This window comes from Macaca mulatta, chromosome X, assembly GCF_049350105.2.
Source record: "Macaca mulatta isolate MMU2019108-1 chromosome X, T2T-MMU8v2.0, whole genome shotgun sequence".
Lineage (NCBI taxonomy): Eukaryota > Metazoa > Chordata > Mammalia > Primates > Cercopithecidae > Macaca > Macaca mulatta.
This window is the reverse complement of record NC_133426.1, coordinates 37,572,662-37,716,840: the sequence shown is the minus strand read 5'-3', so window position 1 is coordinate 37,716,840 and position 144,179 is coordinate 37,572,662. Positions and strand designations below refer to the sequence as shown.

The 144,179-nt window shown below is 39.1% G+C and overlaps 3 protein-coding genes and 1 long non-coding RNA gene across 4 annotated transcripts; 3 read left to right on the top strand and 1 right to left on the bottom strand.

Moving 5' to 3' along the window:
- Positions 1 to 49,865: 49,865 nt before the first annotated feature.
- DYNLT3 (dynein light chain Tctex-type 3) lies at positions 49,866 to 58,598 on the top strand. Its single transcript, NM_001266527.1, is given in 5 exon segments — positions 49,866 to 49,966; positions 51,117 to 51,158; positions 55,522 to 55,645; positions 56,607 to 56,684; positions 56,973 to 58,598. Coding segments are annotated over 5 exon segments (351 nt in total). The 5' UTR covers positions 49,866 to 49,936; the 3' UTR covers positions 57,050 to 58,598.
- Positions 58,599 to 74,648: 16,050 nt separating this feature from the next.
- Positions 74,649 to 75,993, top strand: LOC701347 (peptidylprolyl isomerase D). Its single transcript, NM_001265834.1, is given in 1 exon segment — positions 74,649 to 75,993. A coding segment is annotated over 1 exon segment (1,113 nt). The 5' UTR covers position 74,649; the 3' UTR covers positions 75,763 to 75,993.
- Positions 75,994 to 83,373: 7,380 nt separating this feature from the next.
- Positions 83,374 to 86,602, top strand: LOC144338841 (uncharacterized). The gene is made up of 2 exons (XR_013413225.1): positions 83,374 to 83,774; positions 84,201 to 86,602. It is a non-coding gene; the product is annotated as an uncharacterized LOC144338841 (long non-coding RNA).
- Positions 86,603 to 87,853: 1,251 nt separating this feature from the next.
- Positions 87,854 to 121,840, bottom strand: CYBB (cytochrome b-245 beta chain). The gene is made up of 13 exons (XM_001083654.5): positions 121,777 to 121,840; positions 119,403 to 119,498; positions 117,987 to 118,097; positions 109,492 to 109,576; positions 107,727 to 107,872; positions 105,439 to 105,629; positions 102,509 to 102,638; positions 100,241 to 100,333; positions 97,494 to 97,747; positions 96,436 to 96,598; positions 95,078 to 95,224; positions 91,606 to 91,730; positions 87,854 to 90,531 (listed from the first exon to the last, which is right to left on the bottom strand). The coding sequence occupies exons 1-13, from the start codon at positions 121,819 to 121,821 to the stop codon at positions 90,405 to 90,407; spliced, it is 1,713 nt and encodes a 570-aa protein (XP_001083654.1). The 5' UTR covers positions 121,822 to 121,840; the 3' UTR covers positions 87,854 to 90,404.
- Positions 121,841 to 144,179: the final 22,339 nt, after the last annotated feature.

The following is a 144,179-nucleotide window of genomic DNA, read 5'->3' as shown; positions in this document are numbered from 1 at the left end:
TCTGGGATTATGGACATGAGCCACCACACCCGGCCCTCTGCCCTCATCTTTTATAGTGCTCCAGCACTCTGACTTCTTTGCTTTTCTTCAAAAAGAGCCAGACATGCTATGCCTCAGGAAAATTTCCACTTGCCATTCTTTTTGCCTACCATGTTCTTCTCTTAAATAACCACGTGAATTACTTGCTTATCTCCTTCAAATGTTTGTTCAAATGTTATCTTCTCAACAAGGCCTTCCCTGGCAAAATTCTTTAAAATTTCAACAGCCCCTCCTCTACACACATGCATACACATATACACTTCTACTTCCTCCTTCTGTGCTCTATTTTTCTCTGCAGTAATTATAACGTTCAGTACCAGTTAGCTATTATGAGTAATAAAACATCACAAACTTAATGGCTTGAAACAACATTTTATTCAGCCCATGATACTGTGGGTTGACTGGGCAATTCTTCTAGACTGGACTGACTCAGCTCATCTTTTCTGGGTTTGCTCATGCATTGATGGTCAGCTGGGAGGTCAGCTGGTGACAAGATGATCCAGAATGGCCTCATTCACATTTCTAGTGTTTGGCAGGCTGTCAGCTGGAGACCTCTGCTTTCTTGCATGCAGCTTTCTCATCTTCCAGCAGGCTTCCTTGGATTCATTCACATGATCATCTCAGCATTTCAAGAGCAGCAAAACAGTAAGCCCCAGTGAACCAGCGTTTTTCAAACCTCTACTTGTGCTTATGTCTTATTTGCTAAAGTCTTATTGGCCAAAGCAAGTCACATAGCCAGCTCAGATTTAATGAGTTGAGAAAATAGACTCCAATTCTTGGTGAGAAGAGCTGCAAAGATATGCTGCAAGGAAACATGGTAAAGAGATGTGCAAAGAGGGATAAGAATAATTTGTGGCCATATTGCAATCTACCACACCTTCTAGCATATCATGTAATTTACTTATTTATTTTGCATATTGAAAAAAAGACTCTCCATTCATTTGTGAATCCAGGGCACAAGAATAACACTGGTTGAGAGGGATTTGTGTAGAAGGATCAGTTTCAGTTATTTTGCTCACGCTGAAAAAAAAGGTGACTGTTTATGTGAGAAGGTTTCCTTCCAATCAATCCATCAATTGCCACATTTGTATGTAACAGCATCTGTGCAGTCTTTTAGCTGTTTTAACAGAACAATGTATTAACTACCCTAGTAATTGCACAGACAAAATCAACATCCCACATGAACATTTAAATGAATGCAAATCAACCTAATGGCTTCTCCTAGAGGGAGCATAATCATGCAAAGAACATTTGTGCTAACTGATGTTATATATGCAAATGAGATTTTAATTTTGATACACTTTCACATGGACCTAGCTTCAATGCAAATTCACTTGTAATATATCATTAAAGCTGAATCAGTCTATTTTCTAATGTGCTTAATATTGATACAGACAATGAGGTTTAATTTTTAGAATATCAGGTGTTCTATTCTGCACATTACTTAACCACCTCCGAGAGAGAACATTATTTTAAGGATGGGGACATAATGTCTTGCCTACCTACGTTTTTTCTCTTCTTTTCCCCAACCATCCTCCACCATCCCACTTTTCTCAATGTTGGCCTATAATTTTGTTTGTTAAGATAATTTTAAGAGTTCAAAATGACATTACTCTTTAGCAATTTACATTTGACCTCAGAAGAAGGAAGGAAGGAAGGAGAGACAGAGAGAGAAAGAGAGGAGAGAGAGAGAAAGAGAAAGAAAGAAGAAAGGAAAAGAAAGAAAGGAAAAAAAGAAAGAAAGAAGGAAAGAAAGAAAGAAAGAAAGAAAGAAAGAAAGAAAGAAAGAAAGAAAGAAAGAGAAAGAAAGAAAGAAAGAGAAAGAAAGAAAGAAGGAAAGAAAGAGAAAGAAAGAAAGAAGGAAAAGAAAGAAAACTAATTGAACACTTGCTCTGTGCCAGACATTAAAACCCTAAACTCATCCTATAAGGTAGATATTATTGTCCCCAGCTTACAGCTAAGGAAACAAAGGCACAAAGAAGTTAAATAATTTACCAAAGATCATACAATTATTAAATGACATATCTAGCTTTGAACTTAAGTCTTTGAGCAGAGCTTTTTGAGGATGTAATTAACAACCACTCCTGGAAAGTATTTTGCATTTCTGATAAAAATGTTTGAGCATTTTTCTAATAGATGTTGAGATTTACAGCTCTGTCAGGATTCTCCAGAGAAACAGAGTCAAAGGTGATAGATATAGTTGTAGACATAGACATAGGTAAAGAGAGATTGATTTATTACAGGAATTGGCTCACACAATTATAGAGGCTGAGAAGTCTCATGATCTGCCCTTTGCAAGCTGGAGCACCAGGAAAGCTGGTGGTATAACTCAGTCAGAATCCGAAGGACTGAAAACAAGTGGGGATGGGACCAGTAAAGAGGGAGTAGTGATGCAGACACGAGCAGGAGTGTCACTAATGTTCACGGGCAAGAGAAGATGGATGCATGTCTCAGCTCAAACAGGGAGTAAATTCACCCTTCCTCCACCTTTTTGTTCTATTCAGGCCTTCAGTGGATTTGCTGATGCCCACCCACATTGGTGAGAGCAAGCTTCCTTACTCAGTCTACCAATTCAAATTGCTAATCTCTTCCAGGAAACTCACATACACTTGCAGAAATAAAGTTTTACCAATTATATGGTCATCTCTTGGCCCAGTGAAATGGACACATTGTTATGCCCAGACCGTTTATTCCCCGAAGAAGACCACCAGAGTCCAGAGTCAAAGCTAAGCAGCAAGGATCTTTATTACAGGTTCGAACCTGGAACTCTCCCTCGCTCGTGAAACGAGACGGGCAGGAGAGCTCCCCCACTGAGCTCCGAGCAGTGTTATATAGTCTAAGAAAAGTGGGCATAGAGTTATTATACAAATCAGATATATGATTGGCTAGTGTTTGAACAAGGCGATTTGGCTAACTATGATTGGTTCCCGCCATTTCTGATATTTTGGTTCAAACTTTGAGGCGGGAGAGCAGGTTTATGGCAGCAAGAGTTTATCTTACTTAAACACGTCTTGTGACCTTGCCTCAGAACTTACAAAATCTCTGGTATGTGCAAAACAAAATCTCTGGTACGTGCAGAAAACCGGGTACTCACAGAACTTACGAAATCTCTGGTATGTGCAAAGATTAGAGAGCAGAACAAGGGTGTAGCAGGTGGGGGGCGGGTACACATCTATCTTTGTGTCCTTTCAACATGAAATTAGCCATCACAAGACCGGTCTGGGAAGTTAAATCTATGCTCACAATGCATTAACTACTCAGTCAGTCATTTTTTGGTTTGGATTCCAGAACCAGACCTTCTTTCTATTATCCAGTTTAACATTAGTATCTGTCAGAGCCCAAACTAAGCCATCGCATCCCCTGTGACTTGCACGTATACGCCCAGATGGCCTGAAGTAACTGAAGAATTACAAAAGAAGTGCAAATACCCTGCCTCACCTTAACTGATGACATTCCACCACAAAAGAAGTGAAAATGGCCGGTCCTTGCCTTAAGCGATGATATTATCTTGTGAAATTCCTTTTCCTGGCTCATCCTGGCTCAAAAATCTCCACCACTGAGCACCTTGTGACCCCCACTCCTGCCCGCCAGAGAACAACCCCCCTTTGACTGTAATTTTCCTTTACCTACCCAAATCCTATAAAACGGCCCCACCCTTATCTCCCTTCGCTGACTCTCTTTTCGGACTCAGCCCACCTGCACCCAGGTGAGATAAACAGCCGTGTTGCTCACACAAAGCCTGTTTGGTGGTCTCTTCACACGGACGTGCATGACAGTATCTAGCCATACTTTCATCTTATTTAAAAAATATATTCTACTGGCACTCCAATGCATTGCTTGGTGGAGTGTAAATATGTACACTTCCACTCCTTTGGAAAATTGTTTGGCAGTATTTCCAAATGCTAACTTATGCAAACCCAATGACCCAACAATTCTACTCCTGAATATGTACGCAAAAGAAATTAGTGCACGTTCTGCCAAAAGCTTTAAGCAATAAGGATCACAGATGTTTTAATTATAATAGCCAAACACTGGAAGCAACTCTAATGTCCAACAACAGGTAAACAGACAAGTAAACTGTGATATAGTCATAAAAATATACATACATGGCAATTGAATGAACTACTGCTACATGCAAAAGCATGGATGATGCTCACAGACATTTTTTTGTAGGGCAAGAGAAGACTAGGCACAAAAGAGGACATATAGTGTAATATCATTTATATGAAGTTCAAGAAAAGGCAAAACTTGTAAATGGTTACCTGGGTGAGATAAAGTAGTATTGATTGGGAAATGGCACAAGGGAGCAACCTAGGGGGGTGGAAATGTTCTCTACCATAATCTGAATTGTGAATTGTGGTTACACAGGTTTAAAAATTTATCAAGCAACTAAGATGAACATAACATACTTAATTATAGATTATATAAACTAATCTATATATAATATGCAGATTATATATACTATATAGTATATGTCAAAGGTTTTATTCAAACTTATATATACATATATAGTATATAGTATAGTATATTATATACACATATATGGTATATAGTATAGTATATGCATATACACATACACCAGCATATATGCATGTACACACATTAGCATATATGCATATACACATACATTAACATGTATGTGTGCATATATTAGCATATATACATATAATTGTATATATGCATATATTCGTGTGTATGTATATAATTGTATATATGCATAGATTAGTATATATGTATATACATATATATGAACTAGGAGAGAAGAGAGTTTTTATTTCTGTAATCGGTTACAGGGAGAAGGCCTGGAAATTACTGCCAAACGAACTCAAAATTACAAAGTTTTTCAGAGCTTACATACCTTCTATACGTATATACACATATACACATAGATATAGTATATGTCAAAAGTGTTATTCAAACTTACAGCAAATGAAGGTAAAGAATCGTGAATAGGATTATTCTTAACTTTCTTGAAGTATTATATATATTATATATGAATAAATAAATAAAACCTTTGTCATATACTAGAAATCAATTTGTCTGAGAAGTTGCTTTAATATATGTTTGGCTCCAATGTCGTGTGCTTTACATTCACTGGATAAAATCATGCCCCTTTACTGTTATCTGTCTAGTCAGAAGGCAACCTATTATTTACTGCTCTACTCAAAAGCCTCCCTTATCCCAGGTATACCTATGGCTTGTATTACATTTATCTCTCAGATTAGTAGTTGACCTATTTATTCATGCACTGTCAGCCCGTTACACAGTAATCTCTCTGTTTCGTATGTGTTTGTTTTCCCACAGTTCCTGCCTCAGTGCAAAGCCAACAAAGGAACTTCAATATAGTTGTTGAATTAAACCACAGAATAAGTTGCTTTACATATTTCATCCACATCTAATTTTCCTAGGAGATGAACAATTTGAGGCAGAGGTAGCATGCAAGCTTTTTGCCCTAAGCATTCTTTGCTCCCAGATTTGCTTTTCCATACATCTATCAGAGATGTCCGGAGAATGTAAGGTTATTGGAAAAAGAGAGTTGCAAAGCATTGCCTACAGAACATAAAGAGAATCATGTTTGTTTCTTTATAAGTATACCTATGATATTTGCCTGAAAACACAAACACTCATATGAAATCCTTTGGATAATTCATACACACACACACACATACACACACATATATGTATATGTGTGTATATCAGCTTTATTGAGATATAATTTACATAACACGTAATTCACCCATTTAAAGTGTACAATTCAATAGTAGTATATTCACAGAGTTGTACAGCCATCACCACGATCAATTTTACAATATTTTCATCATCCCAGAAAGAAACCCTTAACCATCAGCAGTTGCCTCTCATTTTTCCAATCCTCCAGGCTTAGGCAAGCACTAATCTACTTTCTACCTCTACTGAATTGCCTATTCTGGACATTTTACATATATGGAATCACACAATGTGTGATCTTTTGTCATTGGCTTCCTTCACTTAGCATGCTGTCAAGGTTCATGTATGTTGTAGCATGTATCCATACTTAGTTCATTTATTTTGTTGAGTAATATTTCATTGTATGGACATTGCACATTTTGTTTATACATTGATGAATTGATGGACATTCTAGTTGTTTCCACTTTTTGACTATTTTGAATAATGCTCCTATGAACATTCATGTATCAGCTTTTGTGTGGACTTTGTTTTCATTTTTCTTGGATATATACTGAGGAGTGAAACTGATGGATCATATGGTACTCTATGTTTAAACTATAAGGGTCCCATTTCTCCACCTCCTCATCAACATTCATTATTATCTGCTTTTTACATTTTTATTTTATTTTTTTGTAGAGACAGGGTCTTGCTTTGTTGCCCAGGCTGGTCTTGAATTCCTGGTTTCAAGTGATCCTCCTGTCTTGGCCTCCCAAAGTGCTGGGATTGCAGATATAGGCCACCATGCCTCGCCTGTTTTTTAAAATTATTATTATAGCCATCCTAGTGGGTTGGTATCTCAACTGTTACATTGATTTGCATTTTCCTAATAATTGGTTATGTTGAGCATCTTTTCATGTGCTTATTGGCCATTTGTATGTCTTTTTCAGAGAAATGTCTATTTAGATTCTGTGTCCACTTTTAACTGGAGTGTGTTTGCATGATTCTTACGCAGAGCAAAACACAAATGCAAAACATAAGAGGACATGTGACTCCCATTTAATTTTCCTTCACAGTGGCAAGACCAACATACATTTGGGAATATCAGGTATTAGTGTTCCCGGACCAAACCGAGGGTCGGGCTGCTGATAATGCGGCCCAATAATGAGATGCAGATGAACTAGGAGAGAAGGGAGTTTTTATTTCCGTAACCAGTTACAGGGAGAAGGCCTGGAAATTATTGCCAGACCAACCCAAAATGAACAAAGTTTTTCGGAGCTTATATGCCTTCTAAGTTATATGTCTAGATATAAATGTGCATTCATCTAAAGATAGAAGTGATTAACTTCTTTTAATCTATAACTAAGATGTGAGTCCTGAAGACCTTCCTCTGAAGCCTCAGTAAATGTATTTAATCTAAATGCGACCCGGTGCTGGAGTGTTTACCCTTATCTTGTCTCCTGGTAAGTCATGGAGGTCTGGGGAGTTCCTTTAGTCCCCAATAAAGCTTGTCTGTGGAGGCCTGGGGAGTTTCTTCAGACCCCCAGTAAAACTTGTTTAATCCTAAAAGGGTCCTTTTAAGAATTCCTTCACTATCTTGCCATGCTTCAAGGCCCAGAAAAGGCCTGGGCAAAACTCTTGGTGGGCTTTTGTTACCTTCCACCCTTTGTGTAAGGGCACTGGCTCTATCAGCTTTTAATATTTAACTTCACCACTCAGTCAGTGCTGAAACAGTTGTTATGGGGGCCTGCGTTAGTGAGTCCTGGTCTGCCACGTTAGTATGACACAATGAAGATAAAATAATGCAGAGAATAAAACCTAAATGAAGCATAATTGTGATATGTTTTTATCTCTTTGGAAAACAACTTAACTCCAGTCCTGCAAGACTTAGTATTTATCTCAAGCATTAGCAGCACTTCCTTTTTTTTTTTTTATTTTCTTTCAGCTAAAAGCCAAAGAACTGTTCAATTGAGGACTTCATTTTGTCAGAATTGAGATTAAAATATCCAAGAGAAGTTAAAGCAATTATTTTCCACTGGGTGGGCTATTATTAGGTAAATTTTACTTTGCTTTTCAATGTATCTAATAAAGACTCTTTGTATGATTATTCCCCCACTCAAGCCCATCCCACATCCAGGAGTTATTTGGTTTCATATGACCTTATTATGAAAACATTAAAACCTGTGTACCATCTAAAACTATCTTTAGGATCAATGATATTTGTAGTAAAATAGTCAACTTTTATTTTTTAGTATGAGACTTCAACAGGAAACAAAAAGAGCTGTCTCCACCGGACTGTTTAGTAGACTGACACCAACTCCCATGTATGAAAGAGCCCTGGCCACACCACAACGCAAGAGATTTTTATGATAAAGAAGTATAATTCCACTACATAATTTGCAACAAGTAAAATGCTACGACCTGAAGTCCTATAGAGCCTGATGATATCTCACCGTTCCACAGTGAGTGTTCTCTGGGTCACTTACAGCTCCTATTATGAACTCTGCAGAAATAGTCTTGCTACTCGCATGGTCTGCTTACCACTCTTCATTGGTATGGTTAATTCAGTATCTTCTGCCATCCTGTCTTTCTTTTAATATCCAGAGCATCTCAAATTTCTCTCCATACGGCATTGACGAAGGAAGCAGCAAAGTTTCTCTTCTAACCTGCTCACAACTCCAGTTCTCCTAGATGCCCACAATTTTTGCAATAAAGTTTCAGATTAGAGAATTTCACTTCCCAAGGCATACCTATTTATGGTAAAATGGCTTCTGAAAACTAAAGAAATTCACTCTGGAATTAAGTCACGGTGGACCTTTCCCTTTTCTTTCAAAGATCTGAGAGTCAAAGAAGCTAGAGTGTCAACTTAGAGGGTCAGACCTGACTTCAAGCCTTAGAACTGCCCTTCGTTGACAGGGGTGCTTTATTAGGGCGGTTTATTTGACAAGTTCTAGGTTTCAGACTTCAAAATCTACTCCAGTGTGGCCGGGTGCGGTGGCTCAATGCCACTTTCAGGAGACCTCGCTTAATTGGTTCTGGGAATTTTAACTTTCCCTTGTTATGCCCAGACCGTTTGTTCCCCAAAGAAGACCACCAGAGTCCAGAGTCAAAGCCAAGTGGCAAGGATCTTTACTACAAGTTCGAACTTGGTCCCTCCATTCCACAGCATACAGGAGGGCCTCGAACAATGCGAGTGCTTGCTTTTTATAGCCCGATGTAAACAGGATATGTAAAGTTACAGGGAACAAGGTAATTCTCTCGGTTACAGCATTACAATTGGTTAACATTATACATTTAGCATTCCTTATCGGAGATCTCCCAGGTGATGTTTTTCTGAAGTTTGAAAGAAATATGGAGGAATGTGTTTGTGCTGGACTCAGGAAGTTGGGAGATATATGGGGGATGTGCCTCATTCCTTTCACCCTTACCCCATGCACCACCTGATTTCCATCTGTTTGCTTGTTGGCTCTGTCACAAAGCTGAGAAACACTGGGGACAATAAGGCACTGAAGAATTTAGTTTCATTTTAAGTCTCAATCCCTAAGATTGTCTATTGAAATTTGGTATTTCATGGTTGTGGTTGACACGATTAGGCACGTGCAAAATGATGGGACATGGGGAGCTTTTCTTTCTCCCCCAAACTGGGAAACTTGAGAGCTGATGGGATTGCTGGAAAAGATCCCTTCGTGACTGACAAGCAACTGCCTGAACTTTTGATTCAGGGTCGCTGCAATGGGTGGATCTTTTTCTGGCCTCCCTGAGCTCCTCACTTTCCCCCACTCTGCTGTAAGCAATGTTTTTCTTGTTATCTTTCTCTCTTTTCCCTTTTCTATCTTTTCTATCACTCAGGGTGACTGTTCTTCCATCTTGCCTAGAGACCCTGTGTGGAAACTCCTGGTCAGAGATCATTCCACCCCACTTTGAGTGGACCAAAGACAACAAGGGCCAATGAGGGCAAGTTTGAGCCAGGCCAGGTTGATATTAGGTGCTAAGTGGGATGGCTAAAGTCTATGTTTTGTCACATGTACTTTGTCCCAGCCAGAGTGCAAAATGTTAATTTGGCTCCCCCATGCAGCATCTTGCAAAAATGAAAAAACATGATTTTCTTTTGTAATGTGTCTTGGTGCACAAAGCTATGGCACAGTAAGCAGGGCCATCAAACGCCCAGAGAAAGGAAGCCCAGAAACCTGGCATGCCAGCAAAAGTGTAAGAATTTCTCAGCAGTCAGGATTCTGGTCTCTCTCTTTCTGTGTAAACCAGTTGAATAAATTGTAAAAATCACTATTTGTCTCCTCTGCAAGGTTTTGATTAATTGGAAAAAGGATTTGTGAGGCTAGTCTTAGGCTATAGTGAATCGAGTGTATTTTGTGCTATGAATTAGTCTTTCTGTGTCACTCTGTCATAAAAAGGGGTAACAGAATAAAATGTGGGCCTAGGACCCCTTTAAGCCCACTATTCAAGCTGGCTTAACAAACTGGTCAGGTACAAACTTTGCTACAGATCCCTGAAGCAAGAACTAGGTGAGGTTTACCCCTTGTCTTGTTTTATGTCCTTGGGAGTTTAACCTTGTGACCATGCAGGGTACCTTCTCTTGGTATTCACCATCTGGGGTGTGGGAATTTTAAAGTTCATGTCATACTTAGCCATAAATTTATCTTGAGCAGTTAAAAGCATTTGCAAACTCAAAATTAGCTGCTCTAGGCTCCTTCTGGGAAGAGCACTAGAGACTGCTCCATGCTATAGCTCAGTAGCTAAGGCTTTATCGCTTTTTTTTTTTTTTTTTTTTTTTTTGAGACGGAGTCCCGCTCTGTCGCCCAGGCTGGAGTGCAGTGGCCGGATCTCAGCTCACTGCAAGCTCCGCCTCCTGGGTTTACGCCATTCTCCTGCCTCAGCCTCCCGAGTAGCTGGGACTACAGGTGCCCGCCACCACAACCGGCTAGTTTTTTGTATTTTTTAGTAGAGATGGGGTTTCACCATGTTAGCCAGGATGGTCTTGATCTCCTGACCTCGTGATCCGCCCGTCTCGACCTCCCAAAGTGCTGGGATTACAGGCTTGAGCCACGGCACCCGGTCGGTTTTTTATCTCTTTACAATGGTGGCTCGTGTTCAATTCCCAGCTTAGGTAATGAGTCCCTTCTGGTTTTATGTTTGTGTGACCTTTGCCATTGACTTATTATTTACCCCTCCATGAACAACTTCTGACTTCCTCTCTTGAATTTTCTTTTCTCTAAGCTACCTTTGGATACTCTAAATCTTGTAAAGCTGCTTGCCATTTCTTTGAAGACACCTTCTGTGTCCATGGTTAAGTCATACCCTTAGTTAAGGCTTATTGGTTTCACCTGGTTGGTTACCTTTGGTAAAATTCAAAACCCAGAAATACTGGCTGTTTGTCCTGGCTAGAATCTGGTAAAAGAGATTTGGCTAAAAATCAGCTTAATTAAAAGCATATGTCCAATCTATAAACTTATTTAAAAGACCTTTATGCTTTTTCTCTTCTTGGGTCTTGTTTGTTTGATAAAAAGTTTTTGTTTTGTTCTTATCAATTGACTGAATTATCTCCCCAGTCTATTTTCTTGCCAATTCCCAAATGAGGGAGCCTAAAATGATTTTTGACAGCCTGGCACTCCTTGGAAAAATACAGATAAGGCACCACAGACCCTTTTTGGAGAGAAACTTCTGTTTTCCTCATAAAGCCCCGGGAATTGTAAGTGAATAGATACCTGTAAAAATCTAAGGCTCTCCTCCATTTTGCATTGCATTACCTGACTTTTTGACTTTTGGGGGTATTAAAAATTACTTTGCATTATTAAAGAGCTTTTAGCCTTGGCATGTAATAACTAGGTAAGAAATATACTTTTGGGGATGGCTAATGGCAGTTATAGGGGAGAAATAGTCCACTACTTGCATGTTTGAATCAGAGAAGCATGGTTTCAGCCACCTGCAAAATATGAAAATGTCCACCACCATCCCCTCCCTCAAAAGTTAAAACTCTCATGGGAGATGGGCTGATTGGCTTTGGATTGCCTGTCAGCTTCAGGGGAATGTCCTTGCAGTAAAATTCATGGTAAAGGCATTGCACTGTCTGGTCCTATAGCATTTCCCTCTTTTTAGTGACCCAGAATTTGGCATGAAAATGTGAAAGAAAAACTTAAAAGCTAGCCAATGAAAAATCTTTAACAATCAACTCTGCCTTGTCTGTCCATCTGTGTATTTATGTGCTGTGTGTGTCTGATATCTTGCTACCAAAATAAATGAGAGCTCTGATTAATGGGCTTAAAAGTAATAAGCACTTAAGTCAAATATCTTTCCAGAAAAAAAGAAACTTTAATGCCTTTTAGTTCACATGGCTTTAGTAATCTTTGGGAAATAAAGATAATTTTAAAGGTTATTGGTAAAATAAAAATGTTTTGAAAATGTAGACATTTGATCTAAATTAGGCCGCTCAGATACTGTGTTTACTAAACTACACAATCTGGTTCTTTCACTTTTGATAATTGTTCAACTTACCTACTTTAGAGCTGTTAGATTCTAGGTAAGGCCTTGGGACATGTAGAGTTAGCCACGCCCCCTTGTTGTGCTGGAAAGAATCAAACCTTATCTGCGTTTCTGTCTGGTGTCCTAAGCTCCACACTCAGTACATAATTAAAATCGACTACTTACCAGGTTTTTTACCAAAAGTAAAAGTTGCTAAAAGTTAACATTGTAACATATGTAATTGAGACTACTGGTGAAACAGTCTCATGTGCAATGTTTGTAAGGAAAGTAGAATGTGTTTTTGATAAAAGATTATAAGAAGGCACAGGAGCATGATTTTTGCCTAGCTTAGAGAGTTAAAGGATTGTTTTAATTTCAATAGGATAAAGCAAAAGGTTTGAGTATGTTGTGGAACATTTTTGAAAGGTTAACCTTGTAATAGAAATTCTGTGTGTGAACATATTGGCTAAAGCTGAAGGGGTATTATTTAGTTTCCCCGTAACTTGAACATTGGAATAAAAGCACAGCAGAGTTTTCTTAGCACACTGATGTGCTCTTTTGCAGAACGTTGTAAAGGGTTATAAAAGTTTTCCGAAAATATTACCTTTTTGCCAAAAAGATTAAGATTGGATAGATTTGTCTATAAGGTTTTATTAAGAATTAGGTTTGACATTAATAGTACACTAATACAAAGTTGAAATTTGGCTTTCTCTCTTGAACAAGACTTTCACGTAATATTAAAGAGATAATGAAAAATTTTTGCTAAGAGAAAAAAAAAAAAAAAAAAAAGAAAGATTGTTTGGAAAGCTAAGTCTTCCCTGCATCAATAAGTAAAGGTTTTTGCATTTTTAAAATCTTTATCATTTTGGCTAATAATGACTTACGGTGACCTGAGATTCTATTTTATAATATCAAGTGTTTTAAACCTTTGATATTTGACAAACTTTCAGAATCAAGGAGACTTTTCTTTTGAGCTATTTACAGCTTTTAACAATTGAGTAAAGTACACTTCTATAAACAAAATTTGGAGCATATTTCTTTCTCTCTACCAAATTTCTCCAGAATTTAGAAACTATCTGTGAGCATTGTTAATTTACGGGAATACAGTTATTAGCATAATAATTGCAATAAGAATCTGCTTTATTTTATAGCAGGACACAATTGGAGACACTTGTTATTTTACCAAGGCTTTGACTGGAATGGTGTGCTTTCAGATATAAGTAGACTGTTTTAAGGAATCAAATTTTACTCATAGGCTGATAAAAGCCCCATGGAAAAACTGGCGTCATACCTTGTCTACACAGTCCCTGTACAGGTCCCTGAACTGCAATAAGTAAAGAATGCCACTTTCTGACAGGCTCAGGAGGTCCCAGTTATCTTGGGACCTTGAAAGAAGAGGAATTTACCCAACTTGTACAAGTATGTTCAGGAACAGATAAATCCATGGCTGGGCTCAAGGCTTTAAAAAGTTTAACCTGAGATTCCAATAAAGCCAATTTTAAAAACGAGCCTACATGGCAAATAATCATTCTTGTTGTATTTTATGCAAATAATCAGGCTGAATATAATAATACTAAAGCTTATTTTGCAAACAAATCAATCCTACCGTGATTTGTTTTTAATAAAAATTGGGACTGGAGAGAAAAAGATTATATTTTTAAATAACTATGGAACACTTGTTTTTAGATCCTAGTATTATCCATTGTATTTAAGTTTTTTCTGGAATTTAGACTGACCCTGCTTATTCCTGTGAACCAACCAATGATCTCTGGCTGCTACTCCAAAGAAACAAGATGAATAAATATCACCTTTTGTTGGGACCCAGAGTTATATAACTGACTCTCACTCTACTGACACTTTCTAACTGAATTCCTCTCTACCATGAATACAAGAGATCCTAATAGTTAATGCAGCAATATCATTGCCCCTATTTAGCCTGAAAAAAAGCTCCTTAGAATTAAGGGTCCCCTTGTAAAAGGAAGGGGGAAATACGTCAGAGGTGTTTGAACCAGAGCGAGCCCATCTTGAATAGAGGTTGGGTAAAATGAGATTGAGACCAGCTGGGCTGCATTCCCAGGAGGTTAGGCATTCTTAGTCAGAGGATGTTTACAGTTAAGGAAACAAGTTAATATTGTTTACTGAACAGAGCCAGGATTTAATAGACCCAGGAAATAACAGACCCTGGAAATGTTCTGATGTTCTGATACCTTAAAAACAAAAGCATTCTTAGTTTAAGTTTAACTTTTATATATTCTTGCAGAAGACAGTATTTACATAAACATTAACAAACTTTTGTTACAGGCCCTTGTAGTAGAGCACATCTCCACCATGATTTTTTGCTTTATTTTATATATAATCAAGCATTGTACCTAACGTGGGCATTTTCCTCCTCTTGCTTTTGGTAATGCCCTGCTCCATCTATGGAGTAGCCATTCTTTTATTCCATTATTTTCTTTCTTTTCTTTTTCTTTTTTTCTTTTCTTTTTTTTTTTTGAGATGGAGTCTTGTTGTGTTGCCCAGGGTGCAGTCCAGTGCCGCGATCTCGGCTCACTGCAGCCTCCGCCTCCTGGGTTCAAGCGATTCTTGTGCCTCAGCCTCCCAAGTAGCTGGGATTACAGGCGTGCATGCCACCATGCCCGGCTAATTTTTTATTTTTAGTAGAGACGGGGTTTCACCATATTGGCCAGGCTGGTCTGGAATTCCTGACCTCAAGTGATCTGCCTGCCTTGGCTTGCCAAAGTGCTGAGATTACAGGTGTGAGCCATTGCACTCAGCCTTCCTTTACTTTCTTAATAAACTTTCTTTCACTTTACTCTGTGGACTCACCCTGAATTCTTTCTTGCATAAGATCCAAAACTCTCTCTTGAAGTCTGGATTGGGACCTCTTTCCTTGGTATCTGACCTCCCTCTCAGATACCAAGGAATGACAGAATATCCTAAAGTCTTTCACAGAGCAGTAAAGAAGATCTATACTTAACAGGGAGCAAAGCTTCTAGAAATTACTCTTTTAGGCATCACTCCGCACATTCATTTATGGTAGCATCTCTCAATCTTTCTCCTTTCTCTCATTAATCTCCCAGATGACTCTCTCACATAGATCTCCAGCCTTTCTAGATTCTTCTATTCTGGGAGTAGCTCTATACTCTTTCATGTGTAAATCAACTTAGTGTTTTCACTTTCTCTAATTCTTCTCTTCACTTAATACCCTAGCATCAATAATCCAACAACCAAGGATTCTCAAAAGGTGAAAGAGGGCAAAAGGCTGGGCATGTATACACATTACTAAAATCGATTATTGTTATAGCTAAAAACAGACTTTCAAGGCACTTGCGGTGAAAATTTATCAGCTCAGTCCTGTCCTCTCTTCCTCTTCTCCTAATTCATCCCCTTTAGGGTAAAAGTGGACTTGTTATAAAGGATTTATATTCCTCTCTAAACTAAGATACACAGGCTATACTCTACTGAAGAAATGGAGGAATTACAGATATCCTGCCTAATATTACAAATCTCACAGCATGGGCATTCCCAACTTGTTGAGAAAGACAGAACCTGCTTTAAAGATGAAACAGTCAATGTGTACTTGGCCTCAACATTTTTTTAAAAAGTTGAGCTAAGATACCTTTTTCTTATTTCTCTCTAAATTGTAAGCCCCCTGAGGGCATCATTGTGTTTACTTTAGGGCTTAGTGGCACTTTACTTATAGTAACTGCTCAATTACTATTATTTCAAGATATGTGTCTAATGATCCAAAAATGAGAAACAGATAAATCATTTAAAAATAAAATTGTAATTTTATTTTCCTTCCTTCCAAAATGCAAATTTCCAACATTCTAAAATATATTATTTATCTGAAAAGCGTTTTCCAGCTCTGTTAAATCCATAGAAACATTAGTCATTCTTATTATTGAACCGAGAATTCATCCATAACCCTGTAAAGGCTCTTCTGATCTCCTGAGGGAAAATACGGCTAAAAATAAATATTCACCATTTTTTGTGTGTGTGAGGAAGAAGTATGTACTTCAACATCCATCATCCTAGGAATATTAATAGTTTTACTTTTGGATTTTTGTTCTCAGTTCCAACATGATTTTGAAAGATAAAATATTTGGGTACAATGCTCATTTAATATAAGTCGTATATGCATAAGACAAGTCTCTGACCATATTATATGGTCTAAATATCCTTATTATACTTTAATGTAGAAAAAGCAAACAGCTTTTGAGGATGTTTGCTTTGTAAACAAACATGCAAACATTGCATTCAGTCACTGATCATGTCTCTTCTAACCTAGGAGCCTCTATTGAGCACTAAATTGTAGAGCTTGGTATATCACTTGAAAAAAAATACTCACAGGCTTAAAAGTTTAAAACAAGATGAACCTGTATAGGAACTTCACTAAGGAAGGAAGGAGGAGCCAGGGGCTAGGTATCCCCACATTCCAGTTCCTCAGCAAATCAAAAGTACAGACTTTCTTTTATACCTGTATATATCCAATGTCTTCATTTGAATCTTCCTGAAAGCAGAGCCAGGTATGGAGCTCTCTGTGAGTGGCTTCCACTTTTCAAAGCCCCCATTCACCTAGGCACATTTTGGGGTTTAGATACATAATTGAATCCTATCTCACCTTTCTTCCCTTCAGTGATTCTTCATAGTTTCTGGGTTATAATGGGCTCATTTTCCTGTTTTTCAGCATGTTTATAGATTTATTTATATATTTATAATTATCTTTTACATTTTCTGGAAACTGGGCATAAGACAAAAAAGCTTGCTTTATGGGATTAATCTACTATCATAAATTGAAATCTTGAATTTTCACTAACCCTGTGATGAGGGACCAGACAGGTACTAAAATCTCTATTTTGAGTTTATTATAATCTCTGCTAATGAACCTGTGACAAAATTTTGGTTCAAGATGGCTGACTAGATACCTGCCCTCCCCAAAAAGATGAACTAGTGACAGAGTGGATCCCAGGTATAGAAACTTGTCTGGAACTTGCTCTTCTACATTAAAATATGAGTGCTAATCATCCCCCAACATATATTCTCTCTCTCTTCCTGCTAACAGAATTCCCAAATTTTAGATGGCCACTCAGCTTGAGTCTACGTATCTTAGCCTCCCTTGCAGATAGGTGTGGCCGTGTGGGTAAATTCTAGTCAAAGAGATATAATGGAAACAGTACTGTGCTGTTAAATGTTTAGCAACTAGCTTTCAGCTGGGGAAGTGGGAGCTAATTTCTAGCAAGTGTTGATCTCTGTGGTGTAAATACTCCCATCATGTGTAATTTCTAGATACAGTGTCCCTCAATGCAAAGTTGGGAAGAGATTTCCACACCATTAGATGGTATTTCCATCATACAGATGACATAGATGCAAATAACCTCAATAGCCTAGATACAAGCTTACCTCAAAAATATTGCATGTTCAATTCCAGACAACTGCAATAAAATGGTTATCACAATAAAGTGAGTCATACAAATAAGTTTGTTTCCCAGTTCACATAAAAGTTATGTTTACACTGTATTGTAGTCTAGTGAGTGTTCAATGGTGTCATGTCTTTAAAAATCAATGCACGTACTGTAATTTAAAATACTTTATTGCTAAAAATGCTTACAATCATCTGAACCTTTAGCAGGTCATAATCTTTTTACTGATAGAGGCTTTTGCCATAACCAGTAGCTACTGACTGATCAGGGTGGTGGTTGCTGAAGGCTGGAGTGGCTGTGTCAGTTTCTTTAAATAAGACAACAATAGAGCTTGTTGCTTTGACTGACTCTTCATTTCATGAAAGATTTCTCTGTAGTATGTGATGCTGTTTGATAACATTTTACTCGCAGCAGAACTTCTTTCAAAATTGGATTCAATCCTCCAAAACTCTGCTGCTGCTCTATCAACTAAGTTTGTGTAATGTTTTAAATACTTTGTTGTTATTTCAACAATGCTCACAGCATCTTCACCAGGATTAGAATCCATCTCAAGAAACCACACTTTTTGCTAATCCATAAGAAACAACTGTGATCTGTTAAATTTTTTATCATGAGATTGCAACAATTCAGTAACATTCTCAGGTTTCACGTATAAATCTAGTTCTCTTGCTATTTCCACCACATCTGTAGTTTACTTCCTCAGTTGAAGCCACAAGCCCATCAAAGTCATCCATGAGGGTTGGAATCAACTTCTTTCAAACTTCTGTCAGTGTTGATGTTTTGACCTCCTCCAATAAATCATGAATGTCCTTAATAGCATTTAAATGGTAAATCTTTTCCAGAAAGTTTTTGATTTACTTTGCCCAGATCAATCAGCGGACTCACTGTGTATGGCGGCTATAGCCTTATTGAAATATATTTTTTTAAATAATAAGACCTGAAAGTCAATTCATGGGCTGCAGAATGGATGTTGTGTTAGCAGGCATGAAAACAACGTTAATCTTCTTGTACATCTCCATCAGAGCTCTTGGGTGACCAGATGGATTGTCTATGAGGAGTGAGCAGTAATATTTTGAAAGGTATGTTTTTTTTCCTAAGCAGGAGGCCTCAATAGTGTGCTTAAAATAATTAGTAAAGAAATATTAGTAAATATTAGTAAAATAACTGTAAACAGATGTCCTGTCATCCAGACTTTGTTGTTCCATTTATAGAGCACAGGCAGAGTCAATTTTGCATAATTCTTATGGGTCCTGGGATTGTTGGAATGGTAAAAGAACTTTGGCTTCTACTTAAAGTCAGCAGCTGCATTAAGTCCCTAACAAGACAGTCTGTACTTTGAAGTTTTGAAGTCAGGATTCATTTCTCCTCTCTAGCTATGAAAGTCCTAGATGACATGTTTCTCCAATAGAAGGCTGTTTTACCTACATTGAAAATCTACTGTTTAGTGTAGTGACTTTTATCAATGATCTTAGCTGGGTCTTCTGGATAACTTGCTGTAGCTTCTATATCGTCACTTGCTGCTTCACCTTGCACTTTTATGTTATGGAGACAGCTTCTTTCCTTAAACCTCATGAGCCAGCCAACTTCAAACTTTTCTTCTGCAGCTTCCTTTCCTCTCTCAGTCTTCATAGAATTTGAGTTAGAACTTTGTTCTGAATCAGGCTTTGACTTACGGAAATGTTATGGCTGGTTTGATTGTCCACTAAAACTTTCTCCGTATCTTCCTATCATTTGCATGCTCACAGGAGTAGCATTTTTAATTTCTTTCAATAATTTTTCTTTTGCATTCACAACTTGACTGACTGACACAAGAGGCCTCGCTTTTAGCCTGTCTCAGTTTTTGACATGACTTCCTTACTAAGCTTAATCATTTTTAGCTTTTGATTTTAAGTGAGGGACAGGTGACTCTTTCTTTCATTTGAAAATTTAGAGGCCATTGTAGGGTTGTTAATTGGCCTTATTTCAATATTGTTGGGTCTCAGGGAGTAGGGAGGCCCCAAGGACAGGGAGAGAGACAGGGGAATGGCCAGTTGGTAGACCAGTCAGAACACATGCACATTTATTAATTATGTTCACTATTTTATATGAGCATGGTTCATGTCACCCCTAAAAAATTACAATAGTAACATCAAAGATCACTGATTACAGATCACCATAATGAATATAATAGTAATGAAAAGTTTGAAATATTGTGAGAATTGCCAAAATGTGACACAAAGACATAAAGTGAGCACAAGCTGTTGGAGAAATGGTGCTAGTAGACTTGGTCAACACAGGATTGTCATAAACCTTCAATTTGTGAGAAACGTATCTGCGAAGTTCAACAAAGTGAAGCACAGATCTGCCTGGTAATAGTAAAATGTAGTAAAATAATTTTCGAAAGATGAGTTTTGAATATTTACCTTATTTTTAATATAATTTGTTTAATGATATGTTGTATACAATTTAATTTTTAGTAATGACTGTGTTTAACAACTGGCTCACAAAATTGAAACTTTTTAACAAATGCTTCTTGTGAACTGGTACAAGCTGGTGCAAGTCAACTCTGGTACACCTGTGAATGCAATCTGTGTAAAACCCTCCAGTGGCATATTAGATGCCATGTTTTGAGCTGGAAAAAGTAACAGCTTTGCTGTTTCAATTGTATTCTGGAGGGAAGTGGTATTCATGGATACTTGGGTGTTCAGAAGGTACACTGTGGCACAGACTGCTAATTGTCCCTAATATTCACTTTTTCTTTCTTTTCTTTTTTTCTTTTCTTTCTCCTTCCTTCCTTCCTTCCTTCCTTCCTTCCTTCCTTCCTTCCTTCCTTCCTTCCTTTGTACAAGAAATCTCCATTTTAAAACTGGGTAGCTAGGCACCCAGCTAAAGGCCACTTTTTCCAGACCCCTTGCAGTTAAGCGTGGCAACCACATTCTGGTCAAAGCAATGTGAACAGAAGTGGTCTGTGCAACTCTTGGGTCACATTCTTAAAAGGAAGATGAGTGACCTCTACTTATTTTTCTCCTTTTTTCTACATGGGTTAAAACAGATATGATGATGCTGAGTCACCTGTGACTTTGAGGATAAGAAAAACATCATAGAGGATGGCAGAGCAACAAGAAGAACGAAATGAAAATCTCTTAATGACTTTATGGACCAGAGCTTCTTTATTCTTTTGTCCTACTTAGCAGCTTGGACATTCATATAAAAGAGAAACAAATTGGGCCGGGTGCCACTCATGCCTGTAATCCCAGCAATTTGGGAGGCCAAGGCGGGTGGATCATGAGATTAGGAGATCGAGACCATCCTGGCTAACATGGTGACACCCCATCTCTACTAAAAAAAGAAAAAATTAGCTGGGCGTGGTGGCAAGTGTCTGTAGTCCCAGCTACTCTGGCGGCTGAGGCAGGAGAATCACTTGAAGTCAGGAGGTGGAGGTTGCAGTGAGCCAAGATCATGCCACTACACTCCAGCCTGGACAACAAAGTGAGACTCCCATCTCCAAAAACAAAAAAAGAAACAAATCTTCCTTCTCGTTAAAGCCATTGTAATTTATTCTCTGCTAAAACAGCTAAAGCAATATACAGAAGCTGATAACAACAATTCCAGTTCTCTTAAATAAGACACTATCCAATGCTTTTGCTAAGAACCCTCCTCCTATTTCAGAAATAACTGATTATAAGTAATCAACTTATTGAAACATTTTATGGACCAATATAGTTTTTCTATTGAAAGACATGGCCCCTATGCAATCTCATATTTCTTCCTAAAACATGTTTTAATTGTTTGATGGGTATAATTATGATAAAATTACTATTTGATATGTTATTGAAGGTTTTCAGATAGTATTATATCTCTGCATTTCATTTTGGGAAGTTTCAATATCTTCCAGCTCACTGATTCTTTTCTCAGCCATGTCCAGTATACTAATGAGATCATCAAAGGCATTTTTAAATTTCTATTACAGTGGTTTTGATCTCTAGCATTTTTTAAATTCTTTCTAAGAGTCCCCGCTTCTCTACTTAAATTATCCAACTGTTCTTGAGTGTTATCTGTTTTTATCTATTTTTTTAATCTGTTAGAACCCATAACATATTAATTATAATTATTTTAAATCCACTGTCTGATAATTCTAAGATCTTTGTCAGAGCCAGATCTGGATCTGATGTTTGTTTTGTTTCTACATTCTGTGATTTTTATTGCCTTTTAGAATGGCTTGAATTTTTTTTGTTAAAAGCCAGACATAATGTATCAGAAAATAGAAATTATGGCCTTTAATGTAAATGTTCATGTTAACCTGGCTAGAAGTTGGGCTGTGTTTAATGTTTGCTGTAGCTGTAGGTATCTGAGGCTTCAAATTCCTCTAGTGTTTTTGTTTTTGCCTCACCTGTTGACTTTGGGCTTCCCTAATACTCCTCAAAGAGTCTGCATCTTGCTGCTATTTCAGCTAAAATCCACTGCCATTTTACTAGACCCCTATTGGTGTGGTGGTAAGGTACTGGGGAGGGAAAGCATTCTACAAACTTATGATGAAATCTTAATCTTTTAATAGGCCTGTATCTTTGGGCTGTGACCATCACCAGTGTTTCCTGGCTTTATGCTAGAAGGGAATGGAGTAGGAAAAATGCCCTTCCTTAACTTGGAATAAGATCCTGGTTAAAATCTTTTCCACTGGAGATTAGGCCTTTGTCATATAGAATACCCTGGGCATATTTCAAGATGGTTGCTCTTCCTTTTACCCTGTCAGAGCCACCAGGAGATCATGCTCAATTTTTTTCCCATAAGTATGTGGTGGGGATCCTGGAGGTAAATCCCAAGAAAATAGGGATTCCCCCCACCATAAGACTGCATTCCAGAAGTTTCTTCATCTCGTTTTAGTCCACACTCTACCTCTAGCAACTTCTTCTTATTGCCATTTAAGTATTCCTACCGGTTTATGGCTCTAGCTGCTTCTGCTCCTGGTTAACAGACCTCATCTGTGACTCCTTTAATTCACCCATCTCTCTAGATTTCAGGGTGATGGTTTGCCCTGTACTTCAGTTCTCTGATGGGTCCAAGAAAAAAATAATTGCCTTTTCGTTCACCTTTTCCTGTCATAAGGATGGGAGTGACAACTTTCCGAGCTCTTTACATGTTAGAGCTGAAATAAGGAGTCCAACGACATGCTATCTTAACTTGTAATATGTTTGTATACCATACTGAATTTAAATGGAAATTATAAATGAATTTTTTAATTTGCTACTTAGGGCTGGGTACGGTGGCTCATGCCTGTAATCCCAGCACGTTGGGAGGCTGAGGTGGGTGGATAACCTGAAGTCAGGAGTTTGGAGACCAGCCTGTTCAACATGGCGAAACCCCGTCTCTACTAAAAATACAAAAATTAGCCGAGCGTGGTGGTGGAAGTCTGTAATCCCAGCTACTCGGGAGGCTGAGACAGGAGAATCACTGGAACCTGGGAGGCGGAGGTTGCAGTGAGCTGAGATAGCGCCATTGCCCAACAGCCTGGGTGACAAGAGTGAAACTCCATCTCAAAAAAAAAAAAAGAAAAAAAAAAAAAAAGAAACTTAGATCTGGTGAAAAGGATCATTTACTCCAGTAGTAGGATCTTTGGATTCCCTGGCAAGCTGTTCATATAAATTAAAAATATCAGGATGTTATAGGCTAAGTCTACCATCTCAGATCATAATACATAGATGGGAACCTTCTGGGCTGGCTCTACTAAAACCACCAAACAGTTTCCTGGCTTATGTCAAAGGACATTCAGTGAATTTGAATTTTACCTTAAGCTAAGTGAATGAATTTCTAGTGACATGAGGGTGGACTCATGGTTTCCTAAAAATTTGAGCCCATTAGGATGGGGAAAGGGACAGGAAACTGAATGGGTGTTCAGAGTTTAGTGCCATAAAAATCAGTAGAGCCAAGGAAGAAGATATCCTACAGAAACCACCTAGACACCAAGAGGCTCTGACTTGCCAAGACTTCCATGGATAGGTGGCCACAGGGTAATATTATGGTTCCCAGAATAGTCTCAGACAACAGAAATGTAGACTAAGGTTATGTACTCAGCAGTGTGATCCTGATTTGGGGAAAATCTCACTCCAAACTCTTGCATCTCTCTTGGAATAAGTAGCCTGTGTTATTACCTCAATCCACTGTTGACTTGTATGACTTCACTTGTCCAGAACCCATTCGTTCAATATTCTCTTCTCAGCCATATGCTATGAACACTGTTGGTTTCCCTTTTCCTGTCTCACAAATGATTCAAATCTACTTACACCCACCTGCTCCCTCTTGTACTCTGAGAGTGGGATATTTCCTCTAAAGAGAACCTGTCAGTGCTAATTATGGAGGAAAACCTATGTGGCAATGTGTAGGTTTAAAAGACAAGAAAGTCCCCCACAGAGGTTCTGTGAAACACTGGCTACACTGACAGCTTAATAAAAAGCTTGATTCAGTGACATTTTTAACACACTGGCATGGAAAGTATCATTAGAAATAAAGTGACTTTCAAGGGAAAAAATGTTTTATGGAACTGTGTGAAGAGCTATGATTGATCTTAAATTTCCTCTGTTTCATGGCTCCTGAAGTGGTGCATCAAAGAACAACTGGTAAGGGAGTTGTATTTCTCCTCAGGTCCCACACCTGGTAACAGCTTCTTTCTGGCATTGGGGAGTGTCATTGTTTGAGAAACTCATTCATCCAGAGAAACAGGCTGAGTGTTCTACTTTCTTTCTCTTCCAAACCCACGTTCATATAGAGCTAACTTGGAGGGCGGGTAAGAGGAAAGGCAAAAAGAAGCAGGGAGAGGATGAGCCATGTGGACATAGTTGGATGTGTGTGTGCTCTGGATTGGGGCAAACACAGTCAGGGGAACATTTGGTAGTCACAGCTTTGAGAAAAACAGGCTTGATGTTGTTTGTTTCAGACCTGTGAAGGATCATTGGATTTACAAAACGTTTTTTCTCTCTCTTTTATCATTCTCATGGAAATAGTAGGAAGCGATTACTCTGTCCTCGAGCTTCACCAGTGTTCTAAAAAGTTGCCTCATAAATCAGGCACATAGTAGCCAAGCAATGCAATGATGAGTTTGTACTTTATTACATGGCTTGGGAGATGATGAAAAAAATTATTATTAAACAAGTGTCAAGAGCTCAATATGCGTAGTAGCTACTTGGGTTAGCAATTCAACCTGAAAAAGAAAAAAAAAACTATACAAAATTCTAAATGAGGTATGTCTATCCATGTTTATGACTGCTATCCACTGACATTTCAAATAATCAAATCTGACTAATCTAAAAGAGGCCACTTAGTCAAGCTCTAAACATTTATGCTTATTTTCATGAAGTAGATATAATAGTCAGACTTTCTATGGCCATGAATTACAATAATGACTTGAGAAAACAATGCGGTAGATTCCTCCCACCAAGAGGAATCTAACCACCTTGTGAATCTAACCACCTTATGAATTGCTTTGCCCAATATACAAAAGAAGTAATATTGTTCCAATTCTAAGCCTAGGTGGCAAGAAATCTTGCTTACTTCTGCTTTCCCTCTTGGATTCTTTCCTTTGTATAAGTCTAGGCTAGCCTGATGAAAGGTGACAGAGCAGGAGGAGCAGAGCTTAGTCATCCCAGCTGAGGCTAACCTAGACCAGCCAGCCACCAGCTGACTCACCAGCTGAACATAGATCTGTGAATGAGCCAAGCTGAAATCAGCTGAGTGCAGCCCAAATTAGCAAGACTCTGATCACCCAGTTAACCAACAGACTTCTGAAAAATTATAGATGGTTGTTGCCTTAAGTCGTTACATTTTGAAATTGTTTATTACAAAGAAATCGGTAAGTGATATGTCAGTGAATATTAACTTTCTCTGGGAACTGCTGCCCGATTTAAGTCATTCTAATTTCTTTTTGGGTTTAAGAATGTGCAACAGGACATGTTTTCATTCTGATGTAATCTTCAGAAGAGGATATTGTTTATTATAGACTTTTTACTTTACTAAAACCCCAAGTCCCTCCATCATCTTAAGAAACGTCAATATCCATATGGAAGATCCTTTCTAGTTTGATGTTTTCTTGACCTTCTGAATTCCAAGAAACTTAAACCCTATGACTCTTCAACAACCATTTCTTCTTGCCTAAATTGCTTCACACCAGAAATTATAATCTCTAACATCTGTTAGTCTCCTCTCATGTCTCATCATATCTGATTTTCAAATTTATTTAGTTTCTATCCTTGGTTCCTTTATTTTCTGCAATTGTCAGCTCCTGTTACTCTCACTTAAATGATAGACACTATTCATTGGCTCACTTAACTCCAACATCAAACCCTTCTTCCTGGTCCTCCCTCTATTATAGTGGCTAGAATGTTAAAGCTTTGAAGTTCTGGTCTTCTTTGCAACAAGAGATGCAATGTGACACACTTTTGTCCAAAGAGGTTAAGGGGAGACTCAATTGAAAACTGCCCTCCCAAAGTAACACTTCATTAAGAGAAAGTTTTTGATCCTTTCCTCCTCCTTTCTGCCTGGAACTCATATGGGATGATGCCCTTGTTCAGTAGCTATATTGCAACAACAAAAATAAAAGCCATGCAAAAAGGATGAGGAAGAAGAATGATATATTGATGTTACTGTGGAGTTAAAACATGACCCAAAACTCCTTCTTCAGGACTTTTGTTGTATGAGAAAAATAATTTCTTACTTATTTAATCTATTACATATGGTAAGGTTTTCTGTTGCTCATGACTGTACTGTAAAGTTATACTGATACAATGTCCTTCCCTATTTGTTCCTTCTGGATTTTTGTTTTGTTTTGTTTTTGAGATGGAGTCTCACTGTCTCGCATAGGCTGGAGTCCAGTGGCTTGATCTTGGCTCACTGCAACCTCTGCCTCCTGGGTTCAAGCGATTCTCCTGCCTCAGCCTCCTGAGTAGCTGGGATTACAGGCGTGTGCCACCACACCTGGCTAATTTTTGTATTTTTAATAGAGACGAAGTTTCACCATGTTGATCAGGCTGGTCTCGAACTCCTGACCTCATGATCCACCCACCTCGGCCTCCCAAAGTGCTGGGATTACAGGTGTGAGCCACCGTGCCCAGCTATTCCTTCTGTATTTATTAACTCTTGCCTTCTATCACACTATCCTGAAATATTTCAAATTAGAATCTCTGAAACCACCCATCTTCTGTTAGACTTGAATTATAAAGTCCTTCTAGAGAAATCATACAAGCATGTATTTTTACCACTACAAATTTATCATTTGCAGCTTTAGTATGTCCTCAGTACTAGAGTAAATCTTCCCTGTCTTCACTTAGTAACAGCTATTAATGTTTATCATTCTTTTTACTCTTTGCAATGTGACTTTGCAGACTGCCCTACCCAATATCATTTTGTACTTTATATAGAGACCATAATATGGGAACTCCATTTCACTTTTCTTCTCCCTCTCCCTTCTTTCCCGAAAACTTATCTTTATCTATTCCCATCCTTATTTTTATATTCCCAGTTCAGTGGAGAAATACCCCTTCTTCTAACCAAAGCTAATTCCCTTTACTGTGCCCTAGTGGTCATTGCCTTCTACCTGCTCAGAGATCACTCTGCCTAGGTCATTCCCTCTTCTGTTTGTTCAACTACTCTCTCTTTGCTGGTTTTGTCTCCTAAGCATATAAATGTACTTGTATCTCCACTATCTTCAAACAGCACACTTTCTCTTTATTCATACCCATCTACCTATTGCCCTCTACCTCACCACATTGCGTTTAGTCTTCAGTCTGCATTTAGTCTGTCTCCACAAAACAGTAGATTATTCTATTTTTACACTCTGCAAATCTTCTGCAGTTGTGGTTTAGAACCCACTACTCCGTTAAATTTGCTCTAATTAAGGTAAGCAGAATCCTTCTAATTGCCCAAATGTGGTCTTTTCAATCTTTATCTCATTTTCTTTATTTGTCATTCACTCTCTTTTTGAAAACTCTGTGTATTAGTCAACTATTGCTGCATAACAAACCACCCCAAAACTCAGTGACTAAAGGAAAGCAATCATTTATTATTACAAAACAAGTCTGTGAGTTAGGTAGGGGTTGGTTGGTCTAGGCTGGGCTCAGCTGAGAATAACTTATTCTGCTGTGGGCAGTAAGCTACCTAGGTTTGTCCTTCTCATAGCAGAGACATAACAGTACGGGACCAATTGTGCAAGCTGCTTTTCAAACCTCTGTTTTTGTCATATTTTCTGGCATTTCATTGGCTAAAGTATGTCATATGATTGAGCCTAGAGTTAGAGTAGAAGAGCACTGAAAATGTACAGGATAATGGGAATGAATATAGGGAGGGGTAAAAATTAGTCATTAATGCAATTTACCTACTCTATTACCTTTTTTGTTTCTCTGTGTGTGTGTGTGTGTATGATCACTTCTTCTATAATTGTTATTATCTATCTTTTATGGACTCTTCTACTGCCCATCCCATCCCTTGGATGTGAGTGTTTCCTAGTATGTCAGCCTCTGTGCTTATTTTTCTCTCTGCATACTCCTCCTGGGTGATCTAACTATCCCCTATATATTAAGGATTCTCAAATTTATATCTCCACATGTACCCTTCTTTGGACAAATTGAAGCATTTGTAATTTTCCACACGTGCTTTTTCATGCCTCTATGCCTTCGTACATTCTGTTACTTTTTCCCGGCAGTTCCACCTTCCTTAGCTTCATTCACATCTATAGCTTCTCCAAGAATCAGACCAGCTGAAGCATCAGTTTCTCTTTTTTTCCTCTTACTTCAAAGACCAGACGAGTATTAGAACATAACAGGCTATTGACAAACTGTTATTGAAATAATTATTTAAAATAAAAGTAGCATGCATTTCATTTTGTTCCAAAATTTTAAACAAGTCATAGTCTGTTTGGCAAAGACATAACACCAGAATTTGTTTTAGACTACTAAGATGAAAGGTGACATATAACCAGATTTTATACTGCTCTTTTCCTCCTACTCCTCTTCAAGAAAGATTCACAACATGATACCTACTGGCTGGGAGTGAATGATTCATTTTATTTGAACCTGAAATATAACCTCTAAATGATAGACCTTAAATGGTTCTTTTCCCACTTAGTGGATGGCATTGCTTCCTGGAGTTGACCTTTTGTACTTTCACTTTCATCTTACGTGTAAATGGCTGAATGTATTTTTGGTGGGTGATATGGCTGGGCTGTGTCCCCACCCAAATATCATCTTGAATGGTAGTTCCCATAATCCCCATGTGTCATGGGAGGGACTCAGTGGGAAGTGATTTGATCATAGGGGTGGTTTCCCCCATGCTGTTCTCATGATAGTGAGTGAGTTCTCACAAGATCTGATGGTTTTATAAGCATCATATGGTATATAAGCATTATATATGGTAGATCCACCAGCAGCTTGCACCATGCTGTCTGGCATTTCCCCTGCTTGCACTCATTCTCTCTCCTTCCACCCAGGGAAGTGGTGCCCTCTGCCAGAATTGTAAGTTTCCTGAGGCCTACCCAGCTATATGGAACTGCGAGTCAATTAAACTTCTTTTCTTTATTAATTACCCAGTCTTGGGCATTTCTTTATAGTGGCATGAGAATGGACTAATAAAGTAAATTAGTACTGCAGGGAGTATAGTGCTGCATCAAGTATACCCAAAAATGTGGAAGTGACTTTGGAGGGCTCAGAAGACAGGAAGATGTGAGAAAGTTTGGAACTTCTCGGAGACTTTTTGAATGGTTTTGACCAAAATACTGATAGTGATATGGACAATGAAGTCCAGGCTGAGGTGGTCTGAGATGGAGAAGAGGAACTTCTTGAGAACTGGAGCAAAGGTAACTCTTGCTATGCTCTAGTAAAGAGACTGGCAGCATTTTGCCTCTGCCCTAGAGATCTGTGGAACTTTGAACTAGAGAGAGATAATATAGGGTATCTGGTGGAAGAAATTTGTAAGCAGCAAAGCATTCAAGAGGAAACAAAGCATAAAAGTTTTAAAAATTTGCAGCCTGCTGATGCATTAGAAAAGAAAACCCCATTTTCTGAGGAGAAATTCAAGCTGCCTGCAGGAATTTGCATAAGTAATAAGGAGCCCAATGTTGATCACCAAGGCAATGAGGAAAATGTCTCCAGGGCATGTCAGAGACCTTTATGGCAGCCTCTCCCATCACAGGCCTGGAGGCGTAGGTGGGAAAAGTCATTTTCTGGGCCAGGTCCAGGACCCCCCTGCTCTGTGCACCCTTGGTACTAGGTGCCCTGTGTCTCAGCTGCTCCAGCCATGGCTAAAAGGGGCTAAGGTATAGCTCATGCCATTGCTTCAGAGGGTGCAAGCCCCAAGCCTTTGCAGCTTCCATGTGGTGTTGGTCTTGTGGGTGCACAGAAGAAAAGAATTGAGATTTGGGAACCTCCATCTAGATTTCAGAGGTTGTATGAAACACCTGCATGTCCAGGCAGAAGTCTGCTGCATGGGCAGAGAGCTCATGGAGAGTTTCTGCTAGAGCAGTGCAGAAGGGAAATGTGGGGTCAGAGCCCCCACACAGAGTCCCCACTGGGGCACTGCCTAGTGGAGCTTGTGCCATGTACCTGGAGCTTGTGCCATGCACCTGGAAAAGTCACAGACTTTCAATGCCAGCCTGTGAAAGCAGCCGGGGGTTGGGGGTTTGAGGCTTAGTACCCTGCCAAGCCACAGGGGCGGAGTTGCCCAAGGCCATGGGAGTCCGCCTCTTGCATCAGCAGGATCTAGATATGAGTCTATTGCGGGATCTGGCCAGCAGCCCACAATGCAACAGGGCTCTCTCTTTGTTCCCAGGTGGATCAGCGGGTCGAGAAATAATAGACACACACAAGATAGTGAAAGCTGGGTCCAGGGGGGTCACCGTCCTCTGGTCCTGTGATGCCACCAATGCACTGGATATACTAGCATCTATTATTAAGTTTAGTGAGGGCAGGAGTAGGTTAGTGAGGGATTTAGGGTCATTTGATATGAGGTGAGATGGTCACATGGGGATGAAGTAATTCTTTAACATAACATCTGTATGCAGAAGTACAGTATACAGAGATAAGAATTTACAATATAGTGTGTGCATCAGTAATTTCTAACAGAGCCTTAAAACAGAAACACAGTCTTTCCATAACCTATGATTAGCAAGATATTAATCACAGTAACAGTTGCAACAAAAGCTGGTTACAATCAATCAATAGAAACAGGACGTGAAGCTAGACAACCAGTTAGACCAGAAATTCTCAGAAGGGAGTATGCCTTAACCCTAAAGAGGCCTAGAAGAGCCGTGGCAAGATGAGGGTGTTTATAGCCCTATCTTACCCATATGAACAGGCGCCCCTCATGCATCCATTTATAGGCTCTCCACGAGGGTTGCATTCCATTCCCAGAGCTATGAACATCTGTTTTTCTGGGATAGGAATCTTGGTGATGTGAAACCTCCCTGACTGCACGTCTGTTCATAGGCTCTCTGCAGGGAGAAGCACATCACGTGCTGTTGGCTCATTCTGGCAGTCCAACCTGGCATTGTCTTTACACAATCCTGCATGCAATTCTGTATTTACAGTAATCAGGAGCATTTCATCTTTTATTCCATAGCAATAGTTTCAGGGGGTCTCCCTACACGAGTCGAAGGAGATCATTTTGGAACTTTAAGGTTTAATGACTGCCCTATTGGATTTCGGACTTGCATGGGCCCTGTAACCCCTTTGTTTTGGCCCACTTCTCCCATTTGGAACAGGTGTATTTATTTGCCCAATGCCTGTACCTCCATTGTATCTAGGAAGTGACTAACTTGCTTTTGATTTTGCAGACTCATAGGTGGAAGGAACTTGTCTTGTCTCAGATGAGACTTTGGACTTGCACTTTTGAGTTAATGCTGGAGTGAGTTAAGACTTTGGGGGAGTGTTGGCAAGGCATGACTGTGTTTTGATATGTGAGGACATGAGATTTGGGAGGGGCTAGGGTGGAATGATATTGTTTGGTTGTGTCCCCACCCAAATCTCATCTTGAATTTTAGTTCCCATAATCCCCACTTGTTATGGGAGGGACCAGGTAGGAAGTGATTGGATCATGGGAGTAGTTTCCCCCATGCTGTTCTCATGACAGTGAGTGGGTTCTCAGGAGATCTGATGGTTTTATAAGTGTCTGGCATTTCCCCCGCTTGTACTCATTCTCTCTCCTGCCACCCTGTGAGGAGGTGCCTTCCACCATCATTATAAGTTTCCTGAGGCCTCCCCAGCTATGTTGAACTGTGAATCAATTAAGCCTCTTTTCTTTATAAGTTACCCAGTCTCAGGCAGTTCTTTGTAGCAGCGTGAGAACGGACTAATACAGTGGGGAAAGCACACTATGTTCAACCATGTCATTGGTATTTAACATATATTATGCAATGCTCCATTAAATTTGATAGAATAAGCATAATTCTATCAAAACATTTTCTTATGCAGCTTACCCTCATCAAGCTGAGTGTTAATGCCTACCTTTCTGATAAGTAATTTACTGTGAAATTTACACATTAGCAGTCACTGCATAACAGGGCATGGTATGAATGCCATAAACTGGACAACTGGATGAGGACATAGACTCTGTGTTGAGTTAGAAATAAACAAGCAACTACAGAAAAATCTTCTAATAGTGCCACTGATTTGTTGATCAAAGACTACCTATCAGTATAGACCATCATAAGGGACCTCAATAAAACCAAAATTATAGCAATTGAACTTTATTTTTTAAATTTTTTAACATGGTTTTTTTTTAAGAGTCTTGCTGTGTTGCCCAGGTTGGAGTGCAGTGGCATGATCTTGGCTCACTGCGATCTCCACCTCCCGGGTTCAAGCAATTCTCATGCCTCAGCCTCCTGAGTATCTGGGATTACAGGTGTGTGCCACCACACCCATGTAATTTTTGTATTTTTAGTAGAGACTGAGTTTTGCCATGTTGGCCAGGCTGGTCTCTAACTCCTGGCCTCAAGTGATCCACCTGCCTCAGCCTCCCAAAGTGCTGAGATTACACACGGGACAAATCACACCCCACTGCAGTTGAACTTTAAAACACTCTGTGTTCTACAACACCACATTGCCTCACCACACACCCCTCTTAGCTCTCATTCATTAACTTAAAAACAAAAACATTTATTGAATCATGCATAGATCTTTGCACTAGAAATACAATGGGGAGCAGGATAGACCAGTTCCCTGCTTCTTATGGGGTTTACATTTGAGTAAGAGATACAAGATAAGCAGTTTGGCAGTTACAGTAAACACTGGAAGGAGTGGGATTAAAAACAAAGGAGAAAGAAGAAAAATGTTGTTCCATGGTCTATGAATAAGATAGAAGGAACGAACTGTCAAAGAACCTGTGGAAGAATTACCACTCTGTTATAAGGGAAGCAAATAATAGCTAGGCATGCAAGTGTGTTCTTTCATTCAATGGCAAGAAGTTAAAGGAGCCCTCAAATGATGGATCCAGTTTCTTGCTAAAGTGGGAAACAATATGTTGATAGTGACAGGAATGTTCTGGAGTCAGAGAGTTGGAGAGTGGGAAAATGTTTGAAATGGCTGTGGTGGGGAACCAAAGCTGAATAGATCAGAGAATCATCAGAGGTTTCCCCTCCTGCTCTGAGAACCCCATTGTGGATGCAGACCACAGAGTTACAGAGCCCTAGTCTGTTCATTGAGAGACATTTTCAACCAGCCTAGATTTAGGTGGAGAAGAGTCAATGAATTGGATCAATTCAAGAGTTTAGCTGGGTTAATTTTTTAACCAACAAAGAATCAGAGAAAAATTACAGTTTTCTTCGCTATGTGACACTTCCTAAAAGAAATAGCCAAAAACCAAATACCAAAATGACTCCAGGAGAGATTATCCTAGTTAAAAGCCCTCAGTGAGGGCCTCATACAAATTTAAACACGATTCCAGCACACTGACCTGATGTCCTCACTATAATGACTGGCAATCTCTTGACTCCAAATACACCCATTCTATCAAACATTAACTCAGAGTAAAATGGAGATAAGACCATGTGGACAGAAAACCCTTTGTAAACAGTTTTTGTTGTTCTCCAAGTCTTTGTCTCTGTTTAGAAGGAGAAAACTGAGACTTGAATATTTCAATCAGTGCCTATTTCTAATTTTTATACCATGAAACAGCCCCACTAGGAATGAGAAATGTGTATAATCATGTTACTTCAGCACCTTGTTCAACATCGACATCATCCATGTCTTTAACTAAGGAGAATGGAATATAATTATGATTGTTATAAGGAGAAAATTATCCACAGTTCCTTAATGTCAACTGAGGCCAATCTATATATGTTTACATTTGATTATGCATTTGAAAACCAGGGCTGCATCATGGGTTTAATAAGTATACGTGATTGGTGCTGATGCTTGGCAAATGCTTTGTTATGTGTAAAACCATGATACAAATGCTCATTTTGTTCATATTCAGTGTTTTTTTCCTCCCTGTACAAAGGTCACTTTGTTTTAAAATTAACTACTTTAAAAGTCCTCATCTGGCTTATGAATAAATATTTAAAATGTGCTTTGACTATGAAGAAGGTCATTAGCGTATGCACTTTGACAATGAATGATTCTCTGTGATAAAGCTGCAGATTTTTGATGAGCAAAATGACTATACCTAATGAAGCCATTTTATGCTTGTAAATACATTACTCCAGCTCTTCAAAAACACCAAGAAACATCTTTTGTGAGACATGGTTTAGAAGAATTACAAAGATTAAGAGCTGAGTATAACTAAATGAATCTCCTTGCATGTGTTCTTTCCCTGAAACAGTACCGAACCAATTCATGCAGCACAAGCGTTTTTCTTATCCAGTTTATATTCCCCTTCAGTGCAATAAAGCATTATAATAAACAACAGGGTCAGTTTATGTACCCTGTATCAAAAAGCCATCATTCTTTCCACTAAAAGACAGACACTAAATAAAAAACAGATTTTTTTCTCTGTGAGGGAAGGAAATATTCTCAGTTTGATATTTGTTTAAAGTTTGTAATATGAGGATGAGGTGGGGCATAAATTAGCCACAACACTAGTAGAAGTTTTAGTTAAATAAATGGTTAAAAAATCACAACCTTCACTAGAAATGGTAGGCACAAGAGGGACCAAAACACAAAAAAACTAAGTTTTCCAAACCTTAGCCAAAAACATTTTTATTGTGATTATGCAGGCAGAGCATGCCTGAAACATAAATGTAGTTTCATCTTTACATGAACAAATACTAAAGCATAATAAAATTGTACGGCAGAGACAAGGGCAGGAGGAAAAAAAAAAGGAAGGGATATAAGATGTCTCGTATAGAATCTGTGAACGTCTGGAGAAAAGGGATCAACCTATATGGAAAAGTCTTATTTTCTGTTTTTCCTTGGTGCCTGCTTATTTCCCCCGCCCAGTATGTTTGTCATGGCACTGTACTCTAGGATTTGTACTCAGTTGTCCCTATTCATTCCTACTCACATGTATGAAAAAGCCAGGGAAAAATATCAAGTCAAAATCACAGAACCTGATATAAATGTTGTCCCCTAGCTGATAATACAAAGCTTCTTGTACCACTCTCCTGGCTACAATGCCCACAGTAGGATGTAAAAGAGGCACCAAGAAAAAGAGGAATCCTCACTCCTGCTTAGATGTTGGCTTCAAAAATATTTTATGTTCATCCAGATGCAGTGGCTCATACCTGAAATCTCAGCACTTTGGGAGGGCGAAGTGGGCAGATCACTTGAGGTCATGAGTTCAAGACCAGCCTGGCCAGCATGGCAAAATCCCATCTCTACTAAAAATACAAAAATTAGCCAGGCGTGGTGGTGCACACCTGTAGTCCCAGCTACTTGGGAGGATGAGGCAGGAGAATCACTTGAACCTGGGAGGCAGAGGTTGCAGTGAGCCAAGATCACACCACTGCACTCCAGCCTGGATGATAGAGAGAGATCTTGTCTCAAAAAAAAAAAAAAAATATATATATATATATATACACACACACTTCATATTTAATCATCCAACTTTCTGACCCCAACTCTCTTTCCTTCCATCTCACTTTTTCTAGAACTTTCACCACAGTAATTATCTGACACCATTTGGACCTAGCGTTCAATGATCCTATCACTTTTTTGCTGTCCATCATTACTTACCAAGCTTAGAATCCACAATCTATCAGACCAATCACTCCCCTGAAAATGCCTTCAAAGGCCATGATTCTCTCTTCCTCTATCAAAATCACTTGGAAAAGCCCCAATCCGGGTTAACCCTACTCTTCTGCATATGCTTCCAAGAGCTGAACATGGCCAGAGGCTGCAACATCTATGATTGGTTTCATTTTAAAATTATGACCACAAAACCCAATTGAGTTGCCTGAGATTTTGCCATATTTTTCTAATTTATTTCTTTCCTCGCACTCTGAGAAAATCCAGTGTCCTCTCTCATCTAACGTCAAACTTCAAATATAACTTCTAATGTAACTTTCATATTCTTATCTAACTTCTTTACATTATTTGAGTGATTGTCTAAATGTCATTTTCTCAGAGAACTCTTCCCTCTTCATCTTATCTATAGTAGCCTCACCCTAGTCACTCTCTATTTCCTTACTTTTCTTATGTCTTCTTTATAACACTTACAGCTACCTCATGTCATGTGTGTGTATATATATATACACACACACACACACATATAATGTAAGAGTTAAAGAGGAAAGAAACATGAAACACAGCTTGACAGTTAAAGACACGTTTACTTTAGATAAAACCTGAAAGGGGCTTCTGACCAATTTTTTTTGGTCAGGAGCACTTTCTCTTACAGACTGAGAATATATTTGTTTTAGGGTGAGGGGGCTTATCACTAGCTTGGAATGTTTCAGTGTGAGGGAGAGGTTTTATGGCAGAGTTGGAATGTCTTTAGGAGGAAGGGAGTTTACCTTTGGACAGACATCTTTCTGGCTGAAGGGGGATTATCTTGAGGCTGGCATCTTCCCAGCCAAAGGGAGATGATCTCAGGGCTAGCATGTGTCTATGGTCGGGGAGGAGTTTGGAATGTTTCTGGTTGGAGATGTTATTTGTGGTTTATGGTCATGCTGACCTTAGCCATTAGGCTGATGCCCTTTGGATTTAGGCAGTTTTTTATTAAGTGAACTTTAGAATGAGGGGCTTACCCAAGATGGCGATGTTCCTGCTCTGTCATATAATACAGATTATATACATATCATATATATATATCTACATATGATAAATATATGTGAGAGATATATATATCATATATATATATAGTGCTTGTGTATTGTCTGCCTTTCCAAATAGATCATAAACTCCATAGAGATGGGCAATCTTTCTTGTTCATTCCCATCTTCTAATACAGAATTTCTTAACCTCAGCATTATTGACATTTTATGGCAAATAACTTACTGTGGGGGACGGTCATGTGCGTTGTAAGAAGTTTGGCAGCATCCGTGGCCTCTAATACTATAAGCCAGTAGGTCTCACCCTACTTATGACAATCAAAAATGTCTCCAGGCATTGCCAAATCTCCCTGGGGTGGAAGTGGGGGTGAGAGTAAAAATCTGCTCTGGTTAAGGACTGCTTCTCTAATACAACGTTTGGCAATAGAGGGTGCTAAGTAAACCTTTGTTGAATGAATGAATGAATAAATGACAAACCCATAGCACACAAAAACATTCCCAAGAAGTAGCAAATGTATTGTTCTAATGTCCAGCAGAACTATGTTTCAGCCTGTCCAGCAAAAGTGAATTTACCTTGTTGTAATATCTGAAGGGGAAAAAAAGATTTTGCACCAAGGTTTCTCAACCCTGACTGACTTCATGTTATAATCACCCAACTGGGGAAGCTTCTGAAAAACTACTGATGCCAGTTTTGATTCCAGAACAATTAAATCAGAATCTCAGGGGGGTGGGGTCTAGCAAATAAATTTTTTAACACCTCATCCTGTGCTTCTGATTTGCAGCCAGTGTTAAAATCCTATTCCTTTCAATTCTCCAAAGACTAGTATTACAGCATAGCAATCCTCATTGTCAGTACATTTCTCCTCACACGTCTACATTAGTGATCAATTCCTTGGAAATGAAAGAAAGGATATCTCAGCACAGTAACTTCCTGCTCCATTTATATCTTCTATTCCCTGCCCCATTGTACATCTATGTTCATCCTAAGTAAGGTAATTTAAAAATTAGTGTTCTATTTTTGGTAATTAGTTCTGGTAATTAAAAAAAGTATTACTTTGCAATTTTCTTTTGTAATAATGGCTTGTGCTATGGAAGAAAAGTCATTTTGTCATACTGGGACCAGATGTTACAAAGGCCTTGAAATAGTACTACGTGAGAGTCTTGACTACAGTGGCTTACATCCTAGAAACAAAAGAATGATAGAAGAAGATACCTACAAAAGAGCCTGTAGGGAAGTAGAGTTCGCATTTTAAATTAGAGAGTTCTATGAATACTTATATCATGGCCTACTAGTGACAACATTAATAACTGACTTTAAGTATCTTATTCAAATCCACAAAGTTTTTCACTCCCAAAGTGGTACATTGTGACTCAATCAATAAACTCTGGTTCTCAAAGATGAATCGTTTTGAAGTAAAATACTTTCCAATTCCCGGAACGTTTTCTTATGAGAGTATGTGTTTTTCTATGGTTTGAAATTGAAGGACTGCCAGCTACAAAACAAATAGACAAATTATCTATCACCATATTACAATCATTGTTCATAAAAGTAATGATTAAATTCCTCAAGCAAGATAATCTACTTCACATAAAGTACTTCTTGTACTTCAAAAGAATATGTGTTCTGCAGTTGTTGCATTCAGAGTTCTACACACATCAATTATAAAATGTGTTAATCATATTGAACAAATTTCCTTTATCTTTTCTAATGTACCTTTTTCTAGCTTATTCTGTCATCTATTGAGAGGAGCATTAAAATCTTCCATACAACTGTGAATTTATCTTTTTCATCTTTTAACGGTATTCATTTTTATTTCGCATATTTAAGTGCATAACATTTTGGACTCTTATGTCCACCCATTGAATTGATTCTTACCATTATAAAACACGTCTCTTTTCCTCTAGTAACGTCTTTTGCTTAAAACTTACTTTATTTGAGATTAAAACATATATGTCAGCATTAAATAATGTTGCATTTTGCATCCTTTTACTTCAAATTTTTCTGTATCCTTGATATTTTTATGTGACTTTTATAGTCAGCATATAAGTGGAGTGTGTTTTGTTCTGTCCTTGGTTATTTAAGTGGAATGTGTGATCTACTTATATTTATTATAAATAAGATATATTTAGAGTTAAATCTATCATTTTATTATTTTTACATATTTATCTCGCTTTTACTATGTTCTTTTTTTCTCTCCTTTGCCTTCTTTTGGGTTAACTGAGTATTGTTAAAATTCTATTTCTCTACTCTGTTAGCATGGTAATTATACATTAAAAAAAACTTTTCATTTAGTGCATTTTACTCTATACAAAAATTCATCCTTGATTTATCAAAGTATAATATTACTTGATACCTTACCCATTTCTTGAACAATAAAAGGACATTTGAACACTTTAACTCAATTTATCCTCCTCTCAATTTATATGCTACTGTTATTCTGTATTTGAATTTGGCATATAATTTAAATTCCACAGATATTATTATCATTGTTTTATAGAGTTCATAATCATTAAATGTAGCCCTGTAATTACTCTTCATTTCTTCCTACATCATCCAAATTTCTACTAAAATTAGTTTGTATTTTGCCAAAAGTATAAATTTTTGCATTTCTTGAAATGTACTGCTGGCAACTAATTTCATTTTTATTGGCCTAAATTTTTGTTATTTCATCTTTATTTTTGAAGGATTTTTTGCTGTATAGACATTCGAAATTCATAGTATTTTCTTTCAGTGTTTTGAAGGTGTCAAAATACATTGTCTAGGATGCCCACTTTCACCACTCTATTACTGAAAGTCCTAGCCAGAGCAATTAGGCAAGATAAAGGAACAAAAGGCATCCAAATTGGAAAAGAAGAAGTCAAATTGTTCCTATTTGAAGATGACATGATCTTCTATCTAGAAAGCCCTAAAGATTCAGGAGAAGAATCCAAGCCAGCAATGGAGCAATCACTTTCTAGAGATATTTGCATGACAAAAAAACCAGGTGCTAATAGTCAAGACAATGGGGAAAAAAAAGGCATTTCAGAGATCTTTGAGGCAGCCTCTCCCATAACAGGTTCAGAGACCCAGGAGGAAAAAATGGTTCCTGGGCCAGGCCCGCAGCCTCATTACCCTACACAGCTTCAGGACACTGCTCCCCACATCCCAGCTGCCCAAACTCCTGCTTTGGCTCAAAGAGTTTTAAGTACAACTTGGACCACAAGCTCCAGAGGGTGCAAGCCATAACCTAGGCAGTTGCCATATGGTGCTAAGCCTGCAGGCATGCAGAGTGCAAGAGTTAAGGAGGTTTGGCAGCCTGCACCCAGCTTTCAGAGGATGTATGGAAAAGCCTAGGAATCCAGGCAGAAGCCTGCTGCATGGGCAGAGACCCTACAGAGAACCTGTACTAGGAAAGTGAGGAGGGGAAATGTGGGGTTGGAGACCCCACATAGAGTCCCCACTGGGGAACTGGCTTGTGGAGCTGTGGAAAGGGGACCACCATCCTCCAGACCCTAGAATGGAAGACCCGCTAACAGTTTGCAACTTCAGCATGGAAAATCCACGGGGGCAGAGCTGCCCAAGTTCTTGGGAACCCACCCCTTGCATCAGCGTGCTCTGGATTGTGGGACATGGAGTCAAAGGAGATTATTCTGGAGTTTTAAGATTTAATGAGTGTTCTGCTTTGTTTCAGACTTGAATGGGGCTCATCTTTCTTTTGGCTGATTTCTGCCTTTTGGAACAGGAGTGTTTACCCTATGCCTGTATTTCCATTGTATCTTGGAAGTAAACAACTAGTTTTTGATTTTACAGCTCATAGATGGAAGATACTTGCCTTATCTCAGATGAGACTTTGAACTTGGGACTTTTTTGAGTGAGGCTGAAAGGAGTTGAGACTTTTGGGGGACTACTGGCAGGGGATAACTGTATTTTGCAATGTGAGAAAAACATGAGATTTGAGGGGCCAAGGGTAAAATGATATAGTTTGGATGTTGTCCACTCTAAATCTCATGTTGCAATGTAATCCCCAATGTTGTATATGGGGCCTGGTGGAAAATGTTTGCATCATGGAGGCAGATCTCTCATGGCTTGGTGCTGTCCTCAGGATAGTGTGTGAATTCACATGAGATCTGTTTGTTTAAAAGTGTGTGCCACCTCTCTCCCATTTTTCTCTACTCTGGCCATGTGATGTGCCTGCTCCTGCTTTACCTTCCACCATGAGTAAAAGCTTCCTGAGGCTTCCCCAGAAACCAAGCAGATGCCAGTATCATGCTTGTACAGCCTCTGAAACTACGAGCCAATTAAAACCTCTTTTGTTTATAAATTACCCAGCCTCAGCCTCAGGTATTTCTTTTCTTTTTTCTTTCTTTCTTTCTTTTTTTTTTTTTTTCGAGACAGAGTTTCGCTGTTGTTGCCCAGGCTGGAGTGCAATGGCACAATCTTGGCTCACTGCAACCTCCACCTCCCAGGTTCAAGCGATTCTCCTGCCTCAGCCTCCCAAGTAGCTGGGATTACAGGCATGCACCATCATGCCCAGCTAATTTTGTATTTTTTAGTAGAGACAGAGTTTCTCCATGTTTGTCAGGCTGGTCTCAAACTCCCAACCTCAGGTGATCAGCCCACCTTGGCCTCCCAAAGTGCTGGGATTATATGCATGAGCCACTGCGCCTGGTCAGGTATTTTTTATAGCAATGCAAGAACAACCCAAAACACCAATACAATGAGAAGATAAATGTGCAAGGTGATGGACATCCTAAATATCCTGATTTGATCATGACATACTTTATGCATTTATCAAAATGTCACTGTGCACCCCATAAATATGTAAAATTACAGGGTATCAATTTAAAAATACATTGTCTTTGAGTTTCCACTGTTTCTATGAGAAGTCAGATTTGAATATTCTTGTTTCACTTTTGAAGGTAATTTGTCTTTTTGGGGTGAGGCAGTGATACTTTACAATTTTTCTCTTTCCTTTGGTTTTCAGCCATTTTATTGTGAGGTGCCAAAATACAGTTTTTTATTCATTTTGCTTGGGGATCATAGGGATTCTTGGACCTGTGGCTTAAGATCTGTGCTAAATATTCTCTATCTCTCCACATACACAGTTCACACTCCTTCATGCTTTGGGAAACTGACCTATATGGATTACAGTCGTTCCCATGTCCTCTAGTTTACAGTTGGGTTCAGCTAATGAGAAACAGCAATAAGGGATCAGAGGGAAGGAGAAAGGGTCAGGATAATTATTCCCTGGGTTCCCTTTGTGGAGACCACCTTGGGATTGTTATATCCCTTGACAAAAGATCATTTTTCCTCTGAAAGTGGACTTGTCAACATGACTGTTTAATCCTCTTTCCCCTCAAACTTCACAGCTTAGCAGTAGTGACAGCTTCACTGTTGTTAGCCCCATGCACTTGCCGTTAGTTCACCTGCCCACATCTTTGTAAATGAGCACTCTTCAATTTATGCCAACTTTAGTGTGCCATCTGCTTCTTCTTGACAACTTGATTGATACAGTAACTGGTACCAGAAGTAGCCTGTGATGGCTAATTTTATGTGTCAACTTGGCTGAGCCACAATGCCCAGATATCTGGTCAAACATTATTGTGGATGTTTCTGTGAGGATGTTTTGGTTGACTTTACATTTAAATCACTAGACTTTCAGTAAAGCAGATTGCCTTCTATAATGTGGGTGAGCCTTATCTAATCAGTTGAAGGCCTGACTAGAACGGAAGGCTGACCTCCCCAGAGCAAAAGGGAATTCTCCAGCAGATAGTCTTCAGGCTTTATCTGTAACATTGGTACTTCCTGGTTCTGTATCAGGCTGCTTCTGGAGTCTAACTGTAACCCTTTCCTGAGCCTCCAGCCTGTTTGGTCTACCTCATGAGATTTTGGACTTGCCAAGCTTCTACAATTGTGTCAGCCAATTACTTAGAAGAAGTATTTTTTGATAAAATTAATGATATTAATATTTTAAAAGTGTGTATGGCAAAAATTATCTTAAGCAAAATAAAAAGAGGAAAAACTGGGAGAAAGAATGTGCAACTTATCACAGACACAAGGATAATTTGTTATTTATAAAAAGTTCTCAAAAATCAACAAGATAAAAGATTAAGAGCACAGTTCGAAAATGGGAAAGGGATAGGAAGAAACAGTTCAAAAAAAGGAAAATATAAGGGACTCTTAAATATCTTAAAATAAATCTCTTTATATACACACATACTCAAAATGAAATTCTGAGAATTGGTTGTTCATATACTTAATGGAGCACATGGATAATCTTCTTACTGGGAAGAAATAGGGCATATGTAATTCATGACCATGATGTGGCATAATGATTACTCACTTGATCACCAGAGGATGTAATGCTGGTAGAGGGCAAGGCACTGGAGGTCAAGTGGCTGTAGCACTTAATCTCTATAGCAACAAAGTTTCTTATAAAGATTGTGGAGTCACCTGGTGTTTTATTATAGCTTTAGAAAGCACAGATAGGGAAAATATAAGAGTTGTAAATATGAAATGAAGAACATGAATTTAACACTAGAAAGTCTGGATTCAGGACTAGATCTAAAATATATACACACACACATATATATATGTGTATATATATATTTTTTTAAACTAGAAGACCTCCACGTCAGACTTAAGGCAGTCCCTCATATCTTAGAGCTATACCACATCACATTGATCCATGACATAGTTGACATTAATTGGAACTGTAATCACAGAGTCCCTGGAAATATAGTAGATATAGAGCATAAAATGTGCTGCTTGACATATAGAAGAGGTCCATCATCTATTATAGCATTTAAGTTGGTCACACAACCACCTGCAATCAAAAACACTAGCAATGATCAGTGGAAGTAAAAGGGAGAGGGGATGAGGTAACAGAATAGTTTCTATAGTCCCTGCCTCTGTAGCTGGGCAAGTGGATGGATATTGATGGAGAAAAGTGATAGGCTATACTGGGTTCCTGAAACTATTCCTTATAGATCTGCTATATCCACCATCCCAGCACACAGCGTTGTAAATAAATCCTCCCTGAATTATTATTTTGGGAGTTTAATCTGCTTCCTACAGAGACTCTGACTAATATGTTCTTTCATCGGTTTTGGAAGACCTTCAGCTAATATTTCATCAAATATTGTTTCTGTCCATTCTGTCTCATCTCCTTCTGGAAATCTCATTATGTATGTGAAACTTTCTCTGTATGCTTTCTTCTGTATTTTAGATTAATTTATGTCTCTGTGCTTCACTTTGGCTATTTTATTCAGTCCAATTTTTTTTTTTTTTTTTTTTTTTTCTGAGACAGAGTCTCGCTGTGTCACCCAGGTTGGAGTGCAGTGGCCTGATCTCAGCTCACTGCAAGCTCCGCCTCCTGGGTTCATGCCATTCTCCTGCCTCAGCCTCCTGAGTAGCTGGGACTACAGTCGCCTGCCACTATGCCTGGCTGATTTTTTTTTTTTTTTTTTTTTTTTTGTATTTTTAGTAGAGACGGGGTTTCACCGTGTTAGCCAGGATGGTCTCGATCTCTTAACTTCGTGATCTGCCCACCTCAGCCTCCCAAAGTGCTGGGATTACAGGCATGAGCCACTGCACCCGGTCTATTCTGTCCAATTTTTTAAGCTTCACTAAATCTTCAGCTTTGTCGGAACCACTATAGAACCGATTCTTTGTTCTTTTTTAAAAATTAGTTATTGTACTTTCCACTTCTAGAAATTCCATTTGTATACTTTTTATAATTTCAAGTTCTTGGATGAAATTCTCAACCTTGTCTTTTATTTCTTTTAATATAGTAAGCATAGTTATTTTAAAGTGTGTTTCTGATAACTCCATCATCTTCATCCCTGGTTGGGCTGTTTCCATTATCTATTGATTTAAGATAATGTTGTCTTGTCTCGTTATGTGTCTAGTTATGTTTTATTGTCCACTTGATGTATGCAAAAAATCATATGTCTGATTTGAGACCTAAGATAATGTTTTCTTCCTTCAGAGAGAATTTACATTTGCTTCTAGAAGTTGGCTAGAGGCATTAGCAATTCCAGATCACCTTAATTCAATTTCAGGGGTTTGGGTAATTTAAAACTGAGATTCAGTCTGCAAGATCAAGTTTGAGTGTTTTACTCCCAGGGTTTAATCCATGGGGTTTCAACCCAAAGCGAGACTGTTTACCAGAATCATCTTCCTTGGCAGGCCATGCAGTCTGATTATTTTACCCCTTGGCCCATAAACAAAAGGCTTAGCATCTTCTCACCTTGAGATAAATGCCATGCTCATCCCAAATGCCATGCTTATCTTTCTGGGTTTCATTATTCTATGTCTTACATCCATAATTCTTCCCCATCTTGTTAAAAATCCAATTCCCTTGAGCAAATGTCTATTACATTTTGTCCAACCTTTGTAATTATCAGTGAAAGAGATGGTCCTAATTACATAGTCTACCATTACAGAAGCCTTTAAATATAATTAAATGGTTTGTAAAGTGGGTCCAAATGTTTTTTATCAGATACTTCCATGGGGAATCTTTCCCAACAATATAATTTATTCAGATTTATGGAAAAATCATTATTAAAAATTCATTCACAGGAATTGTTTATGGCTATTCAATGCATAGAGCCAGATATAAAATATTATATGGGTGAAAGCAAGATTGAGGGTCTCACTAAAGCATTGAAAGAGACTTTATTTGGAAGCTTTTACAAATTCATTTTTAACACCCTTTCTATTTTATTTTTTTATATAATTACATAATGTAAAGAAAATGTTTTTTCACCAAGCCCCATACAGATGCCCACAAAGCCCCTCCAGTTTACCTCAATGTGCCATATAAATATTATCCTCTATGTGGGCCATAGCATGGAAAAGTTTGGAAAGGACTGACCTACCAACATTTATTTTACATCCATTTTTTTTTTCTTGCTGGCAGAACTCACTTTTCACCATACAGAATGAAAAAACCAACATTTGTTGTCCCATATGTTTTGCCTAGTGGGGAGTCACGTGGCCCAATCTTGGCCAGTGGAACCTGTGGAGAAAATTCCTGAGGACTTGAAATAAAGATTTGCTTTCCTTAGAAAATCCGATCAACCCCAGAAAACACTCATCTTATTCACTGAACGTGGTATCTTTGTTCCTAGCGATACCAGAACTAATGCAGCCATGTATGACCATAAGGCTAAATGTTGCTGATATGCTGAGGATATCGGCATGGAAAGATGAAAAGCACAGAAGCCCCCAAAATTTGTTGAGCAACTAAATGAACCTGGAATATCTCTGCCTCTGTGTATGTATTAGTCTGTTCTCTCATTGCTTTACAGCAATGAGAAATACTTGAGACTGGATAATATATAAAGAAAAGAAGTTTAATTGGCTTGTGGTTCTGCAAGCTGCACAGGAAGCAGAGTGACTCCTGCTTCTGGGGAGGCCTCAGGAAACTTACAATCACGGTGGAAGGTGAAGGGGAAGCAGGCACATATAACATGGCTGGAGCAGGAAGAAGAGAGAGAGGGGGGAGGTGCTACACACTTTTAAGCAGCCAGATCTCATAATAACTCACTCACGGACACAGATCCAAACCATATCAGTCTGGTTATATAAGAAAATAAATGTCATTATTTCAGCTCATCCTATTTGGGTTTTCTGTTACTTGCAACCACAGGATGTTAGTTAATAAACCCACTTGTAGTTTTAAAGCATGACCCCCAAATTATTTGACACTTCTCCCATTGAGAAGTGGATTCTGTGTCCCCTCCCCTTGAATCTGAGTGAATGTTTCAATGATTAGAGTATGGTAGAAGGGCCACTGTGTAACTTGTGACACTAGGTGATAAAAGGTGACATATCTTCTGCCATGCTCGATGGAACACTCATGCTTGGAGCTTTGAGTTGCCATGTAAGATATCTGGCCACCCTAAGACTGCCATGATGGTAAGAAGCCAATCCACTCATTGGGGCCATGTGTTGTTGCTCCAGTTGGCAGTGCTAATATTTGATTCATCCAAGCCCAGATATCAGACATGTGAATGAACAAGTCTTCAGATGATTCTGGTCCCCACTATTGAATTTCCTCCAGTCTTTGAGTCTCCCCACCTGAGGCCCCAGACATCGCAGAGCAGAGGCAAATTATTTCTGCTGTGCCTTGTTCAAATTTCTGATCAAAAGAATCCATGAGCATAATACAGTAAATAAACTGCTAAATTCTGGGGTAATTTATTACACAGGAATGATAACTGGAACAACACTTCTTCATCTCACTTTATATGCATCATGAATGATCACATAACACAAACTTGAGATGTGCTGGTGCAGCCCTTGCAGTATTAAGATTAGATAACTTAAGGATTTAACCCACCCAGGCATAGAAACAGTTCTTTAGGGAAATAAAACTGATGATGTTCACAAAGACACTACGAATCCTTCTCATGAATAGACTGCTGGAGTTGCTCATAGGATGAAAACTTTGGTAAAAAGAAATTCTTTTTCTTTTCTTTTTTTTTTTTTTTTTGAGACGGAGTCTCGCTCTGTCGCCCAGGCTGGAGTGCAGTGGCCGGATCTCAGCTCACTGCAAGCTCCGCCTCCCGGGTTTATGCCATTCTCCTGCCTCAGCCTCCCGAGTAAAGAGGATGCGCTTCCTCTATGATTACAGTCACTTTTCTGCAGTAACCCTGCATGATCCACAACTTAGGAGAACCAATAACAAACACCATATTGTCAAGTAAACAGCCCTGTTTGGTTCTAAGTTCATAAAATAAGAGCCTGAGATTCAGAAGCCCGGGAGTCCAGGTAACACCCATGTGTCCTATAGAAGTTACTTTACCTTTTCACCTTCAGTTTTATTTGTAAAATAAGGGAGTTGGACTAGAAGACTAATGGTTTCCAACTTTCATTCTGGGGAGCAAAATAGAAGTGTTGTGGTTGGCTGAATAATGCTCCCCCTCAAAGTTGTCCACATCTGAATTCTGAGCATCTGTGAATATGATACAGAGTGCAAAAGACACATGGCATATGTGATTAAATTAAGGGTCTTGAGAGGGAAACAGGAGGGCAAGAGTTATACATCTCTCCTTTGTAGAGATGCCTCACATCTCCTTTGAAGCAGAGGCAAGACAGGAGAAAAGATACTGCTGGCTTTGAATTTGGAGGAAGGGGTCATGAGCCAAGGAATGCAGGCAGTCTCTAGAAGCTGGAAAAGGCAAAGAAACAGAGTCTGTCCTGGAGCCTCCAGAAGGCATGCAGCTCTATGGGCCCATTTTAGACTTCTGACCTCCAGAACTGAGGCAGCAGAATAGGGTCAGGAGGCAGGGAACTTAAAACTGTTTCAGGCTGACTTCCTAGAACTAAATTGAAAGGAAAACCCTGGCCGGGCGCAGTGACTCATGCCTGTAATCTCAGAACTTTAGGAGGCTGAGGCAGGCAGATCACCTGAGGTTGATGAAGTCGGGAGTTCGAGACCAACCTGACCAACATGGAGAAACCCCGTCTCTACTAAAAATACAAAATTAGCTGGGCGTGGTGGTGCATGCCTGTAATCTCAGCTACTCAGAAGGCTGAGGCAGGAGAATTGCTTGAAACCGGGAGGCGGAGGTTGCGGTGGGTGAGCCGAGATTACGTCATTGCACTCCAACCTGGGCAACAAGAGAGAAACTCTGTCCCCCAAAAAATAAAAATAAAAATAAAAGGAAAACCCTAAACTTCCATGCCTAAGTAACAAAAGGACCAGAGGCTATTCCCTTTGCAAACCCCCACCTTTTCTGCGGGGCCGATGGGAAATTTAAACTACCTCTGATTGGTTGCTTTTTGCAACCAATTAGACATTTGCAAATTGTTTTTTGCAACCAATCAGACACTTGCATAGGAGTGTAACTTTGTAACTTCAGCCTCTGATTGGTTGCTGTCTGCAACCAATCAAACTGATTATGGGCCAAGTCTTTGAATAGAAGTGCAACTTTGTAATTTCATTTTAGCCTCTGATGGTTGCTTTCTTGCAACCAATCAGATGTTTGCATAAGAGTGTGGCCTTTGTAACTTCACTTCAGCCTCTGATTGTGGGCTACTACTTCATTTACATGGGGTGCACACCAAGTGGCCAATGGGAAACCTCTAGGGGGTATTTGAACCACAGAAGATTCTGGATCCCGGCCCTTGAGCAGCTTCTCTGCCCACTCCCACCCTGTAGAGTGTACTTTCGTTTTCAATACATCTCTGCTTTTGTTGCTTCATTCTTTCCTTGCTTTGTTTGTGCGTTTTGTCCGATTCTTTGTCCAAAGCGCCAAGAACCTGGACACCCTCCACTGGTAACAGAACTGTAAGAGAACAGGTCTGTGCTGCCTTAAGGCACCACATTTCTGGTAATTTGTTACAGTAGCAATAGGAAAGTAATACCGTGGTTAAGAGCTTGGGCTCTGCTATCAGACTACTTGAGCTCAAGTCCCTTTTCTACACCCTACTGGATGTATGACCTTGGGCAAATTAAATTCTCTATACCTCAGGTTCATCTTGATAAAAGCAGTGATGGAAGAATTAACTCTTCTGACTTATTGTGAGGTTTTGAGGAAGTGTCTAGGATCCTCTGGAAATTAGTAACTTATTTTAAAATTACTAATTTAAAATTACTACATTTATTTTAAAATGTAGCCATTGTGCTCTTGCTGAGAAGCATCTACTTTAGGAGCCGTGTATACAGCATCTCATCTGATCCTTACAACCAGTAGTGAAATAGGTATGATGGTAAGTTTCCATATGAGAAAACTGAGGTTGTGGGAGGTGAATTTTTCCAAGTAACATAGCTAGTAAGTGGACAAATCAAAGTGACTGATTTACCACGAAATTAACTACATTTATGTGCCAGATGATGGTGAATGAACAAATACATGCAAGTAACCACAGCAGTGGGCACTCAACCAATAGTGTGGAGTCTAGACTAACTGCCACAGGTCACCCCATCTGATCCACACTGGCGCCATTCCCAGTTCTTTAACATTCATCCCTTGTTTCCAGAAAGGGCAGAGGAAGCAAGGAAGAAGTGCGTGGCCTGAAGTGACGCCTGGCGTTGCCCGGAGCCCGCCCAGCGCTGCCAGGTGACGCCACTGCGACACAAAGGCGGGGAATGCGTAGGGAAAGGCCCTAGGCCATAAACGGGGGTGGGGCCTCCCCGGAGGCCAGTGCGCGGCCGCGGTGCTCCACCGGCGCGTCGCTCCGCCCCCAGGGAGAGCCGGCGCTACCATGGAGGAGTACCATCGCCACTGCGACGAGGTACCGCCCCTTGGCTACCTGGAAGCGCCCCCCACTCCTGCCTTCCTCTGCGCGGGGCTCTTGCCGAGTGGTCTCCCAGCGAGGGCGGCCCCAAGAGTTGGGGTGCGGCGTCCTCCGAGCCCGGGTCCTCTCCGCAGGGCCAGGGATCCGCCCCGCCCTACCCGTTCTCCCCACCCCGAAGTCCTGAGATTCGGGGTGGCAGGGGTGGCCAGGAGCGCGCGGATCAGACGGTGGGGTCGGGGCAGGGTTGGGAGGACGAGGCCTGACTTGGGTGCGAGGAGTGGGCATGGGATGACGGGCGCCGCCCTCCTACCGGGCGGGCCTCGAAAACGGGTCTTCCCGCTGCTTCCTCCGTCCCTTGGCTTCCTCAGTGCAGGTGCTGCAGCCCCCATGGCTCGGGGTCTCGGGGTCCTGGTGGCACTGCCACTCCTGCTCCCGGTGATGCTTGCCTGGGTGGGCTGGAAGGAGGTGCTTTATGGATTACGAGCCCTTGCTTACTGACTCAGGCTTTCCCCACCCTCACCAGAACCCCATAATGTCAGTTGTCATCTTCCTGTTATTGATGGGGACTCCAAAGAAAAGACTTAAGTTGTCAGACCACTGTATAGTACTAAAGTGATATTAATCTTGAGTTATCAAGTATTTTCATAGTCTTTAATTTGGGAAAGGAATTTTTGCCTATAAATTTTTGCCTAGCATAAGTTAAAAACAAAATTGAAAATAGTCTATTAAGCATTCTCTTCTTATGAACCACTTTATTCTCTCACTTAGCTGAAACCATATCTATATTCTTATAACACATAACATCTTCATAGCCACCTCTTGCTTATTTCCTACGTGTTACAATACAATGATTCTTAATCTAGGATGTTCATTAGAATCACCAGTATAAAGCACTTTGAAAATATATATATAGACTTGCAGGCTCTCCCCAGACCTCATGAGTCAATCTCCAGGGAGGTAGGTAGGGAAAGCATTCAGTATTTTTAAGTGTTTAGGGGCAAGATTGGCCCCTTCTGTAGACCCGATGCCCTTTATCACTGTGGTCTCCTGTCACTAACACCTGTCTAGGCCAGCCTAGGATATTCTGTGTAGCGTCATATCTGCAAGCCTGTGTTGAAAGCAGCTTTACCTTTTGTTTCCCCTTTAGGTTGGCTTCAATGCTGAGGAAGCCCACAATATTGTCAAAGAGGTGAGTCATACATTTTTCTTCTCTTGAAGCTTGCTGCATTGGTGGAGACTTTTAAAAGCTATATTTTGAGTTTCAGTACAAACTTAGAAACCTTACTGTTAAAAGAACAAGATTTTGCTTTATTTTATTTTATTTTATTTTATTGTTTTTTGAGACAGAGTCTTGCTCTATCGCCCATGCTGGAGAACAGTGGCACGATCTCGGCTCACTGCAACCTCCACCTCCCGGGTTCAAGCAATTCTCCTGTCTCAGCCTCCCAAGTAGCTGGGACTACAGGCGTCCACCACCACACCCGGCCAGTTTTTGTATTTTTAGCAGAGATGGGGTTTCACCATATTGGTCAGGCTGGGTTCGAATTCCTGACCTCAGGTGATTCACCTGCCTTGGCCTCCCAAAGTGCTGAGATTACAGGCGTGAACCACCACACCAGGCCAAGAACAAGATTTTAAATATTTATCCACTAATTCTTTATAGGGGTCCTTCTGTGTTTTGTTGTGTGCTATCAGCATCTTGGGGCTTATTCTGAAAGAGATGCTTAAGGATTTTCTTAGTCTAGAAAACTGGTTTAAAATTGATGCCCTGTCTTTTGGATAAAATAACTTTTATTCCAGAAGGCAAACATTATTTTAAATGTTAATGCTATAAAAGTGTATGTATGTGTATATATATGTGCACACATGTCAACTTTTATAATGTAAAGTATATGTATAATATATATGTATATTATGTAAAATAGATAACAAAAGCCCTAGAAATATCTGCCTTTGGGCATGTACACTTTTTTGCCCAATATAATTGGAGAAATGATCACTTAACATCTTTTAAATATTGATATGGTAGTAAATCAAAATTTTAAGAAAAATATTTGAAACTCCTTTTAGGCAAATAGAAAAGAAATTGTCTTTGGGAGTTAATTCTGCAGGGGAACTTTCATTATTTTAGAGGTATCACATACAGACTACAGTATGGGAAAGGTATTTTTTTAACACCCAGGTCTGGCCTTACACAGCGAGAATTAACTCAAGGTCTGAGAGCACTAGACAGGCACCTGAAAATCCTGCCATATTTTAATACTTCAGAATTATGCATTCTATCTATGTAGCCTGGGAGTATTTAATTATTAAAAGTAGAAAGCAAAGGTTTTTAATACCTTTACAATGTAAAAGCACAAATGAGGGAAACTGGGAGGTGGAAGAGGGAGTGGAGGTAATGAGAAGGGAGTGATCTTAGTTTTCAAAGTGGAAAGTCAGGAAAGACTGTCCTTGGTTGATGGAACATAGAAGAAAGAATGCTGCGTTATTTGGGATTCCATTTAAATAGTGCCTTCTTCCTTAAGTTCTGAACCAAATGAAAAGAAAAAGGAGCCAATAGGAAGAGAACAAAATACTACCTTTATTACTGATAAAAACTAGTTTGGTGATTGTAGCTTGTTTTGCTAACTCCCATTCAGTTCAGCCCTGGGAAGAGTCATCCAAGAGAAAGTTTGAGTCAGCAGAGAGAAACACTTGTTCAGGCTGGTGCCTTTCATTTGTTTGGGTAGAGAGGGAAGGAGAAACGAAAGCCCAAGTTCAACACATTTGGGAGACTGGCTCTCCCAAATGAGATGTTAGAACAATGGTTATCACCCACCAACCAGGTAACTCGTTCCACCTCCATGGGGAGGAATAACTGACAGGACAGGAGGCCAGGAATGTTAAAGAACAATCCTCTGTGTGGAAGAAAACATCTAGAGTGGAAAAGAAACATGTTTCTAACCATGTAAATAGACCTAAGTTAAAAAATTGTGATTTCACTATATTGAGAGAAGGGGGCAGGTGGTCTGAGGGAACCAGATTCTCATCTATCATAGTAGGAGTTATATGGATGTGGCCTATAATTCATGAATCAGGAAATAGTGACATAAACATTATTTGGAGATACGTAAGTAACCCTTAGAAGAAATAAAAACAGTTGTACACTGATGAGTTTCCTCTGGGGAATGGGACTGGGGATGGGAAAGGAAAGGGTGGGAAGGAGACTCCTCTTTTCGTTCTAAGCTTTTCTGTTCCACTGGATTTTTCAAACCATATGTCTGTTACTTTAATATTATGTCAAATTAAAAGAGTCATGCTTTTTCAACTGGGAAATGCGTACTCGGCAGTGGCTAGGTGGTGCTAGAAGTCACTGGATGCATTTTGGAACATCAGTTTTTCTTGAATATTTGTGAGAGGGAATTAAGTAATATAAGTAATTTAACTGAAAACATTTTTAAATAAAAACAAACTCTGATGTAGTCAAAAGCAAGCTTCTCTTGAATTTTTATATGAAATATGAGACTACAAAGAAACTCAGCCTTGCTACAGGTTACTTGCAGCTAAATGTCTATCTTTCCTCTTCCCATGAACCAACCCTCTTTTGCCATTGAAACATTTCCATTGAGGCATTGGAAATGCCTGAGAATGAGCAACATTTTAAAACAGTTCAGCACTTCCTAGATGATTACATAATTTCAGCAGTTATTTCTGATTTCCTTACTGATCTTATTGTCTTATTAATCTTACTTTCTTTCCTTTAATTTCTTGCTCTGAGCCCCTATGCTGATATGTTTTTCCTTCTGAACTCAGAGACACCCATTTATCAGTAATATGCATACATTTTCTTTATTGTTAGTAATAGAAATTGCTTCCCAATAAAATCGTCAAAGAAAAAATGAGCTACAAATGAAATTAACTTAGAACTTAGTGTAAAGTGTATTTAAGATACCCAGCGAGTATATCAAAATCAATATTGCTTCAACAACATTTGTTGAATACCTGCTAAGTGCTAAGTCTAGCGCTGAGAATACAGAGCTGTTTAAGGACCTCATTGTCTCATGGGCCTCCGTGTTAATGTAATTAATTAGGCTAAATGTTAATTAATAGTAATTAGCAGGGCTATTTACAGTGGCACCCACACCCCATGGTGTTTTCTGCTGTTTAGAGCAAAATTTGGAGTGGTCCTACTAAATAACCTGAAAGAAAAATGACTGCTCTTACTTTATCCTTAAGGAAAGGTGATCTCAAGAGAGGAATAGGTTTATCCAAAGGTCACCAGCTTAGGAATGGTAAAGCCAGAATTAAAATTCTATTCCCCTGATCCTTAAGCCACTACCCTTCCTACTTTCTCATGTTATTGAGCTTTCTAGGAGAAAAATTTAAGCCACATTACTTTTGTCAACCCTGCTAAAATATTTAATTTCTCTTTTTATATTTTATCATTAGTGAAGATTTTATACTATCCAACTTAAGATTTTGTATTAGTGCCTTTATAAATATTTACTGTGGTCTAATCATAGTAAATGAAGCTGCATGTGTGTGTATGTGTGTATTATTAAGCTAGATTCTAAAAATGAATTAAATGAGTCTAATTATAGTAAATGAAGGTGCATGTGTGTGTTAGATTCTAAAAATGAATTAAATGAGTGCTTTATTATCCAATTTTCATCACTCAAATGTAAAATATAACAGCAGCAATATGATAATAGTAGTTAACATTATTTATATGCTAACTCTGTGCTAGTCACTGAGCACTTGGTATTCATTGTCTCATTTCATCCTAACAGCAACCTGGTAAGATGATGCTGTTATCCTTTCTATAAGGATTAGGAAAATAGGGATTTGAAGGGGTTAAGTCACTTGCTAAAGGTCACACAGCAGATAGGTGTCAAAGCAGGCCTTAAAACCTAGGATTGTGATACTAGAGCCAGTGCTTTTAATCAGGCATCAGAAGTGGATGAAATTAAGCACTATGGGAAATTATGATATTTGACTTTATCTTTCTAGAACATCTTTATTTACTTTCAGTGGCGGGTGTGCTAGTTGTTTCATAGCTAAACAATTACATAGTATGAATAAGAATATAATTATTATGCATAAGAATTATGTTTTTAAATTAGTCCAATCCTGTTTCTAGCACGTGAACCCTAGTTCAAATCCCAGCTATTTCAAAGCTACTTGTTAACCAATTGATATCACCTTTTAATTTCTCCACCACAATTTTATTACATAATTTATCATTAGTCTTCCTTGTATTATAGATATTAGAATTTTTTATTAGCTTCTCTGCTAGATTAAGTTATTCACACAGAAACCATGACATATTTATCTTTATATGGCCCATAGTGTCTCATAGAGTGAGATAATGTATGTGGAAACTCTTTCAAAACTCTTAAGCAATTAGAGACAGTGCGTAATCAATATTTACCAAGTGTATATTTTCTAAGATGCCTTATTGAGCTATAAGTATATTTTATGTTTTCAATAAATTTTTTACTGCAATTTGTGTAAAACTTGTTCTTTTTGAACAGTTTTACTGACTAAATTAACTGTCCTCTGTGCCCTTTTAGTGTGTAGATGGGGTTTTAGGTGGTGAAGATTATAATCACAACAACATCAACCAGTGGACCGCAAGCATAGTGGAACAATCCTTAACACATTTGGTTAAGTTGGGAAAAGCTTATAAATATATTGGTAAGTATCAGTATCCTTCCTCACTGGTTCACTTGCCTTTGTCATTGTGATTTTCTCTGAATTTTGAGAAGGTATATGAACAACAGACCTTTAAGTTGGATACTAACAGGGTATAAAGGACTTCTGATTTACTCATTCAAAGATAATCTATAATAATACTTAAAAGATGAAGATCTTTCACTACTCAAAGGCAGTTCGAGCTACTTGTCTTTGGTAGCATCACCCTTTGCATTTCCATCAGTTCTTTCTTTCCACTGAGACCCCCCTCTTAGCTCAACTGTGTTTCTTTCAGTAGTCCCATGCCTCTTTATCTGTGATTCCACACAGCAGCTGTTTATAAAGTGGAACATTTCCTGCATTTTTTTTTTTTTTTTTTTTTTTTGAGACAGAGTCTCACTCTGTCGCCCAGGCTGGAGTGCAGTGGCCGGATCTCAGCTCACTGCAAGCTCCGCCTCCCGGGTTTACGCAATTCTCCTGCCTCAGCCTCCCGAGTAGCTGGGACTACAGGCGCCCACCACCTCGCCCGGCTAGTTTTTTGTATTTTTTTAGTAGAGACGGGGTTTCACCGTGTTAGCCAGGATGGTCTCGATCTCCTGACCTCATGATCTGCCCGTCTCGGCCTCCCAAAGTATTTCCTGCATTTCTGTGTCTGAATTCTGCCCATGGTACAAAGCACAGAATTTGACTGATATTTTTCCAGCAGTACAATCACCAGTGGTAATGGCAATGGTCAGAAAACCAACTGAATCCAGTGGGGTCAAAATCATGATGCTAGATAACGATGAGAGGCTTTTATTTTTTATTTTTTTTTCAATCTGTTTGCTGAATGCTTTGTTTTCTGTGATTTTTTATTTTTATTTTTATTTTTTTAAGGCTTGTAGAGCTCTGAACTCACACACTTTGACCTTGGTTCTCTTTCCCTTTGTCTGTAAGTGTCCTCATTCTGTGACTTTATTTGCAGTGACCTGTGCAGTGGTCCAGAAGAGCGCATATGGCTTTCACACAGCCAGCTCCTGCTTTTGGGATACCACATCTGATGGTAAGAGATCTTAAGCTGATTTACACAAAATCCAACTTTTAGCAAAGTCCAACTGCACTTTTTAATCAAATACTTATTTAATTCTAATTAAATTCTGAAAAGACTATCAACAGTATTGCTTTGTACCTAGTAACAAGTATACCTTCAGACCGATGTGAAATGTGAAAACTTAACAGGTTGAAGGAAATAAGATATTAAAACATGAGAAAAATGTATATGTATATATATATACTCTGATAATTTTTATGTTTTGCTGGTATTTCAAAATCCTTTTTTTGTGTGTTTCAGGAACCTGTACCGTAAGATGGGAGAACCGGACCATGAACTGTATTGTCAATGTTTTTGCCATTGCTATTGTTCTTTAACTGACTAAAAATGTTGGGCTAAAACCGTTAACTTAGGAATTTGTCAGTGTATCCTTTCCAAAAAGAAGTAATAGTTGTTTACTAGTGTGCTAGATGACAAGCGTGCAATATGCTTTAAAGCTATCAACAAAAACTGATATTTATCAGCGAGCAATATCATAGTCATTGGCAGATTAGCTCATATTCTATACAGCATCATTTAAATAGGAAAAATGGAATGCTAGCAAAAAATAAATTTAGAAATATGGCATGACATGAAAATACAATCTTACATTTACACCAGCTTTTCACTAATATTTTGTACCTAAGGTGATGGGGAACTACATTCAGATGATAAAGTTCTCTTTCAGCTAGAGAAGTTAACAGGAATAAATATATGAACAAAAAAGCTGCAAGGATAAATGTGGAGAAAATGATAAGAATTAGCTAACATCTTTTAGTTTTGTAAAACTTTCTTCCCCTCACTTAGTTGTACTTAATATTTAGTGGAAAGTAATAATTTTTTTTAATTTTCTATCAACGAATAGGATAGTAACAACTATGATTAACTTGTTTACTTTTTATGAGGTTTAGTAAATCAATTTTTTTAAAATTTCAAATTTTTGGATTTACACTTGAGGGTAAATTAAATCTGGTAAACTGAATTTCCTAGTTAAATAAAATTAGTTGCAGTATATGATGAACAGTATATGACTCAAACAGCTGCCTTACAATTCACTCATTCCATGTGGAACAAACATTTATCAGATGCCTATTATGGGCATACGTCTCTGCTAAGCACTATAGTTGTCAATGTGCTGCGCAAATGCTCAGTTCCTTTTAGCAGTTGTTCAGTTGGAAGACAAGTATTAATATTTGGGGAAGGAAAAGAAACTAGTTGTTTTACAAGGGAGGAAAAAGGTGAATCTGGTTACACATATAGAAGTAAGCAAAATGAAAAGCACTTACTGTTTTCTGACAGAATTATAGATGTAATTTTAAGAGTTGCTCCTAGCAAGTTAAAAGTGCATATAAAATATGCAACTCTTAGTTAAAGGCCTTATTATCAGTCTTATCTATACAAGTAGTAAATTTTGTCATTGCTTTAGTTACAACCATCTGTAAATAATTTAAAAGACTTATTATATGGGGTTCAAATTGAGTGGAATAAAGTATAGATTAAAAGTATACAATCATTAGCACGTTATCTCAGGGCTTATGAAATGTAATTAAATTTATTAAGAAAATAGATGAAAATTAGGGTACACAGCTGGCCACCAAATGTGAAGTCAATCTGCTACTTAACCCTGAAAACAAAATCAGTTTTGCATATTACCACTAACACTAATACATGTAGAGAGTGGAACCATAACTCATTGAATTTTGGAGAGGAATAAGCTTTGTGTTAATATTGACAATATTAAGGCAATATTCTTGTAGGAATACTATGTGCATGTTTGATATTTTGCCGAATAACCATAATTAATAATTGTTCAATGTTTAAGAATAGTAATAACAAAATAAAGGAGTTTAATGCAGTGATCTTTGTTTTTGGCACATCAAAAATTCTCAGTCATTATTCATGTTTCTTTATGCTGCTGGCTTTTGTGCCCTGGAAGATTATAATAGTGACCAAAATATATATGCAGACTTGTTTTTTATTATTGTTGTTTAAGCCTAATTTAAGAAAAAAAATTCATACCTCGTAAACTTGCTATCTGCTCTGTTTCTAGTTAAAATATAATAAATATTATCTTCCTGTGCTGTACTTTTGCTTCTGGATAATCATTTAATAGTTAGAGAAATGGCATTCTGCTTGCTATGAGAAATTCTAAATAGAAGAAATGCCGGGGATGGTGGCTCACACCTGTGTAATCACAGCACTTTGGGAGGCAGGTGGATCATTTGAGGTCAGGAATTTGAGACAAGCTTGGCCAACAGGGTGAGACCCCGTCTGTCTTAAAAATACAAAAATTAGCCAGGCATGGTGGCACACATCTCTAATCCCAGCTACTCAGGAGGCTGAGGCAGGAGAATTGCTTGAACCTGGGTGGCGGAGATCGCAGTGAGCCGAGATCACACCACTGTACTCCAACCTGGGCGACAAAACAAGATGAAAGAAAGAAAGAGAGAGAGAGAGAGAGAAAGGAAGGAAGGAAGGAAGGGAGGGAGGAGGAGAGGGAGGAAGGGAGGGAGGAAGGAAGGAAGGAAGGAAGGGGGCAGGGAGGGAGGGAGGGAGGGAAGGAGGGAGGGAGGGAGGGAAGGGAGGGAGGGAGGGATGAAAGAGAAAGAAAGAAAGAAAAAGAATATTATGCAGAATAAATATTAAAATAGCAGCCCAAATCCAGTACATTACAACATAATTAATAGCTTCTATTTTATGCCTTTTACTTCATGATTTTAACACAAAATTTCATTTTCATAAGTCAGTGTAAAAATATATTCTGTAACTACTAATTTTTAATGATTATTTTTTGCAAGGGATTCTGTCTTATTTGTCAACTTGCAATTGTGTTGTTGTTTTAAATTAACGACTTTAAGTTTGTAAAATTAGGGTGTTCAAAGGATTTTTGTAACATTCTAATTTTATGTTTGTAAAGTACCCATATGCTGCCTAAATGATGGCAACCTCGCATTACGATTTCTCTAGTGAAAGTACTTTCTGCTCTTCTTTCCAAGTTGAGTGTTACCTAATTATGAGTCATTGAATATATTATTACTACCTGCTTTCATCATCACATTCTTTAATCTTAGGATGTCCAGGATTATATTTTCAAAGTTTAAGTAAAAATAGTTCTCTATTTTTGATAACAGTTTTTTTTTTTAAGTGGGAGAAAAGTGTGTGACTTTTTGTGGCAGGAGTCATTCTTATAGCAGATACCAAAGCAAAGATTAAGGCTGGGCATGGTGGCTCATGCCTGTAATCCCAGCACTTTGGGAGACTGAGGCAGGTGGATCACCTGAGGGCAGGAGTTTGAGACCAGCCTGGCCTACATGGCAAAACCCTGTCTCTACTAAAAATACAAAAATTACCTTGGCGTGCTGGCGCATGCCTGTAGTCCAAGCCTCGGCCTCGAAATGCCGGGGTTACAAGCGTGAGCCACCCTGCCCATCCAAAAAGATCTTAAACATTCATCTCTTACAAGATTTAGATGACTATCATCAGTATGCCTTAACATCAGTAGTTTAGGAGACTCTAGCCCACTTTGTCTAGTTGCAAACTGTAATTCTCCCTGTGGTCCCACTGAATATCATTCCACATCATTCTTGGATATATATGATGTATTGACAATTCAGGTCTAGATAGAAATAGCCCCAATTGCTTCATGAAGAATGTCCTCTCCCCAAATGGCTTCTGAGGATCTCACGGTTAAAGCTAGCATCCTCTACAGACACTTGCAGGACTGCTAGTATGATATATCTTGTCCCTGTGGAAGACAAAATGTGGGCAACCACCCCCATTCTGGGATCCTTAAAAGATGAGAACCATATCAGAAAGTTCCTTCACAGCTACCCCCAACTGGGTCAGGGAATTTGTTGCCTGGGCTTATCTAGTAATAAATATTCAACTTTATGGCAAATGCATACCTTTTAATTTTATTGAATGCTTTATCTTTTTAGATACATTTTTCATGAATGCCATTGTCTTAGTCGGTTTGGGCTTCTATAACAAAATACCATAAACTGGGTGACTTATAAACAGTAAGAATTTATTTCTCACAGTTCTGGAGGTTGAGAAGTCCAAGATCAAGGCACTGACAGATTCAGTCTAGTGAGAGCCTGCTTCCTGGCTCATAGACGACGGCCTCTAGCTGTGTCTCCACAAGGTGGAAGGAGCAAGGCAGCTCTCTGGGGTCTCTTTTGTAAGGGCAGTAATCCCAATCATGAGGGCTCCATACTCATAACGTAATCACCTACCAAAGGCCCCACCTCCCAACACCACCACATTAGTATTTAGGCTTTGACATGAATTTGGATAAGACACAAACATTCAGACCATAGCAACCAGCTTTAACTTGAGATATTTCAATCTAGATTTCTCAGGGCGGAGTTTTATATGAGGAAGTATTATTTAATGAAAATTCTGTCAATTTATTTTTATTTCTTATAAGGCCTTATGGAGAAAATCTCTTTGAAAATGATTAGATTGTGGTATGTACTGACCTTTCTATAACCTCTACTTTTGTAGGCTAGGAATTTGATATGGGTTAAGTTGCATGAATTAACATGGGCTTTTGCAGCTAATGCTCATACAGTATACCACCAAAAATAGTCAGGATTGGTGTAATGGGTTCTTGGTAATTAAACAAAGCAAACTTTTTTTGTAAAAGGCCAGCTAGTAAATATTTGAGGCTTTGAAGGTTTTTGCAACTACTCAAGTATGCCACTGTAGTGTAAAAGCAGCTGTTGACAAGTAAATGGATGGGTATGACTGTGTTCCAATAAAACTTTACATATAAAAATAAGTAGCAGGCTGGTTAGAGTTTACCAACCCCTACATTAGAGTAAGTAATGTTTTGTGGTCACTTTAAAAATTGTACCTTAATGATTTGAGCCTTTTTTTTTTTTTTTTTTTACTGTTATAAACAATCGAACACAAAACACATTTACCTATTATGATTTTATCATCTTGGACTCAGAGGATCCTTATCAGTAAACCAAACTTGTGATCTCTTTATTGTAAGAAAGCAGGGCTATACATCAATTTTTCCAAAACTAGATTATTCCTTTTTGATACACATCACCTAACTTTTCACTAGATTACAGATTATTTTGTATCTTCTTATCTTGAAGTTTATTTTACAACCATATTTTTTGAAGAACATTATTATAAAAATTCAACACTTTGTGAGTGTTTTATTATTTTTTGCTTACTTTAGGATTAAGATGGGTATCTAGTTTGCCTAGAGAATTTTCCATGCATACTGGACATTGCAATCATGGCCCACTCAATACCTCCTGTTAGCAGAAATTGCGTAGCCCACAGATCAAATAATCCTGCCCTTCAGCTTGGGGAAACAGATGCTCTACTTAGAAGTGATTACATATTGCATTAGGCATGAGCACCTGACCCAGTGATGGATCATCCATAGATGGATTTTAAACCCCTAAGGCGGCAGGTACATTAGCTAAGCCAAGCAAACTAGTTCCCTCTGAATTTTGGATTAGAAAATAAGGAGAGTATTAGTCAACAGGTGGAGAAGAGTGCAGATGAAGAGAGAAGCAGAAACACTTGAGTCTGGTTAAGGATTAGCCCACGTTTTCTTAATGGCAGAGCTGTGGCTACAGATGCCCTCTCGTCTCTCTACCACTCTCCAATCCAGGGAAGACTGTCCAAGCTTCAATACTACTAACACCAGCAGCAGTATTGATAATGGTATCAGCAGCAATTGTGGCGGAGAGCATGATGTACTAGACAGGAAACAGGTTGATGGGAATAGTCTACTCCAGCAGATGACAGAATTTCCAGCACATGGTGATAAAAAAATAGACCAGTAACCTAGACATGAGTGTTCATAACAGCTTTATAAGTAATAGCAATAATCTAGAAGCCACTCAGATATCCATCAATGGGTGAATGGCTTAACAAACTGTGGTACATACATATAATACTACCAAAACCAAAAACAAAAACAAAAAAACACTTGATATGTGCAACAAATAGCATGAATCTCCAGGGAGTTGTATTAAGTATAAAAGTCAATCTCAGCCGGGTGCAGCGACTCAGGCCTGTAATTCCAGCACTTTGGGAGGCCAAGGCAGGAGGATCACTTGAACCCAGGAGTTTGAGACCAGCCTGCGCAACATAAGGAGACCCCCATCGCTACCAAAAGATAAATTTAAAAAGTGGCCAGTGTGGTGGTGTGAACTTGTGGTTCCAGATGCTTCGAAGGCTGAGGCAGGAGGATCGCCTGAGACCAGGAGGGCCAGACTGCAGTGAGCTGTGATCATGACATTGCACCCTAGCCTGGGAGATAGAGTGAGAACTTGTTTCAAAAAAAAAAAAAAAAAAAAAAGCCAATCTCAGAATAACACATACTGTATGATTTAATCTATATAAAAATTTTTAACCAATAGTTAAAAATGGAGAAAAGATTAGTGGATGTCAGAGGACAGAGATGGTGAAGGGAGAGGAGCCTCCTCCATCAGGAGGCAGGAGGGAATTTGGTATGGTTATAAAAGGGCAACACAAGGAATCCTTGTTTTGGAGCTGTTCGGTATCTTGGCTGTGGTGGTGGATACACAAACCTAGACGTCATAAAATTGTGCAGAACTAAATATACACACAAATGAGTACAAGTAAAACGGAGAAGTCTGAAGAAAATCAAATTTTATCAATGCCAATATCCTGGCTGTGACATTGTGCTCCAGTTTTGCAAAATGTTAGCACTGGGGGAACTGGGAAACAAATACATAGGATCTCTCCCTATTATTTCTTACAATTGCATAAAGTCTATTTATCAATACAAATTTCAATTAAAAATGAAGGTGAAATAAGATAATTTCATACCAAAAACATTTTAAAAGCAGAGCAACTCTTGATCAGTTTTATTATTGTCTTTAAATTCCCTCCAGACAATGCACCCTCTTATTGTTTATACCCAGAGAGGACCATTCTGACTACTCTCCTTGATACAGCACTGGGTAGAGACATAATGAAAGATAAAGTGAGATGCCAGAACAGCCAAGTCATATTGCAGGGGGAAGGGTGTGACAATAGGGAGCAGGTAGGTAATATATACGGTATTAGAAAAATTAGCTGTCATGAATAGAATTAAGCTTTATTTTTTAAGCTTTGATGTCAGTATTAATAATTCATACATTAGAAATTATGTTTTAAATTTGAAATTTAAAAACAAATAGAAACAGGAAAATTTTCGTTTTGCTTTTGTAATATTCTAATCCTTTCATGTGAGTCTAACATTTTTCTTCAGGCCCAAGATGTCAATGTCAAGGTCTTTTATTTCTCTTTTTGATGTGCAGTAAAGAATTTAGTCTAGATTTCTTTAACTGGGAACATTATATAGTTCTATTCAGTTCTCAGTTTTGCACTGAAGAAACAGCTGTTCACAAATGTAGTTACTTCCAAACATGAATAAAAATTTTGCAAAATGGCCCAGGATAACTTCTTCTGAGGCACTTCTAGCATTCCGATTGCTTGATGTCATCGTCTTTAATTTTCAACACTGCATTTCATGAATTTTATCTGTTGCTCTTTATTCACTCTATCATTGATGATAGAGTAGGGGATGTATCTAAAATAATTAGAAAGCATGTTTTCAAATTCAGTTTTCAACTATCCACCATTTGAGGAACGTAGATCAACGTACCACTGTCAATCCTAGAAGGAGTTTCTAGGCCAGATTATTCCTTGAGGTTTTGTTTTGTTCTTCCTAAAACAAAATCCTCCAGCCAGTTTCACCAAACGTTAATATTTTGCCCTATTTATTTTTATTAGTTTATCTTTCTAAAATATAAGATAAACATTACAGGTCGAGATGAAGATTTCTTCATGCCTCAATTTTCATTTCTAGCTGCTCTTTTCCAGAGGTGTTCACTGCCACGAATGTGATGATGCTTAGCATTCCTTTGCATGTTATTTTACTATTACAATTTTGTATGTACGAAGAAAAAAGTGCATGTTATTGTGTTGTATGTTGCCGTACTTCACAAAAAGAGTATTATTTTTATGTATTACTATGCACTGTATATTATTCTGCAGCTTGTTTTTCTTACTGCACATTATAATTTAAAGATTTAGTCATGTTGATACATATACTCTATGTCGTTCATTTTAACTGAGGTATAATATTCCAGTGCATCCGTTCATCCATTCTCCTGCAGAGGGACGTTTATGTTGCTTATTATTATTGACCATGCTGCACTAGTCATTTCTGGATAAGTCTTTTTGTGCACATATACGGATTTCTCTAGAGTACGTAGCTAGATATTGCTAAATCAACATGTATAGCTATCTCATTCTTTATTAAATGCAGTGTAATGCCAAAGTGCCCTCTAAAGTCGTTGCATCATTTTACATTCCCTCTAGAATGTACTATTTCTCCATATATTTACCAAAATTGTATTGCTAGACTTTTTCATTGTTGCCAATTTGATAGGTATCTTGTTATAGTTGCATTTCTCTGATTGCTACTGTTGCTAGTGAAGTTAAATATTTTTCATGTATCTTGCCATGTGTTTTCTTTTTTTTTTCTTTGAAGCACATTTAGTAAGTGTCAGATTGTGTTGAACAGGTTGGCAGGAGAGAGTGTTGACTGAACAAGCTTTGATTAATAATGCAGTAGTGGCACAGCCATGAGTAGGAAGGAACTGCCTGAGCAACACTCCCCAGGTTTGTATGACCACTGTGGTTCTTACTTCAGAGTCTTTAATGTTAGAAGAGAAGCATGTATCCAGAGATTTTTTTAAAATTTATTTTATTTTTTATTATACTTTAAGTTCTGGGATACATGTGCAGAACGTGCAGATTTGTTACGTAGGTATACATGTGCCATGTTGGTTTGCTGCACCCATCAACCCGTCATCTACATTAGGCATTTCTCCTAATGCTATCCCTCCCCTAGCCCCCTACCTCCTGACAGGCCCCGGTGTGTGATGTTCCCCTCCCTGTGCCCATATGTTCTCATTGTTCAACTCCCACTTATGAGTGAGAACATGTGGTGTTTGGCCTCAGCCTCCCGAGTAGCTGTGATTACAGGCGCCTGCCACCATGTGCAGCTAATTTTTGTATTTTTAGTAGAGACGGGGTTTCACCATGTTGGCCAGACTGGTCTTGAACTTCTGACCTCACATTATTACTGAAATTTATAGCCATCTTGATCTAATTTGTTTTCCCTCTTGTGATAGATATACCAGTGTAAGAAGTGTTTGACTTTCTCCTTAGTTTTTGTATTAGTTTCCAATTGCCACTTAAACTTGGTGGTCTAAAACAACACAAATTTATTCACTTACATTTCTGGAAGCCAGAAGTTCAAAATAGTCTCACTGATCTAAAATCAAGGTATAAGCAGAGATGTGTCCTTTCTGGAACTTCTAGGAGAGAATCCTTTTTCTTGCCTTTTCTACTTTCTAGAGGCTACTTAAATTCCTTGGCTAGTGATTCCTTCCAGCACCCTCAAAGCTAGCAGTATAGTATCTTCAAATCCCCTTCCTTTCTGACCTCTGCTTCCATCATTTCTGACTCTGAGCCTCTTGTTTTCATATTTCCCTTATTAGGAACCTCGTGATTATGTTGGGCCCACCCCAGATATTGTCCCTATGCTTAATCACACCTGCAAAATCCCTTTTGCCATGAACATATTGACAGGTTCTGAGGATTAGAATGTGAACATCTTTGTGATGGTGGGGGGTGTATTATTCTGTCTACTACAATTTTATTATCACATGAGGCTCAATGTCAATGGTCTCTCATTCTAGGTATCAGATAATAGGGAATAGTAAGGAGTAAGGACTGTGATGAGTTGTATAGCACACAATTTAGAAATAAGGGCTCAGGGTTAATCTTCCAGTTTTTTCAAAAAATCTGTAAATATCAATTATGATGCACAATCTCTCAATTTCAAAATTTCCATATTTTAGAACATGGTGTTTGGGTTTAAGGAGGTCCAATAAATAGTACACCTCTTTCCTAGTTTAGTTCTGAATCAATTGGGAGATGAAGATAAAGATAGCTTCAAATAAAAACATTACCTTTCTGTTCCAGAATGTAACTTATCTCAGGACAGCTAGTCTTTCCAATGTTAAACTCCAGAATTCGAATTATTGCCCAGTTGAAGGCAGAAACATGCTCTTCTGGTGAAATAGCTACAAAGAAAAAGGGAAAAAGGAGCCATTTTACCTCTCAGGGAAGGAGCGAGGAAATAAAGAAATATCAGGGGTTTTATATGAATTGATAAATCTGTACACAGAGAACGACATGAAAGAAAACATCACAAGTTGGGGATTAAGCACTGTTCCTTTAATGCTTACCACCGAGTCATATTTTTTTTTACACACTGTGCAGCCCAACATTATACAGGCCAAAGAAAACATGTCTGTGGGTCACATGTAGCCCATGGGTCATTAATTTGTCGGAGTTTCATAGCTCCTGCAGATTTAGTCTTCTAGTAGCCCCTATCACTCTACCCCAGCTTCCTCTATTGATTGGGTCATCTGGTCAGATATTGCACTTGTTCCACCAATGGTCAACAGACAAAGGGAAGGAAATGAAGCCAGCTATCATGTGGACTTGAGGCCCCATCAGAACGTCTGGGTGCAACTGCTATTGTAGCAAGCTTGGTAATGTAAACTAGGGAGTTTACATGGACAAAACTAATGTTCTATGAATCATTAGCATACTCTTTCTAGAGGGCAATTTGGCAGCATCTGTCAAATTTTTAAGTGCTTATGTTCCATGACCAGAATATTAGAGATCTATACTACAGAAATAATAACATGAGTGAAAAAAAGAAAAAAGCAAACAAGAATTTTCTTTGTAATAACAAATTTAAAAAATGAAAACAACTTTAAAGCGTCCACCAAAAGAGCAAGGGATAAATAAATTATGGAAAAGTAAAGATGAAATATCATTTTTTACTTTATGTATTATATGATTTGAAATAAACAATTATATAATACTTTTTAATACTTAATTTAAATTGCACAATACATGATATTGTTTTTCACCCAAAGCATTATGGTATAACAAAAGCCTAAAATGCCCCTTGCCCTTCATCTTGTCTTCTCTCTGTCCCCCACCTTCCCATGTACTCCCATGAGGTAAAATCTACTGTCATTTTCATGTATAAGATTCCAGGCTTTTCTGCACATTTACATGTATACATCAATGTATAATTTTTAATTGTAAATAATATATATGATTCTGCAGATTGCTCCTTTTATGGAACAGTATGCTTTGGGGATTTTTTTTTCATGTCAGTATATACAGACTCATCTCGTTGAGTTTAGCTGCCATATTGTATCTACAGTATGGATAGGACACAGTTTATTCATTTTCCTATTGATGAACATTTAGGTAGTTTCTACCGTTCTACTCTTATAAGACAACGCTGCTATGAATATCTTTGTACAAACTTCCTTGGGTCCCTGTATCCACTTTAGAAGTAGGATTACTGGGTTATAGGATGTATACCTTTTAAATCTTAATGAATAGTATTTCTTCTGTAATTTAAAAATAATACTTTGTTTCAAGAAGAGAGAAAACAATATTCTTAAAAATAGCAAGTGGCTCTCTCATGTACAGATGTACAATGTATACACATATAGCTAAAGAGATCCTGCGCCAGCCCTTAAAATTATCGTTGTAAAATAGAATTCATTGTGAATCACAGCTTACCCCCCAAAAAAGCACAACAGTCATACACACTGGGCCTACTGTTTTTGGCATGCTTGGGATATAATACCCGCCGTGCTCTTTACATATACTTATGGGTATTGTGTGTGTGTGTTTCTGTGCATGTGAGCATGTGTGTGTGTGTGTGTGTGTGTGCGCGCGCGCGCTGGCACATGTGTGCTGCATAGACTTGCAACAGGGTTTCTTCTAGATGACTCTTCTGAACCACAGCAATTTCTGTGGAAGTAGGAAGAAAATTGGTGAATGTAAGAGATATCATGGAGTTGGAATCCCCTGGAAATCATGACTGGTAGGTCTAGGCAGCCAGGCAGAGAGCAAAACTGAGGATGTCATAAAGTTTAGCTTCTTGTTTGCTGAGCTGAATGAGGTTTGCTGAACTATCCAAAACCACCAAGAGCACTGTTCACTGGGGTCAGCTTCGTCGACGCTCACAGCTTTGTCTCTCTGCTGCTAACAGCAGCATTTGGTAAGGTGTAAGAAGGCCTGCATTCTAGTCCTGGCTCTACCTCCAATTCGCTATGTGATCTTGAAGTAATCATTTCACTGCACGTAATTCATCTATAAAATGAATAGGACCTTTTTCACCTTTAATATCATGGACTAAAAAATCCAAACCAAGGGTTGAACAGACATTTGGATATCTGCTACACATACCTAAATCTGTACAAGCTTGCATCTAACAGATATACAATGCTAAATTAATTCTTTTCATCTGTCCAGGATCTATTCTGGTATTTTTTCTTCAACAATACTTGTTATAGGGCTTTGCAGAACTAAAATGGGGCAAATAGAAGTGAATCCAAAGAGGATGTAGGTGTTTCCAACAAGTGAAAGCCTGAAGTGGGAAAGTTTGGGATGCCCAGACTCATAGACTTAAAGGAGGTAGAATGAGAAAGAATCATAAAGTTGTAGAATCCCAGACTTTAAGCTTGCCTATACAAACCTTCCAGCTTCAACAGATATCAGTTCTACAAACACACCTTGCAGATAGCTATGAAAGGAGCTTGTTTGTGGTCTGGACTGGGGGGTGTGTTTTATAGCAAAACATAGCTGTCAGGGTAATAATGTCTTTCTTCCATTTAACTGGTCCCCTTTGATGCTGAACTCACAGTAAGGCAGCACGGGCATGTTTCATGAAAAAGAAACCTTGGGAGATATTTATGCGAAAACGCACACACACATACATTGCACACACATGTATGGTTGGTATAGGCTTTGAAAGATATTACCTTGAAATTATTGTTTTGTTTTCTCATCTTCAAAGACTTTATCTCTTCATGCAGTTTAGCTGTGCGGCCACCAGGGGGTAGAAGGATGCCATTGATTGTATTGTGAAGTGTAAGCCTCGAAGTCTGTGCTGTCCCTGAGATTCAAAATGATGGTTCTCCGCTCATTTTGACCCCCTACCCAAGATATACAGTCACATATATCCAGCTTTTTCTAGAAAACGAATGCCTTTGCTAAACTATTTAAAATATGTCAAACTTTAAACTCATCACACTGGAACCACATTTCCCAGGCCCCTGAAAAACAGCAGCAGTCTCCGGTTTGTAGGAACTCTTTTTCAGAGAAATCACCAGAATTCCAATTCCTTCTGTGTTTTTTAAGTTCTCTCAGCTGTGTCCCATTTGGATTCCTCAGTGGCCCTTCCAAGGCCTCTTTTGCCTAACTTCCCAAGACTCATTCTCCTTCGCTAGTCTCTTTCCACACGCAACATGGGGTTAGGTCAGTAATTCATGCAGTAAATATTTACTTTGTATTCATTGTGTGCCAAAACAATCCCAGACTCTCAGGAAACTAAAACTTTTCTGTCCTAGAGCTTACATTCTAGTGAAAAGGCAGACAATAAACAAATATGTTCAGATGATAATAAGTGCTATAGAGAAGTAATAGTAAGAAATAATGCGGAAGAGGGAGATTGGGAGTTATTCAAGGAGGGGATGGTGGCAGGCCTGATATTTTAGATGGTACTGTCAGAGCATATTTCTCTAATAAAGATGGCATTTCAGCTGTGACCTGAAGGAGGTGAGAGAGCAAGCCACGTATTTCAGGAAGTTGGAGAGGGGGCACAAATGTAAAGATCTTAAGGTGGCACTAGTCTCAGTATGTCTGAGGGGCAGCAAGGTGGCCAGTGTAGCTGAAGCTCAGTGAGAAATGGAGAGAATGATGGGAAATAAGATCAAATAGGTGACAAGGAATCTGATCTTGTAGGACCGTCTCTGTGAGATGATGCAGCTCTGACAATTTTGAACAGAGGATTGACATGGTCACTGTGGCTGTAGTAAGAAGTGTGGGAGAAGGGATCATATTCTGGAAAGGGCTTGAAGGGAAAGTTGACAGCATTTACTAATGAATTGTGTGTGGTAAGTGTAAGAAAGAAGAGTCAGGGGTAGGCTAAATATTTGGCCTAAGCAAATGGAGTTTCTATTTACCGCGACAGGAAAGACTGGGGGACAGGCAGTGAAGTAAAAAAGAAAACTAGAAGAGTGTGTGTGCCGTCCTGAAAGCCAGGTGAAGAAAGTTTTGCAAGGAGGAGAGAGTTATCATCTGTGTCCTACACTAATGTGGTGGATGGCATCCCTTCTGGCTGTGGCTGTCGCTACAGGTGTTACCTGCCTCACAGTCTCACTGACATTGGTGTGCTTTTCTGCCACGTCAGATACTTGCTGGATTGGGAAATGGTCCTCAAGTGTTAGAGACAATTCCACATGACCTCAAAACACAATGGTCCTCTGTATGCTGTTCTCGGTTCCCAGTTTCCTGGAGCTCGATTAGATAACAGACAACTGAACTCTCATCCTGCATCAGGGGACAAAGGGGCACACTACTCAGTGCTACATTCAAAAGGCTCCTCTCCACCAGACTCTGCTCAGCTTCCGGAGCAAAGTCTGTGAGAGGACTCCAGCTTTTTCCATTTGTAGTGGTTCTTTTCCACCTAGAATGCTGCCTGGGGTTGAGCGTCTACCTCAGCTCTCCCATACAAATCCTAGAGCATCAAGCAATACTGCCTACTTCACGGCCATTAAACCTTCGTGTCCAATCTACTCAGATAATCCCAGGCACTCCAGGACTCACAGTGGCCCTAGACATACAAGCTGTACTGCACTAAATTAAAGAATCATGCCTTAAGCATTTTGTTGAGTAAATGAAATTACTAAAATAGAGACATGTTATTCTCACCCAATTTTTAGCTGTTTATTTAACATCATAACACAATTTTGCTTTTCTATACTGTCACTAATTAAAATTTTAAGTCTGAAATTATCATTCTCTTCCCAGATCAGTATTTGAGAAAAACCCTTACCCCTTCCTCCCATCCCAGTGAATTTTATTATCACCATTCATTTACCATGACTCTTCACAAATATCCTATGAAGGTATAGGGTAAGCTTGGGGGGAAACACGTTGTCCAGATTCAAGTCCTAACTGATTTGTTTCTTAGATGCATGACATTGGGAAAATTGCTTAATATCTCTATGACTCAGTTTTCTCTTCTAGAAAGCACAGATAATAACTGTTGTGAAGATTAAACAAGATGAAGTATGTAAAGTTCCAGGCACATTGTAGAAGTAAGAAGATAGAGCCCATCTTAGCATGGGTCCATAAGAAAGAAGAATGTTGGCCCCAGTCAACATGCAATGATCACATAATGTAGCAATAAATTGAATGATATGATATGGCTTTGAGATTGCCCCCTTGACAGCAGGTATACTATCAAGAAGTGAAGAAGTATCACTCCAGCACTATACCTGCTGTCAAGGGGGCAATCTTAAAGCTCTTCCAACCTGTCACAGCATTATGTGCAAAGTCCATAAACTTTAGTTGATACTGAGAAGTTTCCACCATTTCTACTGTCAAGCCAGTCAATTCTCAGTTAACAGCAAACAACAGACTACTAGCATTATGTTTTCCATCTTTCCCTCCAAATCTACACATTCAATAGGCACATGATTTTCTTCCCAAGTGACTACAGGCAACATTTGTAACAAATGCTTTGCCTCTGCTTAACAGGGATCTTCATCTTTTCAGCCTTCAATATGTTTCTTTGCCACCCACCAACCTACCATTCTGTCAAACTCACTCGTTTTAGATTTTGTTACTGTATGCCCTACCCACTGTATCAATTTCTGTTTTACTTAGTCAGCATCTGGTTCTGCTGAAGTAACAACCCCCAAAATCTCAATGGCTTAAAGCAACTAGAGCTTATTTATTGCTACATTATGTGATCATTGCAGCCTGGGTCCGTGACGCCCTGGGGGCGGCAGATGAGGCTCACAGGCCTCCCTCACTTCGGGCACCTGTCCTCTCTCGAAACCTTGTCTGTCCTCTGCCAGCATGTCATTGTGTCTCCCCACAGTATTTTGTTGAGTTTTGGGCCCCTCAAACATGGAAATTCAGAGATGGGAGGGACATGGGTACAAGGGGCAGCACTGCACAGGGACCCATGGGGACGAATGACCCATGGCCCACGGAGCCAAAACCTCGACCCTGACCAGTGAAGTTGGCCTACTGGTCCTGGAAAAGGAAAAGGGTCCCTTTTGCTTTAGGGAGACTTCCGGGCCCCCCATAAGGCCTCCAGAGTCAAAGCATCATGTTTCTGCAGCCCTTTCAAACCAGGCTTTGCTCGGACCCTTAGCCCAATTGTTAAAATCTGAGGGCACGTTCCAGCAGGGCACATGGCAATGAGGCCCCAAAGGTTCTCCTAGAGCCAAGGGCGTGGACTCCTCTATTACTAGAAGTTCTTTTTTCTTTTTTTTTTTGACAGAGCCATTCTGTCACCCAGGCTGGAGTGCAGTGGCACGATCTCTGCTCACTGCAACCTTGACCTCCCAGGCTCCTCCCACCTCAGCGTCCCAAGTAGCTGGGACCACAGGCACATGCCACCACTCATGGCTGAGTTTTGTGTAAATATATATATATTTTTTTATGGAGTCTCAGTTTCATCATGTTGCCCAGGCTGGTCTCAAAGTCCTGGGCTCAAGCTATCCTCCCTCCTCAGCCTCCCCAAGTGTTGGGATTGCAGGCGTGAGCCACTGTACCTGGCTTTAAGAAGTTCTAATTCCAGAGCAGACCAGTCGTATTATTCCATAAGCATCAAAAATTACCCAGCATATCATCTTGTTAAAATATCATTTTGTTTTAACCAACTTCAAGTAACAAATCTGCCCAATCATGTTAGTAATTATTAATTAAGTTGATGGCTAAGTCAGTTGGCCTCTCCCTGTGGTAGCATTGCTCCTACTGTAGGGTGCTACCTCAGGAATTCAAAGGGTTCAAATTTCTCAAAGTTGTAAAGCAGAAGCTTTAAACATCCCCCAGAATGTAAGCTTGCTCTAACTTGCTCACCAGGAAAAATTACAGGTTACATCCGTTTGCCCTGCCTCATCATTTTGACTTTATAGAACCTCACAACTCTCCATAACCTTTATCACACGTGCTATTTGTTAGAGATGGTGCCATGTGGCCGGGTGTGGTGGTTCACTCTTATAATCCCAGCACTTTGGGAGGCCAAGGCAGGTGGATCACTTGAGGTCAGGAGTTCGAAACCAGCCAGGCTTGAACCCAGGAGGTGGAGGTTGCAGTGAGCCAAGATTGCGCCACTGCACTCCAGCCTGGATGACAGAGCGAAACTCTGTCTCAAAAAAAAACAAAAACAAAAACAAAACAAAAAAAAACAAAAAAAAAAAAAACAAAACAAGAGATGGCGCCACGCTCCTTTAATGGATTAGCTCACATTCCTAATAGGCTTTTGAAGCTCTTTCAGAAAAGACCCTTGAACTGAGCACACACACATGCTGAGTATGGTTCTTTGGGGCTCGTTGTGAATTGATGGCTGTGCAGTGATGCTTCACATCCTCCCTTGCCTCACTTCCTGGGTTTCTCATGCTCATCACCTTAGGGTTATACCTCCCAAGCAAAGTATCAGTATTTTAATCCCTGCCTCAAACTTTGCTTTTTAGCAGAGCACCTAGGCTAAGCTAGCCAAGTATAGAATTCTAGGTTGAGGCTGGGCTCAGTGGCTCACGCCTGTAATCTCAGCACTCTGGGAGGCCAAGACGGACAGATCATGAGGTCAGGAGTTTGAGACCAGCCTGACCAAGGCTGGTGAAACCCGTCTCTACTGAAAACACAAAAATTCGGTCAGCGTCGCTGCTAGTCTCCGGCGGAGACTAGCGCTCTGGAGTTTGAGGTGCCGGGCGGCCACGAGGTGCGGGGATCCTGCGTCCAAACGCGTCTGCAAGTCGAGATGTCGCATCCGTCCCCCCAAGTCAAGCCCTCCAACCCCAGTAACCCTCGAGTCTTCTTTGACGTGGACATAGGAGGGGAGCGAGTTGGTCGAATTGTCTTAGAATTGTTTGCAGATATTGTACCCAAAACTGCGGAAAATTTTCGTGCACTGTGTACAGGAGAAAAAGGCATTGGACCCACGACTGGGAAACCTCTCCATTTCAAAGGATGCCCTTTTCATCGAATTATTAAGAAATTTATGATTCAGGGTGGAGACTTCTCAAATCAGAATGGGACAGGTGGAGAAAGTATTTATGGTGAAAAATTTGAAGATGAAAATTTCCACTATAAGCATGATCGGGAGGGTTTACTGAGCATGGCAAACGCAGGCCGCAACACAAATGGTTCTCAGTTTTTTATCACAACAGTTCCAACTCCTCATTTGGATGGGAAACATGTGGTGTTTGGCCAAGTAATTAAAGGAATAGGAGTGACAAGGATATTGGAAAATGTGGAAGTGAAAGGTGAAAAACCTGCTAAATTGTGCATTATTGCAGAATGTGGAGAATTGAAGGAAGGAGATGACTGGGGAATATTCCCAAAAGATGGCTCTGGCGACAGTCATCCAGATTTCCCTGAGGATGCGGATGTAGATTTAAAAGACGTAGATAAATTTTTATTAATAACAGAAGACTTAAAAAATATTGGAAATACTTTTTTCAAATCCCAGAACTGGGAGATGGCCATTAAAAAATATGCAAAAGTTTTAAGATACGTGGACAGTTCAAAGGCTGTTATTGAGACAGCAGATAGAGCCAAGCTGCAACCTATAGCTTTAAGCTGTGTACTGAATATTGGTGCTTGTAAACTGAAGATGTCAAATTGGCAGGGAGCAATTGACAGTTGTTTGGAGGCTCTTGAAATAGACCCATCAAATACCAAAGCATTGTACCGCAGAGCTCAAGGATGGCAAAGATTAAAAGAATATGATCAAGCATTGGCTGATCTTAAGAAAGCACAGGAGATAGCACCAGAAGATAAAGCTATCCAGGCAGAACTGCTGAAAGTCAAACAACAGATAAAGGCACAGAAAGATAAAGAGAAGGCAGTATATGCAAAAATGTTTGCTTAGAAAGGATTCAGTTTTGCTTATTGTGTGTTGATTGTGTAAATGCAATAAGAAAATGTAAAGGTTTTTGTCTATTAATATGATCCCTAATGTGTTTCTTTTGACACCTTAGTTCCTCATTGTTTACAGTTTAGGAGTACTGATAGGGGTTCATGCTTAATAAACGTGTCACAATACAGTCAGTAAAGTGGTTTTGTTTGTTTCTTTGAGATGGAGTCTTGCTCTGTCACCCAGGCTGGAGTGCAGTGGCGCGATCTCAGCTCACTGCATCCTCTGCCTCCCGGGTTCAAGTGATTCTCCTGCCTCAGCTTCCCAAGTAGCTGGGATTACAAGCATATGCCACCACACCCAGCTAATTTTTGTATTTTTAGTAGAGACAGGGTTTCACCATATTGGTCACGTCACGCTGGTCTTGAACTCCTGACCTCGTGATCTGCCCCTGCCTTGGCCTCCCAAAGTGCTGGGATTACAGGTGTGAGCCACTGTGCCCGACCAAGTAAAATGTTTTTTAAAATGGTTATCTGCATTATTCATAAAGGATAATGGTGTCCAGTCTTTTTAAACTTGTAAAGACACATCTTATTGAATAAAGAGATGACAGTTTAGTTTGTAAAAAAAAAAAAAAAAAAAAAAAAAGAAAACACAAAAATTAGCTAGGCATGATGACGGGCACCTGTAATTACAGCTACTCGGGAGGCTGAGGCAGGAGAATCGTTTGAACCTGGGAAGTAGAGGTTGCAGTGAGCTGAGATTGCACCATTGCACTCCAGCCTGGGCAAAAGGGCAAGACTCCATCTTAAAAAAAAGAAGAATTCTAGGTTGAATATAATTTCCAGCAGAACTTTGAATTTCTATGGAACTTCCCATGGACATATGTACATAAACAGATGGCATATCCTTTTTCTCTCAGATGTGGTCCCTGGTCCATGGGCTTTAGTCCATAGACTTCTAGTTTCCAGTGTTGCTGAAACAAATTTGATTCTTGCTACTTTATGGGTTAGCTGTGTTTTGATTTGTTTTGTTTTGCTTTAATATTTCATTTCTGGAGGCTGTTGCAAATTTACTTTAACCTCGATGTTCTAAAATTTTGTAATAATATGTCTAGACATAAATTATTTCAATGTGCTGGCTACTCTGTGGACTCTATCCATATGATGACTTGTACTATTTAGCTCAGATAAAGTATCTTATAATTTCTGACACTTTTCTCTCACGCGCTATTTCTATACTCTCTTTCTGAAATTTCTGTCAGTTGGATGACAGATTTGACTCTTCGTTTCCATGTTTCACTCTTCCCCTTCTTTGTATCTGGTATTTCCATGCCTCTAATTTCTCTGGAATTCTTCAGGGTAGGTAGGCATCTTCCTAAGCCTTATCCCTTCCTCACATACTCCGAAGTTTGATTTCTTTCAACTTAATTCATAATTTACCACTTCTCTATCAATTATCCAGCTTTTAGGAACATGGTCAAAATTTTTATTCCTTGATAGTACTCTTCTATTCTCTTCACACAGGTTATATCATTGTTATTTTTATTTTATTTTTATTCTTTGAGACCGAGTCTCACTCTGTCACCCAGGCTGGAGTACAGTGACGTGATCTCGGTTCACAGCAAACTCCACCTCCTGGGTTCAAGCGATTATTCCTGCCTCAGTCTCCTGAGTAACTGGGATTACATTTGCCCACCACCATGCCCAACTAATTTTTGTATTTTTAGTAGAGACGACATTTCACCATATTGGCCAGGCAGGTCTTGAACTCCTGGCCTCAGGTGATATACCTGCCTCAGCGTCCCAAAGTGCTGGGATTGCTGGCGTGAACCACTGCACCCGGCAACCATAATAATAATGATAATAATAATAATAATAAATGTAAATATATATTATATATACTTTATATATATATATATACAATAATTATTATTATTATTATTATTTGAGACAGAGTCTCACTCTGTCACCCAGGCTGGAGTGCAGTGGCATGATCTCAGCTCACTGCAACCTCCACTTCTCAGGTTCAAGCGATTCTCCTGCCCCAGCCTCCTGAGTAGCTGGGATTGCAGGCGCGAGCCACTATGCCCGTCTAATTTTTTGTATTTTTGGTAGAGACAGAGTTTCACCATGTTGGTCTGGCTGGTCTTGAACTCCTGACCTCGTGATCTCCTCACCTCGGCCTCCCAAAGTGTTGGGATTACAGGCGTGAGCCACTGCGCCCGGCCCCATTATTATTTTTAAAATGCCATTTAAGAGTCTTCAGAGACAGAGAGAGAGAGAAAGAAAATTGCTTAGGATCAATTCATCATCCTGAACTGGAATTGTCTGAATTTTTATGATGTAGTTGAATCTGTGTTTTCCACGTAGCTTGTGGGTTTCAAGACTGCTTAACAGGGCTGTATTTTTCCTATATGTCAGACATGCTTTAGATTCATTCAGCCAGTTTAGTATTTACCAAGTGAAGGGTTTATGGTTCGTTGCCATCTCAAAGCAATAAACACCACCTGCAGCCGACCTTCGTCTAGCAGATCAAGACTTCCTCATTTCTGAAAATAACTGAGTTTTTAAATACTATTGAGAAAGCAGAATGTCAAACAGTTGCTTCTTAGTATAATCTGTACTTTTCATTTTCAGCTGAAGATTTAAAAAATTATTTTTAGAAGAATACAACTTTATTTTACTAAGTTTTATTATTTTTCTTAAAAAAGTTTTAACGCCTCAAATAAGATGTATTTTGATTTTCTTTCCCTCCCTTTTTTAAAGCAACCTAGTTCTTTATTTTTATCTTTAAATAAATTGTAAACAAATTTCTACCTTTCTTAGGCACAGTCTACACAAATTCTTTCCTCTTTTCCTCTAAAACGTGGAGGTTCCTGCACTAGAAATGGAAACATACTAATAGTGCTTAAGTCATCTGAGAACACCATGAAATGAGTCATTCTCAATGGCTACACTTTTCTGATACCCTTTAAACTTAGGCAAAAATCCTATTTTGCATAAACATTTAGGCTGGCTTAACTTGAATTAACCCTTTTGTGAATGGACTGCTAACAATATCATTGCCAGATTATAAACTCTAATTAATAGTCTCACTCCTTTAGGTTCTAGCCAGTACAATGACCAGAGAAAAATCTCAGTATACATAGCATTTGTTGAATAAACATGTGAAGTGAATGAATGAATAAATGCAGTACAGTGATGCTCTTAGGTTTTACTGAGGCATATGGAGCTCCTTTTCTCTTACACTAACTGGCCCCGAGCTGCTGTGCTTTTAAGTGTTTGAATCTGCTTTGCAGTGTTTCTTTCTTTGCCCTTCCTTAGGTTCTCAGATGTCACCTGTTATCATTGTGTATGTACCTATCTCTAGAAGTCTTTCTCTCTTAACTTGACACTTCTCATCAACTATGACTTTGGGACCAAGGTGACTAAGCTGGTTATGGCAAGTACACAACTCTGAGTGAATTTCTGACCGACTTCGCCACTGTTTAATGTACTGTTTGTGGATCTGAGCTCCAATTTGGTTGCCCAGATATTGTCCTCACACACTTACCCACAGTTCATACTTCTATTTCAGATAGTGAGATAGTGAGGTAGCTTATTTCTACACGAATGGAATGACATGCTAGTTATTGGAGTAGAATTGAAATAAACTACCTGTACTTTCTAGATGGTAACACCTTTTATCTGAGCCCAAGAACTTTCACACTTCCAAAACACGTATGTCTCCACATAATTCATGACAATTCAGAGGATATAGTATTTTACTCATAGCAAAGCTAATGTATTATTCAGGGCAATCCCCCAAAAAGGGCTATGTGGTATTAGCACAGATACAATCACCTACAGCTCTCACCCTGAACCCCTCTCTCTCTTTCAACAATTTTTGATACCATTTGCATCAGCGGTTTTGTTATATAACAAACTACTCTGAAGTTAGTGGCTTAAAACAACAATCATTTAATATTTCTCATACATCTACAGGACGTCTGGGTGGTTCTGAGGATGTGAGCTGAACTTACTCATGTATCTGCAGTCATCTGTGGATGACCTGGGTAGTTTTGTTAGTCTTGGGCTCTCTCTCACATATCTGGGGTCTTGGTTGGGACTAGCAGGCTGACTCTGCTCTGCCCCATAGGTTGCACCCTTGAGCAGGCTAGTCTGAGCATTCTGTATGGAAAAGGTAGAGGAGCAAAAGAGAGAAAAGAAGCATGCCAGGTTTCCTGAGACCTAGACTCTGGAACTCACAAGTCACTTTTGCCACATTCTATTGGTCAGGTCATGTTACGAGAATATCCCAGATACAAGGGATGAGCAAATGGACTCCTCATGATAGAAGGAATTACAAAGTCACACTGCAGAGGATGTGGATCCAGGGAGAGGTAGGAAATAGGAGCCAATTTGCAATCAATTCAAGCATTACTGTTTTTTAAAAACAATAAAAAAAATACACTATTCATTATAATATTCCTTATCTTGTTTTTTCTCTCTATTAATATGGTTACCATTCATTTGTTTTACATTTTCCCCCGATTTCCATCCCCTCACCATTTGATATACAATATCTTAAAGAGGAAACAAATTTCTCAAAATGCGTTTTTATATTTACCAAAAGGAAAGGAAAGTTTTCTGATTATTTTCTATAAAGGAAGGGCAAAAACTCATATTCTTTTTTTTTTTTTTTTTGAGACGGAGTCTTACTCTGTCGCCCAGGTGGGAGTGCAGTGGCCAGATGTCAGCTCACTGCAAGCTCCGCCTCCCGGGTTTACGCCATTCTCCTGCCTCAGCCTCCTGAGTAGCTGGAACTACAGGCGCCTGCCACCTCGCCCGGCTAGTTTTTTTGTACTTTTTAGTAGAGATGGGGTTTCACCGTGTTCACCAAGATGGTCTCTATCTCCTGACCTCGTGATCCGCCCATCTCGGCCTCCCAAAGTGCTGGGATTACAGGCTTGAGCCACCGCGCCCGGCCTAAAAACTCATATTCTTAAAGGCTATTTTGCATCTGACTTTCTTTGTGAGTTGAACATGATCAAGCTTGCTGTTGCCTTCGATCTTAGTAAAGCCATAGGCATGTTTGTCCCAACGGACTAAGCACTGGGTAAGGAATGCAGCAGAAAGTTGATAACACAGATGTATGAGTGTGACATTTTAGTCACGAGTGATGCAGAGCCCCAACCTGGAAAACAGGATAATCAGCTGTGCTGATCTCCAATAGCTTGGTCTGGAATAACTCCCATTTTAATAGTGTGCCCTTGTGGTTTTCAGCCAATGCAAGCACATTTGCTATTCCCAGGAGATGTTTAGGTAGCATAATTTTTTTTCTTTTCAATCAACATAAAGATGTATAAGAATTGCCCTGAAATCTCTTGGAAATAACAAAGGTGTTTTCATTCCTTATGCCCTGACTTGCCCTCATCTGATCAGAAAAAGTGATGTTTAGTGTTTTCTATGAGCATAAGTAGGTTAGTGATTTTATTATTACTGAAAAGAGGAAGTGATATTTAGCAATTGAGGGATCTAACATAATGGTAAACTTGGTGATTTCTTTATAATCGAATGTAATTTTAAGATTTATGAAGATCTTTTGAACTTAATTTATTATATAAATCAAGTTTGCTGTCTTTGGAGCAGTCCTCTATGAAGTATGAAGTTTCAGGATATGATACTTTGGGCTATTTTCAAAAGTCTCAGCTAGGCACAGTCTTCGTGTCATTAGTTCTTCAGAGTAAAATCTAGAAAATAAGCTCACAGTGCCCTCTGCTCATGTACAACCTTTCCTAGTATTTTTTAAATCCAAGAAGAAGTGTATTTCAGGATTTAGTTTCTTCCTATAATTGACAGCATCCCACTTCCTTGAAAATTATGCATCTATTAGCAATAAGTATTAGCTGGAATATCCAATTATTACACTACTTCATTCCCCCACCACTACAACAAGATAATAAAGGCTACAGGTTTAAATGAATCTCAGGCCACTTGGTTGATCATTTTTCCAAATTTTAAAAATCTCTAGTGATCAGATTTCCTAGCCTCTGTGAACACTTTGTTTTTTGCCAAACTGCATTTACAATTGAGAAATTTAGCTCCTTCCTCACGCAATCTTACTACACACAGACACACAGACACACACATGCACACACACACACACTATAGACAATAGCTGGCCATTCTCTGAAAGACAGAAATTGTTTACAAATAAAATAGACAGAAATTGTTTATAAATAAAATAAACATAAATGAAAAAGTAGACTTAATAAATATTGTTGAATCACCCTACAGCTTTCTTTTCTCCAAGCAAAATAATTCCATTTTTTGGTAAGTTCTATTTTATCATAATTTAAAAGTAAAAATTAGCATGAATCAGATTGAAAGGAGCTGGGCACATTCCTCAGCCCCGGGCTCAAAACTCCCTGAGCCTAGCACAAACACATCCCATCCTCCCATCCCACCACCATATATCTCTCAAACTCCCTGAGCTCAGTACAAACACCACCTGGAAAGTCTCCGATAAGGAGACAGCCGTTCAAGGTTACTGAAAGCGCAGGAGCCAAAAGAATTTCTTTGTTCCCCTACAACTTTCGGGCTATAAAAAGCAAACGCTCGCATTGTTCGGGGCCCTCTTGTATACTGTGTAAAGGAGGGACCAAGTTCGAACTTGTAGTAAAGATCCTTGCCGCTTGGCTTTGACTCTGGACTCTGGTGGTCTTCTTTGGGGAACAAACAGTCTGGGCTTAACATCTGGGGGCCCGTCCGGGATTCCCCAAGCCCACCAGACCCCTGGTCAACGGATCTGCTAGGATCGATCTACTGATAGGTGAGCTGGCTCGTCTCCGTTTGTCTGTCTGTGTCTGTGTGTCTGTTCTGAATCTGAATCTCTGACTCGCGAGGTCTGAAACTGAGGCTGGCACAGTCCTGGCGGACGCGCTATAGGACAGCCAGTGGAGACCGGTGGGAGACGTCCCCTGGCTCTCTTCTGATTTAAATTGCGATCTGAGTTGCCGGAGCGGGTTCGCAATCCGGGCAACAGCCGAATCTGACCCCGGTCCTCGGGTGCGCGCTTGCAGTCTGAATCTGACCCCGGTCCCCGGGTGCGCGCTCGCCGTCTGAATTGCCCCGGTCCCCGGGTGCGCGCTCGCCGTCTGAATTGCCCCGGTCCCCGGGTGCGCGCTCGCCGTCTGAATTGCCCCGGTCCCCGGGTGCGCGCTCGCCGTCTGAATTGCCCCGGTCCCCGGGTGCGCGCTCGCCGTCTGAATTGCCCCGGTCCCCGGGTGCGCGCTCGCCGTCTGAATTGCCCCGGTCCCCGGGTGCGCGCTCGCCGTCTGAATTGCCCCGGTCCCCGGGTGCGCGCTCGCCGTCTGAATTGCCCCGGTCCCCGGGTGCGCGCTCGCCGTCTGAATTGCCCCGGTCCCCGGGCTCCGGGCTTCCGGCGCGCTCCCGGGCCCGGTCCCCGGGCTCCCGGCTTCCGGCGCGCTCCCGGGCCCGGTCCCCGGGCTCCCGGCTTCCGGCGCCGCGCTCCCGGCCCGGTCCCCGGGCTCCCGGCTTCCGGCGCCGCGCTCCCGGCCCGGTCCCCGGGCTCCCGGCTTCCGGCGCGCCCCCGGCCCCGGTCCCCGGGCTCCCGGCTTCCGGCGCGCGCTCGCGGCCCCGGTCCCCGGGCTCCCGGCTTCCGGCGCGCGCTCGCGGCCCCGGTCCCCGGGCTCCCGGCTTCCGGCGCGCGCTTGCGGCCCCGGTCCCCGGGCTCCCGGCTTCCAGCGCGGATTTCCTTTACAGGGATTCCAACCCACATTCCTTTACAAAAAGAGACACAGAAAGTGAGACTGAAAAGAAAAGAAAATAAGTGAGAGAGAAACCATAGAGATGGGAAAAGGAGAAAGTGAGAAGGGAAATCGGAAAGAGAAAGGGGAGAAAACGGCAGACGTGGAGAGTCAGAGAAAGAGACTGAGTATAAAGGAGAAAGGACACGGGATGACAGAGAGACAGAGAGAGAAAGCGCACGCGAATAAGATAGAAACTTAAAGAAAAGACCCTGTAAGTATGTCAATCAAAGATTTAGACAGAAACGGAAAGATTAGAGAGAGAGATAGAGGGACGGAGCAGGCGGAGGGGAGGCGGGCTCGCTGAAAGGGAAAGTAACTTTAAAAGGCTGGGGGGGCGGACGCGAGGGCGCACTTCGCGGACTAGGCCCCCCCCCCCCAGCCGCCTGACTCCACGGTGGCTTTACCCCTTCGGGAAATAAAACCCCCAGATGACACAGGAATCCCCAAGCTCCAGTACTGGCCATTCTCCACCAGTGATCTGTATAACTAAAAGGCTCAGAGTGCTCGGTTTTCAGACAACCCCAAAGATTTACTGGCTTTACTGGATAGTGTCATGTTCACCCACCAGCCCATTTAAGATGATTGTCAGCAGCTCCTCCGAATCTTGTTTACCACGGAGGAGCGAGAGGGAATACAGCCTTGCAGAAAATTCATCAAGAAATCTGGCCCAAGCTGAAGGAACTATATGAGACCGGTCCCCCGCCGACACCCCATCCGTACCAGCCGGGAGACTGGGTCCTGGTCAAGCGACACCGACAAGAGACCCTAGAACCCAGGTGGAAAGGACCACTCCAGGTACTCCTAACCACACCCACCGCCCTGAAGGTAGAAGGCATCGCATCGTGGATCCACTACACCCACGTCAAGCCAGTGGACCCAACCTCTGATCTTCTGGGACCAATCACGGCGGCGGCTGAAGCACCGGACACGTGGACTGTGGACAGAGCTAGGAACAACCCCTTAAAACTCACCCTGCGCCGGCAGCATAGCTCACTGCAAACATGCAGTTAGGTAGTCTAACCCTAATGTTAGTCGCCCTAGTGGCCGCTGGAGAAATCACAAAACCAGCTTATAATCCCTTTGTCTGGAGATTCTGGCTTTATGAAAACCGAACCCACCCTGGGCAACCTCATAAGCCCGGAAAATTATTGGCCAGTGCTGATTGCCCTTCCTCAGGGTGCAACAGCCCAATTCTACTAAATTTTACTGGTTTTCAAATAGCCAAACCTATGACACCAATAATATGCTTTGAGTTTGATCAGACTAAATACAATTGTAAACACTATTGGTGGCACCAAAATGCTGGCTGTCCTTATAACTATTGTAACATCCACAGACCCCGTTATTGGGGAGAGAGAAAACAGTTAGACCCTAAATGGCCCTTCTATCGTAGACGGGATAGAGACTTTCCATATACATGGATAGTTAGAGACCCCTGGAACTCCCGCTGGACCACACCTCAACATGGGGCTGTATACTACTCCCCCTCCTCCACATGGCCTAGCAGTCACCTCTATCTGTGGCGAGGCCTAGTGCAAGTACTGCCCCTGGTCCACGGGAATATCCAACGACAGGAAAACAGACTAACACAAGACTTACGTCCTTTCTCCTGGTTAAAGTTATTACAAGAAGGACTAGAACTTGCTAACCTTACAGGACTTCATAGCCCGTCTGGCTGCTTCCTGTGCGCCACTCTAGGGCGTCCACCGCTAACAGCTGTCCCTCTGCCATGGGGACCCTCTACCTTTGCCCAAGCTAACAACCTCTGAAACCACTCGTATGCTCCTATCCTGAACGTGCCCCTATACCTAAACCCCAGTCAGGAGAAGTTTCCCTACTGTTTCTCAGGAACCAATTCCAGCCTCTGCAGCATCACTGCAACGTCCCCTAATATCACCTTAAGGGCTCCATCAGGCATATTCTTCTGGTGTAATGGAACCTTATCTAAGAACCTACCTAGTCCTTCTGTTAATAACCTACTATGTCTCCCTGTCACATTAGTTCCCCGGTTGACTCTACTAACTGCTGGCGAGTTCCTAGGGTATACCGGTAACTGGACTAGTGCTGTTATTCACCCAGACCCTAGACCAAGACCTGCACGAGCCATATTTCTCCCCCTCATTGCAGGAATCTCCCTCACCGCATCCTTCATTGCGGCCGGACTGGCGGGGGGAGCCCTAGGTCACACCCTCATAGAAAGTAACAAGTTATACCAACAATTTGCCGTTGCTATGGAGGAGTCGGCTGAGTCCCTTGCCTCCCTTCAGCGGCAGCTCACGTCCCTAGCTCAGGTAACCTTGCAAAACCGGAGGGCCCTAGACCTACTCACTGCAGAAAAAGGTGGTACATGTATATTTCTAAAAGAAGACTGTTGTTTCTACATAAATGAATCAGGACTTGTAGAGGACCGGGTCCAACAGTTACGCAAGTTAAGCACTGAAGTAAAAACACGGCAGTTTGCTTCAGCTGCAGACCAATGGTGGAATTCCTCTATGTTTTCTCTGTTAGCCCCCTTCCTTAGACCCCTGCTAAGTCTACTATTTCTGCTTACCGTAGGACCTTGTGTTGTTAACAGAATTTTACAATTTGTTAGGGAGAGATTTGACACCGTACAACTCATGGTCCTCAGAGCCCAATACCAACCTGTAAACGCTGAAACAGAATCAGATCTGTAAGACCCAAGATTGGCTCTAAAGATACCTGAAAAGAAGGGGGGAATGAAAGGAGCTGGGCACATTCCTCAGCCCCGGGCTCAAAACTCCCTGAGCCTAGCACAAACACATCCCATCCTCCCATCCCACCACCATATATCTCTCAAACTCCCTGAGCTCAGTACAAACACCACCTGGAAAGTCTCCGATAAGGAGACAGCCGTTCAAGGTTACTGAAAGCGCAGGAGCCAAAAGAATTTCTTTGTTCCCCTACAACTTTCGGGCTATAAAAAGCAAACGCTCGCATTGTTCGGGGCCCTCTTGTATACTGTGTAAAGGAGGGACCAAGTTCGAACTTGTAGTAAAGATCCTTGCCGCTTGGCTTTGACTCTGGACTCTGGTGGTCTTCTTTGGGGAACAAACAGTCTGGGCTTAACAAGATTAACCAGTGTTTCTAAACTAAGACACCAAGCTACTTAAATGGTATAAACTAGAGATTTATGTTACCACTGTTACCCAGCTATTCTTGGTGCATAATGTGTACCCAGCATAATTGCTTTGAAAATATCCTTAGTTTTTGGCCGGGTGCAGTGACTCATGCCTGTAATCCCAGCACTTTGGGAGGCTGAGGCCGGTGGATCACCTGAGGTCGGGAGTTCGAGACCAGCCTGACCAACATGGAGAAACCCCGTCTCTACTAAAAATACAAAATTAGCCAGGCAAGGTGGCGCATGCCTGTAATCCTAGCTACTCGGGAGGCTGAGGCAGGAGAATCGCTTGAACCTGGGAGGCGGAGGTTGCAGTGAGCTGAGATTGTGCCATTGCACTCCAGCCTGGGCACCAAGAGCAAAACTCTGTCTCAAAAAAAAAAAAAAAAAAAGAGAAATAAAATTACCTAGTGTAATCTGTTAGTGTAGTAAAAAGGACATGGAGTTTGTCCCCAGAAAGATGTGGATTGAATGTTGACATAGTCACCCAATAGTTTTGGGAACTTTTCCTTCTCGTTCATCTTCGTTCAGACTGTTTTCTTATCAACAAAATTGGGATAAAACGGCTACATTGTAGTGTTGCTGAGGGATTAAATAAAGTATATGTGAAATATACTTAAGTATAGTAGGAGGTGTTTACCAAATATTGGCTATTTCTGTTATCGCTATTTATTTTAGGTAATGTCTTTTCCCTCCATGGCAGCACCTGGTGACTCCCACAGCAACATGTCATGCCCACACCCCTATGCATTTTCTAAATAATGGAGATCGTAACTGGTTGACTCATTTAGAACAAAGGCTATCACAGAAGCATGAGCATATATGCCCACAATTGAACCTGATGACACTTAATTGTGAAGTTAGAACATGAAAGTTCAGTAGACGTGGAACAAAGATGTCACACTGGGGCTTCTTGGTTTCTGAAATTCTGTCTATAACATTAAGTTGCCCTCCCTGTCCCTTATATCAGTGTTGTGAGGATCAACAGTATTCAGCACAGAGCTTAGTCTTCAGCTTTCACCTCCCAGTCCATAAACCATGAAGTGTTTGGCATGTCATATGCAGAAACACAGAGTGTCTCAACCCCACCAGGGCAGAGAAAATCGTTACTAGCTGAATTTACCCTTTAATACAAAGATCAGTAACACAGACACAAAGAAAGCTCGTTTATTTTAATAGTTGAGCACAGTTTTGAGAATTCCCTGTAGGAATTATCTCCCAGGTCCCCCCCTAGAATTATTCACATACAAAGCCTGCAAGTATTCAAATTTCACAAACACAATTGCAAAAGCAGAAGAACTAAGAAAAGCTTTCATAGTCTCAAGATTAAAAACAATGCTTCATTATTCTTACAATACCTGTTAGTAAATGCTAAATACTAAGTGCTAAAAAAAAAAAACAGCTGGGCTGGCAGCTGGCTGCTGGTGGCTGGCAGCTGGTGGCTTGAGAGAAGAATAAAGAAGGCAGCTCTTATAATGACAGGCACTCTTATACTCATTTTTTATCTCAAAACTGGATAACACAGGGCAGATCTCTCCACTTTCATAATTTAGTTGGTTTCAAAGGTAGAAAACCTTGGAGAAACATTCTCAGAGCAACAAATGAAGCTGGTTTTAATTATGCACATAGCTTAGAAAGGGCCAATATTCTCAGACTCCTTATAATTGAGGTACCCTCTCCAGTTCATACTTTGGTGTAAAGAATTGAAACAATATAAAGAGCCTGAGTCATAGTAATAACACAAATAAATACCTGTTGAATAGATGAATTGATACCTGAGGTGCAGTGTGAACAGGCTGGACCTAAGTATCTCTAAGCAGAAACCATCCCAGTACATTTTACAAAGGCTACATTCACACAGCAGGCCTTATTTGTCAGACCTACCCTCAGTGCCCTGAGGATTCTGGGAGACCAAAGGAACAGCAGTATGACAAAGAACAACTGAGTTCTTATTTAGTTCATCCTAGTCCCCTGAATAATCCTCCTCAGCATCAAAATTTGTGACCAGATTTAAAAATATTCAATACCCTAGATAATCAAAACAACATGAATATGTGTATACTTCCTTCAATTACATTCAATACATATAAAATTTTAAGAAATCTGGGGCAGGGAATGACCAATATGAGACCCCCTTCCACTGTCTCTCCCTTTTGCCTTTTTTATTTTCTCTCACTCTCCCATTCTCTTTTCTCCGCATTTCCTTTTCCTCCTAAATCAGTCTCCTGCCCTTCCCCCAGCTCTTTCTCTTTCTTCCTCATTACCAAAGTTGAAGAGTTTTAAATATTTGTTGCTCCAAGGGGTGGGGCAAATAAAACTGGTTTTAGTTCCCAGAAATGGGACCAGTTCTAAGAAAAAAAAAACAAAACCCTGCTCTTGGCCACACTAACAGTGATTTAGAGAGTCTCTCTTGAACATATATTCATAACATACTATTGAGTGTGAATTTGATCTCTGTACAGAGATTTTTGTTTCTGGATTGTTAATTTCAGGATGATCATGATGATATAATACAAATAAACCATTAGTCACACAGATGTGATCCATTTCTTGTGTGTATTTATGGAAAACAAGGGGTGGGTGCTATTTAAAACAAATGACCGTATCAGATACATATTTGTCACAATTCTTAAGTTCAATATTCATAAGGGCTAGCTGGAGTAGACCACTTTGGGCAGGAAATCAGTCTACATTTATTTTATAGCACAAGGAGCAGGACTAGATGAACCAGAGTCATGGCAGGAGGTTAACTCTCCACCTCCAACCCTCTTTTTTCATGCTTCAAATAAGAATGTGCAGAACCCTCCAGGCCATCCTATTGGTTAGTATCCTTAGCCTGTTCTTGACCCTAGGGAGAATCAGATTCCTTTGGTCTATAAAAGTAATAGAAGTTATTTCTTTAGATAAATTTTGTTTAAGGCTTTAAATTAATTCTATGTTGGCATTGTGTGGTTCTAAGTTCATTCATTCATTCATTTAACAAACCTTACTTGAGTATCCACTCTCTGCCAAGCACCGTGGTAAATGATGAGTACTACATTAACTCCAATCAATCCAATATTATTTTGTAGAAAGAATATCTGGCCCAGTTACCCTGTTGTATTAGTAAACTGGAGTATGCTCAGATGTCAATACTGTCACTACTAAGTGTTGAGACACTCTCAACATATATTATATCCTAATGATCTGGAAAGTTTCCTTCAATATGATAATAATGATGGCAAAAATGACACAAAATATAAATATGTAGCTACTCCTTGGTTTCCTTCTTCTTTTGGGGAACATAAAAACTGATTTTGAGGATTCTGAGGCAGCTCAGTATTGTGGAAAGAGTATCACACCTGGAGTAAGATGGGCTAGATCTGATCACAGCTTCATAATCTTAGGGAATTTACTGAACCTTTTGATCCTTTCCCTTTTGATTCTAAAATTGAGACCAAGAAGCTTTGCCCTACCTTCCACTGACATTACTGAGAGGAAAAAAATGACATAATGTTTGTAAAAGTGCTCTTAAAACCATAGAGCTCCATATAAATACAACTTATCACCATCAAACAATCTTTGACATTCCTTTAAGGGAAAACCATTACATTATAGTTTCTTTCTGTCCATTTTTAAGCAAGGGGTATTTATATGATCAATTAGCATTATTTGAACAATTGGCAGCACAACCCACATTTATTTCCTCATGGAAGAGATGAGTTAGAAGTTTTCCTTGTTGAAAATGAAATGCACTCCCCGAGGGCCAGACTCAGAGTTGGAGATGCTCTGTTTACTGAGGGTTTTAGCCAAGGCTTCAGGTCCACAGAGGAAAACTCCTATTCTGGTACTTTTGGGAAAGAAAAAAAAAAGACAATTTCAAGCTTTGGGATGAGATGTCTACAAAGCAGGTAGGTGAATTTCCCATTAATTTGAGGTCCCAGGGCAAAGTCCCCTCTGCTCCTTTGATCATATTGCTCAGAGGGAGTGTGGTTCAGTCTGTTTGTGTGAGCATCTGGATAGTTCAAAAGGTAGTTGACTTCCCTGGCAAAAATAAAATCCAACCAAGGTTTTTGGAACTTATATCACAGAGAAAATGGTGGTGAATTCATGAGTCTGTGGGCTACTTTCCTTCAGGGCTCTGTACCCCCTGGCATCTTGAAATTAGGAACAAGCCAACTATGCCAGCCACTCGGTGTGGCTTCATTTCTCTAATTTTTAGAGTCTAAAGCCCTGTTCAAAGTGTGGTTTCTGATCAGTAGCCTTGGCGTCAGCTTTTTTAAAAATGCAGATTACCTGGCCCTACCCCAAATCTTCTAAATCGGTATCTGCATTTTAAAGAGATCCCCAGGTACTTTGTATGCTCCTTACAGTGCCAAAAGCAATAGTCTACAGGGTACCTGTATGGTGATCTCTTGAGTTTCTCAGGTGTTCTAGCAAGATAAGGGATCCCCCTCAAGGTTTTATAATGACTAAAGTTTTAGTGAGAGCAGAAAGCACCTTGAGACATCTGTCAACTTAAGATTTTAGACCCAGAAGCTGTAACTAAAAGTGGGGACAGTGTCTCCTTAACAATATGTATAAATTGTATTGAATCTTTAAAAGAAGCAGATACACTAATGAAATTTAGGAGACTAAAGAAAAGAACCAAGTTGTGGCCCTACTTGGGACAGGCAGGTTGAGAAAGTCTGAGATGGGGACCTGGAAATCTTTGTTTTTAATAACTCTCCAGGTAATTTGGTATAATTTAAAGATTCCTTCTTAAAGTTGAAGATATCTGGAATCTTTTGTTGGGCATGAATTCAACCTTTATATAGTAATATACATATTTGAGTTTCTAAAATATACAAGTTTAGATATGTATGGGGGCTGCTGCTTTAGGCAGAGGCAAGCTTCAAAAACATCTTGGTGACAGACTCCTTACTTAGGGTGTTGACTCGCAATTGTCTTGAATTCATTATCCCAGTTGGGCCGTCCATACAAAGTCTTTTGTTTCAGGCCTGTGATCACATCTTTCTCCTCATCATGGTGCACAGCAAAGTGATTGGCCTACAGGAAAGGACATGAATTCAGAAAAAAAGAGACATGCTGTAAAAGCACATGCAATGTATTTACATCCTTCACAAACTATTCTAACCAAGGCACCCTGCTGGATGCTGAAAGGTATACAAAGATAAATAAACTGGATCTCTCTCAAGCAATTTACAATCTAGAAAGGGAGACTTTGAAGTATAAATATAAATAATCCCATATGTCGAACAGGGTATGATGAGTGTCATGAAAGAGGCACAAGTGTCCTAATGAGAACAAAGAAGGAAGGTGGAGTAGAAGAACAGGGTAAGGGTTAGGGCTGCAGTATTTGAGTCAGGCATTGATGGATGAGTAGTGTCTCACTGTTTTTCTCTCTGTTCTATGTTTGACTTTTTCTCTTCACCCTAATATACTTCCACTCCTTTGGGAGAATTACTAAGAGATGTAACAATTTTTGACTAAAATGCAGCAATACTTTGGTAGCATAATAAGGCATCAAATCAAGCCTAGAGCTAGTGTGTGTGCGTGTGTGTGTGCGTGTGTGTGTGCGTATGTGTATATAGTCACATGCTGTTTTTCTGCTACCATTCTAGGAGGCTTCAGTTTGAACAACAGGTATTTTTCATGAAAGTGGTTAATTAAATTTATTTTTAAAAAGCAAATCAGATTTGAAATTCACTAGATGGATGATGGGCATAGAGGATATTAAGAAAGGTGGGCACTCCAATTTAATAATCCTATAGAGATCAGTTTGGTAAAGCAAAATAATTAATTTTTAACACAAAAAAATTACTGATTTAAAAAAACTGTGCTTTGTTTTTTAAATAACAAAACAGTAAAGCAGTTTATATAATATAGATTTTTTCCTGAGTTTTATTTTTATCAAAGCATTTTTGTTTTGCTTTTAAATTGCAGAAGTGGCATTTCAAAACCACTTTTTCTGGAGCAACAATTCTTATGGTGATGTTTCCTTAATCTGTATTTGCTACAAGGTTCCTTTAAGACTTGGAGAATCTGTGGTAAACAATATGTCAAAACCCAAATGGGAATTCAGTCTTCACAGTGACAGGGTGCACATGGAAGATGCTCAGGGTTGTGGAGCCAATGTCTGTGTATACCCAGTTGCTATAGTTTGAATGTATCCTCTCCAAAATTCAGATGTTGCCAATGTGATAGCATTAAGAAGTGGAGCCTTATAAAGATGATTAAGACATAAAGGATCATCCCTTATGAATGAGTTAAGGGCTTTGGAAAAGAGTCATCACACAGTATTCGATGAGCCTGCCCTTTTTCTTTCCACCATGTGAAAACACAGAATTTCTCCCACCCAGAAGACGCAGCCTTTGCTAGACAACCAAACCTGTTGGTGTCTTGATCTTGGACTTGCCAGCCTCCAGAACTTTGAGAAAATAAATTTCTGTTCTTTATAAATTATCCAGCCTCGGGTATTTTGTTATAGCAGCACAAATGGACTAAGACACCAGCTGAGACACAGGACAGAAATATGCAGAGACTCTTGCCTTAGCTCCTCACTCATGGTGGCAGCATCTGTTTCCAGGCCAAGTCATTAATGTTTGCTTATTTACAAAGATGTTACCACTCCAGGAATCATTAACTTGTTTCAGGGTTTGTCAATTTCAGCACTGTTGATATTTGGGACTGTATAATTCTTTGTTGTGGGGGGCTGTCTTGTTAATCGTAGGATATTTACATTGCCAGCTGTCTCTGGTGTGTGTCTTGGGGGGAACAGAGCAAAACTGTTCCTGTTGAGAACTATTGGCTTACTTTATTATAGTGGTCTCCAAACATTTTTGGAAGAGCACCCTCATTGTACACACACACACACACATACACACACACACATGCATATATACCACCTTCATTAGATATATAATAATTTATTCATAAATGATAATCATGAACTACTGCGAGATGCTGAGAGTGAAGGCTCTGGCACATTCTGTCTCTGTCACTTACTTGTTGGGTGCTCTTGGGAAAATGACCTAACCTGGTCTGAGTTTCTCCATCTGTAAAGTGTGGATAATAATAGGAGCTACTTTATAGTGTTGGTGAGAGGATAAAATTAGACCATCTATGTAAATAGATACATAAGAATAATACTTGGCAATATATATACATAATAATTATAAAGGTAGTGAGTATATTATAAAACATACAAAAACATAAATTAAATTTTATAAACACATATGTACATATAAATATATATGTGATACATATATAAATACGTATTAAAATATATACATATATACAGAATCCTTTATATGCTTATGTACGTTATATATACAGATGCTCCTCAGCTTACAATGGGGTTATATCCTGATAAAACCATCATTAAATTGAAAATACCATAAGTCTAAAATGGGTTTAATACATCTAACTTAATAAACATCATAGTTTAGTCTAGACCACCTTAAATGTGCTCAGAACACTTATATTAGCCTACAATTCCACAAAATCATCTAACAAGAAGCCTGTTTGTAATAAAAGGTTTAATACCACATGTAATTTGTTGAATGCAATACTGAAGTATGGCTTCTACTGAATGCATATTGCTTTCACTTCATTGCAAAGTTGAAAAATCAGGCCGGGCGCGGTGGCTCAAGCCTGTAATCCCAGCACTTTGGGAGGCCAAGATGGGCGGATCACGAGGTCAGGAGATCGAGACCATCCTGGCTAACACGGTGAAACCCCGTCTCTACTAAAAAAATACAAAAAAAAAAACTAGCCGGGCGAGGTGGCGGGCACCTGTAGTCCAGCTACTCGGGAGGTTGAGGCAGGATAATGGCTTGAACCCGGGAGGTGGAGCTTGCAGTGAGCTGAGATCCGCCACTGCACTCCAGCCTGGGCAACAGAGCGAGACTCTGCCTCAAAAAAAAAAAAAAAAAGAAAGAAAAATCATAAGTTGAACCACTGTAAGTTGGGGACTGTCTGTTTTATAGAGACACACACACACACACACACACAGAGAGAGAGAGAAAGAGAGAGAGAGACAGAGAAAGAGAGAGAGAGACAGAGAAAGAGAGAGAGAGACAGAGAAAGAGAAAGCTAAATTTTCCCCAAAATAACCCTGTGCATCATCTCAATCACCGGTTTCAGAGTGCCTGGCGGGAGAATTGATCTAATAATGTCAAAGTGATGGCTTTTATTCCCTCACAGGCTCTGATTCTAATCTGAGCAGTCTAAATATCATGTGGCGATACTAAATGAGAGTGAACGGACCGGATCACCAAATCCACTAACTGTACTTAGAAAAAATGGTGCACAAGACACACCAATAACCAGGGGGAAGTTCATAAGCCCTGTACACTATGGGAAGGACCTGAGCCTTGGAGTCTTGTCCTTACCTGAGACTCATCCCAGCCAGTGAGGTAGATGTTGTAGCTGAGGAAGCCGGCATTGTTCCTTTCCTGCATCTGGCTCTCCAGCAGTTGCAGCAGGTCTGCAAACCACTCAAAGGCATGTGTGTCCCGGCACAGCCAGTAGAAGTAGATCTGAAAATGGGGTGGATCATGAAGCAGATTATATTTGGCAGGCCCTATCAGCATTAACATGTGGAATTCCACTTTCTGTCACCCAAACTTTTTCCTGATGCTCAGAATGCCTAGAAACATAGATTTTCGGAAGGCTCTGGGCATCTCACAGGGTAGTTTACATGAACCTGCTCTGGCCTTCACTCTAGCAGGGCAGTAAATAAGTAACCTGGCCTCAGAAATACATGGCTTAAGAAAAAACTATTAGCCCACCAAGTTTCTCTCTGAGTCTGCTCTTACTCTCCCAGAATCCCTGGCTTCCTTTGAACCTCTTCTTAGAAAGCCTGATGGAATCTAGACTAGCAGGGATTGCCACAGAAATTCTTCCCTGCCTGCTACTGCCAGACATTCATGAGTTCCTAGGGGAAAAATAAGGTTCTATGCATATCTCCTGCACATGGAAAAGAGGTACAGGGAGAATGAAAAGTCAAGGTAGGCTTAATGTCCCTATTAGAGTTTATCTTTACAGTTATTAGAATGGCCTGAGGTTTATTTAGGATGCCCTTTATTACAGAATAAAACCAAATTTATAGTTAACCAAAAAATCCCCTGTGAATTGACCCTGAGGAGATATTCGTAAGTAGAGTTTCAGGTCTCCTCTTCTCCCTTTGCAAAAAAAAAGTATTGGGTGGTGGGGAGGGTGGCTGGAAATTGAATCAATCTCAATATCCAACACAAGATGAAAGAAAAATTATTCAATATCCTCTCAATAGAACATGAAGGGATCATTTAAAGTCATCATTATAAAGCCTGTGAAAACATTGAAAATCACTTTCTGTAATATGTTTTTTAAAAGCAGGACATGAAATGATACATACTCAATATTTACAACTTTCTAAAAATATATAAACATGGAAATATTAGAAGAGAATATACAAAAATTATAGCTATTGAGTTGGGGCTGTGAATACTTTCCCAACTTTCTTTCTTCTGAATTTCCAGCAACACTATACAAATACAATATATTCCCTTCACTAATAGGCCTACTTATCTAGAAGCACATTAGATTTAACAAACATTCTTTTGAAGAAAACCCTGTCTCTCTAGAACCACTGGAAGCTTTTCTTCACTTCCCATGGTCTCTGCCAACCTTAGCCCTGAAAGCATTCTCAGGCCTCACGTGGCAGAGTATGGTTACTGCTCTAGGTCCTCCGATAAATGAAAGCACTTACCTTTTTGAGCCTCAGATTGGTGGCGTTATTGCAATATTTGTACCAGACTGACTTGAGAATGGATGCGAAGGGTGTGACCCCAATCCCAGCTCCCACTAACATCACCACCTCATAGCTGAACACATCTTCACTGGCAGTGCCAAAGGGCCCATCAACCGCTATCCTGAAGGGAAATGGGGAGGAGATAGTTACAGAGATGTCTTGATCTTCAGAGTGAGATGGGACACTCGTAATTATTGGGGATGTGCAATATGTCAATTCAAATTGGAATAATGTATCTATTGGGTGCTTCCTTCCATGAAATAGCTTTCAAGTAACCAAACTTAGTGCCAACGTTGGGTTTGGAAGTGAGAAGAGAAATATTTGGCTAACCAAAAACATTTGGTAACTCGGAACAAGTTTTTGTTTGTTTGTTTGTTTGTTTGTTTGTTTTTATCTCCCCATTCCTCTTCACACACAACAATGCCCCCTCCACACATACCCTGTGTCTTGCCAGGACATCCCACTCTTGAAAATCTTGCACACGCTGCACACTGAAGTGAGAATTTGCCGCATCATAACATCTTGTAGATTTAATGTCTCCACTTTTCATTTGTCTATTCATTGAGTTATTCAACAAACTCTCAAACCTTTCTTTAGCATCTACTGAGTACCTGATAGCATGTTGGGCATGCAGGGAAAAGGAGGCAAAGGGGCTAATATATGGCATTTAACCTCAAAAAAATTATACCAATGAAAATTTAAGAATATTTTTGATACACTACTATTATATTTGTTAGGAAAGTTAATCTAACTTGGCCTTGACCCTTACATATTTAAAGGAATTTGGGAGTATTCATTTCTAATATTTGATTCAAAGGTTTCATATTTCACATAACATTTATGAAAATATGCATAAACACACCACACATATCAAATGGCGACCACAGAAATAACTACGTATATTCTTAGAACCTGTGTGTTTTGTTGGAGACTTAGTAAAACATGGAGGAAGAGGAGCTATTTAATGCCATTTTTCCTGAACTCATACATGCTGGTAATATGTACTTTTTACTCACTTAGGTAGTTTCCACGCATCTTGAAACTCCTGCTTATCACAGCCACAAGCATTGAACAGCCCCTCTGTCCAGTCCCCAACGATGCGGATATGGATACTAAAGAAGTCTTCCTCAGGGGCAGATGTCAGTGTGAAAGGGTGCCACTCCAGCTTGGACACCTTGGGGCACTTGACAAAAATGTATTGTCCCACTTCCATTTTGAACCCCTTCTTCTTCATCTGTAGCTCGATGGTTTTGAAAGGGTGAGTGACCACCTATAGAATAAAACATATGTCTGGAAATGACATCTTTCCTAAATACTTGCCTTTTTAGTGTCCATATGGATAAAAAACTGAGCTAAATTGGCCCACCTAGATCTTTGCTTTAGGGACAACACAGCAGTTCCTCCAGCAGATGTGTCTGTCACAGGGAATTGCCCTCAGTTGTAGCCCATTACTAAAGATGGGCTGATTATGGGATACTGAGGCCTAGTCCCTTTTCCTTAACTTAGGTTAACTCCAAGGGGCTATCTCAATTCCCGCACTCCCTGTAGTATCATCTGAGACCACAGTTGCAACTAGAAAGAGGGTCAGCTTTTCTCTCTCCCCATTCCTGCCTTTCTTACTTCCTTTCCAGGTTTATCTCTTACAGAATGCCTTAGAAACCTTCTGCATGCAGTTATTTCTCAGTCTTTACCAGGGAATCCAACATAAAAAATCAGCCTATTGTGATTTTTTTTTTCCTCTCAGAAGTCAAAAAAGTGCTAAAAAATTTACAAAAAGTGATGTTTCCTGCTCAGCCTTCCTATCTCCCCAGAGGATGAGAGAGGGCCTTAGTATTAGGTTGGTGCAAAAGTAATTGCGGTTTTTGCCATTAAAAATATGGCAAAAACCGCAATAACTTTTGCACAAACCTAATAGCTGGCCAGAAGAAGGAGATCCCATTGGCTAGTTATGTAGCAACATTCCCCAAACCAAGACTAAGTTGGTCTATCTTTGTCTTTAATCACACCTTGAATCTGCCTGATTCCATGTGTTATTTCTACATTTCTCCCTATCTGGGGAGTACACCATCTATTCTACCCACCCATTGCCATCCTCATTTGTCTATGTACACACATGTTTATAACAGCTTTATTGATAATAGCACAAAACAGGAAACAATCCAAATGTCCATCAACTATTGAGTGGATAATTTTTTAAAAAGTAGAACACAGTGAACAGCAAGACAGAAAGTAATATACTGTTTCTTTCATGATTCTTAAGACTTCTAGAAGAACTCTATATGTATAACTAAAGACAAACCAAGGGACATCAAAGGAAAGAAAAATCAATAGAAATAAAATAGCAGCTTCCTAACGTTAACTGATACTGCTGGGCTTTTCTTGAACAGGGAGTTGAGGAAGAGTGAAAAATTCTTTTTTAAAAAATGTCAAACGTTTCCAGAACTTGTGAATTAAATGCATCTTACGTGATAAAAACTATAACCAACTTCCCTTCTGCTCTGAAATAAGGAGTTGCAAAGCTTCATTTTGAAAACAGAAAATTAAAATTATGTTGAAAATTGTTTACCATGTTGCAATTTTGTGTTGTGGAAACAATTTTTTACCATATTACAATTTTGCTATCACAGGCACAAATGAGATGTAACTAAATAAGTGGATAGCATTCTCATTGGAATACTTTTGGATAACATCTCGTCTCTCATATTTATTTATATGAGAAGAAAACAATTATATATTTTCTTCAAAGGAAAACAAGTTTTCCTTAAAAGTATGTTTAAGAAAAATACTTGTCCGGTTCAGTCATCTCTAGTCTAGTAAAGGACATTTTGCAGCAACTGTTTTTGCTGATCTGTGGGATTGTTCTTATAATGCAATATAAATATCACAAAAGGAGAACTGTTGTGGTTTCCTATATTTCAAGACTTCCAAGGCCAGCTGAACTAGCTTTACTATGACCCACCAGAGACAGCAAATGAGGAAAGATAGGGTGGAGGACAGGAAGAATTTGTTGTTTTGCAAAAGTAACCCATAGTAGGGTTTTGGCAAATACTTTTTGAACTGAGTTGAATTGAATTAAATTTTATTTGATAAAGATATACTTTCCTGGTGTTTCCTGAAATTATAACAAGGAGTTCCATTTACATTTATTTAGTTGGATATTTATTTATTTTGCGATGAGAAACAGATTAGAGTTCAGGAAAAGTCACTCTAGACTTGGAATTAGGAGACCAAATTTGAGACGCAGCTTATTTACTAACTTGCTGAAATTTTGGGCACTTCAACTTTCATATTAGATTATTACATACACAGCAGAGAAAAGGTGGTAAAGATAACCTGAAAAACTAGCTCAGCCTCAATGAGACCTACCCTTAGATCTCTGGTTCTTTTGGCATCTGAAAATTTTAAGACTCAATTTATGCCCCTTTGAACTCACCTCTTTTTCTTTTCTGTTCTTAACTAACCAAATAATGTCTCTGTGTCCTTCCCCTACACACACACACACACACACACACACACACACACACAGTGGGTGAGGGAGATTCATGCACAGAAAGAACTTGGCTTCATTTTAACATCAAAAGTGGTAACTTGTAGTTTCCCCAGTTAAAGGTTCAAACATTTGATTATTGAGTGAAGTAACCTGAAATAAATTGTAGGTCTTCTCTCTGCTGTAACATCTGACCAATGATATAGAGGGGTTGGGAAGACTTGTCTATGATACAGTTAGACACTGGCCACTAGTAATTACTAAACCAATCAATACCTTGGTGATGACCACCTTCTGTTGAGATCGCCAAAACCGCACCAACCTCTCACAGAGATACAGAAACATGGGACCCACTATCCATTTCCAAGTCTGTAATCAGAGCAAACATGAAAATGACATACATTAACTGGTAATAGATAACAAAATATTCAGAGGGAGAAAAATTTGAGAAGCCAAGTTAATCTTTGTAGGCTTGCTTAAATATTTGACATTAGATAAATTCCATTGTTTCTTCTACAATGGAATATATGAAAATATCTGAGACTAAGATAATTTTGAGCCAGTAAAAGTAAACATTCTCCTTAGTCACATTAGGGAACTGTACTGACAATATAAAACTTTCCCAAGAGGAACTGTTCACAAGAATGGGATTTCCTCTCAGTGTTGCAACTACAGTTGCAGTAACCCTATAACAAAGCAAGGCTGGTTTCAGAATTAACATTTCTTTAAAGGATAACATTTCAGCAACACAATATTTTTAATGCAACATTGTGATTGCTTTCTCTTAGTTATGTAGTCAGAGTGACAAATTTGCAAGATGACAAATTTGGTGCAAGAGTTTGGCTGTTTCTCCAATATTCTGAGAAATTCTGGGAGTATGCAATGCACTTGCTGAATGGAGACAAACCCAGAGCTTTTTGGACTTCTTTAGATAGCTCTTGGGTCAGAACATGCAGAACATGTAGTGTTTCTGAACACTGGAATTACTCTGTAGCATTGTTGGCCGTGTAAAAACATTGAGGCCAAACAGATCCATCCTGAAACTCAGCCAGTTGGAAATCTAGTTTAATACCTAAACTAGCAAAGAATTTTAGACGGCAATATTATCTAAAAGATGACTTTCCGGAATGTATTCTAAGGGGGAAAAATAAGAGAGTGCTTCCCATAGTCTCACATATAATCTTTCTACTAAATTACTTTTATAGGAAACTTACTGTTGGAAATTGAGAGCACCTGAATCTCCCCATCTTCAGCCAAACTTGAAGAATATTTGCCCTAGATATAAACAATGTTCTGTTTTCGGCCTTTGTTTTAATGGGATAGATATTTAAAACAGTCTCAAATCATCCATCTGTTTCCTGAGTGCTACCATGGAGCCCCACTGAATGGAGCCAGATTTGGATATTGTTGCTGGTATACCTAGAAATTCTTTGAGATGGGTTTCTGTTAAGGCACTAGTACTCTGACTCCAGCTGTCATCGAGGAAATGTGCCTTCCCCTGCCCACAAGAGGATTGGCAATACAGTTCCCTTTTTATCCTTTCTACTGATGTCTGCATGTAGTGGAGCCAATTCACTGATATGTCTAGTTGCTTTCATTAATGGGAAAGGATGCTTAAAGATACTAAGTCCTCAGATAGTATGCTGTGTCTGGAGGAAGAGTGCTCCTATGCTAAGAAGAGTAGGAAAAAAGAAAGGAGAAAATAAAATGGAAAATTTGCCTTTATGTTATACTATGCTTGAGGAAAAAAAAAAAATCCTCTTCAGAAGCCCTGCACAAATGTTGATTTTTGCCTAGTTTTATACCAATGGCTAGCACAATAACCAACAAAGTATACTGTCTGCCAATGGGGGGAATGCTATGAAGATTACAAGGCCCACATCTTACTCTATGGAGCAGTGATATGAGAATACACAAAATGGAGCCCTCCAGAGCTCCCAATAGAAGAAAGAAAGTATTTCACCATGTATTTCTTTGGTCACCCTTGCCACATTTCTGCCCACCACATGATGCCATTGGATGTTGGTATGTACCTGGCTGTCCAGCCTCCTTTATGCTTCATAAACAGGAAACTCCTAATGCCTAAAGGTAGCCTTATGTACCACCTCATCAATTTCCTTTTCAAATCTGAAAGCTGTATAGAAAGTAGTATGTGCTGATATCTGAAGAGGCCCTTCACTCCTTATAAGTGATTTATTTGAGCTATCCAACTCAGCTCAAGATGGAATCCCAAGTGTCCCCCCAAAAATGGCGTCATCATGAAGAAAAGAGATGCAACTTCTTGAACCAAAACACCACTTCTAAAAAGACTATTTTTCCAAGTTTTATATCAGGATGTTAATAACAGAACAATGCAAAGCTTAGTTTCCAAGAAGCAAGTCTATCCAATAAACACAGCAGAGAAAAGTAGACACACGTTTTAGCTGTTCCATGACATTTGTAATGGACATCTATATAGATGTATAACATCTGTACATGTTTCTTAGACACAGGTTAAAGATTGTCAGTAATGAAACTGTAATAACAACAATGAATTGTACATACCATAGGAGGGTTTCCAGCAAACTGAGGGATTGGGCAGGCCTCTATTTTTCCCCATTCTGAGATTTTTTGTTCACAAACTTCTGGTCTATGCTTAACCAAACTCTCTGCGGTCTGCCCACGTACAATTCGTCTGGGAGAAAAATGTAAGTCCAGATCATTTAGTAATAGGAAATTAAATTGTTTTATTAAAAGATTCTGCATATATTTTAAGTGCTCTGATGTAGGCCCTGTACTTTTCACTTAAAAGTGATAGCTTATTGCTCCCTCTGAATAGATGAAAGGAAAGAAAATGTATAATACCCAGCAACAGAAAAAATGTATGTGCAATTACCAAAGGAATATTTACATGTAACATTATAGAGGGTAAGTCTTGGATCAAATTATCTTAAGGGAGAATTTGTACTTCTGTCTCAAGTATCATTTTCATTGACAAACAAACAAAAACAGAAAAATTGCAAATCTAACAGAGTGACTGCTGGTCCCTACAGTGCCTTTGTGCAAATTAGAAAAAGGTACTCTTCGTATGAGGATAGTCCTATAAGCAAAGGGCTCAATCATCAAAGTGTGGGCCAACTTTATCGTCCTTGGCCAGGCACCCACTATAGTAGACAACCAAGACAGTCATGCAGTAGCACTGAAGCTTATCAGAAGTGCCTTATTTGTGGGTTCGGAAATTATCTAAATCAAACCAAATTTTGAAACCAGTGTGAGATACTTAACTATATAGGGATTATAATATTCTCACAGACATCAACACTAATAGTGTGTACCTTAAAGTGCTCAGAGCCCATTCATTTCAATTCAATAAAAGTTGAGCAACTACCAAAACATAAGACAATTATTGGTGATAGAGAGAGGAAGGCACGACATTGAGTAGACTTCAAGGAACATAAATGACAGCATCTTCAGAATATGTAAGAAGAAAAGACACAGAAAACCCATTGTAAAGGTTTGTTTTGGAGACCTAAAATTTATTGTGTCATTTGGTGTATTATGAGAATGTTTTAATTCAAGTTCATTAACCACTCCTTCCTATCCTTAGGTCTTAGGGAAGAGAATTATCATGTATTGAGCACCTATCATGTGCCAGGCTTGGGGAAAGACATTTTACACAAATTATCTCAGTTAATCCTCATGACAAGCCTGAGAGGCAAGTATTATTGCCTCCATTTTACATGAGAATGTAAATCAGAATGATTTAGTAACTCAAAGCAGAATGTTTTGGTGAAAACAATTCTGTTTTGTGTCAGACAGACTTGGGTTCAAATCTCAGTTCTAACCCTTACTAGTTTGGTGGACTCAGGCAAATTATTGATCTTCTTCTGAGCCTCAGTTCCTTCAGTTGTAAAACAGATGTAATAGTACCTCATTAAAGGTTCATTATAATAAGCAATTTGCATGATATATAAAAAATGCCAGACACAAAGTAAGAGTCCAAAAAATAACTATTAAAGTTCAAAATGCCTAAGTTCCCATGGGAAGAAAATGACAGGAAAATAATCTGATTTTCTCCTTCTCTTCTCAATGCCAGGACCAGGAGTCCAGAAACCTGCATTTTAAAACCAATTCAGCTGCTACGGAGCCATGAGACTGTGAGAAATCACCTAACCAGTGTAAAGAGCAGATTCTCTTCAAGTGGAGAAGGAGATAAACATATCTCCTCTGTCTGCTTCAAAGGAAGACGAATATCTGTGAAACTATACAAACAGAAAGTGGTGGAATTACTAAATTGGAGAAGGGAAGAAATTATTTCTCTTCTCTAGGATTACCTGAAACACTGGATTATGACTAAGTCCCATTTAAAGATACTTGAGTGCTTTAAGAGAGTAAACAGATTCTTGGTCTACATTGATTTCTCCATGCTTACATGCTTACAAAGAATTTATCAGGGTCAGCAAGTAGTTTAAGAATGCAGTGCCTAATGCAGCTTTCCCCACTCTTCCCCTTTTTCACGCTCATGTCTTGGCCACCAACTGGGCTCTGGGCAGAGTGAGTCTTGAGCTTCTACTTTCTCCACCCCTAATTTCCTGGAGCCCTATACCCACCAGGATACTTCCCCAGGCCTGCCTTTGTGTGCAGGTGGTATGAAACAGTACAAAAAAGGAAACTTGGTATGAAGGAGGATTTCCAATCAGGCAAACTCTCCTAACCACATAGCCAGGAACTGTGTGACTCTAAGAGCACATTTATCACAGCCTGCTTTAGACTGCCTGGCTCCAATCTCAGCTGGGCCACTTACCAGAGGGGTGGCTTAGGTTGCATATTTTAACATTTTAGCTCCAGGTTTCTTGTCTACAATTACTATCCCCAAGAAATGGTGATAGTGAGAAATCTATACATTTTGGGGGTTAAAAGAAATATCTCATGTCAAACCCTTAGCACAGACCCTTAATAGAAGTTAGCTGTTACTTTCATTATATTAGAATGTTTGAAGGCAACACCCATATATTTTTCCTGCTTGTATTTCTTGCAGTGCCTGAGATAGGTCCTCATACATGGTAGGCAACAAATAAATGATTGTGGGCTTAAATCAAAACTTATTGAACTATAATAAACCTCTTCAACTGGTTAATCATTAACTCTTCTAGTTTGGAGGTTTGTTTAATTTACTAGTGATTAAACCACAGGGGACATCATTACAGATATTCCGGATCCTACCAGTGCTCTCAACATGTTTTATACATTTGCAAAGATACTCAGACTTTGGTGTATTTTTCAAGCTTGCTATACATAACTGCACTATGAATAGCAATTACATGGGTGCATGAAACAAAAATGCCAGTGTTGAGTGGTTTCTATCAAACTGACCTCTGCTATCCTCTCACATTCCCTTAGCAGACAGGCTAACTACACGCAGGCAAGGAGGTCACTGCATCATGCCTAGAAATTGAGGGACATGAAATCCTTGACTTCAGAGTTTAAACACTCACTCAACTCCATGGATGGCAAGGCCAATGAAGAAGATCACAAAGAGATGATGTGTGTACCAAAAAACTTCAAAGTAAGACCTCCGGATGGTTTTGGTGGAGGAAGTGATAATTAATATGAGGCACAGCGTGATGACAACTCCAGTGATACCTGCCACCCGGGTCACAGCCAGGTACAGGCCTCCTTCAGGGTTCTGTAAAATATAAACACACACACACACACACACACACATACACATTATTATAGGTTCTCAAATGCAGGACTATTATAAAGTGTCCAATGTATAGAACAATAGATATTTTCACCCCCTCTTTGAATAATCTTAATCATCCCTCACAGAGATATAGATTTGAAATAGATGTTTCTAAATTTTGAAACGCCTTACACGGTTCGGATGTCATAGGAAATGTGAATTGATATACTTAAATAGTTATTTCTAAGGGGGTAGAAAGTAAAGGAAATCAATCAACTGCAGGATGTCCTAAAAGTGTCTCAAAGCTCTTTCTCCCTTTGATTTTGAAAGGGTCACAGTGCTTAGTTTGAAAATATATTCTGGGAATGCCAAACATCATCAACTGTGTTCCCCAGAAGCAGATCCTGAGAGGAGACTTCATGGGCAAGTGACTTAGAAAACATGTGCTCCAAGAGAAACTGGTAAGAGAGTAGGGAATAGGATAGAAAAGATGAACAAGTCAAGCAAGGGGGTGAAATCAGGCAAAGTCTCACAAGGGATAGCTTCAGCCTGATCCTGCAGGGGAACTCTGGAGGGTAAGTTACAACTCAGAGTTTATCCTGTCTCCAGGCAAGGAAGCCAGGTTTCATAGTCTGCATCCACCAGTGACTGGCTAAGGGTTGCACAGGAACAGGCGTAACCATTCAGCCGCCCCCCACCAACCTTCCAGCATCTTTGAGTCTGTGAGCAAAGGGATGCCCCAGGGCAGTCCTCTGAGGAGGAAACACAGCTACAGGTTATTGAAAATGAAAACATTTAGAAGAGTGGGAGAGCATAGATACAGCAAAAGTGACCCAGGAACAATTGAACAGAGCATGATAGTGTAGACTTACCTAGTTATGTTCATGTTGCCACCCTCATATATCATTGGGCAAACAATGAATAATGTAAAAGAAAAATTACCCAATATATTGTAGAAAAAAATCTGGTTTTTTACGATGCTGTTTAATTCTGTCCCTAAGGATATCAGGCAAGTTTTTCTCATGTAAGTCTGAGGATAATAATTATTTTTTCCCAAAACTAAACACAAGGAAACATTTTTAGAATTCAGTGTATATTAATGTGATTTAGTCATCTTCCCAAGTCATTGGGTACATGAAGACTTGAAGCTTCTGTCTCTGAGTGTAGGAAGCTTCAACAACTGCTGGGATAGAAGAAGTTCTTACTTCTGGATACCCTCCTGGCTACCCCTAGAGAAATGCTGAGTTACTCCCAGTGCACCTATTCTTCTCAAGGAATGACAATTTGTGGACACAGGCCATCCTTCAGATGTTGTAGGTAAGAAAAGACAAAGGCATCACTGACAACTGTCAGCTGGTGGCTGGCCTTACACTAATACTTAGGACAGGATGTTCCCTACTTCGCATAAATAATTTCACAAAAACACCAACATCAGAGGAGGTCACTCTGTGACTGTGATGGATTGAGATAAAAACAAAATCACTCCAAAATCATGTCTGAGCCTAGACAATGACTACTGCTTCTTTGCCTATTATAGACTTAATCCTATTCTGTTCCCTCTGCCTCCTAGAAAAAATAATTAACATACCTTATCTGAGAACTACCCCCAATTCCTGACCATAACTGATCCAGAAAAAATCCTTGCATTCTTAAATCCTCCCCCAAACTATCTAACAGTATCCTAAATCCTAAATCCACTTTACATCCCTTTGAGATGCCCAGAGTTCCTCAAGGTGTGCGATTTCTTTTGCTGTAGCAAGTAATAAACCAAACCTTGTTCGACTAAGCATGTGTTCCCAGCTTTCTTTGGTGGGCATAGTCACAGGTAAGCCTGAGTTACTCCAGGATTCACATGCACACATTCTCATGGATGAGCTTAAAGACCTGAAAACATCTAGAGACCTCCACACATGGGGTGAGGAGTGTGGGAGACATTTTTTTCTATACTCCCATTATTGTAACCTACAGACTTGTCCCTCTGATGGTTAGCCAACTTTTTTTTTTTTTTCTGGCAAAGTAGAGGTCTTCACTCACTGAAATCTAGTGCTCAATTGTAATGGCCTAGAGAATATCTGAATCAGATAATGAGAGGCTTACCTTGATTCTATCTCGAGCAAAATTGAGATAACTTTCATTTTGCCTGTCTCCAAGTGCAGAGAGTGCTACTGAATAAGCATCAGAATTGCCGACTCGGGCATTCACACACCATTCCACATTAAATAGATGTGCAATGGTGTGAATCGCTGAAAAGGGCAGAGAAGAGAAATAAAGAGAGTGAAGGGTATGCACAAATTTATTGAAAGCTGGGTTTCTGGGACAGCCTCTAACTCTATGATAAGCCACAGGGAGACAAAGGGAGGCCCAGGACACTTATAAACAAGAACTGGGTCTCCAGAACCAAGGAGACAAGGCAATTCTAGCTCCTTTCTAGTTGTGTAATTGTGGGAAAATGACTTAACTCTCTGGTCTTGGTTTCCTAATTTGTAAGATGAAGATGTTGAGCTATATGCTCCTAAAGACCCAACCAATTTATAAGATTCTACACAATAGCCTTAGTTTCTGAAGGTGTTTAGATATGCTCTCATTATCTCTCTCCGTAATATATTTGGGCTCAAATAAGAAAACCCTCATGTAATGAATGCCTAACTGCTGGCCCATTAACCTGACTCTGAAATTACCTCCAGAGAGAGATGACAAATTTGATTGAATTGATACAAACCTATGGCCATAAGGTATGAATCTCTCTCTCTTAAAAATTGCATTATTTATTAATAAACACTTACATAGGGCTTACTAGATGCCAAGTACTGTTATAAGTACTTCACAATGACTTAATCCTTACATTGATCCAGTGATGTAGGTACTAATAATATCGGCTCATCTTGTGGATGAGGAAACTGGGACATAGACTGCTTTAAAACCTTGCTCAAGGTCATCAAACTAGGAAGCAGCAGAGTTAAGAATCAAATCCAGTACATTTGGCACGCAAATATGTGCTCTTAATCCGTACACTATGCCAGTTTCTAACAGGATTTTATCATATATTTCTTTTGAACTATTTATTTTCCACTGCTCAAAAAGCCTGCTAGATCTACTAGTAGAAGAGAAGCTCAGTTAAATGCCTATAACCAAAGCCTATTTTACTCAGGCTAGGAATAGACTCTTTAAGGGCAGAGTACAAGTCTGCTTTATCACTGTTCTTATCTATTCTCTGGCACATGAATTATTTGTTGAGTGAATTAGTGGAATTAGATAAGGGTCCCAGATACAGTCCTTCTTGCACTGACACTACCACCCTAATAATTTTAATAATAATGTATAATATCTATATACACACATATATATCCATTGTATGGATACATGTAATAACAATAACAATAGTAATAATAATAATGAAGGTATTTAGCTGATAATGACAGTCTTGAGGGATTCTCATTTGATGGGCTGTGGCTCATGTAAGTTTACTGCAAAAAGTCCACAAATTCACATGTGCAACCAAGAACATTTTTTGGAATAAATACGTTTTCATACGTGAATTAACATTTTTGACACTAGAAAGAATAGGAAAGGGTTAGGACACTAGGATTGACTTTTCTGATGGCATATTTTCATTTTTATAGGAAAATCCTGAAATAAAAATGCTTTAAAACCTAAAGGAATAAATCCTAATATTGAAGTGGCAGAAAGTGTGGTAAATATTTTGAGCACAACTCATTAAAAAAAGAGCACAACTCATTAAAAAAAATACAACATATCCAACCACCACTTAATCTAACTATAAAAACTGATTGATCTCTTATATAAAAAGGTATCTATGAATAGAGGGAACCCTCTGGTTCCAAGTTTTCTTTAATAAACTTACCAGTGTGAAGTGCAATCATCCATGCCACCATTTTATGAAAGGTGAGATTCCTGTCCAGTTGTCTTCGAACTCTTGTTGAGCAGCACTTTGGATTAAGGGGGAAAGAATGGAATAGCAATTGTTAACAAGAAAGCTTACTGTATGCCAAACATTTGATACATATTATCTCATTTAATTTTCATGACCACCCTACAAACTATATCATTATATCTATTTGATAAATGAGGAAACTGAGGCTCAGAGAGATGCAGTCATCTTCCTCAGGTCAAACAGCCAGTATGTGACATGGCTGGCTTAACTAGTATGTTTTCTGTTCTCATACTGGTGACATAAAGTCTCCTCTGGAATCCATCGCTTAACTGTATAAAAATATAAACTTGTACAGAAAACATATCTAGCTACATAGTTTCTAGTTCTGATTAATTTACTCATTAAACAAAGGATGTAGAAATTAATAAAGGACAGGACTGTCTTCACATACCTGATAGTCAAGTGGGGACACAGACAAGTGAACAGTTCTATAACAAGTGAATAGTTTTCAAACAACACTGTTCTAGGACATACACACTATGAGAGGAGAAAGAAGGGTACACCTGCCCGTGTAGGTGAACAACATCACAAGGGAGATCATTGACCAAATACTAATAGCCAAAATAACAGTAGCTAACATTTACCAAGAGCTTTTGCAACTGTTTTACATGCATTGACTAATTTAATTCTTACATGAATCTTTAATGTAATTGATGGAATATTTAATTTAATCTTTAATGTAAGAATCAAATTAACTCTTTAATTCTTACATTACAATAATGGTACAAGGGAGGTACCATTATTATTACTACATAACAGATAAGAAAACAAAGGGATAGAGAATTTACTTGGCCTTAGGTCACACAGCTAATAAGTTGCAGAGCTGGGATTTAAACTCAGGCCATCTGATACTAGAGTTTATATCAACATTCTGATATTTCATACTTTACATGATTTTCTTTGGCATTAAAAATACTATGGTACTCAGTATTTTAGTGTATTTGACAAACCTACATGTTAGAAAATGTGAATTTGAATCTCAATTCATGCCAATGTTCAAAGAAAGAAAAAAAAAACTGATTTATGGTTGAATTAGAGCTTTGCTCTCGTGAAAACTGGCCAATGTCTTGCTCTGGTTGCTTTGTTCCATAGTCTAAATGCACTGTCACAGAGATTCAGGGAACTTTAAGAACAACAGGGTGAAGTACCAAAGAAAATTTATATATTTAAAATATTTGGTTCTAAATGTTGTATTCAATTTAAATATAGGGGTGTTTAATATTTGGCTTACTTATTTTTAATAAAATACTCTGATTTTGTAGAAAATATAATTGCATAGAAAATTGTGCTTACTCCACCATCTGTCTCTCAGTTAGCCATAACTAGGGAGGGCAGGAAGTTTAAACCATGAGGTCAGATTCTTGGAATTACAGAAATAGTAATAAGGAAGACACTGAGGATTCCAGAAAAAGGAAAAATAAAAAAAATTATGCTTTATTGAATTCCTTCTGTGAACTAGGTAGTTTACCCATAATCATTACTCATTTAATGCAACAAGGTAAGTCTTAATGTCCTCATTCTACTGATAAGAAAACTAAAGCTAAAATTGCACATTGGCTGGGATCCAAGTCTATTTGTCTTATAAAAGGTTAATGCCCTTTTCTCCCAAACCAAATGCAGGAATATAGTTACTATTACTCTAAGTGCCTAAAAGCCTATGATGAGAATTTAAGTGTAAGTATTCTATTCAGAAGGTGATCATCGAAAACGAGGGTAGAAATGAGTCTGGGAAAGAAATTAATGAAGAGTGTATTATCATATCAGCTACCATGATCATATCATATCATTGGGCTCAATCACACCAGGGAATTCTGGGAGACTGTGTAGCACTTATCTTACAGGTTTATTTATTTATTTATTTGTTTTGTTTGTTTTGTTCTTTGGTTTTTACCCAATGGGTTAAGAAGCTTGGGTGCTCAGCCACCAACTGCCATCCATGATTGGCTGAGGGCTGCTCTGAGGGATGCTCTCAGGACATCAATCCCCTGGGATTTCAGGCTTGCCCCAGGAGAAAGCTAAAAGAAAATCCCCAGGCAGAGAGTGAATGATGCTTGCAAAGGGCAGTTGTCGCATGGATTGCAAGTGCCAATGCTTAGGGAATATGGTGGGGCACCAATGGCATCAGTTACAATTAAATGTTCACCAGTGGAGCTGAGCAATGACTCAGACTCTCAAAACAATGGTTTCCTATTTGAAATAAAAACTTGTAAAATAAAATTTTTCAAACTTAATGTTTTTGAAATAAAAATTTACTTATAAAATATATGTTACTGATCTGTTGGTGAAAAGCTGACCATTTTTGTTTTCTTATATAGCCGCCTTGTCTTTTGTGTTCATTTCAAGTGCTGAAAGTTATTTTCTACTTTGTATTCCTTAAAATTTTGAGGAAATGACTTTTTCCTGTTTCCCAATTGCCATGATCCTCTATAGTCTTTCTTTCTTTCTTTTCTTTCTTTCTTTCCTTTCTTTCTTTCTTTCTTTCTTTCTTTCCTTTCCTTTCTTTCTTTCTTTCTTTCTCCTTCTTTCTTTCTTGCTTTCTTTTTTATTCTCCTCAAATTTCAACTTAATTTCCTCTATACTTTCTGAGAGTCCTTGTGGTAGACAGAATTCTAGAATGACCCCCAGTGACTTATATAATCTCCTCACCTTGAGTTTGGACCTGTGAAAATGATGAGACATCACTCCATGATTTTGTTACATTGTATGGCAAAAGGGATTTTGCAGAGGTAATGTCCCAAGTTGACTTTAATAGGGAGATTATCTGGGCTGACAAACCCAATCATATGAACTCTTTAAATCTGGGTTTAGAAGTCAGAGATGGAGGAAGTTAGAGATTTGAAGCACTGCTGCTACCTGGAAGGTGGAGGAGGGCATGTGATAGGGAATGCAGGAGCATCTAGGATCTGAGTGGCCCCTAGATGATCACCAGCAAGGAAACAGGGACCTTTAGTGCTACATCTGTAATGAACTGAATTCTGCCAACAAGAATGAGCTTGGAAGAGGGTTTTTACTCAGAGTTTCCAGGCGGGAATTCAGCCCAGAAAACACCTTGATTTCAGTCTTGTAATACTCTGAGCAGAGAACCCAACCACTGGGTGCTGGACTTGTGACCTACAGAACTGTAAACTAATAAACGGGGGTTGTTTTAAGTTATTGTGGTAATTTGTTCCACAATAGATGATTGATACAGTCCTTACAGGAGTGGTGAAACTAGGTTGGAGTCCAAAGAACCAGAGAATGAGAATTAGTAGGGGTGGAGAGCAGTATTGAATTACATTTCAGAGCAAGTTTTGTCTTCAGGTATACATGTGTTGGGTCCCAGTCCTCCCACCTAACCGTGTGACATTGAACAACGTACTCAGTCTCCAGTTTCCTCCCCTGTATAATTATCATAGTTAGTCCCTCAAATCCCTACTGCATATATTCATTGACAGGTATTTAATAAATATTTGACATTATTTAGTATCATTATTTAAGTTTTCAGTTAGAATGGCTGCATTCCCCAGCTAGCAGGTAAGCTTCCTGTGTGAAGAACAGTATGTCATGTACTTTAAAAAATATTTTAATCTGTATTTGGCTGGATAAATGAAGTACATTTGCATTGCCCTGCAACTGGAGATGATTATACTAAACCTATAGAGACGTATTTACCCCCATATCTATATTTGTCACACACTGTTCTCTTCTATTTGTTGACAAATCCTTTTGAAATTTTTGTGGAAAATTCGCTGGCTCCTGCGTGCCGAATTTAAAGCAAAAGAATATGGTTTTGTTGTGGAACATACACTGTCTGCATATTCCTATCCTTATCATCGTCATCATCACCATGGATCATAAAAAATGTAAAATAATATATGCTGATGCCCCCTGATAGATTTAACTGTAGATCCTTAGAGAAAAATTAACTGAAAGCCAGAACAGTGGAGAGATGTGATTGGGAAATAATTGTTCATTCAATGATACCCTGTTTCATCTTAACAAGTAATTTTTAAAAAGTGGTTAACGTAAAATGCATACATTATATTGAAAGGAAAAAGTGAGATTACTAGTCACTAATGGATCAGTGGAGTGGGTCCAACCATCAGGGCACAAATCCCTAATTTTTCCCACCTACCCTCTTTGGTGTGGTCAGGAATGGCAAACAAATCCAAAAAGAAGCCACAAGTCATGCTGATGCTGAGCTTTTAAGAATATCATTTCCTCACCACTTCCTTAAAAAAGGAGGCGAGACATCCAGTTGGTGGCATAGGAAGGAAGGACTTTACTGTCTGTGACTGCCCATAATTTTTTGTTCCCCATCATCATGCAGATTGCATTTATATGCTTTGAGTTACTTCTAAATTATTGCCAGCCACTTCCCAATTATCCAGGTTGCCATCGTGCCCCATAGCTTCCTTACTAACTTACTTTACTTTCTGCCATTGACTTCCAAAGGGAAGTTTCTCTGTTACTGTCACCTGAAGCCTTGCCCAATTTCAATAAACTATGATTCTAATGCAAGGGAGATTATTGAGTCACTTCAGCAGATTTCTATGCTCTATTGAAACTGAGTAAGAAAAAAAATATTTCAAGAAAATGAGAAGTGGAACTAAAAGGAAGTACATATTTTATGGGGTGTAACGCGTTACAGAAACTCAAAAGCTCTATTTTTTGTACACTTGATCTCACCACATGCACCATTAATGTGTCTGATTTAGATATTTATATGCAATTGGGAGAAATTTCAAAATCCAGCTTTGAATCTACAGAACTCAGGCAAATAGTTGACAGTAATATCCGCACCTGCTGGCAGTAGAATATGTGATAAATATGAATAACACTACCTTATTTGCATAGCACTGTTTATAATTTGGAAATTCCATGTTTATTCTCTGCCTCTTCTGTAACACTTTAAGTTCCTTAAGCTCATGGCCTATCTATACCTTACTCTTTACTCACCACATGTCCCCAGTGCTTAGCTCATAGATGGCACTCAACAAATATTTATTGACTGACAACTCACTAATTGACAGATTTAAACAATTTAATATACTTTTAGACCAGCATATGCCTTCTTACATTTATGTTAGTTGACCTGTTTTTCAACTAAAAGAAAAAAAACTATGAGACAGAAAGCCCAAGAGACTAGTGCTAGACCACATGATTAGAGATAGAGGCACACTGAGTGCCTCTGACTTCCAGACTATATAAGGTAACAGATAAAACCTCACCCTCTCACCTTCCTGTTTCTTTCTGATCTTAAGACTAGGACTGCCATCCAGATAGAAATTAGTTTCTGCATGGCAAGTTGGGGGTTATTAAGGCTTCCTCAGAGATTTTTGTATGCTGAGTTTCACCCTTTCTCCATTTTTCTCAACAAAGCAGTCTGAGAGCTTTTACCCCTACCTTTCCTGGAATGGTACAGTGGGCAACCCTGGGGCTTTCTTTCTCTAGGTAACCAGAAAGATTACAAAGCAAAGTTTTGATGATTGAGACCTCTAGAAACTGAATGCAAGTTTGTGGCTATTTTGCTTATATAGTGTCCTACTATCAAGTCCTTGTATTTGTAACATCCTTGTAATTTCTAGTCTAGGTTACTTGGCATGCTCAAACACTCATATATATAATGGCTTTCTAAGATCATAATACTGTAACAGCACAATTTCAAGAAGTTTCAGCAGCAAGATTTAAAGTGAATGGTCTCTGGGGACACAATGACCTGGGTTTGAATGCCAACACTTCCATTTAATTTTGTTCTCACTTTACTGGTTTGATGTGCAGATTTCATGAGGTGAATTCCATTGAGCTTCAATGAGTGGCAGCTGTATTATATCCAACATTAGTCACAGCACACTCACTCATTTTAATCCCAATCAGAGAAGAAGTTTTATTTGAAAAGTTCACATTTCAGGTTAGGAATTCCAGAAGAAAGTACATGCTTGATCTATAAAAGAATGTTGCTTGCTGATAGTTTTAAAACATATTCTTTTTATATAAAGATCTATCTAGCTATACAGCCAAGCTTCTCTGCAATTTGAAGGGCAGTCTCATTTCATCCCTGTCTTTAGAGACTCTCGTGCAGATCTTCCCTCCTGGGTCACAGGAGGCATAAAAACTGGCATTACAACATGTGCTGCTCATGGGACATGGTGCTCAACAACAGTGCAATTTGGACTTGTGGAGTAACCAAGATTTCTTAACAGGCCATCTTGGTGAGAAGTTGCCTGTTTCTCAGGCTTTACTTCCTCTAAATAGAAACTATTCTAATGGGGGTAGGGAGAATAAAAATGAATTGTGTCTCCTTAGAAACAAGGAACTCGCCAGGCAGGTGACTCATGCCTGTAATCCCCACATGTATGGAAGTCAAGGAGGGAGGATCACTTGAACCCAGGAGTTCCAGGCTGCAGTGAGCTGTGATTGTACCACTGCACTCCAGCCTGGGTGATAGAGAACCCAACTCAAAAATAAGCTATAGTACATGGGCTTCATTTAGCAAATGTTCACTGGGCAAGTACGATATATTAAAAATTATACTTTACAATAGGTGGTTCATTAATAAAACTTTCAATTGAGTGTAATTTTACCTCTGTGATTTCTTAAATTTAGAAGATTTTTTGGAAATCCTTGTAATCAATGTCTAATACCAAGTACTGTTGTTAGTTTTTGGTTTTGGTTAGCTGTCAGTTTGCAAGACAACATTGTGTGGCATAGAATTTATGGCTTAAGAAAAGGAACCTCATCAAGAATTTTTCAGAGAAAGATATCACAACTCTTTCTGGAACATCTTAAATTGGTTCTCAACAGTTCTTTTTTTTTTCTGAGGGAGTGAAGGTGTTACAGTTATTTCTGCCAATTTTTACTTTAGATTTGTGAGAGCCCAATTTTTGGCAGTTGGTTTAAGATGAAATGATATTTTGTAAATAGTTAAATCATAAAATAAAAGTTAAATTGTAGCCTCTAGTCCTGTATTAGTAAATTAAATGTTATATGTTCTCAAAGAAAAAAAAATTATCTGGATCGCCATGAATTTAGTATAACTAGGAAAAATGAGGCAGAGTTCAAGGCAAGTTATGCTTGTTATTACAGTTTAGTTCACTGCCTCCTTCAAATATTCTGTAATTGCCAAATTAAACATGAACTCCTCAACTATACATATGCAGTTCTAGTTTACCAGCAAAATCCTACCTCTTTTCTCCAGGCTTATGTCAGGCATATGCCCTGTACAATCCCTACATTCCCACAAAAGTAGTTTACTTTCTGCTCTCCTCCATAAATGATCTCTACTTAATAAGTATTTTTTTTTCAAAAAGCTTACTATACCTTTTATTTTAAAAAAAACCCAGAAGCTACCAGTCATTAATGAACCATGGAATTGGTCCCACCAGGACATCAATCCCTACTTTTTCCCAGCTGCCCTCTTTGGTGTGATCACAGGTGGCAAAAAAATAGTTACAATAATAATACAAAGAGAAGCCAAGGCTGTGCCAATTCTTGGCCTTCAAGAATACGATTTCCTCACTATTTCCTATGCTTCTGTCCATGTCATCTCCTCCACATAGAATGCCTTTCTCTCTCATTTACACCTCTTAGAAGCTTATTAATTTTTATATGCTCATCTCTAAAGTCACCTTCTCTAAAATGTCCTTCTTCATTCCCTGGCCCACCTGACACAACTTCTCTCTTGCTTCCCCATAGTATTTTATTTGTAAAGCTTTGTGGGACCCATCATATTTTGCTTTGTATAATATTTATTTGAGTACACTTGTAGATTTTAAGTTCCTTGTTTGTCATCTTTGTATAATAATACTAATAAAAATTTGTATACCATTTTATGGGTTACAGAGATTCTTCCTACTTATTTTTCCCCCTTCTAGCACAGTACATTCAGTGGCTTACTAAATTGTTGAAGAGTCAAAGGAATTGTGGACATTTAGAAAGCTCTATACTCCACAGTTTCATGAAGCCAACACTTCTTGGTCACATCCATTGTAGTGTGACTCTGTCCATTGACTCCATGTCCTTGGGATATTATCCACAGAAGATATTTCCTCTGACTTAAATTTTTTTGAATGACACTGAAAGATTAACTCCCAAATATCACATGTTAACTTCCTAATGCTCTGTACATATGCATATCTATCATATATATATATGTGTGTGTAGATGTGTACATGTGTGCTACTTCATTGCTATTGTTGAGGTATAGGTGGTTTTGTGTGTTTTTTCAAAATTTGTTTTCCAAATAGTTGTCTTAGGGAGCTCCATCCACAAATAGTACAGAAATATAGTAGATAATGGCTTGGCTCATGAATATTCTACAGAAGCTGGAATCCTCACAAACCATTCATTTGTTTTTACCTTAAAAAGGGCATTTTGCTTGATGGCCTTTGAAAATTAGAGGAACTTAGTAAAACATTTTCTCTTACCGCACTGGAACCCCTGAGGAAGGACAGCAGATTTCGACAGACCGGCAAGAGAATCAGCATGCAGTTGAAATTCAGGCAGGCTGCAGGGGCCCTGGCCAGTGCCAGTGCTGACTAGAAGAGGCGGGAAAGGGAGCAGAGTGACTTTTTTGAGCACAGAATGTGCCCTGTCCCCAATTCCCCAAGGTTCTCACCATGAGGCCACACACCAGAGACACCAAGTGATCTGGACAGGAAGGTCCTTCAGAGCCAATGGTTTTCCTTTAGGGCTAGCTAGGACCATTTGTTTTCATCTGAAATTGACCTTTTGCCCTAATTCAACATTTTATTACCAAAATGTTCAAACATAAAGAGAAGTTGAAAGAAATGTACAATAAATACCTGTTTATTTATCTCCCAGATTATACCTTTTATGCTTGCTTTATCACATATCTATCTATCTATTCCTGTATCCATCCATCAACTCATCTAATTTTTGATGCATTTCAAAGTAAGTTAGAGACATCAGTTCACTTTCCCCTTAACACTTAAGGTGCATATCATTAACTAGAGTTAAGTATCAAGACTTTTAAAGATTTTAAATATTTTCTTAGTACTTAGATTGATCTTAACAGTATCTTAAACTGGTATGGTATAATGCTTTGGCAGTATAATTATTATCTTTGTAATGTCTAAAGAAGTTGCATATTTTGGAGGGAGAAAGCATTAATGTGAAAAAGCTAACAGCAATTATAATAATCTAGCATAATTACATGCTAAAATTATTTATATATGATTTATAATACATATAATAATTAATATTAAGCAATTAATTAATAGTTTCAGCATGATGTAACAAATGTTTTCTAGAGGCAAGAGGCCTGACAGTTCAAGGAAACTCAGAATACTAAAGGACCCAAGGAAACTGAAGGGCCTTCACTCTACTGGCCTAATCAACAGATGTGGCCCTTGAGCAAGTTCCTCGAGTCTCAATATGTAGAGAAAGGTTGATTTTCTGAAGATCATTTTATAACATGTGATTAGGAGCAGAGCTCTTCATGCAAAAACGTAGTAGGAATTACATGACTTAGAAAATATGGAAAGTCCCACTTGTCCCACATGTGTCACTCCTGGATGGATTGCTCCAACCTGGCCTTCCGTTTCAGAGTTAGTATTAGATTTCTCCTTTAAGCTAAACAATGGCACATGGTTCTTGGTTGGGGAGGGATGCCACTGGGCCCCTCTGCCCCACTTTTGTTGGTCTCAGACTGGAAGGCTTTAAGTGATTCTTGCCCAGGAAGTTGCAATGGAGGGAGTGAGGCTGATGGTACTGTGGGTTGGTCAGAATATTTATTTAAAATACTAACAGGAAGATGAACAAGAACGTCTGATGAGAAATGTGAACCAGCCAATATTGCATGGGATGGAATTTATACTTACCCCAAGAAGTTTTCTTGTGTAAAAGAACTTAACTGGAACATCATAAACCCGGTAATACCAGACAAAGAGGAAGACGTTCAACCCCAGCCAAACCAGCTGCACAAGCAGAAAAAAATTGCATGAAGTTTTCGCATTTCAACAGTAGATTCCACCCAAGACTGGAGCCAGATAAGGGTCAGGACTTCCCCAAGTGCAACTTTGACAAAGGTAGTAACAAAGCTGGATATAACCAGCTTAGAGCCAGCTGTTTCCTCAATGGTGTCACTACACTTGTCTATAATCAAAATCTCTCCACCCTGTGTTATTCTCCATTATTGTTTTATGATTTGGCCAGTATACCAAATTACCAGTCTTACATTCCCCCTCCCTTTTTTTCCTCCTCTGTTTTGCTTAACCTTAGATAGGTAGCTGATAGCAGGCCACTCTACTTAAAATAAGAAGGGAATGTATTACTATTGCTTTCCCTCCACCAGTATGACACTGCGTTCTGTTCTCACAGGTGCTAATCACCTCCCTCTACCACACAATAATCCAGTTAGTGAATTCTCATCAGCTAAAATGCCAAGCCTTGCATTTTCCTTGATTAGTTTTACCTAATGCTTCAAGGAGAGAATATTGAGCATAGTGAGGGGCATGGGATTTACAACAAAAACAGCTTTCTAGATCATGACAGTTCATTTTATCCTAAGCACTGACTGGATCAAGTGGTGACCCTATCCAATTCTCTATCTTCAGCTCCATAGTGATCTTTTCTCAAGTATGCTTTGAAGCTATTAAATACCATAGACACTTGATAATATTCTCTCTTTACAAAGAAAAAGGTGCTAAAGCAACTTTCCAATTTCCTGATCTTGTCATTCTTTCTTTACTCTGACTTTCCAAGCTATGTTTTCACTTTCAAGTGCATGAGTATATAATTTAGAAGGAGATCATTTCCTGGAAAAATTGCGGTGAGAGCTAAAAGTATAATTTGAACTTACTTTCTATAGAAATTATTTGCTCTTAAAAAATGGTGATAAGAAGTTAAGTTTACAGCTTCGAATGCTCAGAAGAATGATCTATTGCAGTAAAATGTTGGTTTGGCATAAAAAAATTTTATAACAAAATATTTGTTGTTTTTATTTTATTTTTGCCACTAATTTCTTTCTATATTTAAAACTCAAAGACTCATTATTTTTCATGATAAATTTTTACAAAAGTTCCATTCTTATTCCATTCATAATTGTTCTTTTTAACATCTGTGTAATGCTTCTATTGGTTATTTAGAAAGGCTATTTAAAAATCACATTTCTGGGCCAGGGGCAGTGGCTCACGCCTGTAATCCCAGCACTTTGGGAGGCCGAGGCCGGCAGATCACGAGGTCAGGAGATCGAGACCATCCTGGCTAACACAGTGAAACCCCGTCTCTACCAAAAATACAAAAAACTTAGCCGGGGGTGGTGGCGGGCACCTGTAGTCCCAGCTACTCGGGAGGCTGAGGCAGGAGAATGGCGTGAACCCGGGAGGCAGAGCTTGCAGTGAGCCGAGATTGCACCACTGCACTCCAGCCTGGGTGACAGAGCGAGACTCAGTCTCAAAAAAAAAAAAAAAAAAAATCACATTTCTATCTACCCAGTTTGTCCGTTATTGCTTTGCCGATAACACCATTTTAGGAGAATAGTTGATTTTCTTCATTTTAAAAAGTACAGAAATCATTGCATCCATTTGTAAATTAGCTATATCTTTACTTACATAAATTGTTTCTCAAGATATATTATATTGATTTATGTATATACAATTATATATAAATATACATACTACATATTTATGAATCTAGACTTATTTCAATTCTGTTCTTTTGAATTTTTATAAATCTTGTAAATAACTCAAGTTTACATCTCTGAGAAAAGAAGTTACCTGTTTTTTAAAAGAAGTTTGAGAAATTTTATTATATTTAGTGTAATTACTGAAATAAAGGCCAACTTCCCATACATAAGTCAATCTTATATTTTTAATTTAGAAAATGGTATAAAATTTCAATCTGTCATTTTAAAGGTAGTATAAACACATAGATATTGTGCGTCTCGGTAAACATTACTAAACAACTCAGAATCAGAGATCATTAGCATGAATAATTTCTACTCCTGCGAAATGCCGGCTAAGTTAGGCCTCCTAGGAATTCAGAAGTAAGCTAGAAGTGAGCCCACAGATATGTTCTTTCCATTAAGGAATTTGGAAGAATGGACTCAGTCTGTTTACAGATAGATATATGTTCACATAGTAAATCAGTTTCAACACAATTTCTCAAATGAACAAAAAAGCTTTGGTCTATTTTAGTTCCGAGATAACCCGAAGAAGTCAGAAAATTTATAACTTATCTCTTGTTGGTACTTACAATGACAAAAATGGAGAGCCCCTCATTCACAGCCCAGTTCCCCATGGTGGCAGATGTTGAATGTGTTGTGTTTGCCTTTCTTCTATACTGTGCTTCTTCTTCCAATGAGGAAATGAAAACAGCAACCCTGGGGCAATCGGTTTCCTTTTCTTTTATCAGAAATTGGCTAATAATCATTGGTCAACTGAAAAGCTTGCATCCATAACAAACTTAAATCTTTAAACCTCAACAACTACAAAAAAAAAGGGTCTATAATGATCCAGTCACAATTAAACATAGTGGAAAATGAAACCAATTTCTACAACTAAGAGATAAATAACTGCATTTTAAGGGATGTATTTTACACAGTGAAATAACTTTTTAACTAATCAGCTATTTGCTCGCAATTTTTAAGTCACTCAAGTAAACATGACTTGATGCTGGGTAAAACATTAAACAGGTGTGATTTTGAAAGGCTGGAACAGCATTTATAGCCTTGTTGAGAAAAGTAGTAACAATTGTAATGGTTGATATTTACAAGACGCTTACTATGTGCCGATTTTATGTGCTATATATGTCTCTATATATGTGTGTGTGTATGTTCATATATAGACATTATATATATATATATTTATATATATAATTTAAAACATACATATATAAATACAGATGTTTTGGCCAATGGTTGAACCACATGTATGACAGTGGTCCCATAAGATTATAAAGGTGTTGGCCAGGCACAGTGCCTCACGCCTGTAATCCCAGCACTTTGAGAGGCTGAGGGGGACGGATCACTTGAGGTCAGGAGTTTGGGACCAACCTGGCCAACATGGTGAAACCCCATCTCTACTAAAAATACAAAAATTAGCTGGGCATGGTGGCGGGTGCCTGTAGTCCCAGCTACTCAGGAGGCTAAGGGAGGAGAATCACTTGAACCTGAGAGTCGTTGCAGTGCGCCGAGATTGCGTCATTGCACTCCAGCCTGGGCGACAGAGAGAGACTCCATCTCTCTCTCTCTCTCTCTCTCTTTCTATCTATCTATCTGTCTATCTATCTATCTATCTATCTATCTATCTATCTATCTATCTATCTATCTATCTGTGTGTGTGTGCGTGTGTGTGTGTGTATATATATGTGTGTGTGTGTGTGCTGAAAAATTCCTACTGTCTAGTGACATTGTAGCATAACACATTACTCATGTGTTTGTGGCAATAATGCTGGTGTAAACAAACCTACTGAGCTGCCAGTTGTAACAAGTATAGCACATACAATTATGTACATTACATAGTACTTGATAGTAAAAATAGATGACCATGTTATTGGTTCATTTATTTACTAGACTATACTTTTAATCATTATTTTAGAGTATACTCCTACTTATAAAAGAAAAAGCTAACTTTAAAAGAATCTCAGGCAGGTCCTTCAGAAGGTATTCCAGAAGAATGCATTGCTGTCATAGATGACAGCTCCATGCATGTTAGTGTCCTTGAGGACTGTCCAGTGGGACAAGATGTGGAGGTGGAAGACAGTGATATTAATGATCCCGACTTTGTGTGGGCCTAGGCTAATGTGTATGTTTGTGTCTTAGCTTTTAACAAAAATGTTTTAAAGGTAAAAAATAAAAATAAAAATTTTAAAAACAGAATAAAGCTTCTAGAATATGGATATTAAAAACAATTTTGTACAGTTGTAAATTTTTTTGTTTTAAGCTTAGGGTTATTACAAAAGAGTCAAGAAATTAAAAAAGCGAAAGTTTATAAGCTAAAAAGTTACAGTAAGCTAAATTTATTTCATTATTGAAAAAACAAAATGTTTTATATATTTAGTGTAGCCTAAGTGTGAAGTGTTTATAAAATCTATAGGAGTGTACAAAAATGTTCTAGGCCTTCCTGTCCATTCACCACTCACTCACTGACTCACCCAGAGTAACTTTTAGTTCTCTAAGCTCTACTTATGGTAAGTGCCTTATACAGGTGTACCATTTTTAATCTTTTATACTTTATTTTTATTGTTTATTTTCTATGGTTAACTGTGGTTAGATACACAAATACTGACCATCATGTTAGAATTGCCTACAGTATTGAGTACAATAACAAACTGTAAGGTTTGTAGCCTAGCAACATGTAGCCTATACCATGTAGCCTAGGTATATAGTAGACTATACCATCTAGGTTTGTGTAAGTAAACTCTATGATTTTCACAAAACAACAAAATCACCTAAGGATACATTTCTCAGAACAAATCCCCCATAGTTAAGTGATATGACTGCATATATGTGTGTATTACACATACAGACACACATGTAAACACACACATCAATTCATTTGATCCTCACAACTCAACCACTGTAAAGCAGATTCTATTATTATGATTATATTCACAGATAAGGAGACTGAGTTCCAGAGCAGTTCAGTTACTTGGTTAAGTTCACATGACTAGAAAATAATAGAGTTGGGATTTGAAACCCAAGAAATTTGGTTATACTTCTGACCAAGATACTAGAAAAAAAAGCCTTACTATGCCTACACTAAAAACCCCACACTAAGTCACTCCACATACAACTATAGGAAATGAAAACATAACACAATACAAGAAATATACCAAAATGTTTAGATGGCAATCATGTTTCCAGGCAAACATGACATCCTATATGCTAAGTGAGTAAACAGGGTCAGCACAAAGATATGTCAGATATGATAGACGCCAAAAGCTAAATGTAGCATCATTTCCCTTGTTGCTACCCACTCTTCAAGACATGAAAGAGACAGGAGGGTAGGATAGTAACCCCATTGTGAGATCAATATTGACTAACTGCAGAAGGGTGGTTGTACAGCAGTTATAGCTACATGGAAGTAAAAAAAAAAAAAAAAAAAAAAAAAAAGAAATGTGAGGAGTGAAAGGGAACAAAAGAAGGAAAAAAAGACATACTCTTTTGATTGTTGACTATGAACTACTTGGGAAGCTTCTGTAATTATGATAATTAGCAAAGTAGTAGTGTTTTTCGCTTCTTAATATTCAAGGAAAGGTACTTTTTAGAATTGCTACGGCTCTTAGAGCATGTGTAACCCACATAAAGAGAAGTTGGTCTCATGGTTCTGTTCTACTCAGAGATGAATTCAAAGAAACACACTTAGACAATCAAAACATGTGTCAATTATTTGCTTCTTGCTCTCAGGTCTATTCCCCACTTTCCTTGTTCTACTGTATTTCATAGAGAATTGTATTGCCAGCCTCCTTGGCCCTCTGGCTTCTAGTATGTTTAGCTGAATTGGAGAATGGAGAGCAGGAGATAAGCCATAGTGTTTCTTCCCTGAGCTTTCTGCTTCAAGTGGCACCCATGAAGGGGCTGCATCTGCACTGAGGCTCCAACTTTCACCAGTCAGCCTCTCCCACTGTGGCATAAGCTCCCGCTGGCCACCACCACTGTAGCTCTAGATTCTGCCAGATGGCCCTGGCTTCTGAACTCAAGTTACACCACCACCTCCCAGTTTCCCTCTAACCCCTAGGGTGGTAACCACTTCCTGTAGTTGTTCATCTTTATGTTATGTTGCCTCTGCACCCCGTGTTGGGATTCTCTACTTTTCCATAATCCGCGTAACAAATTTCCTGGTATGAAATTCCTCCTGTTGAAATGCAGTGGTTTCTGTTTTTTGATTGATACAAAAAGTTATTCATATCTGTACTTATTTTTTTCATGTAATCAAAGAAGTGAGGCCTTTACACCTAAAGAAAAATAAAACATATTTAAAAATCCACTTTCTCTCCTCATCTCTGCCACTCTCAAACTCCTCTACAAAGATGACTGCTTCTCCATAAGCTCTTGAAACTCATCAGTTTTTTCCTCTGTACTTATCCCCACCGTTATCTTTCCCTGCCTATTGGATCATCTTCCTTTATCTCACTTAAATTTTCAAGCCTTTCTCATACTTTTCCACCTTTACCTCCTGAAGCCTGTGCTCTGCTGGGGAGGCGATGACAAAGGGATCATGAATCTGCATATACTAGGAAATAATGTCCCCATTTTCACATAAACTTATTTCTTGAACATTTTCCCACTCCCTTTCCTTCCCTCCACAATTTGAGAAGAAAATTCAAAAAAGAAAGAATCTTTTCCCTGAGTAATCAACCATTCCATTCTACTGATTTTCCCCCCTTTATAAAAGTAATCATAGTGCTATGAGTAGCAATTTCTTGAGAACCTGAAGCACCTCAATCAGTTTTACAGTGAGAGAAAGAGAGATCAGTTGCAATGAAGAGTAAAGCCTTTCTTTTACAGAAAGTTACTAACTTCCCTTTTGAGAACACTGGTTAAGTAAAATGTAATGTGCACCACTCTTAGAAAGGCAGGCAGAAAGTTTGATGAAAGAGTAACAGGTATTAGTTAAAAGGCATTGACTAGACATGGAGATGAAGAAAACTGAACCTGTATGCATTAGCTAACAGTTTATCTTCTTCCACCCTCATTGGCTTTCATTGTCTCCTAAGCTGTTAGTAGCAAACTAGACTGTGGTGAACATAAGGAAGTACTCACCATTCCCAATAGGCAGTAGTGTCCAACATCCTCAGGCTTGTGATTGAAATCCTAAACATCTCTGGTTGAGAAAAAAATGAGAGAGGAGTAGACCCAAGTTCAGAAAATTCCAATTTTGCAGTCTGAATAAGATTTATTCTTGAAAGCTTAAATTAAAAATTATGTTCCTCTGAAATAATCAAGTAGTCTATAGAGTTTAATCACCAGTATTCTAGTCAATTAATTTGGCACTGTGAGAAACTGATATTAGATATGAAACATATTTTCCCAATTTTTGCCTAATTATTTCCAAGTTGATATAAAGAAAAGCTGAATTTAAAAAAACTCTATTTAAAGCATTGCCTTGTTTAGTCTTCCACTATGGATTGTAAAGCACAAATCTTTTTAGATTTTAGATTGATGCCTGGACTATCACAAAGTCACAGGACATGTTTAGCAATTGATATGACCATGATGATGATGGTGATTGATTAAGAATTGTTAGAGAAAATGCATACTTGCAAAGACTGCTAGCTAAATTGAGGACTCTCTAGGGAATGCCCTAGAGGGAAGATTTGTTCACAGAGTTATGTGTACTACATTTGAAAAGTTTAACAGGAATATATAATAACATGTGCTTTTCTATTATTTGTTATTGATAACAGAATTTACATTGTGAGCAGGTTGAAAGTGGTAAGAATCTGAGGTAACCTTCATATTACCATAATCAATAACATCATTCCTGTCTTTGAAAATATATGGATAATGAATGTATTTCTTAAAATATTTTCAGGTTATTAAAATGTAGTTTCATACCTGAGAAATGGTTTTTTTCTATAAGCTTTTTACATTATGCATAACATTTTCATGTATATGTTATTTTATCTTTATAACTGCCCCAGTGATTGTCCAGTGGTCCACATTTTACTTAGGAAACTAAGTTTCAGAAAAGCTTGGTTGCTTTCTTGAGATTATAGCCAGTAAGTGAGAGAATGTGCTCTGGATCTTTTTACTTCAAATCAAATATAATTTTTATTATAAACCTCAATATTATGCTATCTATAGTAGGATAAAACTCATAGTCAAAAATTTCTGAAATGGAAAAATACAGTAGTTGTAGACTGTCATGATAATAAAAATAAATTTCAGCTTACCTTCCCCCAAAATTATGTTCCTAGTTACTTCAAGGTGCATGTATGAAATTGCTGATGAAAGGGAGATGTGTTACTATGCCAAGATTCTTAATGAGTTTTATTCCTGGTGTTAATGAAAAATGGATTTCTGTTCCCTTTATCTCTGCCATGTATCCCATTCTTTCCAGAACCATAATGCTCCCACTCTGTATCCTTCTATGATTTGTGTAGCCCCACATTTCTTGCCTAAGGATGGCTACTGAGATGACTTCATTCCTCTGGACTCAGCGTTTGTCCAGTGGTGGGCATTTAACCCAAGGAAGACCAATTAGTTTTTTGCATGGTGGGGTGGAGTTTCAGGAACTCTGGAGAAGAGAAAGTCAAGCTTTTCTCTCTTTGTGAATGATGTATGCCTGATGCTGCCATAGGTCGTTTGGACCACCTTGTGCTAAATAGCTACATAAGAATTATGTCAGCACAAACAAAATCATAATCAGTATTTAGGGAAGGATAGAGAGGTCTGGAGACAGATGTGATTACAATGTTTGAATTATTGGGTCTGATCTGCCTGAGATACTTGGACATCTCAATTATTCTTTTAGATTGGGTTTCCTGGGAAGCAGATTCTGAGATGGAGTTTAGTGTGCAGGAGTTTCATTAGGGAGTGTTCTTAGAGGGAAATACCTGTAAAAGGCAATGAAAAATAAGAAAGCAGAAGTGGGCAGAAGGAGCAGTTGACTTATCATGTGGTCACAATAAGGCCTCAGCAATCCCACGAGGAGATCTGAAGCTGGGATGACCCTGAGTGATTTTGGGGAAGATCTTGGACCTGGTTGCCACATCACTGTATTTAACCTGGCTACAGAAGCCGTAAATTCCCACCACTACCACTTCCCGCTTAAGAAAAAACAGTTCCAGTTGTATTTCTACTGCTTGTATCAAGAAGGGTTCTCAGTAAATCACAGTATAAAGAAACTCATTTTTATTTCATAACTAGAATCTCAAGAGTTAATAAAAGTTGAAGAAGTTTGCTGGAATGGGATCCAAATGCTCTACCTCCTGTTTGAGAGAGAAAATAACAAAGTAAAAGAAGAGGCATTTGGGGAAGAAGGGTTAATGTACTGATCTAGGCAATTAAAGGCATTAAGAATGTGGTTTTTACTGGCATTTCACTTAACAGAAAATGAAAATGTCTGGTGACGATTTACATTTTAACCCTTTATGTTAGATATGATTTGTGTACATTAATTCATCAGAATAAGGAAAATAGGAGGAAATCTCTAGTTATTGATTTGAATTAAAACTTTTCAGTATGCATTCTGTGTTATATTGGCTTATTTCCTTGAAAAATATTTTTTACAAACAACTTGGTCTTATTAACAACAGCTGACATTTACAAAGCATTGTATACACACCACATGTCTTATGTGCTTTGTCTCATTTATTTTTCACAACCACCTTATGAGGTATGTAAAATTATCATACCCATTTGTAGTAGGATGAATATTACCCCCAACCAAAGATGTCTAGGCACTAATCTCTAGAACCTGTGGATATGTTACCATATACGGTTAAAGGGAAATTGCAAGTGTAATTAAGGCTATTGAGATAGAAAGATTTTCATGGATTATCTGGGTGGGCCCAATGTAAGTACAGGATCCTTATAAGAGGGCAGCAAGAGGCTCAGGGCTAGAGAAAGAAAATGTGAGGATGGAATCAGAGGTCAAAGAGGAGAGATGCTATGCTGCTGGCTTTAAACATGGAGAAAGGGGTCATGAGCCAAGAAATGCAGCTAGCTCTGGAATCTATAAAAGGCAAGGAAAGTTTGAATTATCCTCTAGAGAATTCTTAAGTCTGAACTGCCCGAGATACTTGGACGTCTCAGTTATTCTTTCAGATTGGGTTTCTTGGGAAGCAGACTCTGAGATGGAGTTTAACGTGCATTCCAGAAGGAATGAAGACCTGCTGACATTTTGCTTTTAGTCTAGTGAAACTGATTCCAGACCTTTGACCTCTAGACTATAAGAAAATTAATTTGTGTTATTTTAAGCCAATCAGTTTGCAGTAATTTGTTACAGCACTAGTAGGAAGCTAATACACCGTCTTCCAGATGTGAGATACAAGTCCAGGGAGATAAAGTAACTTTCCCAAGGTTCCACGCTACTTGAAGTCAAAGCTGGGATTTGAATCTGGACAGTCTAATGTATCACTTGAGCCACCAGAATCATTCTATAAAGCTAGGGCTTTGTTGTAAATAATAAAATTATTTCATGAGCCTCAACTGCTTTCCCAAAGCCCTAGCTTGAACTCTGTCATCCTGCTTTCAGTTTGCAATATGTAATATAAGTCTTCCCATTTAACTGATCAGAATGACCCTTGGGTTTCAGTTTCCTTCTGAAAACCTAGATGTTACTGACAGGTTCTTGGAGTAACCAACATGCAAAACCTGCTCAGAAACCTAAAGAAGTATCTTGAGGAAGAAGTGTTAGGTTCCCACAACCAGTCTCTGCATATTTCAGCTGGACCTAAAGGAGAAAGTTCTGTCTCTAAGTCTCCTATATCACTTTTCTTTGCTTCAAGATGTATCTGAGCTCTCATAGTCTCACCTTGCGAAGTTGGCAATGGCTTATCATTGTGAACATATTAACCAGTAACTTGAGTGTTAGGTGAGGACTTCAAGTGTCAGTTTTCTTAGAAATGCTGGCACTGTAATAGGATTTTTTCCAAGAGAAAAGGCATATGGATTTCATATGACCCTGAGGTGTAGCCCATTTAATACTTTCAGCACAATAATGTTTGGCTTTACAAAACTAATAGGATCTCACTGCCTGCTAATGAGAAATTGAAGATGATTCACATAAACGTAAGTATTCACGTGTAAAAATCTGTTAGCATACATAACCACAGTATAATTGTCAAAGTTAGAAAATGTAAACTGGATACAATATTCTTATTTAATCTACAATTCATAGAGTTTGCCAACTGTCCCAGTAATCTTTTGTTTTGTAACTTTTTTTTGGTTCTAGTCCAGGATTCAATCTAAGATCATGCAGGGATTCCAGTTGTCATGTATTTTTAATCTTCTTTAATCTGGGCCAGTTCCTCAGCCTTTATTTTCTTCATGACATTGACATCTTTCAAGAATACAGACTGGTTACTTTGTAGCATGTTCCTCATTTGAGGTGTGTCTGATATCTGTTAAGGACTAAATTCAGGTTATGCATTTTTGGCTCAAGAAAGCAGGTGATACTGCTTTGTCACGTTGCTGGTGATGGCCTTTCTCTTAGAAGATACACACTGAAGTGTGGAAATGTAGGCAACCTACACTCAAATGGTTCCGAAAAAAATAATATGGGCCAGGTGCAGTGGCTCACACCTGTAATCCCAGCACTTTGGGAGGCCAAGGCGGGTGAATCACCTGAGGTCAGGAGTTCGAGACCAGCCTGGCCAACATGGCGAAACCCTGTCTCTACTAAAAATACAAAAATTCGCTGGGCGTGGTAGCAGGAACCTGGAATCCCAGCTACTCGGGAGGCCGAGGCAAGAGAATTGCTTGAACCTGGGAGGCAGCAGTTGCAGTGAGCCGAGATCGCGCCATTGTACTCCATCCCGGGCGGCAAAAGCAAAACTCCATCTTGGGGAAAAAAAAAAAGAAAGAACGAAAAAGAAAAAGAAAAGGAAAAAAGAAAATGATAATAATATGGAGAGAGAGAGAATGACAATGTAAATGTGACAAAATGTTAATATTTGATGAATCTGGATCAGGAGTACCTTGGATTTCTTTGTAATACCTTTCTCTTCTGCATGAAATTATTTTAAAAGAAAATGGTTTGTAAAATCTAACACATCAGAAGCTATCTTCAGTGTGTGCATATTTCTCCGGGAATTGGGGAATTAGTTTTGAGGAGAGGCTGCTCTTTTGGTAGGGCAGACACTTTGATGGGCTTTTTGGGAATTTAAAGGCACTGCCTGGTCTAGGGGTTAGAGGTTGAGTCAGAGAAGAGTTAAACTGCTCAGTAAAATGAAACATACTCTTTCATTTCATAAACAGTAAAATGAAAGGGTGATGTTCTTGGTTGGAGAAACTTACAGTGTTACCTGATGTGAGGTTTGCCCTGGAGTTTGTGGAAGAGAATGTCATGGTGGATAGAAGTGGTTCTCACAGAGATTAGGAATAGGTCACGGAATAAAACACAATATCTGTCCCAAGAAAGGATATGGCTGATAAGGGGCTTTCCTGTTCATGATGATGATCATGGAAAAAAGGGATACACAATAATTATTGCTGGTTTTCCTCTTCCTGTTTTATAATCCCTTTGTGTTGTTTATATCTTCAGTAAAGCTAATTAACAAGCACAGCACAACATCAACCTTGAATTAATGGTCATCTTAGGGGATAAGGCAGAAGCTCATCCTAAGTTGAAGTAGATTAGCTTCCTATCAACAACATTTACAGGCTTCTATTTAAAAACAAAATGAAACCAGATCCTTGTGGTGTACACATATCTTCCTAATCCCAGGCAAACTCTTTCTTCCCTATCACAGCCTCAGCCATTTTGAGGCATCTCACTCCCTCACCTCAACCCACATCTGCTTCCCCTCATTTCTCTCCAGTAAGACCTTACTGAGGTTGCTGTCAACTTCCTATTGGTAAACCAGGGGTTATTCATCAGCCTGTTTTCTAGTGTATATTAAAAAATAAAGCAGATCATGAATATTTATTATATTTTAATATGAGATTATTCATTTGTGGCCATTTGGGAGATTTACAGAATTGCTTTCTGAGACTATCTCAGTAATTAAAGAATTCTAAGAAAGTCAATCAGCAAGACTGCAAATGAATCACAAAATTTTACGTTCTCATGGATGTGCAAAGACATCTGCACACTCTAAACTTGAAACTATAAGCATAAAGTGTGAATACTGCCCTCAGTTCAAGGAAATGAAGGTATTTAGACTCAAAACAGATTTGAATATAATTCTGAGACTGCACCCATTTTTCTTACTAAAATTCCCTGGTCTAAATAGATTAAATAAATATTTTGAACACAGGCAAACATTTTGGTGGAAATGAAATCATAATTTAAAAAAAATTGATGACTATGAAGTAATTTAAATTTTTCTATTTCCTTTTGAAATTTAAATATATTTATCTATATATAATTGGATAAATATCAGTCCTGTAAGTGTGGTTCAGTTTTAAAAGTGCTGATTGGACTTAAAAATGACACATGCCTGGCCAGATGTGGTGGCTCATGCTTGTAATCCCAGCACTTTGGCAGGCGGAGGCTGGGGGATTGCTTGAGCCCAGGAGTTCGAGATCAGTCTGGGTAACACAGTGAGATCCCATCTCTTCAAAAAATAAAAAATAAAAAAATTAGCTGGGTATGGTGGTGTGTGCCTGTAATCCCAGCTACTCAGGAGGCTGAGGTGGGAGGATTGCTTGAGCCCAAGTGTTTGAGGCTGCAGTCAGCTGTGATCATGCCACTGCACTCCAGCCTGGGTGACAGAGACTCTGTCTCAAAAGAAAAAGAAAAAAAAAAGAGAGAAAGAAAGAAAAGAAACATGCCCATCAAATTGGTGACGTGTCCATGGATTTATGACACATATTCGACTACAGATCCTGAAACTCTCATAAAACAGCTAGCAATATGTCCCAATTATGAGCAATGCTTGGGTCTCAGGTGAATAATAAAATTACTATCTTAATGAAATAGCTGAAATCAAAGAGGCATCATGAGAAATGCAAACCTAGAGTCAAAATGAGATTCCCTCTGGCTGTCTCCACTTCACATCTCCCCAGAATAGTTTAATTTGTTAAATATCAGCATAGCAGGCATCGTCTTGACTATTCCAAGTGTTTTATCATCACCCTTCTTTTCTGTTGCCCTCAATATAAAAGACGAAAAACAAATAACAGCTCTTCCAAACTTCCTTGCAAGTAGCCTTCAATAATCTTCCAAAGGAGGGTAAAGCATTGTTGGGAAAGCTTTTCATTTTATTAAAAAGTAATAATAAAAATAAAGTCAAGATGATGTCAGCAAAAAGGACAATGTAATTTGTCCCTTTCTCCTCAAACCCATTTGTTAAAGACCTAACCCTCTGTGTCACTGTATTTGGAGACAGGATCTTTAAGGACATAATTAAGTTTAAATGAGGTCATAAAGGTGGAGTCCTAATCCAATAATCCTAATTTTTTGTTGCTTAAGCCACCAAGTCTCTGGTACTCTGTTATGGCAGTCTGAGCTGCCTAATAGTCATACAGGTGAAGTAAAAAAATCTAGGGGCCTGTATATCCCCAGAACCACTGAAATATTTGTGAAAGAAAGCAATCAGGATAAAACTTCTCAGGATCCTGGAAGATAATGAAAGGTTTACAGCAACTAAGTGAATGCTCAACCAGGAGAAAAGGCCACGAAAACACAACATGATAGCTTTGTGGCATTTTAATCTTGTTCCACCCCACTCCTTCTCAGTGGCACAGTGATCTTTAAGACAGAATTCTTCATTCCGATTGTGGGCACCTGGTTCTGAAGAGAGAAGAGCAGATATTGTTTCAACAGAGCAGAATAGTGTTTGTCTGTTTTGATCGGCTAGGGGGTTCCCTGAAGAACCGACACAAGGTGCTTAATTTTGTTTTACCTAATTTGGAGCTTTCTCAGGGTGGAGAAGTGATTATGTGAAGGTCTTTCCTCAAAACTTTGAAAAGCAAGCCACTATCATCTGGGGCAATAAATAAATGAATAACATTTGGAGCAAACAATGGACACAATAAAACTCTGGCAGGAAAATCTTGGGTGTAAGGTTCCTTGGGTGAATAAGGGCTTTGAAAAGCTTCTGTGTAGACTAGGAAAACTAAAAGGCCACACACATGTCCTGGGCAAGATACATGCTTGGAAACATCTAAGAAGACCTTAAACTTCTACCTCTGGCTGATTTCTAGGCTCAGAGCAAGCAGGAAGTGAGGGTAAAGGCAGAAGAATTGTCTTTATTGAATTTTTCTGTTTTATTTCTTTACTGTTTAAATTTTTTTAAATTTGTGATTTAGCTTCATTTTAGGTAGCACTTCAAAAGTTATATGTAGAAAATGTATATATAATATACTAGCTCTTATCTAAGAAAATTGATTTAATCAAATCTTTATATTCGGACTGTGCCTTGTTTCATATATTTGACTTGGAAACAACGAAATATTTTATATACTTGTAAAAAACCTAATTTATATTCAAAGAGCAATCTTTAAAATTCAAAGTGAAATTAATGAACTTAACTATGTAACAAAACTCACTTTGAATAGAAAACCAAAAGATTTTCATGATATTTTCATAAAGACCTTGCCGTCAAGTACATTTTCTTTTGTTTTTGTCACAATAAAAGAAAGGACAAAACTGAGAATGATATCCAGAGTCTTACTTTCTGCTAAATGTCACGAAGAGGCAGATCTAGCTATTCCTCTAATATTATCTAAGATATTGAGAAAATATAGTCATAATTGTATCTCTTTCTTTGTAAATCAAGGGATAAATGGTGCTAGTGCTTTTGGTGCAAAGTTGCTAAAGAATTTAGGAGCCAAAGACAATCAGTCAAAGAAGGAACAGCCAATAAAATTTAACTTAATTTTACAATACTCAAGGAAAAGTCATGGGTGGAAACTGTTAGGTCAAGCTCTGAGGGAGAACAATGAAAGATTAATGAGAAAAATATATGACTTATTTCTCTCAGTGTTAGTGACTATATCTTTCTCAAAATTATATATCCTCTTTCAATGCAGCATACTTTACTTTTATTTAAATTACTTAAATGAAGAGTTTTAATATTATAGAAAAAGCATAACTGAATGTGAAAGTCAGCTACACTCCTTTCAACTGAGTTAATCCATTAGTGGAAGTCTAGCTGCATAAACCAAGCACCACATCCAGGTGGCGGCATCAACAGCCACTTCATGTCTCCCATATCCACTGGTGGCACCTTCATGGATTTCTCAGAATGTTGCTTGTTTTAAGCAGGGCACTTAGTTGCAAACAGCCAAATTTTGATTAACTCTGTCAAAACATAACTTATCAAAAAGCTACACAATGTCTTGATGGATTGACAGGAAGGTTGGAGAAACAGGCGTGGAAACAAGGCAAGAATAAAGGGAAGCCAAGGTGATGCCAAAGGAAAATGTCTGGGTCAGTGGCATCTGCCACCAGCGCTGGCAGTAGAATGGGATTCTAAACTCTCCTACCTTTCATCACCACCACTAAATATAAAGTCCTGGAAGCATCTCATTATGTTTGTGCTCTTGCTTCATCTGCCAAGGATCAAAGAGAATAAATATTTCAGCTTTTCATCTTCTGTCACAGTGGTATATCCTTCAAGCACAAGAAGGGGCTTGATAGGATGGGCAGCTAAGAATTGGGTAATTTCTATCACAGCACCAGTGAGGAAAGTAAGTGCTAGAGTTTTGGTCACACCCACACACATAATACCTTTTCCAGTTAAGACAGCCTGTAGAAAGAGTGCTGCAGAAATTTACGCATCCATGAGACACAGATGCATAGGAAATCAAATTTTTATATTCTATTTCCAGAGATTCTGCTACCTTTACCTATCTCCTCTCAGCTTTCTAATCCCTCAGGCAGTACATCTGCCCCTCTGAGAGAGGTTAAAAGGTGAGTGGGTCTCATCAATAAAATATAAATGGTATAGACAGTGGTACATACACTAGTACATGTATAACAACTGCATCTCTGGATTTAGGGAGGCAGCCCTGATTTGTAGAATTTGCCCATTTCTGTGATGTAAATACTCCCACCATGGCAGATTTCAAAGATGGTTATATTTAATATCCAGTTTACAAAATTTATGAAAGTTTAACAATTAGTTTTCATGACCAAGTATGAAAGTATGGCTTTGGCATAACACTGAGTGGATAAGAGTGACATAAGGCCCAGCAGTTAAGAGGAAAAATAAAATAGCTAAAAGTATGTGTGAAAAGAAAAAGAAAAAATGGCAACTGTTTTTCTAATATATATTTATTAGTTTGGAAAAGAGAAAAGAGAGACAAGTAGGAAATTAGAGAGTCACAGTTTCAAGGCCCATCAACTGATAAGGTATAGGAAATGATGAACATAAATGTAACCGAAAATAAGTGAGGTGAGAGAATTCCATGAAAACAAGCAGAGAAAATAATTGATCTACTGTTTTGGGTTAGAGATTTTATTTAAAGAGGCTTGAGAAAAAAGACCACCAGTAATAAATCTTGAGGGTTAGATATATTTATCATTCATTGTTACAAAAATGTTGCATAGAAACTACTCCAGATCATCATGAGTTAGAATTTTAATCATGCATTTTTGTTCTTGGGTCCATAGGTTGTCTGAGTAAAAATATTAATCATGAATTATTGTTCTGGGGTCCATGGGTTGTCTAGGTAGTTCTCTTGGTCTTCACCAGGGTCACTTATATATCTGTACTCATCTTTGGGTTGGATAGGTGGCTCTGTTGATCTTGGCTGAAGCCATTCATATGTTTGAAAGGCATCTGGCTCTTAGCTGGTTTAGGATGGCTTCAGTTTTTCTTCATTGGTTTCTCATATCCTTCCAGCAAGCTAACCCAGATTTACTCTCATGATGAGATAAAGATGCAACAGTGAGTGAGCCAAATCTTACAAAAGAGCAAGAGAAAACATATATAAGCTTTTCTTTTCTTTCTTTTTATTTTTATTTATTTATTTATTTATTTATTTTGAGACAGAGTCTCGCTGTGTTGCCCAGGCTGGAGTATAGCGGCAGGATTTTGGCTTACTGCAACCTCTGCCTCCAAGGCTCAAGCGATACTCATGTCTCAGCCTCCTGAGTAGCTGGGATTACAGGTGTGAGCCACCACACCTGGCTAATTTTTGTATTTTTAGTAGAAACAGAGTTTCAGCATGTTGGCCAGGCTGTTCCCAAACTCCTGGCCTCATGTGATCTGCCCACATTAGTCTCCACAAGTGCTGGGATTACAGGTGTGAGCCTTTCAAACCTCTTCTTACATCACATTTGCTAACATTTGATTGGCCAAAGCAAGTCACTTGGCCAATGAGTCAGAGTGAGATGGTAGCACAAAGTTGCAGCCATAAAGTGTGGATAGAGAAAAGCCATTACTTGGTTTTATTACTACAATCAATCTACCATGCTAGGTATTATGGAAACAGTAGTAACCATGACAAACATGGTTTTCTCATTCTTCATGGAACTCATAGCCTAGTGGATGGTGCAGAAGTGTTCACAGGCAATTAATACATAGTGTAGTTAGTGGTGTAACATGAGAAGTTTATACTGTATTGGTTCCATATTTAGCAACCCATGACATCTTGTTTATACATTGCTTTCAATAGTATTCAAATCATCCTGTGTCTGAAGTTAAAATGGCCTGGTCCAGTCCGTTTTAATTTGGTCTACTAGAAGATTTATATGGCTCATGAAGTGTTTTAGTTTCTGGGGAGGGAAAAAAAAAAGGACAAAGATAAATAAGAGGCATTTCCTGCCCTCCGTGAAGTCAAGGTCTATCAGGAAATAAATTTTAGTCTTTATTTTCTTGGAGTCTGTGAAGTCCCCATTCTTAATTTCTTCTGTATAGTTTGTGAAAGCTAAATCAGGAAAGGAATGGGGAAACACTCTTACCAAAGCGTTATTGAGACAACTATCCATAGCTCAATGTGCTACTTGGCAATGAACCAAGAAAATCTCCCTTACTAATTTGGGAATGGAACCTATGTCCTCTGACTCTTTAGTACTATTAATATTAAGTAGGCGAAGCCAATCTGTTACATAATTACACTATGATGAACACCATTACATTTGGGGTACAGTTCCAACCACCAGTTAATAAATCCCATTTTTCAGAGAACCCTGACACCCACATACCCACAGAAATCATGTTTGAACCACATAACCTTATCCCAGGCCATAGCTGGTTGGTTAACTGGTTAACACTACCCTAAGCTGGGCAAACCAGATTATTTTACCTGGAATTTTTGGATACCCTATCTCTGTCCTTGTGAGTGATTGTAATACCTCAAGTGAGTAATACCTAAACTCACCTGGGGGAACAACAGGATGGTCATAAGTTTCTATGTGACAAAGAGCAAAGAAAGCTTATCTGCATCTAGAAAGACACATAATGCTCATGTACAAAGGGAAACAGCAATGAGGAATTGAGAGAAGTCATGAAAGTATCTGAATTTCTGGTCCAATATGGCTTTATAATATGCCTTAGAGATATATATCTAGTACAAAACAAAGCCAATATCAAACCTCGGTGTACCACCATTACATTCATAATAAAATAAGATCCCATTAATTTGGAAGCCACTAAATCAAAATTTTTAATGTAATTGTCCCATATTCAGCAACTCATGACATCTTATGTATACATTGAAATGGCACTTAACTAGATCTTGGAGACAAAGATCCAAGGAAAACTGATAGCAAGGATGAGATCTGATGAATGAGTAGGATTAATGGCCAGAAAAGGCCATTTGGAAGAGTATTCTGCTATGGATTGAATTGTGTCCCCCCAAAATATGTTGATGTCCTAAATACCAGTACCTTGGAATGTAACCTTATTTGGAAGTAAGACTGTTGCAGATATATTTAGTTAAGGAGTAAAATGGACCCTTAATCCAAATTGACTGGCGTCTTTATAAGAAGCGGATGTGAAGACATGAGGGAAGAAGATCATGTGATGATAGAGGCAGAGATTGAAGTGCTGCAGCTAGAAGCCAAAGAATGCCAAAGATTACTAGGAACCACTTGAAGCTAGAAAGATGCAAGGATGAGCGTTGTTTCAGAGGGAGTGAGATCTTGCTGACATCTTGATTTCAGACCTCTAGACTCTAGAAACGTGAGACAATAAATTTCTGTTGTTTAAAGCTACCCAGTTGGTGATACTTTATTATAGCAGCCCCAGGAAACTAATACATGTCCCCTATAGAGAAAATGATATGTTTAAAGGCCCAGAAGTAAGAGACAGAATGGCTCAGTTAGGAATATATAAATAGTTCACCATAGCTGAAATTTATAGGTGGAGAAATAAGGCTGGCTAGTTGAATAAGCAGGGACAAGATTATGCAGAACTTTGTAATTTAATCTAAAAATAAATATAAGGTTCCTCAAATGGTTTAAGAAAGGAAATAAGGTAATCAGACTTGTGTTGTAGAAGAGCACAATGACTTCAGTAAGAAATAGATTGGAGGGGAGTCATGTAGCAGGAAAACAAGTTAAGAGGCTACAGAATTTATCTAAGTGAGTGTTACTGTACAAGAAAGTAGCCTAAACTCAGTGGTTTAAAACAACATTTAAAGATGATTTCTCATGAGCATACAGATCAGATGATAGATGGCTAATCTAAACTTGGTTTGTCTGGGCATCTACAGAAAGCTGAGAGTCATATAGACTGGGTTTGGCTAAGATTGACTTCACACGCTGTGTGTTTTATTTTCCTCCTGGGAACAGTGAGCAAGCTTGGGCACATCCTTCGCATAGATATGGAAGAGGTTCAGGTGGGCAAGCCCAAGCAGACAAGAATTCTGTCAAGCCTCTGCTAGTATCACGTCTGCTAACATTCCACTGGGCAAAGCACAACACATGGCTGAGTTAACTTTCAAAGGACAGGAAAATACATTTTGTATTTTGATAGAAGAAACTGTAAAGTCACATAGCAAAGGGTGTACATTTAGGTAAGGGTCTAAGATTGAGATCATTAACAAAATTCATCTGTCGTGGGAAATTACCTTGATGCAATGGTAGCCTCCAAGTAAATCACCAGGCAGACTATCCCAGACGTCACAAAAAAGATTCACAGAACATAGCAAGATACTCAAATCACCATTTACCAAGTAAATTTTAATGCACACAGCAATAATCAAAGGGAAAGAGATGAAATAGGTTCACACATGTAGGACAGTGTTCAAAAAAGCAAAACTACTTTACTTGAATCCTGGGGTATGGATTGGGCATTCATCCTTTCTCTCTGTTGCATCAGTCAGTCTTCCTTGCTAATGGTATGGCTATAAACACCAGAGTTGAGGTTTGAGTATGGGGTCCACAGAGGGAAGGGGCTTGGGACCAGTGACATGCACTGTCCTCTGAGAGATGCTGAGGCAAGTACACCTGGCTACAGTTGTAGCTTGCTAATAAGGTTGCTGAACAACTAAAAGCTTAATTGTATTTCTTAGGCAGAGGACACATGGGACCAAGAGGGGTATCACCAATGGGTGGCCAAATTAAGACTTCATAAAACCAGAGTGCTTCACATTCCTGAAGTAAAAATGGTGTGCCCCATGTACCTCATGTATATTTATCATATATAACAATGAGTATTAGTATTTCCTTGATCTTTCCATCATTTTATATGTTCACACATATATGTTCTACTTACTTCACTTATCTTACATGCCTTCAAGGTTAATAAGTTATTTATTGCTATGGGCTGAATTGTGCCCTTCCAAAATTCATATGTTGAAGTCCTAATGTCTAATATGACTGTATTTGGAGATGGGGCTTTTAGGAAATAATTAAGATTAAATTAGTTCATAAGGGTTGAGCTCTAATATGATATAATTGGTGGTTGTATAAGAAAAGGAAAAGTGAGAGAAATCCTTTCCTCACATTGAGCAACCACAAACTGAGGAAAGGTCATGTACAGCAAGCCCAGAAGAGGGCCCTCACAGAACCTGCCCATAGGGGCGCCCTAATCTTGATGTCTAGCTCCCGGAGCTGTGAGGAATAAATTGCTGTTTTGAAGCAATCTAGTGCATGATATTTTGTTATGGCAGTCAGACCTGACTATGACAGTCATCTTTGCCTAGCACGTTGTATGAATTTCTTCATCCCATTTATTTTCTTGTCTTTTACAGCATAATTGAATATTCTGAAAGAATAAAGCAAATACACATTACACCACCACATGGGAAGATATTAGTGATGTGAATTAGATGAGAATAGAGAGAATGGCAAGAAAGAGAAATGGAAATACTCAAAAGTAATATTTCCAGGAACTGTTGACTGAATAATAAGCCAAAATGGGGCTGAGAGGCAGGAAGGGACCAAGTTTGGCCTCAGGTTTCTGGCTTGGGAATCTGAGTTAATGATAATGTCATCCCCTGGAAAAAATGCAAAGGAGGAATAACCATTATGTGGAGAAAGAGAATGAATACAGCTTTTCACAGGATTGAGTTTAGATGAGCTGGGCAGGGGCCATCTCTAAATGGGACACGTTGGCTGGTTAGTTGGATGTACAAAGGTGGAGTCCAATAACGACGTCTGGTCTGGAGACGTAGGTGTGGGTGTCTTGAGTAAAGATAAGGTAAACAAAGTAACAAGAGAGTGCAGCAGTTAGAAAGGAGGATGCCCCAAAGAAGAATGCTGCTTGGAGATCTTGGTTTGAAGGACAGCAGAAGAGGAGGGGTCTGAAATGGAGAAGAAGAAACACAAGCAGGGAAGAGAATGCAAATCTGCAACTATGGGGCTTGGCAACTACTGGAGTCTCAGGTAGCACACATGTGATGCCAAGAGTGTAAATAAAAATGGGCTAATGAGTGACCCTTGGTTTAGCAATAAGAAGTTGACAGTGACCCCAGTAAGGGGTCTACTGGAAAACAACGAGGGAAGCCAGATGTTGTGGGTTGAGGTGAGGGAGTGAGACACCTCAAAATGTCTGAGGCTGTGATAAGAATGAGAGGGCTTGGCTCGGGAAATCGGGAAAACATGTGAACACCAGGAGGACCTAGTTTTATTATTTAAAAAAAAATAGAGGAGCTTGTAAATATTGAGAAAGAGTTGCAACAAAGGGACAGGCTAACCATGGAAGATTTTGGATGGGGCGAGATTTCTGAGCCCAAGGCAGGAAGGAAATGAAGTTTGCTTTAGACAGGAGGGGCCTCCTCTCTGTAAAAGGAGGGAAGGAGCAGAGTGCAGATGCAGGAGGTTTTGTAGGGCTGGGGGCAGCAGAGTGAGGGACTTCCTCTTTGCGGTTTCCATCTCCTTTGTGAAAGAGAGGGCAAGGTTATCTGTTGAAAGTGAGGTAGTGGGTAGACATTTCAGGAAACAGAAGACAGTTTTCAATATTGTATCCGCTGTTCAGAAAGGAAACTTGACTGTAGAAATGCAAAATAATTTCCAGGCCCAGATAAGGGCCCAGTTGAGCCTGGAGCTCATAAATAAGTAATGGTAGGAGTCTGTGGGTAGCTTTTCTAGCTTTTCTTACCCACCCACGTGCAAGTATAGAGGACAATTGAGTTGGTCAGGGTTGGTTTTTGCCTGCAGGTGGTACAGAAGGGCACTGCATGAGAGAATTCAGGATTTGTGCAAGAAAATGGCTGAAGTGAACTGAGTCTAAGATGAGTAGAATGCCAAGAAGTGAACACAAGATGGGAGCAAAGTCAAAGAGTCAAAAAGAAACTCAAAGTTTGATGAGGTTGAAGGACAGTCATCTTGGGGGTGAGTGAATTAGGAAGCCAAGGAACAGGAGGTGGTAATCAGAGGATGGGTGTATGAGATGCAGATTTCAGAGGCAGTGCACTTCTGAGAGATGACAGGGTTCAGAGTGTGGCTATGGGAGTCCATGGAGGTGAAGATCTCTGAATGAGGAAGCCAGGGATGACTGAGGCAGGGTATTGGATCCATTGAAGTCACCCAGAAAGATGGCAAATGTTAGCGAGGAGAGGCAGGCTGTAATGCAGTGCCCGAATTCTTAATAAAGCAACTCATGTGAGGACACAGCTGTACATGGACTGCCCCCCTTAAAAAGGAGGGGCAGAGGGGAGTAGAGCCGAGTGGCCCGCACCTCAGTGGGGCACAGGGATCTGCACACAGTGGAAGGATTGAAAGTATGTCAATGAGGAGCTAGGAAGAAAGCAACTCTCATAGACTAGTCCACTCTCATGGCATGGCATGTAGAGTAGTTGGAGAGTCAACTGCTATAGCTTAGCTGTCTGTAGGCCATGGGGTCTTCCGGAGGAAAGAAGGCCATGAAGTTGTGAAGATGTTCAGAGAAGAGTCGAGCGTGTAGGAGAGGCTATTAACCATGGGAGGAGAAGTACAGATGTTCAGTGGGAAGGTTTTGCAGGGGATGGGGAAGACCAGGTGGTTGCCCACATGAATTAAGAGAATGTAGAAGAGATGGGAGAATTGGAAGAGCTGCCCTCCCTTGATCCTGTTCCCTCAAATATATTTCAAGAGTCTCTTGGTTCAAGACAAGAGTCCCTCAAATACACTTCAAGAGTTTCTTGGTTCCTTTTATTTAGATGAACCACACTCAACCTTTTCCAAACTTCCCAGATGGCTCAGTAGCCAAATACCTCCCCACCCTGTTTGCCCTCCTTTTCTTGCAAAGTGGTTTCATGATAAACTTACATAGAATTTTTTCAAATCCTGACCACTGTACTAATAAGCTGTAAGACCTTGAGCAACCTATTGGACCTCTTTTAGCCCCAGTCTCCTCATCTGAACAATGGGAGGTGGGTATTAATACCATCTTCATTGGGTTGGTGTGAGGACTAAGTGTACACAATGCACATAGTCTGATGCTCCACATATGGTAGCTGCACAATGCATGGGTTTTGTCTTCCTCTTTAAATGTGGTATGCAGAATTGATAAAAATGTTCTAGGTGTGATCTGACTGGTCAAGAGTGAAGGGGGATCTTGATTTCCTATGTTATGGAGACCACACATCTATGGTGTAACCTCAGACTGATTGTGCTACCCTTTTAAAGACTTGCCTCACATTATTGGCTCATACAGAAGTGTGCAAT

What these genes read in the sequence shown, in the direction of transcription:
- CYBB (XM_001083654.5), bottom strand. Translation starts at nt 121,821, where the DNA reads ATGGGGAACTGGGCTGTGAATGAGGGGCTCTCCATTTTTGTCATT. An exon ending in GGCTCTCCATTTTTGTCATT is followed by an intron (nt 119,499 to 121,776) that starts GTAAGTACCAAC and finishes CTGCTTGTGCAG; the next exon opens with CTGGTTTGGCTGGGGTTGAA. An exon ending in TTGCTGGAAACCCTCCTATG is followed by an intron (nt 100,334 to 102,508) that starts GTATGTACAATT and finishes CTCTGATTACAG; the next exon opens with ACTTGGAAATGGATAGTGGG.